Source organism: Heterodontus francisci, chromosome 3 (genome assembly GCF_036365525.1).
Source record: "Heterodontus francisci isolate sHetFra1 chromosome 3, sHetFra1.hap1, whole genome shotgun sequence".
NCBI classification, from domain to species: Eukaryota; Metazoa; Chordata; class Chondrichthyes; order Heterodontiformes; family Heterodontidae; genus Heterodontus; species Heterodontus francisci.
Window position 1 is genome coordinate 95972943 of NC_090373.1, and position 144179 is coordinate 96117121.

Below are 144179 nucleotides of genomic sequence, written 5' to 3' on the forward strand. Positions count from 1 at the left end.
AGAATTTCTCTGTTCTCTATTCATCCCAAACTAATAAATGCACCTTGCTTGTTCATCTGCTGTGCTGTACTTTAAGGATGTCCAAGGTGCAGGCTGCAGACTAAAGTCTTTTCATGTCCTCCTTCTAAATTTCCCTCAAAACTCCTTTAATCTTTGTGCATTTATTTTAAAAGTTGGAGACACAAATGGACAAATTTCATGGCAACATTGTAGCGGGGTTGAGGGTGGGGGGTTGGGGGTTGTGGGGGGGGGGGGGGGGGGGTGGTAGTTTCATTCCATTGTTCTCAACACCAGATGCTGGAGGTGATAGGGCAGTACTAAAACCCAACCTTAGTTGTATTTTCTGAAACTGATTCCTGTATGGTAACTAAAAAGTTGGCTGTTGTTTCAAAACAGAACTTGGATAAATCTTGATAGTTTATGCTGGATGATGACCTGTGTTTTTTTATGTGGGACAAAACCTTGATTCTACACTGACATTCCTCTTCTTCTTAGACAGTCCCTTGGGAACAAGGATAACTTTCTTCCACTCCAGGGTTGTGGGTCCTTAGGTGACTGACTAGTCCAATTCTGGAACCACACACTCTGCCACAGGTGGTGTTAGGTGAGGTGAGTGGATAGGATGCTCAAATTTCTGAACGCTCCTTCCATTGTTTGTACTTGGTCGCTGCTTGGGCATGTCAATGTTGTTCGAACTGGCTGGCACCGTCGCGGATGTTTCTTCTCCATTTTGCACAGTCTCAGGCAAGAGATTCCCATGAATCGGTGGAGTTGTCACATTTTTTTCAAGGAGGCTTTAAGGACATCCTTGTAGTGTTTCCTCTGTCCTCCTGGTAGCCTCTTGCCGTGACAGAGCTTGGAGTAGAAAGCTTGTTTTGGGAGTCCTGTGTCAGGCATGCGGACGATGTAAATGTGACCCCCAGTAAATACAGAGAGCAGCTTTTCAGTATGCAGGATGGATCAAAAGCTTTGAGCTGTAGGTAGCAAGTAGATAAACAATACCTTTCACAGGAAATATCATGATTACCCCAAAGTTTACTCTATGAAGCTTTATTTATTAACTATTATGCAAGATTTAATGACTTGAAGGTTTGGAGGAATACGGTTCCTAACAACAAGTAGAAAACTAGTAAAAGTAAAAGAGCAATTGCTTAAAATAACTATGACATATGTATTCATTTTGTTACAAATAAAGTATTAAGGAGTGTTGATATTCAATCAGGAAGAGTACACTGGGCTTTATTCCAGGATAGGCCTGAAGAGTGATGATGATCTACTCTGACAGTGAGCTAGAACAACTTGTTAAAGGAACCTTTAAGTTCCAAGAACCATTGGGGTTCCAATCAACACAGTGTTAATGTAAATAATTTAGAACTGTTTCATCTCTTGAAATAAGTCAAGGTTCAGCTATCCTTTTTTGCGTGCAAACACCTTGTTTAGTGCTTATCAGTCTTTCAGCATTAAAAAATAAGACATTTCAGTTCAATTGAAAATACAGAGAATAAAAAAATTCTTTACTTCAGTACAGAAATGCTTGTAATGCTTGTTCATGTAACAAGGAGCATTTCAAAAGTAGTTCACTGCATGTAAAATACTGAGACATTTTTAACTGCATTTTTTCAATAGTTGAAATTGCATAGAAGCACAGAATCATGTGCAAATGTAATGAACTTTCGGATCTTCCATTGTATTGCTCATATTTAGTCTAAACTCACATTGTTGCAAGGCATACACATTAGAGAAGGAATGTACATGCCCAATAAGAAAGATTTGGAAAGATTTTCTAGCCATTAAGAAGATTTGGGGTGTACAGCACAGTGGGCTGAATTTTAATGTAATGGCACAGGTCTCAGTGGAGGCACTGGAAGCGGGTGCCATTGCTGCACAAGTGAAAAGCAGCTGGCTGACAGCGATCACACGGTAGCTGGCCAATTAGTGTAGGAGAGATGTGGGGCCTGTGCAATTTCAGGACCAGAGTTGGGAAACAAGGTGCCAATGGCACCAGCAGGTGCTGGTGCCATATTTAAAGGGCTGCCAGCCCTGCATACACTGTGGCCTGGTTTAAAGGAGTACCTTCCTGAGTGTCCTCTGGTACCCAGGACCCCTCCTTCTGCCTCTGCTCCCCAAGAAGCCTCCTTCTGCCTCTGCTCCCCAAGAAGCCTCCTGCTGCCTCTGCTCCCCAAGAAGCCCACTGCTGCTTCTGCTCCATGATAGGCAGGGGGCTGATTGCAAGTCTACAGCAACCATGGCTGAAGGAAGACTCTGGGTGCTCCCACCGTTCAGCAATGCCTCCCTGCAGGTTCTCATCCAGGCTGCAAGGGAAGGGCGGGAGATCTTCTTCCCCAGGGATGGGAGGAGACCTGCCCTCCTGATCAAGGAAGCCTGGACTGAGATTGCAGAGGCTAACAGCCATGGGGCACCCCCAGGACATGGATCCCGTGCAAGAAGTGAGTCAATGACCTCCAAACACTTTTGACGCTTTAGGCATTGCATAGGGCAGAGAAAGAGGGAGCGTTCAGTGGAAAGGAAGTGACCAACCAGTCATGTGCATTGGGGAAGGGCAGCTTTCTGAGGCCTGCCTTCATCTCAGTGAGAGGCGCACATCAGTCATTGTATAACCCCACAAAGTCTCTCCAAAGTGTGTGCCCCATCATGAACCACTGAACTATTATCACCGCTGTAATATTACTTTTTCCTTTGGTATGTGAACTATTGTAAGATTCACAGGTCTCCAAATAATATCCAAAGAATGCATGGGTTTTTATTATAACTTAACTAGAATATACATACACGGTTAGTACAGAAGCCACATCTACACACATCTTACTTTGTCGGGCTACACCCACAACTCCTAGTCATGTGTGATGTGACATCATGTCCTCTGGTGATCTTTATTTACAGCCTCTGAAGGCAGTTCTCTCAAGGTGTTCCCACAACAAACCCCTTTTTTCCAAAGATAAAAACATATGTACAATATACAAAGCTGTTGCGGTTTGGACTAACTATACATGATTAAAACAAAACATTATTTATAAGTGAGCAAGTTTCACACTTTCTAAAACATAGAGTAGGTTTGCTTATTCATCCCGATCTTGATTTTGTAAACCTCTTCCCAGAGGTCTGCTCGTCTTGACTCCTCTGGGACTCTAGTGACTCAGAAGTCTGGTTAGCAAGTTCTTCCTCTGTTCTCGTAGCCTCTGAACGTTCATCTTCAGACTTCGTCTTTGAACATGTCCACGATGCCACAGGGTTGTCACATGTAGTGTTGTTGTACAGTTCTCTGAGTTGACTTCAGTTCCATCTGAGCTTCGTACCATTAGGTGTCTGGACCTCGTATGATCTGGCTGGTCACATATACAAGCAACCTCTGTAGGATACCAAGTTCCTGATGCATGATTGAGAACTCTAACTTTTTGTCGTACTCGCAGTTGAGCTAATTCTGGTCCTGCTTGACTGTCATATGATGCCTTCATTTTAACATGTTTGGAAAGCTTAACAAAATGATGACTGACAATATCACCAATCCCTCTGGCTTCTGGGTACCTCTTGCAATGAACTGAAGCCCAAGGAGAGACTCCCGGTCATTTCGCTTCTTCATGTTCAAACTCCCAACCTTTGTGTTGTCCTTTACATGGGCTGACCCGATACGCTTGACCTGGATATTTTCTACTATTTTCAGTGCGTTACTGACTTCATGTATGATGACAATTTGTAAACCTCGGCATATTGGAACTCCTGCACCGGTGCCTACAATATAAAACATTTCAGGTATCCATTTGGAGCTCCCATTGCTGCACTGCAAGGTTATTGTTCCAATGCACTTGTAATATTCCTTGTTCCTTTGGTATGTGAACTATTGTAAGATTCACAAGGCTCCAAGTAATATCCAAAAAATATATGGGTTTTTGTAATAACAACTAGAACATATATACACAGCTAATACAGGAGCCACATCTACACACTCTTACTCTGTCAGGCTACAACTACCACTCCCTGGTCATGTGTGATGTGACATCACTTCCTCCAGTGACCTTCACTTACAGCCTTTTAAGGTGGTCTTCTCTTAAGGTGGTCCCACAACACCCGCTGGGAGCCTAACTTTGTTCATCATTGCACCTGCAGGAGAAGACCATGCACAACCAGAAACTGCATGCCAAGACCTGCAGTGGAGTGCCTTATCTCCATGTCTTAAGCCTGATGGTGGAGAAGGTCATGGACTGGCAGGGCAGCAAGGCTGCTGTTCCATAACTGATGGCGAGACAGGTGCGCCTAACCAAGAGTGTGAGTGAGCATCTTCTGGGACACAAGGAACAAGCCATGCTGCTCTTCTGTTCACCACTGCATTCAATGGAACTGCACAGTAGTGTGGTTGGAATGTCACAATGGGCTTAGCTTAACCTTTCAATTTCTTTTTTCTCATGCAGGTCAAGTGAAGAGCTGGAGAGACTGCAGAACAGCCGGCCACCTCTGAGGAGCCTCAGAGGGTCCACCATCACATCATTCCCCTGCACCCTCCTCCAGCGCAGATACTCACATCGGTGGGTATCCATTCACAGTTAGGTCAGGCACACAGCCTGGTGAGCACAGCACAGACATGCCCAGGCAACTGGCAGAGGCTGTGACAGCTGAAGCCACTGGCAGTCAGAGGACTGTGGGAGGCCAGGCCCATGCTGAGTCACAGGTTGATGACGTGCCTCTGGTGTCGAAAGCAACATGGGAAATGTTGCGGCTGCAGTGAGGGCTGAGGCAACATCTGGCAGAGATGCCAGAGGCTTTGCATAGCTAAGCGCAGATTATGGAGGAATCCATCTAGGCCTTGGGTGCCACACTGTCTCTGACTGGTACACGTCTGGCTTCCTCCTTTGAAAGATTGGAGACTCTCATTGAGAGTCAGATCCAGCAGACTAATCAGTAGCTGCTGGAGATGTGCACTGACCTGCACACCATCGCATTGTCCATGTGCTCTGTGAGGCGGTGCCAAGGCGAGAGGGGGATGAAGCACCTGGAGTCTCCATCAGCTCCATATCCCTCTCAGGTCAGCAGGGAGGTACAAGAGTGTCGTATAAGGGGCGGGGGGAGGAGCAGCTGCCTTCCACTCCTGGGGGTTCCTTGTGGGGTGCTCCTGGTGTGGACAGTGGCTCCAAAGCCCCTCTGCCAGTGATGCCAGCACCTCCATCATCCCCAACGACAGAGGCGGTCTCTCGGTCCTCAGTGTTTTTGGGGCCCTCCGGGTCTCAGGCAGCCAGAGGACAACCGCCAAGGTCATCCCAAGCTAGGGCGCAGCAAGGTCAGCAGTCTGTCTCCACCTCAGCTGACAGTGCAAGGGGAGCACCATGTAGGAGCACCTAGAAAAGATTTAAAAAGAGTACATAGATGTACTTAAGGGTTCACGGGTGAATGTACATTCAGATGGACCTTGGCTCCTTAAACAGCACCTTCCAAACCCACGACCTCTACCAACTAGAAGACAAGGGCAGCAAATGCATGGGAACACCACCATCTGCAAGTTCCCCTCCAAGTCACACACCATCCTGATTTGGAACTATATTGCCGTTCCTTTACTGTCGTTGGGTCAAAATCCTGGAACTCCCTTCCTAACAGCATTGTAGGTGTACCTACCCCACATGGACTGCAGTGGTTCAAGAAGGCAGCTCATCACCATCTTCTCAAGGACAATTAGGGATGGGCAATAAATGCTGGTCCAGCCAACAACGCCCACATCCCATGAATGAATAATAAAAAATAAAAAAATTGGGTTGTGTTTGGTGTCACGTGGAATAAAGAAATGATGTCATCTCACTACATCTCCTTTCTATTGTTGATGCCATTTGGGACTTCACTTAAACCCTTTCCCCGAAGAGGCTGGAAGTGAGGGACCAAGCCACAAGCGCTCAAAGCCTCGGCCTTGTCACCGTGCGAAGTGCACCTAGGCGTTGCTGTCCAGGAGGAAGGAGATGACCACAGGGCTGTTTAATGGTAAGGCTTTATTGCTGCAGTTCCAGAAGGTGGTAAGGCTCAAAGGAAACATGAATGTATAAGGGTGTATTGTGCCTCCCTTGCGCATATCATGCCGCATTTCTTCTGTGCCTGGGGCCCTTCATCTGGCGCAGCCTCGGCAGCTTCCTCCTTCGCATCCTTATCATCAGAGGAGGTAAAGGCCGGCTCGGGTCTGCAAATGAAACCTGACCCGAGCCCGCCAGAACCACATCTGACCCGGAGCCCGACCTGACCCAAGTCCTTTTATTTTTTCCCGCACACGACCCGACCCAACCCGACCACCAGTTAACCTACCTTCCGTTTTTCACCTAGTTGCTTATCTGCACAAGCTTAAAATAACAGTAACAAAACCATCTTTCAAGTCCAAAAAGTATATTAACATTGGAGCCACTTACCAGAGGTGGTGATAGAGCCTGTCCGACCCTGCCCGACCCGAGCCGAGCCGGAATATCGGACCCGGAAGTGTGACGTGTGACCCGACACAACCCGAACCCGACACATGTCATTGGGTCCCGTCGGGTTCAGGTCGTGTAGCCGGCCTTTAAGAGGAGGCATCTCGCTGTACGATATCCTCACTGGTCAACGCCTCACCCCTCTGTAGTGCCAGGTTGTGCAGCACACAGCAGACCACCACAATATATGAAACCTTCGCTGGGGCATATTGAAGGCCTCCACCGAATCGATCTAGGCAACTGAATCTTATCTTCAGGAGACCAATGGCCTGCCTGATGGTCACTTGGGTTGACCTGTGGCAGGTTTTGTTTCTCTCCTCTACATCTGTGTGGGCTCCTCACAAGTGTCAGTAGCCATGTCCTCAGTGGGTAGCCCTTGTCTCCAAGGATCCATTTCTGAAGGCGCACGGAGGTACGGAAAAATCCTGGCACCTGGGACTGCCAAAGTATGTGGGCATCACGGCTGCTTTCCGGGAATTATGCACACACCTGTAGGATCCAATTGCGGTGGCCACAGACCCCTCCTGCTCCTCCTTAGGCAGTCCCTTGGGATCCACTCCTGGTCGAGGGGTTCTGAGATGGCTGATAAGTCTAATGTGTGATTTGCAAACTCTGCCACATGAGGGGTAGGTGGTGCTTGAAGGGTCAGGTAAATGAGTAGTTTGAAGGATTGTACCCTCCCTCCGACGTCTTGACTTCGCCTCTGCATGTTCCCGGCGAAATCCCTCAAGGTGCACAATACCTTCACAAATGAGTTTTATCCATCTGGGATGATTACAAGCCAGGGACTCTCACGAGTTATCGGGGATGTTTGATCTCTTCAGGGATGCTTTGAGGACATCTCTAAAGCGTTTCCAATGTCCTCCTGGGAGTTTCCTGCAGCAACCAAGCATCTTAGTCTCAGGTTTGAGATCCTGATCCTCAAATACTCTCATCCTCAGTCGGCTGAAGGCTGAGCTGGCACATTGGAGGTGATGATGACCCTCATTGTCTATGTCTGCCTTCGCCGAGAGGAGACTCCTAAGATATGGGAAATGATCCACATTTTCTAGGATCTCACCATTGATCTTGATCGACTTGAAGAGGTGTTGTGTTGTGGGAACTGGTTGGAAGAGGACCTTTATTTTCCAAGTGTTTAGTGAAGGACTCATTTTCTCATATGCTGTGGAGAAGGATTTGACAATATTCAGTTTCAGAGTGAACGTACATGCAAGCGTCATCTGCATACTTAAGCTTGATGACTGAGGTTGAAGTGATTTATGGTTTTGGATTAAAGGTGGTGTAGGTTGAACAGTTCCCATCTGTTTTGTAGATTATCTCCATGCCTGCAGGTAATTTGCTGGAGATTGAGGTGTAGCATTGCAGCGAGGAAAATGGGGAAGAGAGTTGCACAGAGAGCAGTTGCACATTGAGCAAATGGAAGCTCTTCCTGTTGGTGAAGGCTGCTGGCTGGACTGCAGAAGCCTTGATGGCCACATGCATGCAATGAATGATCCCCTGCTCCAAGGGGAATCCAGCAATGACCCCAAATCCCATATTCCTCTCAACTTGACTGTTAAGATTTGTGCGGAAGCGCACATGGTCACTGGCCCTCCGGAGCAAGGCATTGGTGACCTCCTTGATTTACCGATGTGTTGCAGACTGAGAGATTCCATACATTTCTCCAGTGGATCCCTGTAATGATCCGGCAGCGTAGAGGTTCAGCGCCACAGTGACCTTCAGTGACACTGGTATCAGGTGTCCACCAAGTCCCATGGGGCTTGGCTCATCCTGCATCATGGCGCGCAGATCAGTGACAGACTCCCTGGAAAGACAGAGTCCTCAGAGATACTTCCACTTGGACATCTGCAGGTAGTTGAGCCTTGGCCAGTGAACCTTTTCTGGAGGGTAGTTTCTGCGCATAGGAGGCTGTTGGCATGCCCCTCTGTGTTCTTCTCCAGCTTGCCGTTCCCGTGGCTGGCCCTTCTGTGGACCTCCAAACTGCTGTGGTGCCCCTGCCAGTGCCTGTACCTCCCTCCTGCTATTCTGCTCCTGCTCCTCAATGGGGGCCTTGAAGCCAGTGTGACTGAGGCCCATGACAGGTTGCCTTTCCCCTAGTGCAAGGCCTTCACAGCAAACGGCACCCCCCTCTCCCTTTCCCTCACTTGTCACCTCTAATGGGCCACTGGGCTCTTAAATACCATAATTGCCTTCCCACCATGTGGATGTGCGAAGTCCACCCTTCATGTTGGCTATCATCAGTACAATTCGGAAGGGTGTCAGGACATTGGACTGGTCTGATGTCTTCCGTCCCTATTTTAAGTGCACTTCCCTGTCACGAAGACCCCACCTGCCACGAATGAGGGATATTAATTTTGTCATATGAACATTAATTTTAAACTGTTGCTGGAATAAAGAGATGACTTGTTTAAAGAGATCAGCAGTGGCTGGAAAACATTTGCATACAAAGAGACAGTGCTTGGGGACAATAGAACTACTCCCTGATCCAATTAACCCAAATGGATTTTGATCACCAGACATTGAATGTGTAAGAAAGCCAGCATTCCAGGATGTCTGTCAATATGGAGAATCCACAAAAACGCTTGAGTTTGTTTAAAAAAAACAACTAGACACATGACTAACCTGCTGGCCCAGGTTTGGTTTTGAACTGCTCACAGAACAGTTTGAGTCAGATTGCAACTGAACTTGGAAGAAGAAAGCCTCTCTCCTGGCTAGCTCTCTCTCTCTCTCTCTCTCTCATGAATCTCTGGATCCACTGAAATCAGTTAAACCTCAAGAGAGAAAAGACTCCGATATCAGAACAAGTTTTAAAGTGTGCACTGAGCTCCAATGAAACAGCAAGACTTAACAGCAACCAAAGACTCTACATCAAACTCAAAGGACTGTAAATAAATCCCAGATATTGCCTCAAACTTTTCTCCTTTATTATTTCTACTTTTCTGTCCCTATCTGCGTGTGTGTTTATCGCGTATGCATGCTAAGGTGGTCACATTGCACATTCGTAGTCGTGAGCTGAATTAGCGTTTTAAGGTTAATAAACTACCACCATTCTTGTTTAAATCTAAGAAAACCTACCTGGTTGATTTCTTTGCCTTACAATTGGAGCAGTGAGCAAGGATTCACTGTGAGGGAGCTAAAAACACGGTGTTTTAAAAATTAAACCCTATAACGGTTAAATCAGGCAAAGGCTGAGAGGGAACCCCTAGACCCCTTTCTCACCTGGTCGTAACATCCCCTACACTCGCCTCCGATCTCCTAAAATTCCAGCAAGTACAATTGGGTGACTTAGGAACTGAGCACACTATGGGGGAAGGGAAGAAGGAATGAGGAGTACATCACAGAAGGGCAGGACAGGGGGTCATGCACAGTGGAGGAATGCCAGTGATGAATAGTGCTGGAGGCCAAAGCATGAGAAATGGTATTGGATAGGAGTGTACAGCTGATGTCGAGAAGGAGCTGAGCATAGCTTGGGGGTTGGAGGGGAGAGGAGCAGAGCACAGTGGGAATATGTGCCATGGAGTACAGGCCACATCCAGTAAAGGAGAAACACAGCACAGTGGATGTGGTGGGTGGGGGTGGGAGGAGGCTTATCAAGAAGTGGACCACAGTGGAATCTGTCTAGTGAGTAGAGTACAGTCAGTGGCTAGAATCAGGAGTGGAGCATCCCAGGGGTGGGAACGGAGAATAGAGTAGAGTAAGGAGGGTAGGAAATAGGGCATCATTTGGTGTGCGTAGAGTTAGTGGGGGGAGAAGAAGAGAATGCAGCAATGGGTGGGTGACAGGAAAGTAGAGGCTGTGGTGGAAAGGATGGGAAGTAAAGCAAAGGGGAAAATGACAGGGAATAGAGTGGAGGAAGTGAGCAGAAACACAGGAAAAGAACTGGTTACAGAATTTTAAAATTAAAATCACTCATTCTTTGGGACCCTCTTCCCTGCTGCTGAACCCCAACAATACAACTTCCTCCCACGCCCCCCAGCCCCTGCTATGAAACTACAGTACTCTTCAAAATTCAGTAAATCAGTAGCCCCAATGTCCCATGCACAGCATAACGCACCGAGTGTTATAAAACAACACATTGTCCAACTCACCATAATCAGTGCCCCAGGAGACCCTCTAATGATATTCGGAAAAGAATAAGGCAGATTTATGTTTGCAGTCGCTCTGATTTTGCAGCCAGGGGAGGAAAACTGGGTGGAACCTGGTTCCCTTGCACCTGGTTCCACTTGCAGGATTACCCACCTGATGTGATGGGTGGGGCATGGGGGTGTGTGTGGAGGGGGTTTCATTGGGCCCTGTAGTGCCATGTCTTACACCAAGAACTCCCTGTACATGGTTAGAAAACCTTGCTGCTTGCTTTTTCCCATGTCCAGCCATTCCTCAAAGTAGTACAGCATAGATTGTTCAAAAAGGATGCCCACCCCTTCTTGCGGCCACAATTCACCTCCCCTTTAAGCAGTGCAGGGTGCCTTTAAGTACACTAGTCACTGGCAATATTGTACCCCTTGCTGATGCATGCAACCAATGACTAGGTACAGGGAACATTGGCTGCAGCAATCAAGTAAAGCAGCAGGCAGCACCAATTTTAACTTTTTTTTATTCATTCATGGGATGTGGGTATCGCTGGCTAGGCCAGCATTTATTGCCTATCCCTAATTGCCCTTGAGAAGGTGGGGGTGAGCTGCTTTCTTGAACCGCTGCAGTCCATGTGAGGTAGGGACACACACGGTGCTGTTAGGAAGGGAGTTCCAGGACTTTGATCCAGCGACAGTGAAGGAACGGCGATATAGTTCCAAGTCAGGATGGTGTGTGGCTTGCAGGGGAAGTTGCAGGTGGTGGTGTTCCCATGCATTTGCTGCCCTTGTCCTTCCAGTTGGTAGAGGTCGCGGGTTTGGCACGTGCTGTCTGAGGAGCCTTGGTGTGTTGCTGCAGTGCATCTTGTAGATGGTACACACTGCTGCCACAGTGCTTTGGTGGTGGAGAGAGTGAATGTTTGTGGATTCGGTGCCAATCAAGTGGGCTGCTTTGTTCTGGATGGTATCGAGCTTCTTGAGTGTTGTTGGAACTGCACCCATCCAGGCAAGTGGAGAGTATTCCATCACACTCCTGACTTGTGCCTTGTAGATGATGAACAGGCTTTGGGGAGTCAGGAGGTGAGTTACTCGCCACAGGATTCCTAGCCTCTGACCAGCTGTTGTAAGCTCGGTATTTATGTGGCTACTCCAGTTCAGTTTCTGGTCAATAGCAGCCCCTAGGATGTTGATAGTGGGGGTTTCAGCGATGGTAATGCCATTGAATGTCAAGGGGAGAATGTTAGATTCTCTCTTGTTGGAGATGGTCATTGCCTGGCACTTGTGTGGCGCGAATGTTATTTGTCACTTATCAGCCCAAGCCTGGATATTGTCCGGGCCTTGCTGCATTTCTACACAGACTGCTTGACTATCTGAGGAATCGCGAATGGTGCTGAACATTGTGCAATCATCAGCGAACATCCCCACTTCTGACCTTATGATTGAAGGAAGGTCATTGATGAAGCAGCTGAAGATGGTTGGGCCTCAGACACCAACCTGAGGAACTTCTGCAGTGATGTCCTGGAGCGGAAATGATTGACCTCCAACAACCACAACCATCTTCCATTGCGCTAGGTATGACTCCAACCAGAGGAGAGTTTTCCCCCTGATTCCCATTGACTTCAGTTTTTCTAGGGCTCCTTGATGCCATACTTGATCAAATGCTGCCTTGATGTCAAGGGCAGTCACTCTCACCTCACCTCTTGAGTTCAGCTCTTTTTTCCATGTTTGAACCAATGCTGTAATGAGTCAGGAGCTGAGTGGCCCTGGCGGAACCCAAACTGAGCATCACTGAGCAGGTTATTGCTACGCAAGTGCTGCTTGATGGCACTGTTGATGACACCTTCCATCACTTAATGATGATCGAGAGTGGTCTGATAGGGCGGTAATTGGCCGAGTTGGACTTGTCCTGCTTTTTGTGTACAGGACATTCCTTGGCAATTTTCCACATTGCTAGGTAGATGCCAGCGTTGTAGCTATACGGGAACAGATTGGCTAGGGGTGCGGCATGTTCTGGAGCACAGGTCTTCAGCACTATTGCTGGACTATTGTCAGGGCCCATAGCTTTTGCAGTATCCAGTGCCTTCAGTCATTTGGAATGCGTTGCCAGCGGAGGTGGTAGACGCGGGCATGTTAGCATCTTTTAAGATGTATCTAGACAGATACATGAATGGGCAGGAAGCAAGGAGATACAGACCCTCAGAAAATAGGCGACATGTTTAGATAGAGGATCTGGATCGGCGCAGGCTTGGAGGGCCGAAGGGCCTGTTCCTGTGCTGTAATTTTCTTTGTTCTTGTTCTTTGTATTTCTTGATATCACGAGGAGTGAATCAAATTGGCTGAAGTCTGGCACCTGTGATGCTGGGGACTTCGGGAGGAGGCCGAGATGGATCATCCATTCAGCACTTCTGGCTGAAGACTGTTGCAAATGCTTCAGCCTTATCTTTCGCACTGATGTGCTGGGCTCCCCCATCATTGAGGATGGGGTTATTTGTGGAGCCACCTCCTCTAGTTAGTTATTTAGAGTCATAGAGTCATAGAGTTGTACAGCATAGAAACAGGCTCTTCGGCCTACCGCGTCCATGCCGAACATAATGCCTATCTATACTAATCCCACCTGCCTGTATTAATTCCATATCCCTCTATGCCTTGCTCATTCAAGTACCTGTCCAGATGCCTCTTAAATGTCGCTACTGTTCCTGCCTCCACCAACTCCTCAGGCAGCTCATTCCAGATACCCACCATTATTTGTGTGAAAAATTTACCCCTTTGATCCCCTTTAAACCTCCTCCCTCTCACCTTAAATCTATGCGCTCCCGTTTTAGTCACCCCTACCATGGGAAACAGACTCTGGCTCTCTACCCTATCTATGCCTCTCATAATTTTATATACCTCTATCATGTCACCTCTCAGCCTCCTTCGCTCCAGGGAAAACAGACCGAGCCTATCCAGTCTCTCTTTATAAAACAAGCCCTCCAAACCAGTCAACATCCTTGTGAATTTTTTCTGCACCCTCTCTAGCTTAATCACATCTTTCCTGTAGTGCGGCGACCAGAACTGCACACAATACTCCAAATGCGGCCGAACCAACGTTATGTACAACTGTAACATGACGTCCCAACTCTTGTACTCAGTGCCTTGGCTGATGAAGGCAAGCATGCCATATGCCTTCTTCACCACCCTGTCTACCTGTGTTGCCACTTTCAGGGAACTATGTACTTGCACCCCAAGGTCTCTCTGCTCAAGAACACTCCCCAGGGCCCTGCCATTCGTTGTATATACCACCAATTTTGGTGTCATCTGCAAAGTTACTAATCATGCCCCTTACATTCACTTCCGTCATTAATATATATGACAAACAACAGAGGGCCCAGCACCGATCCCTGCAGCACACCACTGGTCACCGGCCTCCAATCTGAAAAACAACCCTCCACTAACCCCCTCTGCCTCCTATCACCAAGCCAATTTTGTATCCAATTTGCTAGCTGACCCTGGATCCCGTGTGTTCAAACCTTCTGGAGAGCCTACCATGAGGGACCTTGTCAAAGGCCTTGCTAAAGTCCATGTAGACAACGTCCATCGCCCTGCCCTCGTCAATCCTCTTGGTCACCTCCTCAAAAAACTCAATCAAATTCGTGAGAAATGATTTCCCACGCACAAAGCCATGCTGACTATCCCGAATCAGACCATGCCTTTCCAGATGCATATAAATCCTGTCTCACAGAATTCCTTCCAATAACTTTCCCACTACTGATGTAAGGCTCACCGGCCTGTAGTTCCCTGGCTTATCCCTGCTGCCCTTCTTAAATAAAGGCACAACATTAGCTATCCTCCAGTCTTCGGGTACCTCACCTGTGGCTAACGATGATACAAAATCTCTGCCAGGGCCCAGCAATCTCCTCCCTTGCTTCCCATCGCATCCTAGGATACACCTGGTCAGGCCCTGAGGATTTATCTACCTTAATGCACTTCAAAACCTCCAACACCTCCTCCTTTGTAATGTTGATATGCTCCAGGATATCGGTGTTCCCTCCCTTGAACTCATTAGCTTCCATGACCTTCTCCACGGTAAATACAGACGAGAAGTATTCATTTAAGACCTCGACCATTTCCTGTGGCTCCACGCATAGATTGCCACACTGATCCTTAAGGGGACCTACTCTCTCCCTCGCTACCCTTTTACTCTTAATATACTTATAGAATCTTTTAGGATTGTCCTTTATCTTATCTGCCAGGGAAATCTCATGGCCCCTTTACGCTCTCCTAATTTCCTTCTTAAGTGTACTCCTACATCCCTTATACTCCTCGAGGGACTCGCTCGATCCCAGCTGCCTATACCTGACATATGCCTCCTTCTTTGTCCTGACCAGACCCTCAATATCCCTCGTCAACCAAGGTTCCCTAAACTTGCCAGCCTTGCCCTTCCATCTAACAGGAACATGCCGGCCCTGAACTCTTCTTATCTCACTTTTAAAAGCCTCCCACTTGCCAGACGTCCCTTTACCTATAAACAGCCTCTCCCATTCAACATTTGACAGTTCCTGTCTGATGCCATTGAAATTAGCCTTCCCCCAATTTAGGACTTCAACCTGAGGACCAGTCCTATCCTTTTCATAACTATCTTGAAGCAAATAGAGTTGTGGTCACTAGTCCCAAAGTTCTTCCCCACTGATACATTAACCACCTGCCCATCCTCATTTCCTAAGAGGAGGTCAAGTGTAGCCCCTTCTCTAGTAGGGCCATCCACATACTGCTTCAGAAAACTATCCTGGACACACTTATCAAATTCTTCCCCATCTGATCCCTTAGCTCTAAGGCGGTCCCAGTCAATATTAGGGAAGTTAAAATCACCTACTATTACAACCCTATAATTCCTACACCTATCTGTGATTTCCCTACATATATGCTCCTCCACTTCCTCTGACTATTGGGGGGCTTGTAGTATAATACCATCAAAGTGATCACCCCTTTCTTATTTCTAAGTTCTACCCAAATGGCCTCGCTGGACATTCCCCCCGGGATATTCTCTCTAAGTACTGCCGTGATGTCCTCCCTAATCAATGGTGCAACTCCCCCTCCTCTCTTACCTCCACCTCTGTCATGCTGGAAGGATCGGTACCCCGGAACATTGAGCTGCCAGTCCTGCCCATCCCTCAACCACGTTTCCGTATTGGCTATAATATCACAATCCCATGTACCGTTCCATGCTCTGAGTTCATCTGCCTTACCTGTAAGGCTTCTTGCATTAAGGTAAATGCAGTTTAACCTACCAGACCTTCCACGCTCCCTGTCCTGCCCCTGCCCTGCCTGCCTACTGGACTTGCTCTGCTTTCACCCCGACATTTGCCTCAACTATCTCATCGGAGAGACTACTACTTTGGGTACCACCCCCCTGCAAGACTAGTTTAAACCCTCCCGAGTAGTACTAGCAAACCTCCCTGCAAGCATATTGGTCCCCCTCCAGTTTAGATGCAACCCGTCCTTCTTGTACAGGTCACCTCTGCACCAGAAGAGATCCCAATGATCCTTGTAGCTGAAGCCCTCCCGCCTACACTAGCTCTTCAGCCACGCATTCATTTGCCTTATCCTCCTATTCCTACCCTCACGAGCACGTGGCACAGGGAGTAATCCTGAGATTACAACCCTAGAGGTCCTGCTTTTTAACCTTCTGCGTAACTCCCAATATTCACTTTGTAGGACCTCATCTCTCTTCCTGCCTATGTCGTTCGTACCAATATGGACCATGACCTCTGGCTGCTCACCCTCCCCTTTCAGAATGTCCTGCAGCTGCTCCAAGACATCCTTGACCCTCGCACCAGGGAGGCAACATAGCATCCTGGAGTCTTATTTGTGGCCACAGAAACACCTATCTGCACTCCTTACGATAGAATCCCCTATCACTATAGCTCTTCCAACCCTTTTCCTCTTAGATTATTTAGTGACTCCCATAATTAAAAAATACTAATTATACTCGGGGTCTTGTTCTACCCATTTCAATGTAAAGTCCTTAAAAAAAAACACTTCAGTAGTACTCACCTTATCACCAGAGGTTTTTTTTCCAACAAAAAAAACAACTTTCCCCTTTTTTTTAAAGATATTCTAACAGCTGCTACTCACCAACCAATCACCTCGTAGCTCTCCTCTGGCGTCACTGTTTGCCTTTTTTTTTCAAAACTCCTGCGCGCTGGAAGTCTCCTCTCTGCTCGGCTTCCGGAAAGTAAGAGACTGGGCCTCGATCCTCGGGGTCGATTTATAGGCTCCGCTCTCTGCATTCTCCCCGCAGGTCCGCTCCGGTCCTCTCCGCTTCACTCCCAGAAGGTAAGATTTAATTATCCACCACCATTCACGGCTGGATGTGGTTGGGACTGCAGAGCTTAGATCAGATCCGTTGGTTATGGGATCACGTAGCTCTGTCTATCACATGCTTCTTATGCTGTTTGGCATGCAGATGGTCCTGTGTTATAGCTTCACCAGGTTGACACCTCATTTTGACGTATGCCTGGTGCTGCTCCTGGCATGCCCTCCTGCACTCTTCATTGAACCTGGGTTAGTCTCCTGGCTTGACGGTAATGGTAGAGTGGGGGATATGCCAGGCCATGAGGTTACAGATTGTGGTTGAGTACAATTCTGCTGCTGCTGATGGCCCACAACGCCTCATGGATGCCCAGTTTTGCATTGCTAGATCTGTTCGAAATCTATCCCATTTAGCACAGTGATAGTGCCACACAACACGATGGAGGGTATCCTCAATGTGAAGGCGGGATTTCGTCTCCATAATTGCTGACGCAATACAATGAACAGGTACAGGTTAATTGCATTCTACGATTCCCCTGCCGGTTTTTGAGGGCCATGGGTGGATGTATTATAATGTGATGCATGTAAGAGGATCTGTGTCATATGATGCATCTCCCACCATTTTTGCCTTTTTTTTGCAAAAGCTGGATGGCAAATACACCGTGCGTTCCTGGCATACAGCATTGTTATGATGTGGGAAGGGATTTAAATTGTAAACTCCCATGGCAGTGTAATTGTCTGCTTGCCCCGATTTCACAAGTATTTATTTTAAAACATTTGACTACCCCAGAGGCTGCCAGTAATGCTATGCTGTTATACACTGCTGACACCTGCAGCAGCAGATTTCCACACTGCCCTGCAAATTCAAATGACCCTTAACTCTAAGAAATTGGCTGGGGATAAGATTTCTGTCTGACAAACCTGTGATATCAATGAGGCAGGAAGGTAAATGGCCTGACTACGTATAAGAGCATAAGAAATCGAAGCAGAAGTAGGCCTTTCGGCCCCTTGAGCCTGCTCCGCCATTCAATAAGATCATGGCTGATCTGATCTTGGTCTTAACTCCACTTTCCTGCCTGTTCCTCAAAACCTTTAACTCTCCTATAGTTCAAGAATCTGTCTATCTCCGCCTTGAATATATTCAATGACTCAGCCTCCACAGGTCTCTGGGGTTGAGCATTCCAAAGATTCACAACCCTCTGAAAGCGGAAGGGCTGGATTTTTAAAGGGCTTGGGACCCGGTGAGGGCGTGATTTCAAAATTGCCATCCTGGAGGTTGTCTCGGGATCCCGACGCCTCCGGGACAGTTTTGAATTTTCAGAGGCCGGCAGGGGCAGAGAGAATGGAAAACCTGCTCGCCTCTAACTCTTAAGAGAAAATCATGTTTAACTAACTTGCTGGAGTTTTTTGAGGAGGTAACAAAAAGGGTTGATGAGGGCAATGCTACTGATGTGGTGTACATGGACTTTCAAAAGCCATTTGATACTGTGCCGCACAACAGACTTATGAGCAAACTTGTAGCTCATGGAATAAAAGGGACAGTAGCAACATGGATATGGAATTGGCTGAGTGACAGGAAACAAAGAGTAGCGGTTAATGAATGTTTGTCGGGCTGGAGGAAGGTTTGTAATAGAGTTCCCTAGGGGACAGTGTTGGGACACTTGCTTTTCTTGATATACATTAATGACCTTGACCTTGTTGTACAGGGCACAATTTCAAAGCTAACAGATGATACAAAACTTGGAAGCATTGTGAACTGTGAGGAGGACAGTATAGAACTTCAAAAGGACATTGACAAGTTGGTGGAATGGGCAGACAGGTGGCAGATGAAGTTCAATGCAGAGAAATGTGAAGTGCTTAATTTTGGTAGGAAGACAATATGAAATAAAGGGTACAATTCTAAAGGGGGTGCAGGAGCAGAGTGACCTGAGTGGATATGTGCATAAGTCATTGAAGGCGGCAGGACAGGTTGAGAGAGCAGCTAATAAAGCATACAGTATCCTGGGCTTTATTAATAGGGGCATAGAGTACAAGAGCAAGGATGTTATGTTGAAGTTGTATGAGACACTAGTTCGGCCTCAGCTGGAGTATTGCGTCCAGTTCACTTTTGGAAAAGTGTGAGGGCATTAGAGAGAGTACAGAAAAAATTGACGAGAATGGTTCCAGGCATGAGGAATTTCAGTTATGAAGGTAGATTGGAGAAGTTAGGACTGTTTTCCTTGGAGAAGAGAAGGCTGAGAGGTGATTCAACAGAGGTATTCAAAATCATGAGGGGTCTGGACAGAGTAGATAGAGAGAAACTGTTCCCACTCATGAAAGGATCGAGAACGAGAGGGCACAGATTTAAAGTATTTCGTAAGAGAAGCAAAAGTGACATGAGGAAAATCTTTTTCATGCAGCGAGTGGTTAAGGTCTGGAATGCACTGCCTGAGTGTGTGGTGGAGGCAGGTTCAATTGAAGCATTCAAAAGGGAATTAGACTGTTATATGAAAAGGAAGAATGTGCAGGGTTATGGGGAGAAGGTGGGGGAATGGAACTGAGTGAATTGCTCTTTCAGAGAGCCAGTGCAGACACAATGGGCCGAATGGCCTCCTTCTGAACTGTAACAATTCTGTGATTCTGCCACGAATTAATGAGCTTGTTAAGGGGCCTGTGCAGTCGTGATTAGAATTTTCAATCTTTAATTTGGTGAACCCAGACCGTCTGGTGTATGTTAGTGATCAGTGGTTGGGTTTGCTCTGGGTATATCAGAAACTTTCTCTCCATTTAATTTAAGCTGACCTTTCCTGACTTGCACCTGTTCGAGCGCTCTACTATCATCTAGCCTGCATGGCCACTTCTGTAGTATAATGTGCATAAGCTGTTGCTGGGTAGATTATGTATATAGACCTTAAGCATCATCACAGGATGTGATGTCACGAGTCTGAACCTCCTGTTGCTCAGTGTTAACGTAGATGCCTTAGAGACAACACCCATGGAAATAAACTCCTGTTACTTTGACCACAGTCTCCTATCCTCATTTCATTAACAGCACATTGCCCTGTAGAGTACAACCTCCATCCCTGGGGAAGCTGTTGGCCCTGTAAGGAGCTACCTGCTCTCTGTGGCAAGATGGCTGCCATCTGCCTTTGCTGCTGGAGCGAGATGCTCGACACCTCTAATTGTCTTGCTAATTCCTTGCTGTAACTTTCTTACCTTGCTTGCATGCTAATCTTTTGGGCTGAATTTTTCCATGATCAGAAACCACCTGCGGTGGAAAATTGATTAAAGTTAAGATTTTCATGTGAGGAAGCCCTTAATTGATATGGAGACAGGTTTCCTGCCCACTTTGAGCTAGTGGGGGTGGGAATGGAGGCATGTCAGATGAAGTGTGGGACGCTGAGGCTGCTGGCTGTCCTGAGGGAGAGACCTGCCGTTTGTGCAAAAGCCTCCACTGCACCAGAGGGAAGCAAGATGTCAGAGGAGCCTAAAGCCTGGCATGTGGGGTAGGGCAGACCCTCGCTTCATCGATGCTGACCTGGATCTAATGCTGGAGGTCGTGAGGGAGAGGAACTAAGTGTGATTGTGCTCTGATTAAGTCAAGTAATTAATCAATTATGTAATCAATGGCAATTAATAGTAATATTATTAACTGTGAACTTGTTTTTCCCAAGAACTTCTTGCTTTTGCTTTCGTGCTGGTCAAAACAGGCCATGTTCGCAGCTGTTTTGTCTAAACTCCTGTTTTTCGCTTCCTGAAAATAACGGTTGTTTCCCATTGTTTAAACAGAAGTCAATTCTTACAGTATTTGATGACCCTTGACCCACAGGCCAGGGCAATGGGGGGATAACCTTACACATGGGGTGGTCCACTATGGTGTGGAGTCAGAAGATGGAGTTTAATCGATGGACAGCAAACCTAATTGATTGCAGTTGAGAGACACCATCAAAGAATGTGTAAACAGTCAGGGCACCTTCTTAGTACCTTTGAGAAGAATTCGATAAGGACTCATGGTTGTCAGACTTTTGTTTTGAGAAAGTCTGATGGAGACCTCAGAAAGCTGGAATGGAGCCAGAAAGGGACACTGCATCCAACATTCGGGGCTGCAGCTGGAGTGGACTAGTCAACCACTGAAGACTACGGAGGAAGGGGCTGATGGAGTAACTGACCAGAGAGTCCACTCCCATGCAAGATTCTCCGGAGACTTGGTGACGTATGTACCATGGGGGAATGGTACCATTTTAGGGAGCTGTCTTGAACAGACTAATTTGGGGTTATAGCAGTTGTGCTTTAAGTCTTTTTGTCTTTCTATACACTTTTCATTCCTTTTTAATAAAGATATCTTTCTTTCCTATTTTTATCATTAATAATTGTTTAATAATTATTAAATAATTACATAATAAGATTATTGTTTTTACACATTATTTGGTGTTGAGTCACTCATTCCTGTTAGGTTTAGAGCTGTACTCTGGACGTAAGTGAGACTCCACAGGGGACCCTCATGCCCTACATCTGCACTATCCCCATACCCCTTGATATCTTTAATATCTCGAAATCTATCGATCTCAGTCTTGAAAAAACTCAATGACTGAGCCGCCACAGCCCACCGGGGTAGAGAATTCCAAAGATTCACCACCCTCTTTGTGAAGAAATTACTCCTCATCTCAGTCCTACAAGGCCCACCATTCTTATTCTGAAATTGTGTCCCCTGGTTCTAGAAACCCTAGCCAGGGAAGACATCCTTCATGTATCCACCCTCTCAAGCCTGCAAGAATTTTGTATGCTTCAATGCGAACACCTCATTCTTCCAAACCCAAGAGAATATTGGCCCAGTCTCCTCAATCCCTCCTCATAAGACAATCTTGCCATCCTAGGGATCAGTCTGGTGGACCTTCGTTGCACTCTCCCTATGGAACGTACATCCTTCTGCAGGTAAGGAGACCAAAACTGTACACAATACTCCGGGTGCGGTCTCACCAATGCGCTATACAATTGCAGCAAGACTTCTTCACTGTACCCTAATCCTCTTGTAATAAAGGCCAACATACCATTTGCCTTCCTAATTGCTTGCTGCACCTATGAACAAGGACACCCAGGTCCCTTTGGACATCAACACTTCCCAATCTCTCACCATTTAAGAAAGACTCTGAATTTCTGTTTTTCCTACCAAAGTGAATAGCTTCACATTTTTCCATCTGTCATGTTCTTGTCCACTCACTTAGCCTGCCTAAATCCCCTTGAAACCTCTTTGCATTCTCCTCACAATTCACATTCCCATCTAGTTTGTATCATCAGCAAACTTGGAAATATTACATATGGTCCCCACATCCAAATCATTGATATAGATTATGAATAGCTGGGGCCCAAGCACTGATCCTTGTGGTACCCCACTAGTCACAGCCTGCCAACCTGAGAATGACCCATTTATTTCTACTCTCTGTTTTCTGTCCATTAACCAATTGTCAATCCATGCCAGTATATTACCCCAATCCCGTGTGCTCTAATTTTGCTTACTAACCTTCTGTGTGGGACCTCATCAAAAGCCTTCTGAAAATCCAAATACACCACATCCCAGATGCTGCCAGAGCTGTTGAGTATTCCCAGCATTTTCTGCTTTTATTTAAACGGACTTGCTTGGGCATCATCTAGCACACAATTATCCTCCTGACAGATTTGGTCAGATGGGGAAGCCATCACTTCATTCAGACCTTGGACTAAAGTAACAGGAAGGATGTCTCCCTGGCTAGGGTTTCTAGAACCAGGGGACACAGTCTCAGAATAAGAGGTGGGCCATTTAGGACTGAGATGAGGAGGAATTTCTTCACACAGAGGGTGGTGAATCTTTGGAATTCTCTACCCCAGAGGGCTGTGGAGGCTCGATCATTGAGTATGTTCAAGACTGAGATCGATAGATTTCTAGATATTGAAGATATCAAGGGGTATGGGGATTGTGCAGGTGTAGGGTGTGAGAGTCTTCTGCGGTGTCTCACTTCCATCTGGACCGAGGACTAAAGTAGTAGATCAGGTTCCATATGTCATTTCTGGGTTTGTTGTAGACTACTGAGAGAAATTGATTTCCATGATTTGTCAATAACTCCAGTATCATGTGACTACCAGAATGGCAGAAGGCAAACCACATGGAGATGTCCAGTTTTGTTGCTTTTTCATTCATGGGATGTGGGCGTCGCTAACAAGGCCAGCATTTATTGCCCATCCCTACTTGCCCTTGAGAAAGTGGTGGTGAGCCACCTTCTTGAACCGCTGCAGTCCATTTGAGGTAGATATACCCACAGTGCTGTTAGGAAGGGAATTCCAGGATTTTGACCCAGTGACAGTGAAGGAATGGCAATATAGTTCCAAGTCAGGATGGTGTGTGACTTGGAGGGGAACTTTCAGGTGATAGTGTTCCTCTACGTCTCTTGTCCTTGTCCTTCTAGGTTGTAGAGGTTGTGGGTGTGCAAGGTGCTGTTTAAGATGTAGAGGTCATAGAGTCATAGAGTTTTACAGCACAAAAACAGGTCCTTTGGCCCAATGCGCCTGCGCCGACCATCAAGCACCCATTCTAACTAATCCCATTTCCCCACACTTGGCCCATAGCCTTGTATGTTATGGCATTTCAAATGCTCATCTAAATACTTCTTAAATGTCGTGAGTGTTCCTGCCTCTACCACCCCTTCAGGCAGTGTGTTCCAGATTCCAACCACCCTTTGGGTGAAGAAATTCCTCCTCAACTCCCCTCTAAACCTCCTGTCCCTTACCTTAAATCTATGCCCCCTAGTTATTGACCTCTCCACTAAGGGAAAAAGTTTCTTCCTATCTATCCTATCAATGCCCCTCATAATTTTGTATACCTCAATCAGGTCCCCCCTCAGCCTTCTCCACTCCAAGGAAAACAACCCCAGCCTATCCAGTCTCTCTTCATAACTGAAATGCTCCAGCCCAGGCAATATCCTGGTGAATCTCCTCTGCACAGGGAAGGTGTAGATGGTACACACTGCAGCAACTGTGCGTCAGTGGTAGAGGGATTCATTGTTTAAGGTGGTGCATGTGGTGCTGATCAGCAGGCTGCCTTGTCCTGGATGGAGTTGAGCTTCCTGAGTGTTATTGGAGCTGTGCTCATCCAGGCAAATGGAGAGCATTCTATCACACTCCTGACTTGTGCCTTGTAGATGGTGGACAGGCATTAGGGAGTCAGGTAGTGAGTCACTCATCAAAGAATTGTCAGCTGTTTCTTGATATCACATACAGTGAATCAAGTTGACTGAAGATTGGCTCCTGTGACAGTGGAAATCTCAGGATGGATCTCAGATGGATCATTCACTGGGCACTTCTGGCTGAAGATAGTTGCAAATGCTTCAGCCTTGCCTTTTGCACTCATGTGCTCGGCTCCACCATTGTTGAGGATGGGGACGTTCATGGAGTCTCCTCTTCTCATTACTTGTTTAATTGTCCACCACCAATTATTAATGGCATTTGTTGCAATAGTTACAATGATGGCTTATTCTCCTTTTGTTTGGAAATTCATCAAATTGTTAAAAACAATTGATAGACAACTTGTGAAAAATAGTCAAATGAAACTATTTATGTTTATTTTATAATCATATGACTTCAGATAAATGTAAAAAACAATTATTGTTACCCAAGACATTAAGAGGACAATGGCAGCATTGATACAAAATTGGCTAAGGGGCAGAAAGCAGAGAGTAGTGGTGAATGGTTGTTTCTCAGATTGGAGGGAAGGGTGCAGTGGTGTTCCCCAGCAGCCAGTATTAGGACCACACTCTTTTTGGTACTAATGTCCTTTCGGGAAGGAAATCTGCAGTCCTTACCTGGTCTGGCCTACATGTGACTCCAGACCCACAGCAATGTGGTTAACTCTTACATGCCCTCTGAAATGGCCTAGCAAGCCACTAAGTTGTACCTAACCGCGTCAAAGTCAATAAAAAGGAATGAAACCGAACGGACCACCCGGCATCGACCTAGGCACCGGAAACGACAACGGCAAACCCAGCCCTGTCTACCCTGCAAAGTCCTCCTTACTAACATCTGGGGGCTTGTGCCAAAGTTGAGAGAGCTGTCCCACAGACTAGTCAAGCAACAGCCTGACATAGTCATACTCACTGAATCACACCTTACAGACAATGTCCCAGACACTGCAATCACTATCCCTGGGTATGTCTTGTCCCACCGGCAGGACAGACCCAGCAGAGGTGGTGGCACAGTGGTATACAGTAGGGAGGGAGTTGCCCTGGGAGTCCTCAACATCGACTCCGGACCCCATGAAGTCTCATGGCATCAGGTCAAACATGGGCAAGGTAACCTCCTACTGATTACCACCTACCGCCCTCCCTCAGCTGATGACTCAGTACGCCACCATGTTGAACACCACTTGGAGGAAGCACTGAGGGTGGCAAGGGCACAAAATGTACTCTGGGTGGGGGACTTCAATGTCCATCACCAAGAGTGGCTCAGTAGCACCACTACTGACCGAGCTGGCTGAGCCCTAAAGGACATAGCTGCTAGACTGGGTCTGCGGCAGGTGGTGGGGGAACCAACACGAGGGAAAAACATACTTGACCTCATCCCCACCAATCTGCCTGCTGCAGATGCTTCTGTCCATGACTGTATTGATAGGAGTGACCACCGCACAGTCCTTGTGGAGACAAAGACCCGCCTTCACATTGAGGATACCCTCCATCGTGTTGTGTGGCACTATCACCGTGCTAAATGGGATAGATTTCGAACAGATCTAGCAATGCAAAACTGGGCATCCATGAGGCGCTGTGGGCCATCAGCAGCAGCAGAATTGTACTCAACCACAATCTGTAACCTCATGGCCCAGCATATCCCCCACTCTACCATTACCATCAAGCCAGGAGACCAACCCTGGTTCAATGAAGAGTGCAGGAGGGCATGCCAGGAGCAGCACCAGGCATACCTCAAAATGAGGTGTCAACCTGGTGAAGCTACAACACACGACTATCTGCAAACCAAACTGCGTAAGCAGCATGCGATAGACAGAGCTAAGTGATCCCAAAACCAACGGATCTGATCTAAGCTCTGCAGTCCTGCCACATCCAGCTGTGAATGGTGGTGGACAATTAAACAACTAACTGGAGGAGGTGGTTCCACAAATATCCCCATCCTCAATGATGGGGGAGCCCAGCACATGAGTGCAGAAGATAAGGCTGAAGCATTTGCAACAATCTTCAGCCAGAAGTGCCGAGTTGATGATCCATCTCGGCCTTCTCCTGAAGTCCCCAGCATCACAGATGCCAGACTTCAGCCAATTCAATTCACTTCGCGTGATATTAAGAAACGACTGAAGGCACTGGATACTGCAAAAGCTATGGGCCCTGACAATATTCCGGCAATAGTACTAAAGACCGGTTCTCCAGAGCTTGCCGTGCCCCTAGCCATGCTGTTCCAGTACAGCTACAACACTGGCATCTACTCTGCAATGTGGAAAATTGCCCAGGTATGTCCTGTACACAAAAAAAAGCAGGACAAATCCAACCCGGCCAATTACTGCCCCATCAGTCTACTCTCTATCATCAGTAAAGTGATGGAAGGTGTCATCAACAGTGCCATCAAGTGGCACTTGCTTAGCAATACCCTGCTCAGTGTCGCTCAGTTTGGGTTCCGCCAGGGCCACTCAGCTCCTGACCTCATTACAGCCTTGGTTCAAACATGGACAGAGGACGGCACAGTGGCGCAGTAGTTAGCACCGCAGCCTCACAGCTCCAGTGACCTGGATTCAATTGTGGGTACTGCCTGTGTGGAGCTTGCAAGTTCTCCCTGTGTCTGCGTGGGTTTCCTCCGGGTGCTCCGGTTTCCTCCCACAGCCAAAAGACTTGCAGGTTGATAGGTAAATTGGCCATTATAAATTGCCCCTAGTATAGATAGGTGGTAGGGGAATATAGGGACAGGTGAGGATGTGGTAAGAATATGGGATTAGTGTAGGATTAGTATAAATGGGTGGTTAATGGTCGGCACAGACTTGGTGGGCCGAAGGGCCTGTTTCAGTGCTGTATCTCTAAATCTATAAATCTAAATCTAAAAAAAAGGGCTGAACTCAAGAGATGAGGTGAGAGTGACTGCCTTTGACATCAAGGCAACATTTGACCGAGTATGGCATCAAGGAGCCCTAGCAAAACTGAGGTCAATGGGAATCAGGGGGAAAACACTCCGCTGGCTGGAGTCATACCTAGCGCAAAGGAAGATGGTTGTGGTTGTTGGAGGTCAATCATCTGAGCTCCAGGACATCACTGCAGGAGTTCCTCAGGGTAGTGTCCTAGGCCCAACCATCTTCAGCTGCTTCATCAATGACCTTCCTTCAATCATAAGGTCAGAAGTGGGGATGTTCGCGGATGATTGCACAATGTTCAGCACCATTCGTGACTCCTCAGATACTGAAGCAGTCCGTGTAGAAATGCAGCAAGTCCTGGGCCATCCAGGACAAAGCAGCCCGCTTGATTGGCACCCCATCTACAAGCATTCATTCCCTCCGCCACCGATGCACAGTGGCAGAAGTGTGTACATCTACAAAATGCACTGCAGCAATGCACCAAGGCTCCTTAGACAGCACCTTCCAAACCCGCGACCTCCACCACCTAGAAGGACAAGGGCAGCAAATACATGGGAACACCACCACCTGCAAGTTCCCCTCCAAGTCACACACCATCCTGACTTGGAACTATATCGCCATTCCTTCACTGTCACTGGGTCAAAATCCTGGAACTCCCTTCCTAACAGCACTGTGGGTGTACCTACCCCAAATGAACTGCAGCGGTTCAAGAAGGCAGCTCACCACCACCGTCTCAAGGGCAATTAGGGATGGGCAATCAATGCTGGCCTGGCCATCGTCGCCCACATCCCATGAATGAATTAAAAAAAATTAATGACCTGAACTTGGGTAAACAGTGCAAAATTTCCAAGTTTTCAGATAACTTAAAACTTAGAAACGTAGTAAACAGTGAGGAGGATAGTATCAGATTTCAGATTTCAGGAGGACACAGACAGACTGTTGGAATGGGCAGACACATGGAAGATAAAATTTAACACAGGGAAGTGTGAAGTGATACATTTTGGTAAAGAATGAGGAGGGTCAATAGAAACTAAATGGTACAATTTTAAAGTGGTTGGAGGCATGGAGAGACCTGAAGGTGTCGGTGAAATCGGTGAAGAAGGCGGGACAAGCTGAGAAAGCTGTTAAAAAATACATGAGATTCGTGGCTTTATTAAAAGAGGAAAATAGTAGAAAAGCAACAAAGTAATGCTAAACTTTTATAAGACACTGGTTAGGCTTCAGCTGGAATATTGTGTTCAATTCTGGGAACCACACTTTAGGAAGGATGCTGCAGAAGAGATTTACTAGAATGGTAGCAGGAATGAGGGATTTCAGTTATATATAGAGGGGAAGCTGGGGTTGTTCTCCTTACAGCAGAGAAGGATAAGAGGAGATTTGATAGAGGTGTTCAAAATCATGAAGGGTTTTGATAGAGTAAATAAGGAGAAACTGTTTCTCGTGGTAGAAGAGTTGGTAACCAGAGGACACAGATTTAAGGTAATTGTCAAATGAACCAGAGGCAACATGAGGAAATATTTTTTGTACAGGGAGTTTTTGTGATCTGGAATGCACTTTCTGAAGGATGGTGGAAGCAGATTCAACAGTAACATTTTAAAGAGAATTGGATATCTATGTGAAGTGAAAAACATTGCACGACAGTGGGGAAAGAGCAAGGGAGTGGAAGTAATTGGATAGCTCTACTAAATAGTCACACAAGCATGATGGGCCGAATGGCCTTCTTCTGTGCTGCATCATTCTATAAATCTGTTAAAGCAACTGTCAATTTTATGGGCTGAATGTTCCCAGCCCATTGGAGGAGGGCTGGGAGGCAGGAGGGCTGGCAATATAGTGGGGGAAGGCATTGGGAGAGAGCCTGATGTCTTCCTGCTGCTATGGCATACTGCCAGTGGTGAGAAATGTGGCAGCACAGCCGCCCACCTGGTGGCCAATTGAGCCACTTAAGTGGCTAATTAAGGGCCACTTCACGCTTCCGGGGAATTTTGCCCACATTGGGAGGGCCTGCCATTGCATGGGGAGACTGCCAAGTAAACCCTGCCAGCCTCCCGGTAGGTTCCAGGGTGGGGGGCCCTCCTTTATAGGCACTCCATGGGACAATGGCCACCCCCCACCATGGCACCGACACCGCCAGTGCACCACAACCGCCCCCACCCACCCTGATCATGGGGGACCTGCCTGCTTGACCCTGGCGTCCCACACCCAATTCACCTGTCACTGAGGTCGCCCCGCCTCTCCCTGAGCTGCAGCCTCAGCACCAGGGTCCTGACACCATTCGAAGCAGGGTCACCTCCCACTTTCAGCCCCGGCATCTGGACATCCAGGTAAGTGGAAAAATTCAGCCCATATATCTTTTTCTTGCTTTGTGTAGACACTCAATTTATTGATGTGTTTTGACATTATAATAAAATGTTGCCTGTGAACAGTGTACCATAAAATTGATTTTTCAAATTTATTGACTGGATTTAATCTTGTTACCAAGAACAAACATTATCAATTTAATAGGGTCACTGAGACCAAAGCACTGCCTGATTTAATAAAACAAAAATCCATAATCAAATACATAACCAAACAAACACAAGAAGAAATAGAATCAGCCGCTTGCAGTCAGGGTCACACACAAAGTTTAAAAAGTTTACACTTGATTATCCCTCCCTCCATACTGTAGCCACATTCTCACTTCTACATTGTTCGTCATCAGAATGAAAGATAGGTGAATCTGAGCTGTGTGTTTCTTCAGCATCACTGTCAGTGCCAACTCCATTCTGCTTTTGAGGTCATACAGCATCTTGTGCCATCCTGATAATGAACCAAGTGCAGATAGATAAATCTGATTGTCAGTGGCAGCTGGCATGTTGCCATGGCAGTTCAGCATTTTCCTGCTAAACTTCTGAACTATCTCAGCAACAAGTTACATTTACACAGCATCTTTGCTGTAGAAAGGTTCAGAGAAGTAATCAGAAATAACAACGCCTAGACAAATAGTGAGATATCAGGAAGGATGATTGAAAGCTTTGTCAGAGGTAGGTTTAAGGAGGGTCTTAAAGGAAGAGTAGGAGGTGGCGAGATGGAGGGGTTTAGACAGATGGGCTGGATTTTATTCCCAGCCCGATGTCGGGTTCCGTGGTGGGGGTGGGGGGGGTGGGTGCCAGAAAATTGGAGCAGCAGTGGCCATCCGTCGCTCTGTGATGGGACCCGATTTGGCATATTTAAATTGCACATTTGCATGGATTAAAATCTAAACCGCAGCGATCTTACCGTCAGTTCCCAATACTCCGTGTGACATGCGGCACTCATGCGCTTGCACATTCCTGTCCAGGGAAAGCTGTCGCCACTGAGGTGGGGAGTGGTGAACTCCGCACTCTGATGGGTATTGGGGGGAGGGGTGAACTCTGCACTCTGATGGGTATTGGGGGGAGGGGTGAACTCTGCACTCTGATGGGTATTGGGGGGAGGAGTGAACTCCGCACTCTGATGGGTATTGGGGGGAGGGGTGAACTCTGCACTCTGATGGGTATTGGGGGGAGGGGTGAACTCTGCACTCTGATGGGTGTTGTGGGGAAGGGTGAACTCTGCACTCTGATGGGTGTTGGGGGAAGGGGTGAACTCTGCACTCTGATGGGTATTGGGGGGAGGGGTGAACTCTGCATTCTGATGGGTGTTGGGGGGAGGGGTGAACTCTGCACTCTGATGGGTATTGGGGGGAGGGGTGAACTCTGCACTCTGATGGGTATTGGGGGGAGGGGTGAACTCTGCATTCTGATGGGTATTGGGGGGAGGGGTGAACTCTGCATTCTGATGGGTATTGCGGGGAGGGGTGAACTCTGCATTCTGATGGGTATTGGGAGGAGGGGTGACCTCTGCACTCTGATGGGTAGGGCGGGGGAAGAGGTGAACTCTGCACTTTGTGTATAGGGAAGGGGGGAAGGGGTGAACTCTGCACTTTGTTAATCTGTCTGCAGGGCTGGCAGCCTTTTAAAAATGGCACCAGTACCTGCTTCCGCATCAGTGACGCTGTGTATGGCGTCGCCAATGCCGTCCCCACCACATGATTGGGGGACGGCAGCCGTTTTCCATGCCCGCCGCCGAGAAAGACGGCAGGGCTACAAATTCCAGCATATAATTCCAGAGTGTTGTGCTTAGGAGGCTAAAGGCATGCTGCTAATGGTCCTGTAAAAGGAGGTCTGATATACAAAAGGCTAGAATTGGAAGAACATAGGGCTCAGGAAGGGTTATTGCAATCCTCCTGTAATTCTGGCCTCTTGAGCATCCCCAATTTATATCAGCCCACCATTGGTGGCCATGTCTTCAGCTGCCACGGCCCTAAGCTTTGGAATTCCCTCCCTAAACCTCTCTGCAAGCTTTTGGTCATCTCCCCTAATATATCCTAATGTGGCTCAGTGTCAAATTTTGCTTTATAGTGTTCCTCTGAAGTACTTGGAGCATTTTATTATGTTAAATGTGCTATATAAACACAAGTTGTTGTTGTTCATACAGGGATAATATTGGTAATTTTTACTCCTTAATTTCTCATATTATTTTCCTTCACTCAAAATCTTAACAACAAATTTACATTTATATTCCGTCTTTAATGGAGAAAACCATCTCCGGGCACTTCACAGAAAAAGCAAATTTTAAAATAGGATATGTTCCTGAAGGCTTGGCTAAATGGGTTTCAGAAATGTAAATGTGTTGCTATACTTGACAAAAAGCTGGATAATGGAGAAATTGGAGAGGTTGGAACGACTGAGGATAATTTTTTGAAGAGAAGTGTCAGCGGTTTTGAAGACAAGAGGGATGGTTCCTGGGTGATGGAGGCAACAGGGCAAAGAAAGGTAATGAAGTGGCTGAGCAGAGAATATCAATTCAAGTCCCAAAGACAACTCTTGTGTCTACCTGAAATGTGGTAATATTCTTCCTTAGCAACAGCCTATATTGACATGTAATATTACAAATAAACTCAGAATGTCTGTTTTGTAGATAGGTATACTCTAATTCCAGAATCCGACCTGAAACTGTCTGGGTGGGGTAAAATGGTCAATGCTCACAACCCAGTACAACTCAGTATTCTTTTAACTGTTTACTGTACTATGGATAACATATAAACATATAGCTTCAGCAGTATTCACACACACTGTTCCCTTTAACTTTATATATTTCAAATACCACTCAACCCAGTGATCACTCAGAGTGGGAGGTTTCCATCAGTATGGGTGATCAAATCCATTCGCAATTCACTTGCATGTTTCTGAAGTTTGTCCTGAAATGCACCCTTTTATATTGCAAATATCACACCCATGACAACTGATTGATGTAACCCCCCCACCCCGCACTTGTGATTGTACCATCTCAATCTTGTCTGTTTCTGCAAATCTATGGAGTGCTTGATATGATCGCTTCCTAATCCTGGGTCAGTAAATAGTCCATTATGACGCAACAAAATGTTCTCATTCTGTTCAATGTTCAACAATTATCACGCAAAGGTGTTTTGATGGGGAGAATTTCCAAGCTTATCAACATTCTGAAAGGTTAGTTAGTGGGTTTGACTCCAGCAACAATTTTGATATTAACATTTCCAAAGGATGAGGGAACCAATCCAGACTCCAGAAGCATGGTCATTACTTGTCGTGTTGATTTATAAACCTTGTTAACAGCCTGACCACAGGAGTTCAATGGACAAGACAGTGAGTTAAATTTTGACAAGCACATGTCATTGTGTGGTCTGAGTACTCCAGCTGCTGCCTTGGTTAGCATATTCATAAAGTCAATCAATCGTGTCTGTGTTTCTACATGAATAATTTCCTCCTGCATTCCATTCAGCTCGCAGTTTGTTTTAAAAGTTCATTTAAAAGTCCTGTTGGTTCCTCAAGGCATGCTGGGATATGAAGCTTGGTCAATTTTCTTATGATTGGTCAATTTACAAAACTGCCTTTACAGTACAGCTGCTTCACCTTTTGATGTTGGTTTGTGTTTAATGTGTTTTTGCTGCAGGACTGGCTGCAGTCCCTAAAGGAAAATTCAGAATAGTTAGATTTGCACAAGTGTTGTTTGTGACAGATGACAATAGCAATTTTAGGATAAAAAAATACGTGAAGTTTACTCCAGCATAGATATGACGCACTGTGTGACGTTCATAGATATATACAGGGCGTCGTCTCAGTGGATCGGAACTCTAGTTACCTAATTTTTTATTTGCATACATACAAACAAATTAGGAGCAAGAGTAGGCCACTCGGTCCCTCGAGCCTGCTCCGCCATTCAATAAGATCATGGCTGATCTGATTGTAACTTCAACTCCACATCCCCGCCTACCCCCAATAACCTTTCACCCCCTTGCTTATTAAGAATCTATCTACCTCAGCCCTTAAAAATATTCAAAGACTCTGCTTCCACTGCCTTTTGAGGAAGAGAGGTCCAAAGACCAATGAGCCCCTGAGAGAAAAATGTCTCCTCATCTCTGTCTTAATGTGCGACCCCTTATTTTTAAACAGTGACCTCTAGTTCTAGATTTTCCCATGGGGGGAACAACCTTTCCACATCCATCCTGTCAAGACCCCTCAGAATCTTAAATGTTTAAGCTAACATGTTGCTGTCAAATCCTTCTGTTTTGCTCATTCAGGCATACACTTTTAAACTTTTCTGTCATGTTAATGGTTTTCAGAGAATTGTAGGGTAGGTTCAGTTGGATTTTTATTCCATTTATGAAATGCATTGCATAAAATGCTGCCAAGGTTCAGATTCAGCTCCAATATAGTAAGGGTTGGATTTTACTGCCATTGGCATTGCTGGCTGCATTTATGAAATGATGCTGCTGGGAGTAGCCATAAATGTACTAAAACAGACGCTCTTCTGCCAAGTGCAGGTGGTAGTGAATTATTTATGTCCATTTGTTTCCTTATTTTTGTGGTAGTGCTGACTGTCTGGCCTTCTAGAATGATAAAGTACAGAAGGAAGCCATTTGGCCCAATGTCTCTGTGCTGGCTCTTTGGATGAGCTATCCAATTTAATCCCACTCCCCTGCCCTTTCCCCTTAGCCCTACAAATGTTTCTACTTTGATTATTTATTCAATTCCCTTTTGAAAGTTATTACTGAATCTGCTTCACTCACCTTTTGCGGAAATGCATTCCAGACTATCGCAATTCGCTGCGTAAAATACAAATTCCCCTCATCCCACCTCTGGATCTTTTGCCAATGACCTTACATCTGTCTCTTCTGGCTATTGACATTTCTGCTACTGAAAACATTTTCTCCTTACATAGTCAAACATTTTGAACACCTCTATTAAATCTCCCCTTAACCTTCTTTGCACTTAGGAGAATAACCCCAGCTTCTCTAGCCTCTCCATGTAACAGAAGTCTCTCATCCCTGGTAACAATCTGGTAAATCTCTTCAGCACCCTCTCCAAGGCTATCCTTCCTAAAGTGTGGTGCCCAGAACTGACCACAATACTCCAACTGGTGCCTAACTAGCAATTTATAAAAGTGTAGCATAACTTCTTGCTTTTGTTCGCCATGCCCCTGTTTATAAAGCAAAGGATCCCATATGCCTTTATAATAGCCCTCTCAACTTACCCTGCTAGCTTCAAACATTTGTGTACAGATACTCCGAGGTGTCTCTGGTCCTGCACTCCCAATTAGAATTGTACCATTTACTTCATATTATTTATCGTCACTCTTTACCAAAATACATTACTTCACACTGATCTGTATTAAATTTCATTGCCATGTGTGAATTGTTTACGCTGGGTTACTGGGTTTAATTTGTAATATCTGATTTAACTCAGCATTGCAGATATCACACTGTGTTAAATAACCAACTGGTTTATTGACAACAACATTAACTATAAAGGTCTCACAAAATTCAGCACGTCTTGACAGCAGCCTGTGTTCTGTGAGGCAGATCCAAGCTGTGTGTCTTCCGGAAGCTTCTACAGTCTCCGGTTACTTCTGCTTTCTAGCTCCACATGGAGGCTTAAGCAATCAAACCTGATCAGTCAAACACTACATTTTACCCCCTTTTGAATAAAGACCTTATTTTCAAAATTAAAGTATTCTAAACATCAAACATCTATACATCAAGTTATTTCTTAGTGTTCACTTGTCTGTTTTCTCTAAGTAGAGAAATAGTCTTTGAGATAGGATGGTCTCTTAGATCTTCAATTAGATTTACGAATTTGAGGTTGTGGATCTGTTTGATCAGCTTGATGAGGTGGATGATCAATATCACTCATAGGAAAAGGAAATGTATCCTCATAACCACTATCCTCAAAATATCCTGGTCTGCTCCCTATTAAATGTCTCGCATTCTACTTGGTGTTGTCAGCCAACAGATAAGCATTTGTATCGAGCAAATGTTTAATCTGCTTTGGACCCGATACTGATGAAGCGAGTTTGTGGTCACGATTTAACTTTTTGATTTGAACCCAATCTCCAACTTTAAGCTGTGGTTTCCTTGCTCCTATGCATCTGTCAAAGTATGCTTTTGTTTTATCTTGTCACTTTCCGATTTCATCTGCTTTCGTTCTGACATCCTCGTTAACAGGTAGTGGTGGCTTAAGGATGGTCAATGGCATGCAAAAGTTACGACCTATTATAAGTTCAGCTGGTGTCTTGCTGGTTAGAGTGTGGGGTGGATTGGTATATGCGGAGTATGTTGTGAACGGACTGTTCGAATGTTCTCCCTTCCGCCATACTAGCTTTCAGACTGTCCTTTATCACCCTGTTGAATCGTTCAATGCCACCATTTGATTCTGGGCTGTAGTGTGACGTCAGCTGATGATGGATTACGTAACTGGCTAGGAATTCCGTGAATTGACTTGAAACAAACTGTGGCCCATTGTCTGTAATGATGGTTTCCAGCAAACCCCCTTTTATAAATAACTTGCCCAGAATGTCAATGACTGAAGTGGTTGTAATGGAACTTCTTGTAGCAGTTTCTAGCCATTTGCTTGGAGATCATGAACAACAAGCAGAAAATGTTGATTCCCAGGAGCTGCTTGCACTTCTCCAAAACTATCAACTTGAAGTTGTTGCCATGGTTCGTTAGCCATGGGGTCAGTTTTAGAGGCGCAGGACAAGGTTTAACAGATTTTTCACTAAGTACACAAGTCCCTAATGAACACCTCTATACAGCGATCTATTCCTGGCCACCAGACTGCTTCAGAGGATCGTTGTTTCATCTTAACAACACCCAGATGTCCTTCATGGGCAAGATGCAATACACGTTGCTGTAGCGGCTTTGAGATAACTGCCCGAGTTCCATGTGCAACACTTGGTTTTCCAAGTGCATTGTTAAGACTTCTTTAATAATAGATTCCAGCATCTTCCCAACAATTGATGTTAGGCTAACTGGCTTGTAGTTCCGTTTTTTCTCTCTACCTCCTTTCTTAAAAAGCGGCGTAAACATTTGACAACTTCCTGAATCTAAGGAACTCTGGAAAATCATAGCCAGTGCATCCACCATCTCTGCAGCTAACTCTTTTCGAACTCTAGGATGGAAGCCATCTGGTCCCGGGACGTGTCAGATTTTAGTCTGTCAAGTTTCTCCAATACTTTTTCTCGACTGATATCAATATCCTCACTCTTTTTAGCCCCTAGGTTACTGCCTATTTCTGGTATGGAACTTGTGTCTTCGATTGTGAAGACAGTCACAAAATATTTATTCAATGCCTCTGCCATTTCCTCATTCCCCATGATGATTTCTCCTGTCTCTGCCTCTAAGGGACCAATGTCTACTTTAGCTACTCTCTTCCTTTTTATGTACTTATCAAAACTCTTACAATCTGTTTTTATATTGCTGGCTTGTTTACTCTCATATTCTATTTTTTTCCCTTTTTTATCAACTTTTTGGTGGTCCTTTGCTGGTTTCTAAAACATTCCCAATCGTCAGACTTGCTACTATTTTTTGCAACATTGTAAGCCTCTTCTTTTAGTCTAATACTCTCCTTAACTTCCTGAGTGAGGCACGGATGGGTCTTTCTAGACGAGTTTTTGTTTTTGAACGGAATGTACTTTCATTGAACCTTTGGGTCTTTCTAGACGTGTTTTTGTTTTGGAACAGAATGAACCTTTTGAATTGTTTCTTTAAATGTTTCCCACTGTTCATTTACCATCATACCTTCCAGTCTATTTACCCAATTTTCCTTAGCCAGTTCTCCTCTCATACATTCGTAATTGGCTTTGTTTACATTTAAGATTCTTGTTTGTGATTGAAATGTGTCACTTTCAAACTTAACATGAAATTCAATGGTATTATGATCACTATTTCCCAGTGGATCTTTTATTATGACATTGCTTATTAACCCTGCTTCATTACACAATACAAGATCTAAGATAGCTTTATCCCTAGTCAGTTCTACAATGTATTGCTCCAAGAAACTGTCACAAAAGCATTCTATAACTGTACAGGGCATTAGTGAGACCACACCTAGAGTACTGTGTACAGTTGTGGGCACCTTATTTAAGAAGGGATATGCTTGCATTGGAAACAGTTCAGAGAAGGTTCATAGGCTGATTCCTGGGATGAAGAGGCTGTCTTATGAGGAAAGGTTGAGCAGATTGGGCCTATACTCATTGGTGTTTAGAAGAATGAGAGGTGATCTTATTGAAACATATAAGATTCTGAGGGGGATTGACAGGGTAGATGCTGAGAGGAAGGTGCCCCTCTGGGGAATCTAGAACTTATGGGGCACAGTTTTAAAATAATATGGAGATGAGGAGGAATTTCTTTTCTGAGTGTCACGCTCATGGGAAGTGCAGCATTGGAAATAAAAAAAAACCAGAAAGTTATAAAAAAAAGACTGGCACACTTGCTTTCAACAGGTTGGAGGACAAAGTCACATGAAAGCCACCTTCTCCTGCAGTGAAATACACATTCATGTCTGCTAGAACTAAAAGTCGTTAACCCCGTCTGCATGGAAATTGTAAACAGCTCATCACACATGGATGTGAGCTAGCCATAAAAACAAGCAAAATCAACGGCACTTGCAGATGCCCCATCTCCAGCTATCATCACTACAATAAAGTGTGAAAATACCTCATCTTATCAAAATAGACTGCCATCAGAAACTCAGGAACTGAAACCTAAAATCATATAGGCGAGACTAACACTTAATGGGTTTACCTTTTAAGGTAACCTTTTTTGGAGAACAATGGAGAACATCAGAACATTAGCCATAAATCTTCAGCCACAGAGAGAACATCAAAAGCCATCTTTAATTCCAGCACAAGGTTGAGAGAGAGATAAAATTCAGCTAAGACAGTTGATCCCTGCTGAGATGAGTTGGCAGCAGAGAAATAAGAAAGTGACTTTTAAACAATTCCTCCACCTGTGAACAAGAAATACCTGCACCGTCTTTAAACTGCAGTGTTCATTTCCAGAAAACTTCAGCATCCCAGCAAATGCAAGACAGCCAGCAAACAGGCCTGCAACTTTTCAAACTTATCTTCCAAGAGGATCCCACAGGTATTTCCTGAAAATAGTGGACTTTGAACTCTTAACGCCCTTTACCCTTTATCTTCTGTCTATTTTTCTTGAGTCTGCATGTGAAAGTGAAAGTGTGTGTGGGCGGTGTTGCAATCATTTCAGGCGATTATTGTTCAATAAATATTTAATCTTCTGTTTCAAACTTATGAGAAAACCTGTCACTCTTTGTTTATTTGGCGAACAAAGCACAGAGGCTGCAACACTTGTTTAACAAAAAAACACCATCTGCAGTCAGTTGGGAGTGACAAGTGGAAACCAGCTACTCCATTTCCCATCTGCCTGTAACGCAGAGGATTGTTAATCTTTGGAATTCTCTTCCCCAGAGAGTGGTGGAGGCTGGGTCATTGAATATGTTCAAGGCTGAGTTGAACAGATTTTTGATCTACAAGGCAGTCAAGGGTTATGGGGGGCAGGCAGGAAAATGGAGGTAAGATCAGCCATGATCTTATTGAATGGTGGAGCAGGCTCAAGGGGCCTAATAGACTCCTCCTGCTCCTATTTCCTATGTCCTTATGTTAACTTTAGACCTGACTATTCCAACACACTCCTGGCTGGTCTCCCACCTTCTACCCTTCAAAACTTTGCAGCCTGTGTTTTAACTCGCATCAAATCCCGTTCCCTCTCATCCCTGTTCTTGCTGTCCTGCATTGGCTCCCTGTTAAGCAACACTTCAATTTTAAAATTCTCATCCTTGTTTTCAAATCCTCTATGGCCTTGCCCCTCCCTATCTCTGTAATCTCCTCCAGCCCACAACCCTCCGTGATATCTGCGCTTATCTAATTCTGGCCTCTTGACCATCCCCGTTTTTAATCGCTCCACCCTTGGTGGCTGCGCTTTCAGTTGCCTAGGCCTCAAGCTTGGGAATTTGTTCCCTACGCCTCTCTGCCTTTCTACCTTGCTTTCCTCCTTTAAGACGCTTCTTAAAACCTATCTCTTTGACCAAGCTTTTGGCCATCTGACTTAATATCTGCTGATGTGGCTCGGTGTCATATTTTGTTTTAAAATACGCCTGTGAAGTGCATTTGGACCTTTTATTATGTCAAAGGCTGCATATAAATATAAGTTGTTTTTGTTGTAATATTCACTCCCAGTGTGCAATACTCTGTACTAGAAGCACTAAAGTTAAAAGTTTGCTCCTTAGAAAGTTCAGAAACACTTATACTACAGAGATTACCAATAACATGATCATTGTTTACTGTGGAAGGTATGCGTAGAAAAGTCACTTTGTGATGTTATTTTATCTGGGCAATGGGGGTCTTGACCGCTGGTTAAAGCGCCGGAGGACCCCGTGTCTCCTCCTCTGGGGCAGACCTGCCAAATCAAGTGCTAATTAGGCACTTATATGGATAGCAGCGGGCCTTCCCCAGGATCAAGGACCCTGGCGGCAGAAGTCCCGCCCTCTGTGAGCTATTGGCCAATCACAGGCTGGCAGCTCTTTAACTGAGCAGTGCCACCATGGAGGTGGTAGCTGCAGCCAGTTCTAGATTCACTGAGGTGCTAGACCCAGGCCACAGGTAAGTCAGGGTGGGAGGGGTTTTGCGGGGTGGGGGTTGCGGGGTGGGGGGCTGTCGGGGGGTTTGCAGCAAGGGCAGGGGGTGACTCTCCCCCTTCCAGATACCGGGTCCCTCGTTCTGGCGCTAAGTGCCTTTTAACGAGGGACCTCCTCACACCCTGCGGAGCTGGCAAGCAATCTGAACGGTTTTAATTCCAGCAGCAGTGGAATGAGGCCCTTAATTAGGCATTAATTGCCCACTAATAGGCTTCAATTGGCATTGGGGCAGAAGGCCGTTTACAGGCCTTTCCATCTCATACATAACTTGGGTGGAGGCGGGAAGATGGTGGGACCCCCCCCCCCCCCACCCCCCACCATGCCCCCAGCTACCAGCCTGCCCGATTAAATGCTCTCCCGACCTCCAAAGTCGCTGCAGGTGAGGGTATCACCTTCTGCCTGTGAGTGAATTATTTATAGGGTCTCTCTGTAGCTTTTCAGCAAAATTGACCAGTACTTTTCTTCTATATCTAATGAAGGGCTTAAAACTAAAACTTTTTTTTAGCTATATCATAAATGGCATTAATAATCATGTATTTTAATATGAACAGTGTGATAACACAACAGACACAGCATTCCCAAAGATGCAGTGTATTATATATAGTACAGTAGATCAAAGCATTTGCAGTGTACAGCGGGCTTCTCAAACAGGCACACTGTTAATTTCTGAACTGCCTGATAACCAAACCAAATGTTTCTTCTTCAAGCCAGTTTTTGCTTAATAAAATGTGGCTAAAGGGACAGTGAGTTAGCTTTGTTTTGACAAGGATTTTCAGGTTTTATTGCTGGAAACAATTTAATTACCTCCCTCCCACCATGGAAGTATCAACAAATTAAAATCTGCGACCTGGTCATCACCAGAGTGCTTTGTGTGACTTGATCACTTGGGGATTAAATGGGAGTTTTCTAAGCGATTGCGGAACAAATGCAAACTTGTGTCAGTCATATCCTGCTTGTGGCAGCATTCCATTGCCATCTGGTTATAGAAAGGCAGCCAGGGATAGGCACATTAAATATATCATGATGCGCCACCATTCATCTGCACTGCCACAATACAAAGTAAGTCATGTGATCGGGAAATAGTACCATAATCCAACCCTTTTAAGGCCAGCTTGTAACTTCTCCCAAGTGAATGAAGTACTGATAACTATTGGAGTCAAGGGGGAAATTAGACGTGTTGCCTTTAACATGACTTTACATGCAGTACCTGCAGTGAGACATTGGCTTTGTTGGGGAGTAACACAGCTCCTATTATTAGCAGGGAGGAAATGTAGTCCAGTCATTCTAAGATAGCATTTATTTATTTTAACAGACCTTTCCCTTTGTGGATTTGTTTTCCCTTGGTATGCATTTCATTTTATTGAGTAAACAAGGTGAAGAGTTGAAGGGAGCAGCACAGACAACCATCAAGTCGAAGTCAGGAAGTAAAAATTTTAACACCAGCGTAAAAGCAAACTACTGCATAGGCTGGAAATCTGAAATAAAAATAGAAAATACTGGAAAAACTCAGCAGGTCAGTCAGCATCTGAGAAGGAGAGAAACAGAGTTAACTGGCTGAATCTTAACCCCCAAAGACATGTGGGTTGGAGTTGTGTTAGAGATGAAAAAGCTCAAAACTGAAACAGGAATCCAACCCACGTCAATCCTGTTTACTCCAATTTTAATGCAGGCGAGACAAGGGACAGGTGATCTATCCACTCACGGGAAGCGGGTTGGTCATTTAAGTTTTGAAATTAGGCAGCCTGCCTTCATTTTAATAGTCATTCTATTTTTAACTTATTTCTTCTTGGTTTCCCAAGGCTCAGGAAACTCAACAGGTGGGTCAGGAGTAGGACCGTTTGCTTCAGGCCCAGCAAGTTACCCACTGAACATACCCACTGCCACCATGCCCGTGATCTGTCTGTTTTCGCTGGCATCCATCGAACCCACACATCCACATTGGACCCCCCAACAACCACCTGCTCCTGACCCGCCCACCATTTACTGCCCCCAACCACCATCAGATTCCCTCCTGTACAATTGGAACCCCCATGCTCCCTCCTCCCCCCCCCACCCCCCACACCTCCGTAATCAGGACCCCCAACCTGTAATCCTGTGATCGGCATCCGCTGTCCCCATGATCTCTCCCACTCCTCCTGTACACTTACCTGCTCTTGTAGGCTTCGGCCTTCTTCCAAATTTCCTGCTTTACAACAGCTTCCCCCGCATGCTACCCGCCTCCGGTTAAAGTCCAGGCCATTTTCATTCAAATTTTCCCTCCTCTCCTCTTCTGAAAATGGTGGGATACAGTTCCACTGATACCTACAGCCCTCATTACTAGGTTCAAAGATCAATCCAATATGTGTGAGCCTCATCAGTGAGGATCAGCAGGCCACTCCAACAGGCTGCCTTGCCTTTATCAGATGGACACACATCCAGCACACACACTTTCTAGCTGATGAAGAGCAGGAACTGTGGATAATCTTTCTCTTCGCTAGGACATGCATTGCTGACTCTTGCCTGCAGTATCTCTACCACTGCCAGAAGAGTACTAGTACCAGAAGAAACTAATGGTTCCTAGCCCCTTAGTTCCTTGCAGCTATTAAATCCTGTTCACAGAATAATCTAGAAATGAGGAGTAGAACTAGTGAATCATTTAATTAAAGTACGGATCATGCCGGTACAGCAGTATCAACTTCAGATGCTTAAATATTGTATTTTTCCATTTTTTTTCTCAGCAAAGTCCTTAGCACAAGGACTTTTCATTACCAGCATACTTACTGTAACAGATTGATGAGATTCTAATATCCTAAAATATTCCGACTATAAATGTTTGGGAAAGTTCTATTCTGTAAATATTCAGCTGCTCAGTAGTATTCTAGTACATCAAATGTCCCACTCAGATTTAATCGCTGATATGCTGTCTGGATTTGTAGGCTCCAAGCTTCAAAATGAATTCCACTCATAAATCTTCTCTTTGACATGTTGATGCTTATTTGCTCATTTATTTCTATCATCTGAAGACAATGTGCATGACTGTCACCTCGTGACAATTACAGATAAAGCTCGAAGTATGGAATTGTTAATAGCACTAGAGTATATTGCAGATTTTACACAGGGTTTGCAGATAGAATGGGAATCAGACATGGCAGGTTTGGCGACTGCTGGAAATACACACAGCTTAAACCCCATTCTGCAGTATATGTGCTATGTACGCAGTTCTCCATCTACAATCCTCAGTACAAGCGGGTAACTCTTCATCATCAACACTCCTGGTGCAGAGTAATAACTGTTCATGGATAGAAAATCATTGAGCACATGCTGAAAGTCCTATACACACTGCTGGCATGTGAAGCCCTGTGCTGGAAGAACTGAGGATTGAAATTTATCCACATTCTTTTTTGTTAAACTGACTATAAAATGTGCAATTCTGACATAAACAACACAATCCTGCAGAACAGCCATGGCAATGCTCATTTTGTGCTTTTAAACATGTGTGCATTATAATCTGAGTGGCCAGAGCAAGCACGGGTTAATGCAGATGCAAACCATTGATGTTTCACAAGTGTTAATATTTGTAAAATTGCTATGCTATGCATTTTAGTTGATATAACTTTTATGACCTTATCATCTGGAAGTTGTGTAGGTGGTGTTGAATAGTTACTGCTGATATAAGCACTATAACTTGATCTGTGAACGACAAAAACCTGATTTTCCTTCTGAAAAAAATGTCATTACGAGCAAAAAAACATATTCCCTTTCTCAGTAATCTACTTAATTTCAGACTGAGGTTATTTATCCAGAAGTTCATCATTTTTGCATTCCTTGCTAAATGCCTTGTGAGTAAATTGGGATCTTCATAATTTTTGTATTAATACCCATGTATTATGATTGATTATATTTTTTGCTAGCTTTAACAAATAAATGAAGGAGATATTGGGACAAATTAATGCTGGCAGAACAACGTTTCATGCAACAGGAGTGCATAATGGGATAGAGATCAGCACGCTCCATATAATCTTGAATGAAAAATCTTGTGGGGCTCACTAACCCTCTGGTCTTAATTTCTGACACATGCTTCTATTCCAAGAAGCTGTGATAATTGATAAAAATCCATTGTAACAAGTTAGATAATTATCCACCCTCAATTTTATTTATGTGTTTTTAAAAATCTGCAATGGAAAGCTATGTTTATAAAGAGGAAAATGTAACTCCTTACAGAGGAAGCAAGTACATAAGTACATTGAGTACATGAATCATGAATTCTCTACATGAGTAATAGACATAGAAAGGCCTTGAAATAGAAGGGGATCTCAAAGACTGATGACAGACTGATGCTAATAATTATTAATGAATGAAGGATTTTACAAGTATAGAAAACTTGGGTAAAGATTAGTCTTGGCCCATTTTTGACATTGCACAGGCAGCATGTGCCCGAACCAGCAGGTCCCAGGATCTCCAGGAACTGGTTTTCAAAGCTTTATCTTCATATTTGACTAGCACAGGCCGTGGCTCCAGGGGCAACTCACCCCACAAGAAAAGTCAATTTTGGGCTGTCTGCCGCATTGAAAGTGGGATTGGAACAGGCAACTGGAGGGGGAGGGAGGAATATTGCTAGAGCTGTAGAATTGAGGAGGAAACTCTTACTCTTCCTCTCATTTTTGAATTAAAAACACTTATCATTAGTTGGAGGTCCACTTTCAAATCCTGAACTGAGGCCTGTCCTGCTCATTGGTAACTAATTTTGTAGGTGGGACCTTCAACAAGCAGTAGACCCTGTTGTGGGATGATCTTAAGAGCAGACCACCTTAAGGAGCTGTAAGTGAAGATCACCAGAGGAAGTGATGTCATGTAACACATGACCAATCAGTTGAGGGTGGACCCTGACAGAGTGAGATGTGTTTATGTGTGCTCATGCAATAACTGTTTGTATACATATGTTCCAGTTTAAGTATAATAAAAGCTATGCTTTCTTTGGATATTACTTGTAGTCCCATGAGTCTTACAATAGATCACACACCAAAGGATCAAGTAATATTATATGGTGGCAGTGATTGGGATATATTTTTTCTGAAGACCACCAAAAATTGCATCATTTTTTCTGAAGAACACACCAACAAAGAGCAAACAAAGGACAGCCTACCTAGAGTGGCTGAAGAGACTGGACAAGAGTCAGCAGGTGACCCCACAACACTGCAGCAAGCAAGACTACAGACAGAACGCTGGGAAGTGTTGAAACTCTGTTTTGCCTGGAGACTGGAGCTTTCACCTATCTGGCAGTGGGTCGAAAAATTTGAGAAAGAGTAGTTGAAGCCATTACTGTTTTAGCTTTCATTTTTTTTTTGCTTCATGAGCGGGGCTTAAGCTGAAAAAAGCAGGAAGAACTCAACATCACCACTGGAGGTCCAGCACAAAGCAAAAGGCTGACTGTTGCAGCTGCCAGTACTGAAAGATAGTGCTTTGCAGAGAAAAAAAACTTCTCAGTTTGACAAAAAAGTTCACAATGAAAAAAAAACTGACAAGCTGTGTAAAAAGTTGTCTCATGTTAAAAAAAATGAGCTGTGTAAACAAAAAGCAGCTGTGGTGTCATTCTCTTGAAAGGGGTAGGCTTGCAAAAAAACTAATCTGTCTTAAAAAGAAAACAAAAGGAAGTATGCCTGTGAAAACAAAAACCTGTAAAAAGTCCAATATTAAAAAAAGCAGGGTCATTAAGATAATGGCTATCAGATACCCAGTAAAAGATTGGAAGGTATCGGAAATAGTATTTGAATTTAAACTAATTTGGCAGTGAATGAAGCTGTTTGAAGAAGTTTCCTTGAACAAGAAATGAACGAACCAGAGAAACAAGCTACCAAAATTAAGATAGCACTGAGCAACGAGTGCCTGAAATGGATCAATACATCAGGATTGTCAGCTGAGGATCAGAAGGACCCTAGTAAGTTATGGGCATTCCTGGAGCAGCAACTCAAAATGAAGGTAAATTTCCGAGTACACAGGCTTGAGCTTATGGCCTAGAGGCAAAGGCAAGATGAGTCCATTGAATAATTTGTTGCAAGGTGCCAAGACAATAGCTCAGAATTGTGACTTCACAGATATCAAATTGTCAGAATGGGTTATCAAGCTAGTAATCACATCCACACCAATAGACGCCTTTCAAAAAGACCTGCTAGAAAAAGAAGAAAGGGCACACCATAGATGCATTACCCACTGATGGAAGGAAATGGAAGCCATCATGGTTGGGCACCAACAGTTACAAACGTTGGGGGTGGCTACGACAATTGGTATCATAACCAAAGCTCAGAAGTCTGCTAAGCCTTTGGTAAGTGTGGCCTGTCTCAGCCAATCCGCAGTTTTCCAGCATACCAGGACCAGTGCAAGGCTTGTGGCATGCTAGAACATTGGACAAAGCTGTGCAGAAGGCTGAGCTCAGATACTGCACACAGGAATGGTGACAGATCACATGCAGAGAGAACATCCACAAGACAGGATGGCAAACACAACAAAAGTTATGCCAACACACAACCCAAGCCCAAGCAGGTACATCAGGTCAGCAGAGAGACATATTGTCAGGAGGACACGGATGAAGAATGCACTTGTGCAAACAGCTAGCAAGCATTTCACATAGTTAATTTGGATCAACATGCCAATGCTATTACACAATCTGAGGCATTTACCATGATTGGGATCATATGTCCACAGAAGTGTGGCAAGTATAAGCTCAGAATAAAAAGTGACAAAAATTGGCAAGCGCAAATATTCTGCGCATCTGTATATTGAAGGACATGTATTTAAAGAAATGGGACGATATGGTTCAACCCACCACAGTTAGGCCAACTGCCTACAATGGTTCTCCAATCAAGTGCATTGGAATGATAACCTTGCAGTGTAGCTATGGGAGCTCTGAATGACTACCACAAGTGTTTTACATTGTAAACACAACTGGACCAGCTTTTGCAGGACTTCCAGTATGCCAAAATCTACAAATTGTCACAATACAAGGATTCAGTAATGCACTGAAGATGGTACAAAATACCCAGGTCAAGTGTTATCAGGTTGTCCGTGTAAAGGCTGACACAAAGGTTGGGAGTCTCTCCTCGGGCTTCAATTCATTGCAGCAAGTTTCCAGAGGCCCAAGGGTTTGCTGGTGATTGGTGATGTTACCAGTCATCATTTTCTAAGCTTTCTAAACAAAGTAAGAGGTTTACAATAAACAGATCGGAATGAATAAGCAAATCTCCTCTACTTTTTAGAAAGTGTTAAATTTGCTCACCTGTAAATAACGTTTTATTTTAATCGAGTATAGTTAGTTCGAACTGCAACATCATTGTTTATTGGGCATATATTTTTATTTTTGGGATAAAAGGGGGATGTTGTGGGACAACCTTAAGAGCTGACCACCTTAAGGAGGTGTAAGTGAAGATCATCAGAGGAAGTGATGTCATGTCACATATGACCAGTCAGTTGTGGGTGGACACTGACAGAATGAGATGTGTTAAGATATGTTCGTGCAATAACTGCTTGTATATATATATTCCAGTTAAAGTGTAATAAAACCCATGTTTTCTTTGAACATTACTTGTAGTCCAATGAGTCTTACAATAGATTACACACTAAAGGATCACGTAATATTACAGATCCATCATTAAATATAGTCAAGGAGCTTAACACCTGTTTTAGGTGACGGCCCAGGATTGGGTGCAAGTTATCCAACTGCTACATTGGCATGCTTTGCATAGTATTACACCGGCAGAACAGGCGCAATGCATACCTATTTCTACCTCATTGAATCTGAACAGTGAAAGAGGAGCAGAGGGAAGATATCAGGCAATCATGAGGTCGAAGAAATTCCAGAAAATTTTCCTTCACTGTTATACGAATGCCAAAAGATATTGGACACCGCCAGAAATATATTTTCAGCAGCAGCGGGAGAGGCGGCAGCGAGGACCAGGGGGCTGACAGGAAGGTAAGTTTCCCACTTAAAGGACTTACCTCGAGTGTCAGCGGCCTTCATTTTTCAGCAGCAGCGGGAGAGGCGGCAGCGGGGACCAGGGGGCAGATGGGAATATATTTGGGCAGCGGCTGAACCCAAGACACTACACGTGTAGTGTCTCCCACCCGCCCTCCTCCTCGAACCAAAAAAAAAGGACTCTGGTGTGTTGATAAGGTAAGCTTTTTTATTTCTTCTGTATCGTGTGGTTAAAAATTTACTTTCTTTTTTACTTTCTTTTTTTGATTTATCTATTAATTGGTTATTTGAAAAAGACCATAGCAGAGAAGTATCAAAGTATTTAACTCATAAATTTATATAAAGTAATAAAGTAATTAACTAAGTAGAGATGGCTGGGCAGGTGATGTGCTGTAGCTGTATGATGTGGGAGCTGACTGACCCCATTGTGAACAGCAGGGACCACATCTGCAGCAAGTGTTGGTTGCTGGAAGAACTCCGGCTCAGAGTTGATGATCTGGAATCTGAGCTTCAAACACTGCGGCACATCCAGGAGGGGGAGAGTTACCTGGACATTTTGTTTCAGGAGGCAGTCATACCTGGTAGATTAAGTAATTCAAATTCAGTTAGTGATCAGGGACAACAGGGTGTGATTGCAAGTGAGGCAGGTAGGGGGATCCTGAGTTCAGGAGTGGAGGAGCCTCAGCCTTTGACCTTATCCAACAGGTACGAGATACTTGCTCCCTGTGTGGATGAGGAAAAGGGCTGCGGGAAGGATGAGCCAATTGACCACGGCACCATGGTGCAGAAGGCCATTCAAGAGGGGGGATCAAAAAGACAAGTGGTAGTTATAGGGGATTCTATAATTAGGGGGATAGATAGTATCCTTTGCAAGCTGGATCGGGAGTCCCGCATGGTGTGTTGCCTGCCCGGTGCCACGGTGCAGGACATCTCTGACCGGCTTGAAAGGATATTGGAGCGGGAGGGGGAGGATCCAGTTGTTGTGGTCCACGTTGGGACTAACAACATAGGCAAGGCTAGGATGGAGGACCTGTTTGGGGATTATAAAGCACTAGGAACGAAATTAAGGAACAGGTCCTCGAGGGTCATAATCTCCAGACTACTGCCCGAGCCACGTGCAAATTGGCTTAGGGATAAGAATATTAGGGAAGTAAACACGTGGCTAAGGGAGTGGTGTGGGAAAGAGGGGTTCCATTTCATGGGGCATTGGCATCAGTTTTGGAACCGGGGGGATCTGTACCGATGGGACGGTCTCCACCTGAACTGATCTGGAACCAGTGTTCTAGCAAAAAGGATAAATAGGGTGGTCTCGAGGACTTTAAACTAGTGAGTCGGGGGGAAGGGAAAGGGAAAACGACAGGGAGTATGATGGTAAATAAAAAGGTAAGCAGCAGGTTAACATGTGTGCAGGAGGGTTTAAGTTCAAGGCAGACTATGAAAGAAGCAGGAGTTATTATTAGAGATGTTGGAAATCATGAGGGTAAGAAAGCTAGCATAAAGGCACTTTACCTGAATGCTCATAGCATTCGTAACAAGGTTGATGAGTTAACGGTACAAATCATCGCGAATGAATATGATTTGGTAGCCATTACGGAGACATGGTTACAGGTTGGTCACGACTGGGAGTTAAATATCCAGGGGTACCAGACTATTCGGAAGGACAGACAGGAAGGTAAGGGAGGTGGTGTAGCTCTGATATTCAAGGACGACATCAGGGCGGTTCTATGGAGAATGAGGTTGAATCCATTTGGGTGGAAATTAGAAACTCTAAGAAGAAAAAGTCATTGATAGGCGTAGTCTATTGGCCACCAAATAATAACATCACATTGGGGCGGGCAATAAACAAAGAAATAACTAATGCCTGTAAAAATGGTACGGCAATTATCATGGGGGATTTTAATCTACATGTAGATTGGCCGAACCAGCTCAGTCAGGGTAGCCTTGAGGAGGAGTTCGTTGAGTGTATCCGTGATAGTTTTCTTGAACAGTATGTAATGGAACCAACGAGGGAGCAAGCTATCCTAGATCTAGTCCTGTGTAATGAGACAGGAATAATTAATGATCTCATAGTTAGGGATCCTCTTGGAAGGAGTGATCACAGTATGGTTGAATTTAGAATACAGATGGAGAGTGTGAAGATAAAATCCAATACCAGGGTCCTGCGCTTGAACAAGGGGGACTACAATAGAATGAGGGAGGACTTGGCTAAAGTAGACTGGAAACAAAGATTTTATGGTGGGACAGTTGACGAGCAGTGGAGGACTTTCAAAGCAATTTTTCAAAGTGCTCAGCAAAAGTATATTCCAGTGAAAAGGAAGGACTGGAAGAAAAGGGGTAATCTGCCATGGGTGTCTAAGGAAATAAGGGAGGCTATCAAATTGAAAGAGAAGGCATACAAAGTGGCCAAAAACAGCATGAAACTAGAAGATTGGGAAAACTTTAAAGGTCAACAGAAAGCCACAAAAAGAGCTATAAAGAAAAGTAAGATAGAACATGAGAAAAAACTAGCACAGAATATAAAGACAGATAGCAAAAGTTTCTATAAATATATAAAATGAAAAAGAGTGGCTAAAGTAAACGTTGGTCCTTTCGAGGATGAGAAGGGGAATTTAGTTATGGGATATGATGAAATGGCCAAGGCATTGAACAGGTATTTTGTATCGGTCTTCACAGTGGAGGACACTAATAACATGCCAGTAATTGACAAAGAGACGAACGAAGGTGAGGACCTGGAAACAATCATTATTACGGAAGAGGTAGTGTTGGGCAAGCTAATGGAGCTAAGGATTGATAAGTCTCCTGGCCCTGATGGAATGCATCCCAGGGTACTAAAAGAGATGACGGGAGAAATAGCAGGTGCACTGGCGGTAATTTTCCAAAATTCGCTGGACTCTGGGGTAGTCCCAGCAGAGTGGAAAACAGCAGATGTGACGCCACTGTTTAAAAGGGGAGGTAGACAAAAGATGGGGAATTATAGACCGGTTAGCTTAACCTCTGTAGTGGGGAAGATGCTTGAGTCTATTATCAAGGAAGAAATAGCAGGGCATCTCGATAGAAATTGTCCCGTTGGGCAGACGCAGCATGGGTTCATGAAGGGCAGGTCATACTTGACAAATCTTTTGGAATTCTATGATGACATTACGAGCAAGGTGGACAATGGGGACCCAGTGGATGTGGTGTACCTAGATTTCCAAAAGGCCTTCGACAAGGTTGCGCACAAGAGGCTGCTGCATAAGATAAGGATGCATGGCGTTAAGGGTAAAGTATTAGCATGGATAGAGGATTGGTTGACTAACAGGAAGCAGAGAGTGGAGATAAATGAGTGCTATTCTGGCTGGCAATCAGTCACTAGTGGTGTGCCTCAGGGATCGGTGTTGGGACCGCAATTATTTACAATTTATATAGATGATTTGGAGTTGGGGACCACGTGTAAGGTGTCAAAGTTTGCAGATGACACTAAGATGAGTGGCAGAGCAAAGTGTGCAGATGACTGTGAAACTTTGCAGAGGAACATAGATACATTGAGTGAGTGGGCGAAGGTCTAGCAGATGGAATACAATGTTAATAAATGTGAAGTCATTCATTTCGGTAGGAGTAACAGTAAAAAGGATTATTACTTGAATGGTAAAAAGTTGCAGCATGCTGCTATGCAGAGGGACCTGGGTGTCCTTGTGCATGAATCGCAGAAGGTTGGTCTGCAGGTACAGCAAGTAATTAGGAAGGCAAATGGAATTTTGTCCTTCATTGCTAAAGGGATTGAGTTTAAAAGCAGAGAGGTTATGTTGCAGCTGTATAAGGTACTGGTGAGGCCGCACCTGGAGTACTGTGTGCAGTTTTGGTCTCCTTACTTGAGAAAGGATGTACTGGCACTGGAGGGGGTGCAGAGGAGGTTCACTAGGTTGATTCCGGAGTTGAGGGGGTTGGCTTATGAGGAGAGATTGAGTAGATTGGGATTATGTTCATTGGAGTTCAGAAGAATGAGGGGGGATCTTATAGAAACATATAAAATTATGAAGGGAATAGATAAGATACAAGTAGAGAGGATGTTTCCACTGGCAGTTGAAGCTTGGACAAGAGGGGCCCGAAGAAGGGTCACTGACCCGAAACGTTAACTCTGCTTCTCTTTTCACAGATGCTGCCAGACCTGCTGAGTGGTTCCAGCATTTCTTGTTTTTATTCTAGGACAAGAGGGCATAGCCTCAAGATTAGAGAGAGCAGATTTAGGACTGAATTGAGAAGGAACTTCTTCACCCAGAGGGTTGTTAATCTATGGAATTCCTTGCCCAGTGAAGTAGTTGACGCTACTTCAGTAAACATTTTTAAAGCTAAGGTAGATATCTTTTTGAACAATAAAGGAATTAAGGGATACGGTGAGAGCGCGGGTAAGTGGATCTGAGTCCACGAAAAGATCAACCATGATCTTATTGAATGGTAGAGCAGGCTCGAGGGGCCGGACGGCCTACTCCTGCTCCTAGTTTTTATGATCTTATTCACTGTCTGGGTGACCAAAGAGTATGACCACATCATGTCCATTGTTACGAGTGGTTCCTTTTTTTGTTAAATTTGGAGAATTTGTGTTTTAAAACTGAAAAGGAGTCCATTAGTGTTTTTTTTTCTTGCAAGGCTCACTGAGAGGTCTGGATTGTAAACAGTTACTGGAAGAATCAAGGAGTGCTAAAAACAAAGCCTTACTGGAAGGCACCTGTCTTCAAATAATTACCAGGCAGAGGTTGTTTTTGACTTAGGGAAAGATGTTTACAAAGAAGTGACAGATTAAGATTTATAGGGGTCAGGAGGCTTGACTCTTGAAACAATGTTTTTGGTATCACTATGGACAGTGAGTTGTGGTATGGACAGTGGTTTGAAAAAGATAGTTGGGGAAAACTTGCTCAAGAAGCAAACCCCACCTCAGTCTGTTCCAGCTCTTTGAAAAGCCTGCCAGTTTTCCATCTCTTGAGAAGCTTGAGAAGCTGAGAAACTGCCTGAAACCCCTGTTACTGCATTGTCCCTGGAAAGCCTGCCCAAACCGATCTTCAACGTCGCCTGACAAGAACTGTTCTAGGAAGATCCCAGTAACAGCAATCTATATGTATTTGGGACACCAAACCGAAAAGGTCATCTGACATCTTTTCATATCTTTTCTTTTCTTCAAGAGTTCGCAAGTATTTTGGCCAACGTATTCTTTTGGGTTTTTTTGTATTAGAGCTCTAACGAGTAAATCGCTTTCTTTTTTGGTTAACCTGTGTGTGTGCGTGTGTGTGTGTGTGTGTGTGTGTGTGAGAGAGGGGTTAAAGTGAAAAGGGGACTTTTATGTTTTGAGATGTGTGTTTATGCTTTGCTTCATTACTGGTTAAGACTTTTTTTATAATAAACTGATAATTTTGTTGTTTATTAAGGAAACCTGGTTGGTGTGTTTTATTCTGGGATAAAAATAGAGTCTATGTTTCACTGTTGGAAAATTTAAATATATGTTGTGACCTGTGGAGAAGTGAAACTAGAATAAACAATGCACTCCTGCCGCCTCAGTCGTAACACCATGGATTCATTAGAAACTTTCCATGACACTGTAGGACAGTGTTTGCTTCCTGGACCCAAATTATACGATAGCTATTTTACTGACATAACTTTTATGTTCACCTTCCTGTCAGGGGACAGGGAGTATCACTGATAAATAACAGATAGTTTAACGTTGCCAGGGTGGCACTGGAGTTAACATTATTCTGTTTTATACAGGCTGATAGGTTATCTTCACTTAGTGCTCTCGATCCGCCTGTATAAAGTTGGATGATCCATGTGTAGAACCTTGCGGGGAGATGATTGAGGAGTGGGCAGAAGATGGAATGGTGATTCACTGGTGATTCTGGTTAAGGACAAAGAGGGTGCTATTTGGATTGGTAGGAATTAAAGCATTTTAGAGAGGAATTAGAGAGAAATGAGGCAGTAAATGGTCAAGTAGAAACACTGTGGGTGGAATCTTAACAGCTTTGACATTTTCCTGCTGTTGGGACCAAAAGCGGGTCCTAACCCCACTGATGTAGGCTAGGATGAACTCTTGCATTGCAGCAGAGGAGAGGTACAACACTTGCCACGAGTCTACCTGAGCGACCATTGAGCAGGCCATTGGGCTGCTGAAGATGAGATTCTGGTGCCTTGGTTGATCCGGTGGAGCCCTGTAGTATGCCCCAGCGAGGGTCTCGCATATCGTGGTGGGCTGCCATGCTCTGCACAATCAAGCACTGCAGAGGAAGGAGGGGTTACATGAAGAGGACATGATTGAATGTCAATCCTCATCCAATGAGGAGGATGTGGAGGAGGCTACTGAACAGGCAGCACTGGATATTGATTCCCTTGTACTGAAAGCCAGGGCCATTGAGAGATGCACGAGGGAGGCACGACACAATCTCATACATGCCCAGTTCCTGCCACCATGGTGGCCTCTCAAAGGAACTCAATAAAGACTCACCTCACTGTATTCAGCCTGTTGCCTCATTCCTGTCTCATTCCAGTGCCTAGCGCCCAGCTTCACCACATGCTCTGATACATCTGAGACACTTAGCAATTGCAACCTGTGCCAACACAGACAGCCCGTTGATGGAGCAAGGGTGAAGGTTGCATCTGACAAGGCAGCAATGAAATCATGAGCCATTTACAACAATGATTTTGACCTCCATTTATTCACACAATTGGAGCAATCAATGTCAAGGTCAGAAATAATACCCGTGAAATCCCCAAGGGTGTCTAGGTGCTCTTCTTTCTACATTTTTGTGTATTTCTATCTGATGTGACCCCTGCGCTGGGCTGGAAGCAGGCTGCTGATCGGGCTGTCCCTTGGCCCAAGATGACTTTGGCGGGTGCCCTCTGGGTATCTGAGGCCTCGAGGGCCCTGACTGCTTGAGGAGTTCCTGCACAATCGTCACAGCTACTGGAACTGGGGTCACTGGTGGAGGGGCTAAGGAACCACTGTCCAAACTCGGAGCACCCTGAGAGGAGGCCCCAGATGTGCAGGTCAGCCTCTCCTCCTCCATGTAAAAGGCCCATTTGAACCTACCTGCTAACCTGAGAAGAACCAGGAGCTGGAGGATACTCCAGACATTTTGTCCTTCTCTCACATTGCCACTGCTTCACAGAGCTCATAGTCAAGGCGATGGTGTCCAGTTCTGCATGCATTTGTAGGAGCTGAATCTCCATGAAGGTAGCCAACCACTTAATGGAGCAAGCCATGTGCTCACAGTCCTGAGACATAGCAGCACTCATCGCATGGATGGACACCTCCATCATCTGCTTGTGGCCATGCATAGCTTCTGGCAGCTCCGCCAGATGTTGCCTTACCTCTCTCTGCAACTCCAGCATGCCCTGCGCTGCTGACACCAGAGGCTCATCATCAGTCTTGGGCTCAGCATGGGCCTGGCCACCCCCAGTCTTCTGACTGTCACAGGCCTCAGCTGTCCCAGCCTCCGTCAGCTGCAAGGGCACTTGTGTGGTGCTCTCACCAGCTTGTGACCCTGATTCCAAGCCCAAGCACAAACCCACCGATGTGAGAGTATCAGCGCAGGTGGCAGGTGCAGGGGAATGATGTGATGGTGCATCCTCTGACTGCTCCTCTTCCTCCTCAGAGATTGATGGCAGGCCCCCGTCCCAATGGCTGCACTTGCCTCCCATGTGCCTGCATGGAAGAACATAAACATTTGTGGGTTAGGTTGTTCAGATCTCATCATGCCAACTATGCGTGCTGTGGATCTCCCGAAATGTGGTGGAAGACACATGAACACAATGTCTCCTCACTGTCTTGTGCAAACACTCCATTCTCACTCTCTGTGATTGCATAGCTGCCCTTGGCTCCTGCTAGCTCCAGAGCCTCCTCCTCTGCCAGCATCAGAGGACGCACATCAGGGATCCCACCGCCAGTCCTTGATGTCTCCCTGGTGTTATGGGCCTATTTCTCCTGTGAGAAAAAAGGCTACAGTTAGACCTTGCATGAAGAACTGCAGGGCATGATGCTAGTGGCAGCCTCTCATCCCTGATGAGGTCTCCCAAATGGCTCTTCCCCATGTCCGCTCTCAGGGGACATAGTGGGGATGAACTTGAAAAAAGGCAGCCTGTAGCTGAGATGCAGCGATACATCTGACAGGATGGGCTGATGCCTCACCCTCTCTCCGCCACCATTCTGGTCATTCCCTCCCCATGGAGCACTCCCTCCTGCATAGCCACATGCAAGCCCCAAAGAGCAGAAGGGTTTGGAGGACTCACCTTGGTGAAGCAAAGGAGGCCATTGACCCTCTTGCATAAACAGACCCAGTTCCAGGAGGGGTGACCCCACCACAGCTGACCTCCTCTGCAATCTCTATCCAGGCTTGCTTGGTCAGGTAGGGGAGTCTCCTCCCACCGTCCCTTGGGAATAAGACCACCCGCCTTTCCCTTGTAACTTGAAGGAGAGTCTGCAGGGAGGCATCATTAAATCATGGGGCCACCTGGTGTCTTGTCTCAGACATGGGTTCCAGTTGGCTCCCACTCTGTCCATTGAGTTCTCATTCTTGGTGTAGGGATGCAGGAGTGTCCAGCAGTGCTGGTAGAGGCGGAGGGGTTGGGGTTCCAGCAGTAACAGCAGCAGGTGGTTGGGGAGAGATGGTGGGGGTCCATCAGTACTCCAAAGTATAAAAACAAAAAATGCTGGAACTACTCAAGTCTGGCAGCATTTGTGTAGAGAGAAGCAGAGTTAACATTTCAGGTCAGTGACCCTTCATCAGAACTGGCAAATATTAGAAATGTATCCGGTTTTAAGCAAATAAAGGGCAAGAGATAACCAAAGAGAACATGTTGATAGGACAGGGTCACAGAGACAGGGTCTGGGGTGGCACAGTGGCGCAGTGGTTAGCACCGCAGCCTCACAGCTTCAGGGACCCGGGTTCGATTCTGGGTACTGCCTGTGCGGAGTTTGCAAGTTTTCCCTGTGACCGTGTGGGTTTTCGCTGGGTGCTCCGGTTTCCTCCCACAGCCAAAGACTTGCAGGTTGATAGGTAAATTGGCCATTATAAATTGCTCCTAGTGTAAGTAGGTGGTAGGGAATATGGAATTATTGTAGGGTTAGTACAAATGGGTGGTTGTTGGTCAGCACAGACTTGGTGGGCCAAAGGGCCTGTTTCAGTGCTGTATCTCTAAATTAAAATAAAATAACTGACCAGAAGCTCATGGAGCAAAGGCAAATGGTATATTAACGGTGTGCTGAAAGACAAAGCATTGGTACAGAGAGGGTGTTAATAGATAGAAAACTAAGCAGCCTGGCGCCAAGCACAAACATGAATAAAACAGTGGCCAGCCACAGTAGAAACAAACTAAAATAAAATAAACACGTAAAAAAAATAAAAAGGCAGGCCCGTCATGCTCTGAAATTATTGAACTCAATGTTCAGTCCGGCAGGCTGTAGCGTGCCTAATTGATAAATGAGGTGCTGTTCCTCAACCTTGCATTGATGTTCGCTGGAACACTGCAGCAATCCCAGGACAGAGATGTGAGCATGGGTGTGGGGAATGTTGAAATGGCAAGCAACCGGAAGCTCGGGGTCATGCTTTCGGACTGAGCGGAGGTGTTCCCCAAAGCACTCACCCAATCTGCATTTGGTCTGCCCAATGTAGGGGAGACCACATTGTGAGCAGCGAATACAATATACTAAATTGAAAGAAGTACAAGTAAATCGCTGCTTCACCTGAAAGGAGTGCTTGGGGCCTTGGATAGAGAGGAGGTAAATGAGCAGGTATTACACCTCCTGCGATGTTATGGGAAGGGGACGAGGTGGTGGCAGTAATGGAGGAGTGGACCAGGGTGTCGTGGAGGGAATGATTCCTTTGGAATGCTGACGGGGAGGGGAGGGAAGATGCGTTTGGTAGTGGCATCACGCTGGACATGGTGGAGGATGATCCTTTGGATGTGGAGGCTGGTGGGGTGGAAAGTGAGAACAAGGGCGGTGCAGTGGTTAGCACCGCAGCCTCACAGCTCCAGCGACCCGGGTTCAATTCATTATAAATTGCCGCTAGTATAGGTGGGGAGTGTAGGGACAGGTGGGGATGTGGTAGGAATATGGGATTAGTGTAGGATTAGTATAAATGGGTGGTTGATGGCCGGCACAGGCTCGGTGGGCTGAAGGGCCTGTTTCAATGCAGTATCTCTAAATAAATAAGTAAAATAAAGGGGAACTCTGTCACGGTTCTGGGAGGGGAAATGGGCTGGACACAGTTGAGGGCCCTGTCATCCACAGTGGGGGGGGAATCCTCAGCTGAGGAAAAAGGAAGACATATCAGAAGCACTGTCATGGAAGGTTGCATCATCAGAGCAGATGCGTCCGAGATGGAGAAATTGGGAGAATGGAACGGAGTCCTTACAGGAGGCAGGGTGTGAAGAAGTGTAGTCGAGGTAGCTGTGGGAGTTGTTAGGCTTATAATAAATATTAGTAGACAGCCTATCCCCAGAGATGGAGACAGAGAAGTCGAGGAAGGGAAGGGAAGTGTCGGAGATGGACCATGTAAAGGTGAGAGAAGGGTGGAAATTAGAAGCAAAGTTGATAAAGTTTTCCAGTTCCGGGCGGGAGCAGGAAATGGCACCCATACAGTCATCAATGTACCGGAAAAAAAGTTGGGGGAGGGGGCCTGAGTAGGACTGGAACAAGGAATAAAAGCAAAATACTGCAGATGCTGGAAATCTGAAATAAAAACAAGAAATGCTGGAAATACTCAGCAGGTCTGGCAGCATCTGTGGAGAGAGAAGCAGAGTTAATGATTCAGGTCAGTGACCCTTCATCAGAACCAGTTCTGATGAAGGATCACTGACCTGAAACGTTAACTCTACTTCTCTTGCACCAGATGCTTCCAGACCTGTTGAGTATTTCTGGAACAAGGAATGTTCGACATATCCCACAAAATAAAACTGACATAACTAGGATCCATGCGATTACCCATAGAAACACCTTATATTTGAAGGAAATAAGTGGAGTTGAAGGAGAAGTTGTTCAATGTGAGAACAAGTTCAGCCAGGCGGAGGAGGGTGGTGGTGGATGGGCCTCTGTTCAAGGAAGAAGCAGAGAATCCTCAAACCGTCCTGGTGGGGGATGGAGGTGTAGAGAGACTCCAGAGTCACTGCATCAGTGAAAGGCAGCAGTACAAGTAGGGTTGGCAGCACTTTAAAGATGGTGCCAATATCTACGTTTTCATCAATCTGACGCCACCATCAGTGCCTTGTGGCCTGCCGCTCTCCTGCAATAAGAAGGGCCCCATGCCCTGGCTAAGTTAATTGGCCGGCTGCCACATGATCGCGGTCGGCTGGCTGCACACGTGACATGTGGCGATGGTATCCGCCTCCAATGTCGCCTCCAGGACCTGCGCTGGACTGACAAAATTTAGCCCAGTGTGTGGGTTGTTCTAGCGCAGGGCACATTTAAGGTACTGCAGGATTTCCTGTGGCAGCTTTGAAGCTCTTATTCAGGTATGCCTGAAGTAATATAAAGTGCTATAAATCTGATCAGCTTCAATTAGTTCCACATAACTGGCAGTGTTCGCTCATATAATGGCTTTGGGAAAGGTACATTTCAAGATTCTGAGAAATGGTATGTTTCAAAATGATAACATTTCAAAGTGGGTGGAATGAATGAATTGCTTTCCCAAAGAGGCAGTTAATCAAATCTTCAAGATAAAGCAGGAATGTTTTGCAGCAATAAGAAGTAACTCGAGACTGGATCTTCTGATCTGTCGCGAATCCCACCACTACCATCTGTGGTAGTGCAGTCATTGCTCCTACTCAGTGTTGTGATCCAGTGTATATTCTGGGCTTCAGCCTTTTTGTGCTATTTCCTGTCCTGCCAGGTTGCCTGCCTTGGACGATAAGAGAGAGGGCAATTTCTGTGGTACCTAACAAGGCAGAAAGCCCTGAAGTCAGTGTCCAGTCCTTCAGATGTACCTGCCTTTGATTCCTAGTACAAAGCCCTGTCAGGGACTGAGCCTATACTTGGGGTCCAACCAAGGCATGTTAATGGCCTGGATCACCAAATTCAATTATGCCTCTCTATATTCAAAACAAGCTCCATTTCAACCAGCAAATGTCCTTCAGAATGGCCTAGCAGGAAAGAAAGCCATACTCAAAGGCTTCCATGCCAACAAATAACTTAATGGACCGGATTTTTGTGTTGAAAATAATGGTGAGGCTATCAGGGCTCACTGTTATTAAAGTGCAAATCATTCAGCAACTTCTAGCATCCACACTTGAACATTTTATTTTTATTCATTCATGGATGTGAACAGCACTGGCATGGTCAGCATTTATTGCCCATCTCTAATTGCCCTTGCAAAGGTGGTGGTGAACCGCCTTCTTGAACTACTGCAGCTCATGTGATGAAGGTACACCCGCAGTGCTGTTAGGGAGGGAGTTCCAGGATCCTGACCGCAAGACAATGAAGGAATGGCAATATATTTTCAAGTTAGGATCATGCGTGATTTGGAGGTAAACTTGCAGGTGGTGGTGTTCCCAAGTGCCAACTGCCTTTGTCCTTTTAGATGGTAGAGGTTTGGGAGATAAGAATGGGCGAGATGCAGTGGGGGATGTCTCTGACTCGATCTCGATCCACCTTCTCCTCCCGAGTCACTCGACAAATTGGTGGAAGGAGCTTGGGAAATTTTTGCCTTTTTCATCCATTCAATTATGTTGTTTGAAACATAAACTCCCACATAATGATTTCAATCACTTTTATTTTATTCATGCTTTGAATCATTTCATTAAATTATTTTTAAACTCATCACACACCTGGTCCACAGAATGACTGATCCACATTATTCCACGAGAGAGAAAATATGCACCACGTAAGGGTCGATTTGCAAAAAAAACATTAGCAAAGGGAGCCTCACCCAGTAGGAGCGTATATTCAAAAAACAAAGACGTGCTCCATATAGATTTCCACTCATTAAAATTTATTGTGTGTGATTTTGTACTGTTGGCCCTCATGTGTGGCATTGAATGATACAAACCAAAAAGATTCCTAGGTTCAACCTGCTTCATGCTGCGGTGAGGCTGATACAAATGGCCTCAGTGTTCTGGGATTAGAGACCAGGAAATAAATTAATCAGAGTTCCTACTCCTGGCCGCAATCCAAAATTGGACCACCTCTTTTGAAAGTTTGTGCAAAACCGTCAGATACACAAGCACATATAAATGAGAAAGAAAGAGGAGGATATCCAGAAAATATCTGCCTCATAGAAATATCTTTCATTTTACATATAATTTCAAATGAAATATAAATATAATCAACTAGCTCAAAGGTATATTGTATCGTCCACTTTTAAAAATACTGGCCTTATTTTATGCCAATTAAAATTAAGGATTAATATTTAACACAGCACCCTCACTGATATTTTATATATATATATATAAAACCACAAATTATTGAGTAAAAAAGTATTTCAGAGTCTGCTGTCTCTTCAGATTGTTGGATGAATAAAAATTGATGTCCTGCTTTCATGTAGCAATGACAAATATAAGCACCTGAGGTGACAGTTTTATCTCTCTATAAGACATCTATATAACCTTATGTATGAAAAATAAACACGGCAGCTGCAAGACTTCTGGGCTATGAGGCCTAATTCAGGAATGATTAATTTTCATGCACCACTCTACGCCTGGATTCAATTTATACAGTAATTTACCTAAAACATTGCTATTTTAGAGAAATTACATTAAGGAAGGAGGTTAAATGGCACACATCATACCAAACTAGTGGTAGATGGCAGAAATGTTTGTCGTTGTTATTAGCAAAGTCCAATTTCATTGCTGGGAATAGTCCAGGAAAGAGATTGTGGGAGACTAAGGGTTAAAATTTGTTTTGGCCAGTTTTCATTCCTCAAATAGATGACAGGCTGGGAGTGCGGCCCGAAGCACAAGGCCCAAGGGTATCCTGAAATTGGACCTCAGTCCTCAGGAGCATCTTGCCGGTGATCTGCAGATGCCAATCAGAGAAACAGACCATCTTGGATAAGCTGCGACCCTGACAATAGCCTTCAGATAGATCCTGGGATGGGACAAGAGGCTATCAAGAGGAAGGAACGGGGTGGTCAAAAAGGGGTAATCCTGCTCCTTCTGGCTCTACATTCAGGTAAGTATTTTTACAAAATCATACCATTTTGGTGGCAAATTTGGGGGGTGTTGGTCAGGCCACATATAGACATGGTTCTGCTGAAAGAAGCAGGCCTGGCACCAGCTGTATTAAAGCAGGACAACATCCAGAAGGGTTCTCAAATAAGTGTTGGGCCACCAATTATATGCAAAGGGCCTAATGGCTTTACTGTAGCCTTTATGGCAGTTGGTGCACTTCTGGCACCATATTGGGCACTTTGGCACCTGTTTCACACCTATACAATGGGCACAGCATCAATGAATTTCTAGGCTTTACTGTTCAGCCTAGAAAGGAAATATGAACATTGCAAATCTGGATCACAAACTGTTGCTCAATAGGAAGGCATTCTTAATGTCTCCTTTCAACACAGCAGTCCTTCTAGATAACAACATGATCCAACAATCTCTAGGAATAAGTTAAATATGGTTGTTTTTTAAAAAAAAACTTTTCTGTAGAAGTTTCTCTTTTTGAACACAAACTCTGTACTTGTTAGTGAATATTCGCTCCATTTTTTATGCATTGTATTGTCCCCAGTGAATTTTGTCACTGGAAATAAATTTAGTTTATCGATTTCTAAGCATTGTAAATAAGTAATGTTACTTTTCCACTAGTTTTTATTTATTGTTTAAATTACAAAGCTCTTGTGTCCAATCACCTGATACAATTTGTAAGCAAAATTTATACAGCAGAGCAGTTTACAATGAAAGAATACATCCTCGTTATCAGCAAGTGCTTATTATAAGGAGAGGAACTGAACACTGCAGCATAACTGCAAGCTGATTAAATTCGATGCACGCATGTCTGCAAATGCTGATAGCTTTGAAAGGCTTGAAAGTGCACCTATAGGATTGTGCCAAGTGTTCAGTGCAATGCTGGTCTTGTAGGTTGTTTTTGTATGGTGCTTTGTGATGCAGAGTCTACATTCCTAAGGGATATAGTTTAGAGGGGTGTTGAAATATTTAAAAAGTGTTCCTTATTTGTGCTGATTCTCCTTTATAGTGAAAAGAGCCAAAATGAAAAGGAAAAGGAATACCCTTTTGGTTTTCCTGTACACATTTATGAGGGCACATATTATTACCTGTCTGGTGATTCTAGTTGATAACAAAAGAATTTTTAAAAATAACAAAAGAAATTATGATATAAAACGCAACCCAATGCCTCCCAGTTAGGGTTGGATTTCACCACAGACTTCAGGACCCTGACGTCAGGACAAAATACGGCTGCTGAGCCCACACTTGCTGGCAGTGGGAACGGCTCAATGATGTTATCGCAGGAGGGCTCCTAATTGGCCACCATCGGGCCCACTGTCCAATTCAGGACACTGGACGGGCTCCTGATGCTGCCGGCCCAATCAGAAGGCTGGCAGCTCTGAAGTCTCAGCAGCCCCACTACGAGACTTGGCTCTGCTAAGGCAGGTTAGGGACCGTGAGGGAACCTCAAAATGGAGGCGACCTCATAGAGGTAAATACAAAATTAAAATTCAGGATGGCCCAGGGCAGAAGGCCCCTCAGATTGCAGGTCACACCCCTCCAGGGGGATCGTTGGGGCCACAGGGGCTGCCCTTCTTGCCCGCCCCCTCTATGGGGCAGGGAACCTCATGCAGGCTCCAATGGCCCCCATGGACTGCCTCAGGGTGGCAGTCTCCATGAAGCTGACAGCCTCCTCACATGGCAGGCGGGCATTCCACTGTTGGCAAAATGCCAGTGAACCCATAAAATGACCCTTAATAGGCCTTTAATTATGCAAATCTGATGCCCATCTCCTTGGAGTGGGTAGCCGATCTGCCTCCCAGCCTGCTACTAGGAAACTTGTCCGTCAGCGGAACTGCATCAGGGAGCCATCCTGAAGCAGATTCACACTCTTTTACCGGTCCCCCCCCCCACCCCACCCCTCTCTATTCGCGCCACCCAGGTGCCAGTAAAATTCAGCCCATACACACAACATACCTACCCACACACACACACAAAACATACCTAGCCTGACATGCACACCCAGAGTTCAGAGTTCAGATTTGCTTAAAACCCCAAGCCTGTATGCCTTTTTCCCAAACACAAACAAGAAATGCTGGTAAAACTCAGCAGGTCTGGCAGCATCTGTGGAGAGAGAAGCAGAGTTAATGTTTCAGGTCAGTGACCCTTCATCAGAACTGGCAGATATTAGAAATGTAAAAGGTTTTAAGCAAGTAAAGTGGGGGTAGGGCAGGAGATAACAAAAGAGAAGGTATTGATAGAACAAGTTCACAGAGAATAACTGACCAGAAGGACATGGAGCAAAAGCAATCGATATGTTAATGGTGTGCTGAAAGACAGAGCGTTAGTGCAGAGAGGGTGTTAAAGATAGAAAATTAAGCAGCCTGGCCCCAAGCACAAACATGAAAAAAACAGTGGGTAGGCACAGTAGAAACAAACTAAAATAAATAAACACATAAAAAGAAAAATGAAAAAAAAACTAAAAATAAAAATAAAAAGGGGGGCCCGTCATGCTCTGAAATTATTGAACTCAGTGTTCAGTCCGGCAGGCTAATCGGTAAATGAGATGCTGTTCCTCAAGCTTGGTTGATGTTCACTGGAACACTGCAGCAATCCCAGGACAGAGATGTGAGCATGAGAGCAGGGGGGAGTGTTGAAATGGCCAGCAACCAGAAGCTTGGGGTCATACCTTCGGACTGAGCAAAGCGGTCACCCAGTCTGCGTTTGGTTTCCCCAATGTAGAGGAGACCACATTGTGAGCAGTGAATACAATATACTACATTGAAAGAAATACAAGTAAATCGCTGCTTCACCTGAAAGGAGTGTTTGGGGCCTTGGATAGTGAGGAGAGAGGAGGTAAATGGGCAGGTATTACACCTCCTGCGATTGCAGGGGAAGGTGCCGTGGGAAGGGGATGAGGTGGTGGGGGTAATGGAGGAGTGGACCAGAATGTCGTGGAGGGAATGATCCCTTCGGAATGCTGACAGGGGAAGGGAGGGAAAGATGTGTTTGGTAGTGGCATCATGCTGGAGGTGGCGGAAATGGCGGAGGATGATCCTTTGGATGTGAAGGCTGGTGGGTGGAAAGTGAGGACAAGGGGAACCCTGTTGCAATTCTGGGAGGGAGAGGAAGGGGTGAGGGTAGAGGTGCATGAAATGGCCGGACATGGTTGAGGGCCCTGTCAACCACAGTGAGGGGGAAATCCTCAGCTGAGGAAAAAGGAAGACATACCAGAAGCGCTGTCATGGAAGGTTGGCATCATCAGAGCAGATGCATCGGAGAGGGAGAAACTGGGAGAATGGAATGAAGTCCTTACAGGAGGCAGGATGTGAAGAAGTGCAGTCGAGGTAGCTGTGGGAGTCGGCGGGGCTTATAATGAAAAGTAGTAGACAGCCTATCCCCAGAGATGGAGACAGAAGTCAAGGAAGGGAAGGGAAGTGTCAGAGATGGACCATGTAAATGAGAGAGAAGGGTAGAAATTAGAAGCAAAGTTGATAAAGTTTTCCAGTTCGGGGCAGAAGCAAGAAACGGCACGGATACAGTCATCAATGTACCGGAAAGAGAATTGGGCAAGGGGGCCTGAGTAGGACTGAAACATAGAATGTTCAACATATCCCATAAAAAGAGTGGCATAACTAGGACCCATGCGGGTACCCATAGCAACACCTTTTACTTGAAGGAAGTGAGTGGAGTTGAAGGAGAAGTTGTTCAATATGAGAACAGGTTGAGCCAGGTGGAGGAGGGTGGTGGTGGATGGGGACTGGTTGGGCCTCTGTTCAAGAAAGAAGCGGAGAGCCCTAAAACTGTCCTGGATGGAGGTGTAGAGAGATTGGACATCCATAGTGAAGAGGAGGCGGTTGCAGCCAGGAAACCGGAAATTGTCAAAATGACCTAGGACGTCAGAAGAGTCACAGATGTAGGTGGGAAGAGACTAGACCAGGGGAGAAAAGATAGAGTCAAGATAAGACAAAATAAGTTCAGTGGGGCATGAACAGGCAGAAACAATGGGTCTGCTGGGACAGTCCTTTTTGTGGATTTTGGGCAGGAGGTAGAAGTGGGCTGTCCGGGGTTGCGGGCCTATGAGTTTGGAAGCTGTAGAGGGAAGATCTCCAGAGGAGATGAGGTCAGTGACAGTCCTGTGGACAGTCGCTTGATGTTCGGTGGTGGGGTCATGGCTTAACTAACAGCAGTCAGGCCCTCTCGCCATAAGTAGATTCAGAGCCTAGTAGAAGAATAGCATCACCAGACTAGCTCAGTTCTTCAACAGGAACAAGATTCTATTCTTTCATCAGCCAATGGATGAATTCCACCTCACCATCAGGATGTGTTCTGATACCTTCAAATCAAGCACTTGATTTGGCAATGCTTCACAAACTGCAATCAGAGCTGAGCGCTTTGGAATTACAACACCCTAACCACAAAAAATGCCCATCTCATGTGGAGGATAAACACCATGAACAGTCTGTTTGCTGTTGTCATTTCTATGTAATTGGGAATTTACTATTCCAATGCTCTCCCGGCTGGTCTCCCCACTTGAACCCTATGGGCTGAATTTTATAAGCCCACCACCAGAATTGGGCGAAAACAATGGCGGCCCGCCCGCACGGGCCACATGCCAAACAGCCTCCACGCTTCCAAGCGTGGCGGCTCATTTAAATAGCCGGTGGGGGGGGGGGGGGGCCGCCACCCCCACAATCACATGGTGGGGCTGGGCTGTCCGTCCCTAGCAATGGCGTCAGCTTCCCGAGCGCAGGTAATGCTATTTTTAAAGGGCTGTTAGCCCTATTGGGAAACTTAAATATGTAAAGAAACATCAAATTAAAGAAAATAAATACATTTCTTTTGCCCCTCTCCCACCCCCCCATATCAAATTAATTATTTGTTTTTTCCCCCCAAAAACACTTGCCTTCACAATCTGACCTTCCCCACCCAAACTGCACATACTTTCAACTATAACCCTTCCCACCATCCCCTATACACCCGTGGCGCTCATTTGACCCCGTTCCCCCTCCACCCCCCAACACTGATAAACCACCTCCCCACCAGTGTTGCACCTCGTTTCGCCAAACAGGGATCCGAAGGTGCGGCAGTGCCAGCCACTGGGATGGAGGTCAAGGCAGCACTTCAGGAGGTGGTGGGAAAGTCATTAATGCAGGTAAGCAAACTTATTTGAATATTTAAATTATGGTCCTGTCGCCGAACGGAGGGGGGGCCTCCACGAGGCCTTGCCACCGCCAGTAATATCAGAACAGGCCCTGCCGGGGCTGAGGTCTGTGGCAGGCCTCATTCGAGGCAACATTCATGCCCTTCCCTGCCACAGATCCCGACGTCGAGGCCTTTATAAAATCCAGCCCTGTGTAAACTTGAGTTCTTCCAAAATGCTGCTCCCTGTATTCTAACTCATGCTAAATCCCATTCACCCATAACTCCTGTCCCCGCTGACCCATGTTGGCTCCCAGTCCAGCATCACCTCAATTTTAAAACTTTCATCCATATTTTCAAATCCCTTCACAGCCTTACCCCTCTCTATCTCTTTAATCTCCTCTAGACTCAAGCCCTCCGAAATCTCACCACTACTCCAATTCTGGCCTGTTGTACATCCGATTTTAATTGCTCTGCCATTGGCTGCCCTGCCTTCAGATGCTTGGGTCCTAAGCTCTGGCATTCCCTTCCCAAGCCTCTGCCTCTCTGCAATTGTTGCACAAATCTATTTTGTTGAATGATAATTTTCTTTAGTCCACTGACTGGAGATCTAACTTTATATTTTTTTTAAAACATATTTTTAAATGGCAGGCTGCCAGCAAAGTCATCCTTTCATCTTAAGATGATCACCTAGTTTGCTACACTGTATCCTACATTGCAAAGGACTGTGAGGTGAGAGACGAAATGTCTGCTCAGTACCCAGCAAGAACCAAGACCCAGGAAGTATAAAGGAACTACCTGTTCTCTCAGCAGGCAGATAAATATTGCTATAATAAAAGCAAAATACTGCGGATGCTGGAAATCTGAAACAAAAACAAGAAATGCTGGATTCACTCAGCAGGTCTGGCAGCATCTGTGGAAAGAGAAGCAGAGTTAACGTTTCGGGTCAGTGACCCTTCTTCCGAAGAAGGGTCACTGACCCGAAATGTTAACTCTGCTTCTCTTTCCACAGATGCTGCCAGACCTGCTGAGATAAATATTGCTAACTGCTATGTTTTAATGACTGAGTAACAAGCCCCTCCCTATCTGTGGTTTTTAAGCTGGTGTTTTCTCTGCAGCAGAAGAGAGGGTTTTGGAATCTGACGTGATCAGAACCTAAGTTGGGGTCCCTCTCTCTCTCTCTCTCTCTCTCTCTCCATTCCAGCTTGAAAGCTTTCAAATCTTGCTTGTTGACTGACCATCTTTGCATACTCCAGCTACAATCAGAAACCTGTTGGAGGAAATCATTCGCATCGCTGTCTCCAAGAGACTCATCTACCTCTTCAAACTAAAAGTCTCAGGACCACCAAATTCAGCTAGAAGCCAGCCAAATCACCAAACACTACAGAATGTATACCCCTTTTTCTATGGACTCCAACTCAACCAATCTACCTTTCCCCACTAAGAAAGAATTAAATCTGTTGCAGCCAAACAAGGAGAGGGAAAAGAGGGAAGCCCTTCAACCCCTCTTCACTTGGCCATAACAACAACCCTCTCCTTTCTTAAGATGCTCCTTAAAACCTACGTCTTGGCCAAACTGCCCTAATATATCCTTATGTGGTTCAGTGTCAAATTTTGTCTGATTACATTCCTTTGAAGAATCCTGGGATCTTTTACTGTGCTAAAGGTGCTACATAAATATAAATTATTGCTGTTGTAATCTTCACCCTGTTCACTGAACTTGCCTCTACCTGAGCAGACTTCAAAGAACTGGTGAAACGTATTGCCTCACTGATTCTTTAAAGCATAGTAGAGAAGTTCGGCTGTGCGACAAAACAAGAAAACTTACAACATCGCTGTTTGCTGACACAACAGAGATTTCCACCATCTGCTTCTCTCTCTCTTGCTCTCTGCAAGAGATAAATAATTTGTGCTGAAAACATTTACAGTTCCAGATCCTCAGTGGTTGGTGCAGCCTGCCACTGGATGCCCTGCTTCGAAGAATCTATATCTAACCTAGCTAATAGTTATTTTAAAATAGCAATTCATCTAGCTATATGACCGGAGCTTGGATTTGGTAATAGTCCACAAAAGGGCAAAAGTAGAACGGAGGGAAGTTTGGGGACAAACAATCACAATCACTGTATGCAGTAAAACACAAAAGGGCAATTCAAATGTTTATACTGAAAATACTACGCCCTACCCAAGGTGAAGGCCCATGATTACCTTCTCTGGAAAACTAAGGATGAGTAATAAATACAGTCTCGTCAGTGTCACTCACCTCCTGGGAACAAATAAAAACAAAGGTCATGAATGCTGAAGAGGCTACACTCAGATGACACAGTCCTACATATCTTCTAATCCTGCTCCCAAAGCCTATTGGTTGGGCAGTAGTCTAGGACACCACAAAGACAGTAACTGGTATTGTGATTTCCTTAGAACTACTCTCCTATTTGGTTGGCCTGGGAATAACAAGGCTCCTACACAATGAGCAGACAAGCATAACTCTCACTGTTAGCAGTGAGCACAACCTCTGCTTTAGCCAAGCTTCTTCCCCACCCAGAAGACAGACAAGGCTAATTTTAAACTAACAGGCCCTTGGGGAAAGTGACTAAATTGGTGCAATACTAGTTTTAAACCGCACAAATTTAATCCCCATTGAGGCCAATGGAGGGTCATATTGGACGGGATGCAAATCTGGCAATCCACCCGATCCCATCAGTTTCCTGGCAGTCAGGTTAGGTTAAAATGACTCCTGTAGAGGACTGTAGGAGTTCTGCCAGTTAAAATGAGCAATGTGAACCCTAAGATTGGAAAAGTGCCAACATAACAAAATCATCTCTTATAACCTCTCACAACAACATCTCCTCCCATAATCTCTCCAACAAAACTCCTTCTTATAAAATCTACAGTTAACAGAGCATGGAGAAACAGAAAGCAGGCCGGGATGAGTGTACCGGTAAGCTTTAATTTAATCTATATCAAACAAATATAAACTGAGACTTGATCAATTCATTAGTATAAAAACTAAAAACTAAGGCAAATTTTATAATTTATCATATAGAAAGAGAGAGACCAGCAAGGAGTTTAAAAGAGCTGCGGCAGCAGAGAGACAGAGAGCGAGAGACACCAGCGGTAGGGTATTGGTTCAAATTAGGAGCTGGGAAATTAAAAATATTCAATTGCGCGGTAGTGTAACAGTATGTGTTGTAATAAGTGTATAAGCACAGAGCAGGACTAGAGGTAGTAATTAAAATTGATAGTTTAAACAGGGTACTAAATAGATTATTTAAAACAGAAATAGAGGTATTTTGTAGATTGTGAATGGGCTGCTATGACTTGTGCTTGCAATTCCTGCGCCATGTGGGAACTTCAGGACACTTCATGTGTCTTGGGTGACCATGTGTGTAGGAAGTATCTCCAGCTGCTTCAGCTCAAGCTCAAGATTTATGAGTTTGAGGGGCAGCTGAAATCATTGTGGGGAGTCAGGGAGCAGGAGAGTTTCCTGGATCATATGTTCCAGGAGATAGTCACCCCACAGGCAGTAGGAGTTCAGGAAGGTAGGTGGCTGGCCATCTGGAAGACTGGGAAGAGGCAGAATTTGCAAGAGTCTTTGGGGTGTGCCACTCTCAAACCGGTACTCAGCTTTGGAGACTGCTGGGAGTGATGACACCTTGAAGGAGTGCAGTCCAGACCATGGAGTGGGAGTGAGCCAGAAGTTGTGGTACACTTTGGTACCAAAGACATAGCAAGGGCAGGTATTGACGCTCTATAGTCGGACTTTCAGGAGCTAGGGAGGAAGTTAAAGAGTAGGACCTTTAAGGTAGTAATCTCTGGATTAATCCCAGTGCCATGTGCTAGCAAGACTAGAAATAGTAAAATAGGGAGGATCAATGCATGGCTTGAAGGATGGTGCAGGAGGGAGAGCTTCAGATTCTTTAGGCATTGGGACTAGTTATGGGGCAGGAGGCACCTATTCAAAAGGGACCAGTTACACCACAACAGAACTGGGACCAATGTCCTCAGGGGGCAATTCACTAGTGTGGTTGGGGAGGGTTTAAACTAAATAGGCAGGAGTATGGGCACCAGCATATAGAAGAAGAAAAGAGGAATAAGGTGCATAATATGAGAGTTTTAGATGGTACTAGAGAAGGAAGTAGTTCTGTATTAGTTGGGAATGGACTGAGAAGGACTACAAGGAATACAAAGACAGGATTACAACGCATGTGTGTAAATGCACAAAGTGTGGTGAGCGACAAGCACAAATCGCAATATGGGAATATGATGTATTGGCAATAATGGAAATGTGGTTTAAAAATGGTGAGTACATGGTGCTTAATAAACAAGGATGTAAAGTATTCAGAAAAGATAGAGCAGGAAAAAATGGAGGTGGAATGGCAGCACTGATTTGGAAAGTCATTGCAGTGTTGGAAAGATATGATGTCCTTGAAGGGGCAAAGATGGAATCCATTTGGTTAGAATTGAGGAGCACAAAGGGATATTCTATAGGCCTCCAACTAGTGAGAGAGAGAGGAGCAAACCTGTAGGGAAATCACAGAGATGTGCAAGAACTATAGAGTGGTGACATGGGGGGACTTTAATTACCCAAGTATCAATTGGGATAATTTTAGAGTGTGAAGACAAAGCCCCAATCAAAATATATAATTCTGGTTGCAGTGGGAGCAACGCACTGTCAAATCAGTCCCGCCATTCCACAGATCGCCGAACAGATCACTAATCTTTTCAAATTAAAGAAACCCACAGACAAATTGACCATCTATTAACCCCTGAATGAGGCTAACCAAACCAGGTGTCTTTAGATCAACAAATTAACTGTTTAATTAGACAAACTAAATTCTTACACAGTACTAAGGTATAAACAACATTTAAAATAGAAAACAAATGAGTGTCCTTGCAGGTTTACGCTCCTGCTGAAGTGGAATCTTCCAATGTAGAACAGTCCAAGGTTGCTTGAAGCCCTCACAGCCGTCCGATGAGGAAAAAAAGGTTCTTCAACAGTAGGACAGTCAGTAGTCTAATTCCAGTTGAAGTGATGCTCTTCTTCTTCCAGTGAAGAATTCAGCAATTACAATTCAGTAGTTAAAGTAATTGGTTATTTTCTTTTCAGAAATTAATCTGGCTTGACTTATCAGAATTCTGAGATTATAATAAATAGGGTTTAAATAAACCGAGGGAGAGCTCTTTCTTTCAGTATATGCTGGCAGAACAGCTGCCTGTCTGTGTGTCAAAAGCCTGTTTTAATTTCAAACAGTTAATTGCAACATTGTATACCTCGGTCCTCAGTCTCTGAATAGTTGTTGCTGGGTAGCCAGGATGCATTCTTTGAAGCTGGTTGGTTCCCTCTCCATATCGAACAGCAACCAGAATGCACTTTCTCTGACTCTTGAGGCTTGCTAATTCTTAAAGCAGTACTGATCCTTTTACAGCCTTAAAGGCACACTGCATACTTCCTGGAAAATAAAAAAACTACCTTTTATTTTTGTTATGATCCTGTAAAGAGGGGGAGGAATTTCTGAAATGTGTTCAGAAGAACTTCCTTGATCAGTATGTTCTCAGCCCCCAATTAGAAAAGAGGCATTGCTAAAACTGGTGCTGGGAAATGAGGTGGGTCAAATGGACTAAGTGTCTGTCAGAGAGCACTTAGGTAAGAGTGATCAACTTTTATAAGTTTTAGACCAGTAATGCAGGAAATCAAGGAACGTAATAAGGTAGAACGTCTAGATTGGAAGAGGGCTAATTTCAATAAGATGAGAAGGGATCTAGCCAGGGGAGAATGGAACCAAAGACTGTGAGGAAGATCTGCATCAGAACAATGGGTTATCTTTAAAGAAGAGATGCTTCTGGTACAGGCTAGGCACATTCCAACAAGGGTGAATTGTAAGGGAACCAAAAACAGGCTCCTTGGATGATGAGGGAGATAGAGATCATGATGAAACAAAAAAGAGCATGTATAGAGTCATAGAGTCGTACAGCATAGAAACAGGCCCTTTGGCCCACCGCGTCCATGCCGACCATAATGCCTATCTATACTAATCCCACCTGCCTGCATTAATTCTATATCCCTCCATGCCTTCCTCATTCAAGTACCTGTCCAGATTCCTCTTAAATGTCGCTACTGTTCCTGCCTCCACCAACTCCTCAGGCAGCTCATTCCAGATACCCACTATTCTTTGTGTGAAAAATTTCCCCCTTTGACCCCCTTTAAACCTTCTCCCTCTCACCTTAAATCTATGCCCTCTAGTTTTGGTCACCCCTACCATGGGAAACAGACTCTGGCTATCTACCCTATCTATGCCTCTCATAATTTTATATACCTCTATCATGTCCCCTCTCAGAAGGTTGCTAATCTTTGGAATTCTCTAGCCTAGAGAGCAGTGAAGGCTGGGTCATTGAATATATTCAAGGTTGATCTAGACAGATTTTTGATCTACAAGGAAGTAAAGGGTTATAGGGAACCAGCAGGAAAGTAGAGTTAAGGTCAAAATTAGATCAGTCATGATCTTATTGAATGGAGGAGCTGGCTTGAGGGGCCAAATGGCCTAATCCTGATTCTATTTCTTATGTTCTTATGTCTGCAGTATTACATACATGAAGTAAAGGGAACTCATGAGGTGAGGAAATTGGGAATAAAAATGTTAACATTTCTTCATAATATGATAAATGCCCTGACAAAAGTTTCACATTGTGCTCTATAAAACTAATGATCAGATCAGGAGAACTATTTGCAAGTCAAACTTCTAACAAACCTCCTTTCTTAGCTTTGACAAAATCTTAACAATTAAAAAAAATAGGAGGGTATGAATTTTCTTGAGTGAGGAAATAGTGATCTGGCTGGAGACTGATTATATATTTTCATCATTATATCTGGGAAAGTCTGGCATTACAGAATGCAAAATTTGTTCTTATAGTCAATCCCACAAAAAGTATGAAGTGATTCTGCAGCTGAGTTCCCTGCCAATTATGACTGGTCCTGGAAAGGCTAGAGATTGGCTCCAAAACTTCACATAAAATGACATACTTTAAAAACAAACTTTCATTATCGTACTGCCCAGTACATAAAAACAAACGTTTTGAATTTTGAAACGGACAGTTTGACCACCAGGACTGAAAAGAAGAATTTTTACTGATTGTTGTTGGTAGTGCATAGAAAAGCAATTCTGATATTGATACTATTGTTTTATATTATTGATAATATAGTGAAAAGTGAAAGTAAATTGTTCCAATCTTCTCCAAAATAATGTCAGGTGAATTCGTCAAGTGAGAACAAGGCCATATACAATAAGTTGAGAGGGAAGGGGAAGAGGAAAATAAAATTGACAAAGAGAGAATATGAGAATAGAATGGCAGTCAATATAAAAGGGAACCCAAAAGTCTTCTACCGGCATGTATATAGTAAGTGGGGAGTAAGAGGTGGATTGGGGCCTATTAGAGACATAGAGTGTAATATATGCTTAGAGGTGCAGGGCAAGGCTAATATACTTAATGAGTATTTTGTATCAGTGTTCACTAAGGAAGTGGAATCTGACAAAATATTAGTAGAAGCGGGGAGAGTAGAGACAATGGAAAGGTTAAAAATTTAGAGGGGGGGAGGTACTAAAAAGGTCAGCTATGCTTAGAGTAGATAAGTCACCTGGACTGGATGGCTTGAATTCCAGGTTGCTAAAGGAAGGGGGAATGAAGATAGCAGAATGGCTTGCCATAATCTTCCAATCTTCCCTGGATAGTGGGGGAGATGCCAGAGGATTGGAGAGTGGCAAATGTAGCACCCTTATTCAAGAAACAGTGTAAGGACAGTACTAGCGACTACAGACCAATAGTAAACATTAGTGGGTAAGGTTTTACAAACAAACATCAGGCAAAAAATCAACAGACACTTGGAGAGTTTTAAGTTAATTAAGGATAGACAGCATGGATTTCTAAAAGGCTTGCTTGACTAATCTAATTGCATTTTTGATGAAGTAACAGAGAATGTTTATAAAGGGAATGTGGTGGATGCTGTTTATATGGATTTTAAGAAAGTGTTTGATAAGGTACCACATAAAAGGTTGGTTAACAAAATTGAGGCTCATGGAATAGGACAGTCAGTGTCCAATTGGATAAACATTTGGCTTAAGGACAGAAAACAGCGAGTCATAGTAAATTGTTGTTTTTCACACTGGGCGATGGTAGACAGTAGTGTTCTCCAAGAGTCAGTGCTGGGATTACTTCTTTTTTTGCTATATATAAATGACTTATATCTTGGAATAGAGAGTAGAATTTCAAAATTTGCCGATGACACCAAACTTGGAGGTGTGACAAACAGTGAGGATGATAAGAACAGCCTGCAACAGGACATAGACAGGTTAGCAGAATGGGCAGAGAGGTGGCAGATAGAATTTAATACTGACAAGTGTGAGGTGATGCATTTTGGCAGAAGGACTAGGGAGAGACAATATATACTTAATAGCACAGCTCTAAAGAGTGTACAGGAACAGAGGGACCTGGGGTACATGTGCATCGATCTTTGAAGGTGGCAAGACATATTGAGAGAGTAGTTTGTAAAGCATATGGGGTCTTGGACATCATAAATAGAGTGCAAAAGCAGGGGAGTTATACTGAACCTTTATAAAGCTACGGTTAGGCTCCAAATGGAGTACCACACTTTAGGAAGGATGTGAGGGTCCTTGAGAGGGTGCAGCAGAGATTTACCACAATGATTCCAGGGATGGGGGATTTTAGTTACAAGGTTAGGTTGGAAAAGGTGGGATTGTTCCCCTTGGAACAAAGGAGATTGAGGGGAGATTTAATAGATGTGTATAAGATTATGGCAGGCTTAGATAAGTTAGATAAGGAAAAACAGTTCCCATTTATGGTACAAGGACTAGGGGACACAGATTGAAGGTTTTGGGCAAGAGATGCAGGGGAAATATGAGGAAGAACTTTTTTTACGCAGCAGGTGGCAATGACCTGGAACTTGCTGCCCACAAAAGTGGTGGATGTGGAGACAATCAATGACTTCAAAAGGAAATTAGATGGCCACTTGAAAGAAATAAACTTGCAGAGCTATGGGGATTGAGTGGGGGAGTGGGACTGACTGGATAGCTCTATGGAAAGCCAGTATAGAGTCAATAGGCCAAATAGCCTCTTTCTGTGCTGTAAATGACTATGACTCTATGACATCCCAACAGTAAGACTAACTGATAAGAGCAGAAAGATTATAGAAAACTACTTCCTGCTGAGGTTTTGTAAAATAGTAACAACTCAATAATATGTTTGAAGATTGCAATCAAATTTGCCCTCTCCCCATCCTTGCCCAGCAGCCCCTCCCCTACCTGTGGCTCCTGTCAACAACAAACCACCCTTAACATGCATGAGGCTCACAATATGCTCTTATAAGTATGGGTGTGAGTGAGATATATTATAATAAACCATGAAATGCTGGAACCACTCAGCAGGTCTGGCAGCATCTGTGGAAAGAGAAGCAGAGTTAACGTTTCGGGACCCGAATCGTTAACTCTGCTTCTCTTTCCACAGATGCTGCCAGACCTGCTGAGTGGTTCCAGCATTTCTTGTTTTTATTTCAGATTTCCAGCATCGGCAGTATTTTGCTTTTATTATAATAAACCGTGTAAGCCAACTCAAAAAATTTGAATGGGTAATTAAAAATGAATTTAAAAGCTATTAATATCTAATTTCATTCCATAAGTTATTAAGACTGGCAATCTTCTCCGAGCTGTTTCTACTCCTTTGCTGTAACTTCACCAGGAGTGCAGCCCAGGCCCATTTACACAGTAACGGTGAAACTGCTGTGGCAAAGGTGGAGCAGCTCTGAGGAAATTCCCAGCCTAAAATCTTTTCTAATCCATTGTTACAGATTATCTCACCACATTAATTATGATGAATGTTTTGGACTCTCAGCTTTTCTCAGCTACATGTTCAACAAACTCATTCTTACAGGGATGCATTAGAATCATATTTGTATTATGGTTTAAGTTAAGTGGAATTTTTATCTGATTTATTTTATTTATTTTTATTTTATTTAGAGATACAGCACTGTATGTTCCATAATTTTATGTTAAGAATGAATTCCAACCACCTTTATGATACTAACATACGAACACATGAATTAGGAGCAGAAGTAGGCCATTCGGCCCCTCCAGCCTGCTCTGCTATTCAATAAGATCATGGCTGATCTGTTTGTGTCTCAAATTCCACACTCCCATCTACCTCTGATAATCTTTGATTCCCTCGCCTAACAAGAATCTATCTACTGCCGCCTTAATGATATTCAATGACCCTGCTTCCACCACCTTCTGAGGTAGAGAGTTCCAAAGACGCACAACCCTATGAGGGAAAAAATTTCTCCTCATCTCTGTCCTAAAAGGGCGTTGCCTAATTTTAAAACAGTGCCCCCTTGTTCTGGACTCACCCACAAGGGAAAACATCCTTTCCACATCCACCTTGTCAAGACCATTCAGGATCTTATATACTTCAATCACATCTCCCCTTACTCTTCTAAACTCCAGTGAAAACAAGCCCAGTCTGTCCAACCTTTCCTCATAAGACAACCTGGTATCAATCTAGTAAACCTCCTCTGAACCGCCTCCAAAACATTTACATCCTTTCTTAAATAAGGAGACAAAAACTGCACACAGTATTCGAGATGTGGTCTCACCAATGCTTTGTATAATTGAAGCATTACATCCTTACTTTTATTTTCAATTCCTCTTGTAATAAAAGATAGCATTCCATTAGCCTTCTTTATTACTTGCTGTATCTGCAGACCAACTTTTTGTGACTCATGCACTAGAACACCTAGATCCCTCTGCACCTCGGAATTCTGCAGTCGTTCTCCATTTAAGTAATAATCTTCTTTTTTATTCTTCCTGCCAAAGTGAACAACTTCACATTTTCCCACATTATATTCATCTGCCAGATTTCTGCCTACTCACTCAACCTATCTATATCAGTCTACAACCTCCTTATGTCCTCTTCACAACATATTTTCCTGCCTATCTTTTTGTCACCTGCAAATTTAGTTACCATGCCATTGCTCCCCTCATCTAAGTCATTGATATAAATTGTAAAAAGTTGAGGCCCCAGCACAGATCCCTGCAGGATTCCACTCGTCACATCCTGCCAATTGGAAAAGGACCCATTTATGCATACTCTCTGTTTTCTGCCAGCCAGCCAATCTTCTATCCATGCTAATGTGTTATTCCCTACACCACTTTGTGCAATAACCTTTTATGTGATACCTTGTCAAATACCTTCTGGAAATCCAATTACAGTCCGCCACGGGCTCCCCTATATCCATGCCACATGTTACTCCTTCAAAGAATTCCAATAAATTGGTTAAACATGATTTCCTTTTCACAATACCATGCTGATTATTCCTGATTACCTTGAATTTTTCTAATTGCCCAGCTACAGCCTCCTTAATGATTGATTCGAACACCTTCCCCATGACAGACATCAAGCTAACTGGCCTGCAGTTACCTGTTTTCTGCCTCCGCCCTTCTTGAAAAAAGGGTTATCTTTGCTACTTTCTAGTCTGATGGAACCTTTCCAGAATCTAGCGAATTTTGAAAAATTAACACCAACGCATCTACTACCTCATTGGCCACCTCTTTTAAGACCCTAGGATGAAGCCCATCAGGACCCAGGGACCTGTCAGCCCGCAGCTCCATCAGTTTGCTCAGTACCACATCGCTGGTGATTATAATTTCACCAAGTTCCTCTCTTCCTTCCACCTCCTGATTTACAGCTATTGCTGGAATATTTTTTGTATTCTCTATAGTGAAGACAGAAGCAAAATATTTGTTCATTTCATCTGCCATTTCCTTATTATCTACTATTAACTCCCCATTCTCACTCTATAGAGGACCAACACTCCCTTTACTTATTCTTCCTTTTTAAATACCTGTAGAAACTCTTGCTATCTGTTTTTACATCTCTTGCTAGTTTTCTCTTATACTGTAGTATTCCAGTAGAAGCTCCTGCGTGCAAAGCCAGAACAACAAAAAATATTGCCTCTATAAACAATCCCACGGTTGAATTGATAGGAAGAGGGCCTACCTTTCAGATTTAAGAACATTTTAATGCAAGATTAATTCATGCAACATTTAAGGTGCTGTTTCAGTTAAACTGCACATCATTATTATAAGCACATCCATCATGAATATCAGAGCACTTAGGCTCATGGACAAGTCAATCTTTCCTGACTGACAATGAGTTAATCACTTCAGTTCCTTTGTAGCCCTTTCCCAAACAAGAAATTGAGTTAATTTTCTTTACCTGAATTAACAAGTAAATGAAAATTACTTGTTCCAATGAACTACTTAGTTCCAAGTTCTCATCTTGGCTTACAAGGTTTTAAAATTAGACTCAGGTTAAAATGAGGTCAATTGGCAACCTGTCATCAGGTGATAAAAGATGATCAGTTTGTCAATCAATTCATCTGGGGTCTTTGCTTTACATAGAAACATAGAAAATAGGAGCAGGAGCAGGCCATTCGGCCCTTCGAACATGCTCCGCCATTCATTATGATCATGGTTGATCATCCAACTCAGTAGCCTGTTCCCGCTTTTGCTCCATACCTTTTGATCCCTTTAGACCCAAGAGCTATATTTAACTCCTTCTTGAAAACATACAATGTTTTGGCCTCAACTGCTTTCTGTGGTAGCGAATTCCACAGGCTCACCACTCTCTGGGTGAAGAAATTTCTCCTCATCGCAGTCCTGAAAGGTTTACCCCATATCCTTAGACTATGACCCCTGGATCTGGACTTCCCCACCATCAGGAACATCCTTCCTGCATCTACCCTGTCAAGTCCTGTTAGAATTTTATAGGTTTCTATGAGATTTCCCCCTCACTCTTCTGAACTCCAGCGAATATAATCCTAACCGACTCAATCTCTCCTCATACATCAGTCCCACCATCCCAGGAATCAGTCTGGTAAACCTTCGCTGCACTCCCTCTATAGCAAGAACATCCTTCCTCAGATAAGGAGACCAAAACTGCACACAATATTCCAGGTGTGGCCTCACCAAGGCCCTGTATAATTGCAGCAAGACATCCCTGCTCCTGTACTCGAATCCTCTCACTATGAAGGCCAACATACCATTTGCCTTTTTTACTTGCTGTTGTACCTGCATGCGTACCTTCAGCGACTGGTGTACGAGAACACCCACGTCTCGCTGCATATTCCCTCTCTCGATTTATAGCCATTCAGATAATAATCTGCCTTCCTGTTTTTGCTACCAAAGTGGATAACCTCACATTTATCCACATTATACTGCATCTGCCATACATTAGCCCACTCACTCAACTTGTCCAAATCACCCTGAAGCCTCTCTACATCCTCCTCACAACTCACCCTCCCACCCAGTTTTGTGTCATCTGCAAATTTGGAGATATTACATTTAGTTCCCTCATCTAAATCATTAATGTATATTGTGAATAGCTGGGGTCCTAGCACCGATCCCTGTGGTACACCCACTAGTCACTGCCTGCCATTTGGAAAAAGACCCATTTATGCCTGCTCTTTGTTTCCCATCTGCCAACCAATTTTCTATCCATCGCAATACACTACCCCCAATCCCATGTGCTTTAATTTTACATGCTAATCTGTTCTGTGGGACTTTGTCAAAAGCCTTCTGAAAGTCCAAATAAACCGCACAGTGGCGCAGTGGTTAGCACCGCAGCCTCAGCTCCAGCGATCCGCATTCGATTCTGGGTACTGCCTGTGTGGAGTTTGCAAGTTCTCCCTGTGTCTGCGTGGGTTTTCTCCGGGTGCTCCGGTTTCCTCCCACAAGCCAAAAGACTTGCAGGTTGGTAGGTAAATTGGCCATTATAAATTGTCCCTAGTATAGGTAGGTGGTAGGGGTATATCAGGACATGTGGGGATGTGGTAGGAATGTGGGATTAGTGTAGGATTAGTATAAATGGGTGGTTGATGGTTGGCACAGACTCGGTGGGCCGAAGGGCCTGTTTCAGTGCTGTATCTCTAAAACTAAAAAACTAAAAAACACATCCACTGGCTCCCCCTCATCAACTGTACTCGTTACATCCTCAAAGAATTCTAGTAGATTTGTCAAGCATGATTTCCCATTCGTAAATCCATGCTGACTCTGCCCGATTCTACCACTGTTCTCCAAGTGCTCTGCTATTAAATCTTTGATAATGGACTCTTGAATTATCCCCACTACCGATGTCATGCTGACTGGTCTATAATTCCCTGCTTTCTCTCTACCTCCCTTTTTAAATAGTGGGGCTACATTAGCTAACCTCCAATCTGTAGGAACTGTTCCAGAGTCTCTAGAATCTTGGAAGATGACTATCAATGCATCCACTATTTCTAGGGCCACTTCCTTAAGTACTCTGGGATGCATACCATCAGACCCTGGGGTTTTATCGGCCTTCAATCCCATCAATTTCTACACTATTTCTCTACTAATACTGATTTCTTTCAGTTCCTCTCTCTCGCTAAGCCCCGTGTTCCCCAACATTTCTGGTACGATATTTGTGTCCTCCTTTGTGAAAACAGAACCAAAGTATGCATTTAGTCGGTCAGCCATTTCTTTATTTGCCATAATAAATTCCCCTGTTTCTGACTGTAAGGGACCTACATTTGTCTTCACCAATCTTTTTCTCTTCACATACCTATAGAAACTTTTACAGTCAGTTTTTATGTTCCCCGCAAGCTTGCTCTCATACTCTATTTTCCCCCTATTAATCAATCCCTTGGTCCTCCTTTGCTTTTATTTAGTAAAATTACATTCAAAAATGTAGGAAAGGTTATTACATTTTTAACAAAGCAGATGCATTCAGAAGACACAAATACAGCTCTGCTGCTGTAACTTTATCTTCTGTGGCAGTGGAGTGGGTGCAAAATGGAGAATATTCCCAGCTTTCCTTTCTTTTTACTTGCTGCTGGGCAGTTATGTGACTGGTGCATATCAACAACAACTTATATTTCTATATCACCTTTAACATAGCAAAATGTCCCAAGGCGCCTCATAGGAGCGTTACAAAGCAAAATCAGACACCGAACTACATAAGGCGATATTAGGGCAGATGGGAGGGACACGGCCATAGACGGATTTGAAGATACTGCTTGACCAGGAGCCAATGTAGGTCAGCAAGCACAGGGTTGATGGGTGAATGGGACTTGGTGCAAGTAAGGACACGGGGAGCAGAGTTTTCCATCACCTTGTTTATGGAGGGTCGAATGTGGGAGACCAATAACATCTATTATAAAGTAACATAAGGTGCAGTAAATGCCAGAACAGTGCATGGTCCATTATGCTGGTTTATTATTCTTGATTTTGCTGGGTGGAAAACTATAGGGGGCTGAATTTTACTGGCCCCTCAACGCCACGGGTTGCAGCGCGGGGGCCAGTGAAATGCTGCGGGGAGAGGCCCGCCTCCACCCGCAACGTTGAGAAGGGCCCACTGCATATTACCGGCGGCGGTGGGACCTCGGTGCAGCCCCCCTGCCACACATTGGTGGCACCACAATCAACATATGGTAATGATTACTTGCCTTTGCTGATTATGCAGCTCGGTGCGTCTCCACCGCCACTGCCAGATTTTCATTGAATGGGCGGCCGTCCCGTTCATGATCTGAAAAGCCAATGGGTCCTCACTCTGCAGTATGGAAGGGAGGACAGAAGGGGGGATACACAGGGGTCTAACTCTGCATTCTTAAAGAGAGGATGTCTGGGATTACTGTAGGGAAAGCTGTGCTGGAATGAAGGGAGGTACCGTGTACCATCCCTCTGTTAACAGTGTACGCTCTGTTTATGAGGGGGCAATTGCACACTAGGCACCCTGTTTGTGGGGAGGGTGCAAGAAAGGGCAGGAGCATTAGGGTTTTATGGATGGTGGGGGCAATCAATTCAGCTGGTAGGATCTTAATGTGGTCATGCTGTGCCACTCTGAGTGTTGGCCAAAAGGGACAATGCCATGGCACGCCATATAGTTGATGTAGGAAAGCAGCTGATGTACCTGTCAACAACAATCCATGCCCTGTTAGGAACTTTTCGAATACACGCATGGTTCAACTTTATTTATCACTTGTAAATAGGTATGGCTCATCCTACATTGTGTGATCCACTGCACGTGAGGATCCGTATGCGCCAGAGGCAATACCAACAGGCAGGTGCAATCCACGTAGAAGCCCCCGGTCGTGAGCAGCAGCCCCCAAGGGAAGCTTGCCATTACAGTTGCCGTGCATCTACAGGCCCCACATGACATGCCATCGGATGTCAGAGCACCAGTGTCAGGAGATTGCGCATATAGAGAGGGTGGTGACACGTCTCTGTGCCCTGCTCAAGGATGACCTGCAGCCCACGGGCTCTGGTGGACATCCCATGCCTTTGTTCCTCATAGTGGCAATGGTTCTCAAGCCTGATGCCTCTGCAGCCTTTTAGTGGCCTAAGAGACCTTTGTGGGGTCACACAGTCAGCAGTGCACTGCTGCATCAGGGAGATCACCAATGCCCTGCACCGAAGGGCCAGTGAGTATGTCCGCTTCAGGACAGACTCTCACAGCCAGGCCCAGAGGGCCATTGATTCTGGCACCATTGCCGGAGAACCATAGGTTGTAATGCTCATAGACGACACATGTGGCCATCAGGCCAACTGGCAGGCTACCACCTGCAGGAGTCACCATTAAAGGAGCCCTTTCAATCTAGGTGAAGCTGGTATGTGAACACGGCAGATGCTTGCAGCGAATATGTGACCGCTTCTCAGGCTGCTGACATGACACCTGGGTTTTGCGCCAGTCCTGGCTGCCGCCGCTGTTCACTGAACTGGCTCAGATGGAGGGGTGGCTTCTTGGAGATAAGGGCTATCCTTTACAGACATGGCTCCCGACACCGGTGAGAGACTCCACCACTGCTGCAGAGGAGAGATACAATGCCAGCCACTGAGCTACAAGAGCCACCATTGAGCAGGAGATCGGCATGCTGAAAGAACGCCTCCAATGCCCTTACGGATAGGGTGATGCCCTGTACTACGGGCCGAAAAGGCCAGCTCTTTTCTTTGCTTCTCTGCACAACTACGCACCAATAGGGGCTAGGCCCAGCTAGGCCCATCCTGGCCTGATGAGGAGAGATGTCAACAGGATTCCTCCTCGGACTATGAGGATGCTGAGGATCTGAACATGAAAGACGCATGGGAGGGCAGATGGCACCCAGGCTCTGCACGCAGGGCTAGCAGTGAGCTAGGGATGTAGGGATGTGGCTTATCAGACAAAGGCTGTCTGCTCCATAGGAACGACATGAGCTCCGCAAACCACACATCACCCTCACTCACCTGCTGTGCACCAGTCCACATCTGCAGCATCGTCCACGTCACTGAGTCTGTGGAGACGCTCATGAGTAATAGTGGCATGGCAATGCTGTTATTGCATATGTTGGCTCTCCTGAAGGGCTAACGGTGCAAAGGGATGTGACAGTGATGCTACATGCTGGCACACATCATTTCTAGAGAGAAAAAAGGACGCACATGTTGGTGAGGAACATTTAATGAAAGACATATTTTCATTGGTGTGACACCCATGCATTCCCATTTGTCTCAGTGTATTCGCTGTAAACCTCTGTAATACCTTTTATGGTCTATTTAAGTCTCACGTTCTGGAATGTGCAAAATTAAGATTATTCACCCAGGTGTGGCAGGCTTACAAGAAGGAATGTTACACTTGATTGGGAGAAGAGGATCACAACTTAACAGGACACTGGGACACAGCAGGGTAAGTATGTGGCAGCAAAGTGGAAAGTGCTGGGGTCACTCAGCAGGTCAGGCAGCATCTGTGGAGGGAGTGAAGCAGAGTTAACTTTCAGGTCTGTGAACTTGGACAAGTTAACTCTGCTTCTCTCACCACAGATGCTGCCTGACCTGTTGGATTTTGGCAGCACTTGCTGCTTTGCTGCCAGATTGACATCAGCCCCACTCTTCAGCAGTTCGGTAAGTATTCTTTGACAGCTGTCAGGAAGCAGGTGCTGGGGTGCTTAAAATAGGGCCCCAGCACCTGCTGCACAGCTGACAGAACCTCTCTCACTGCGCTGGATGTCCCGCCTCTCCCCAAGTAATATGGGGAGGGCGGCTCGGCACCATGATTCTAGTGAGCCCCCGCAGCAGACGGCGGCGCCCCCATAAAATTCAGCCCAGGGAGCGCACCCAGGATTTGCTACATGCACACAGATAACCTGGCATGTGAGACTATGCTAGGAGCACACATTCATAAACTTTACCCAGTTAACTACAAAGATGATAGGAAAATGATGAAAAGGGTTCATTTGAAAAGGGCCTTTACAACATTAAATTAGTTGCAGGGGTGTACATATTTCAGCAACATTTGTATAAGAATGATAAAACCTCACACAGAATTTTTCTGGAAAAGCAGCAGTACAACCAATTATGGAAACTTGAATCATTGATCATGGATTAACTTATATTGGACCAGAAATATTGGCACATGGAATTAGCATTCTCAAAAGCAAGAGCATACCAAGAGTTTAAATTACTCCACAAAAATTACTCCACTGGTTCCAATTAACTATTTAGCTCCAAGTTCCACTATAAGTTGTACAGCTGTGTTTCCACAAAACCTGTAATTCTTGTCCACAAGAATGTGTAAAATCTAGAATAAAAAGGTGGTCCTTGAATCATACCTCTTGTTAGCTGATCATAGAAAAAAGTAAGTTGAGGAGCATTGCAGAGGTCATCTTACCCTTCTCTCGAAAGATAATAAGGTAGGAAATAATCTATAAAGTTGAAAAGATTATAAAAATGTAATGAGATTTAACTGTTCCACCTAACTTGTTACCATAATTTTCAGCATGCTGAAAACATAACCTGGAAAATAATTATTTCATTACCAAGCAGTTTCTGCTTGCTAGAGTAGAAATAACTGTCAGAAAGGAGGGAGAGACAGCTTGTGTAATTGATCTGTCTTTAAGTATGTAATGGTGGGACTTTATTTGGCTTGATATTTTTCACTGAAAAATGGGTGTCTGTAAACAGTGATGCAATATCAATAGAAAGTGCCAAAAGATTATCCATCTGTGTTTAGCACTGTTATGTAGATTGCTCATTAGAGTCACAGAGCCTGGTGCAGTGCCTAGCTGAGAAATGCTAAAGTTTGTGGCCTGTATTTGCAGATAGGCTTGGTTGACATGCAGCCATGAACATATGGGGCTGGATTTTATGGTGGGCAGACGGGAGCGGGTGGGGAAGGCCTCCCACAGCCTCCCGCTCCATCTTACGCCACAACCACCCCCCCCCCCCCCCCCCCCCCACCACCCCCGCCTCTCCCCACCACCATCCGGCTCGTCAGCGTGGCGTAAAATTCTGGCCATGAAGTTCTGAAAGAAGAGAAAAAGCCTCCATTCATCAAGTGCCTTATCACATTGTTGCAATGTCTCAAAGTGCTTCACACAATTAAGTAGTATTGAAACATAGTGACAATTATTATGTAAAAAGAACATGGCAGTCATTAAGCACCAGCAATATCTCACAAACAACAATGAGATGAATGCACAGTTCACTGTTTCTTTTGGTGTTGGTATTAGCTGAGGAAGGATTGTTGCCCAGTACAATCGGAGAACCCCCTGCTCTTCATGGAAGCTTTAGCAGATCTTTAATGTGGATCTGAATAGCCAGGCCATTGGTTTAAACAAATAAATTGCATTTATATAGCACCTTTCATGAATTCAGGATGTCTCAAAGTGGTTCATATTCAATAAGCTACTTTTGAAGTTTAGCCACTGTTGTAAGGCAGAGAAACATGGCAGCCAACTTGCATACAGAAAGATCATTCAAATACAATGAGATTAATAACTAGATAATCTGTTTTAGTGGTGCTAGCTGAGGGATAAATGTTGGTCAGAAAACTGGGAGAACTCCTTTGCTCTTTGAGAGGGAAGACAAGGCCTTGGTTTAACACAAAACCAAGACAGTGCCTTTGACAGTGTATCACTCCATCAGTACTGCTTTAACATAATCACCTAGATTATATGCTCAGTTTTCTGGAGCAAGGTTTGAAGTCATAAACTTTGATTCAGAGCTGAGAATATTACCACTACTCTAAAAATGAGACCTTGGTGAACACTTCCAACAATACAGTTTACTCCTAATGCTGCACTGGATTGTCTGCCCTAGATTGTGCGCTGAAGTCTTAGAATGGGACTCAAATTGACAAACTTCTGATCCAGAGGACAGACTGTCAGCAACTGAGCCAAGCTGACAGTAGGCATAGTTTAGTTTATTGTGAGCAAATTTACCAGACTTCTATCCAAACTCAGAATAGTTTTCTTTAAAAAAATACATCTCTATTTATTTCAGCTATTAACTTAGTACACCAACGCAAACTACTCGATGTCTGACATGTGTATAAAACCTGTATAACATGAAAATAATGTGATTTAATGCAGTACAATAGCCAACTTGCATGCAATATGATGAATGTTGTATGTGTACAAAGAAAGTGTTTCAATGAAATACTTCCAAGCATTGTTGTGCATAATATTTAGCTGATAACTCCAAACAGAAAACTCCAAACCATGAAGAGAACTCAAAACCTAATTATCTGATAGATTTCTAATGCAGAAGCAGTGCAGAATTTAACACATTCAGCTTCACTGCAGTACATTATAAACATAGGAACGTAGGAGCAGGAGTAGGCCATTCAGCCCATTGAGCCTGTCCCACCATTCAATATGATCATGGCCGATCATCCACTTCAATGCTTTTTTCCCACACTATCCTTATATTCCCCCATGTCATTTGTATTTAGAAATCTGTCAATCTCTGCTTTAATCATACTCAATTACTGTGCTTCCACAACCTTTTGAGGTACAGAATTCCAAAGATTCACAACGCTCTGAGTGAAGAAATTTCTCCTCATCTCTGTCCTAAGTGGCTTCCCCCTTATTTTGAAATTGTGTCCCCTGGTTCTAGACTCCACAACTAGGGGAAACATCTTAGCTGCATCTACTCTGTCTATCCCTTTAAGTATTTTATTGGTTTCAATTAGATCACCTCTCATTCTTCGAAACTCTAGAGAATACAGATCTAGTTTCCTCAATCTCTCTTCAAAGGACAGTCCCACCATCCCGGGAAGCGGTCTGGTGAACCTTCGTTGCACTCCCTCTATAACAATAATATCCTTCCTAAGCTAAGGGGACCAAAACTGCACACAGTACTCCAAGTGCAGTCTAACCAAGGTTCTACACAACTGAAGCAAGACTTCACTACGCCTGTACTCAAATCCTCTTGCGATAAAGGATAACATACCATTAGCCTTACTAATTGCTTGCTGCACCTACAGGTTAGCTTTCAGTAACTTATTGACAAGGACACCCAGGTCCCTTTGCACATCTACACTTTCTAATCTCTTACCATTTAAGAAATACTCTGCACATCTATTCCTCCTACCAAAGTGGATAACCTCACACTTTTCCATATTATATTCCATCTGCCATGTTCTTGCCCACTCACTAAGTCTGTCCGAATCCTCTTGAAGCCACTTTGCATCTTTCTCACAACACACATTCCCACTGAGTTTTGTGTCATCCACGAACTTGGAAATACTACATTTGGTCCCCACATTCAAATCATTGAAAGATATTGTGAACAGTTGGGGCCCAAGCACTGATCCCTGCAGTACCCCACTAGTCACAGCCTGCCAACACGAGAATGACCCATTTATTCCTACCCTCTGCTTTCTGCCTGTTAACCAATCCTTAATCCATGCCAGTATATTACCTCCTATCCCATGTGCTTTAATTTTGCTAACCAACCTCCTGTGGGGGACTTTATCAAAAGACTTTTGAAAATCTAAGTATACCACATCCACCGACTCCCCTTTATCAATTCTGTTAGTAACATCCTCGAAAAACTCCAACAGGTTTATCAAACATGATTTCCCATTCATAAATCCATGTTGACTATGCACAATCAGATCTTTATTTTCCAAGTCCTCATTTATCACATCCTTTAGAATAGATTCTAGCATTTTCCCAATGACTGGTTTAAGGCTAACAGGTCTGTAATTCCCTGTTTTCTCTCTCCCTCTCTTCTTAAATAGTGAGGTGACATTTGCCACCTTTCAATCTGCAGGAACTGCTCCAGAACCTATAGAATTTTGGAAGATGATCACCAATGCAACCACTGTCGCCATAGCTGTGACCGCATGGGTTTCTGCCGGGTGCGCCGGTTTCCTCCCACAGCCAAAGACTTGCAGGTTGATAGGTAAATTGGCCATTGTAAATTGCCCCTAGTGTAAGCAGGTGGTAGGAGAATGGTGAGGATGTGGTAGGGAATATGGGATTAATGTAGGATTAGTGTGAATGGGTGGTTGTTGGCCGGCACAGACTCGGTGGGCCGAAGTGCCTGTTCCATGACTCCATGACTCTTTCAGCACTCTGGGATGTAGAATATCAGGTCCTGGGGACTTATCAACCTTCAGCCCATTAATTTCTCCAATACAATCTTCTTACTAATACTAATTTCTTTCAATTCCTCATTCCTCCTAATCCCTTGTATCTCTACTTCTGGGAGATTTCTTGTATCTTCCTCAATGAAGACAGACACAAAGTAATCATTTAGCTTCTCTGCCCTTTCTCTATTCCCCAATATAAATTCTCCTGACTCTGCCTGTAATGGACCCACATTTGTCTTAGCCAAACGTTTCCTTTTTCCGTACCTGTAGAAGCTTTTACAGTCCATTTTGTGCTAGCTTACATTCATATTCTATTCTCCCTTTCTTCATCAGTTTCTTCATCCTCCTTTGCTGTATTATAAAATTTTCCCAATCCTCAGGTTAACTATTTCTGGCAACTTTATAGGCCGTTTCTATTAATCTTATAAAATCCTTAACTTCCTTTGTTATCCACGGTTGACTGCATTTATTTTGGGGTTTTTTGTGCCTTGAAGGAATGTGTAGTTGCTGTAAACTATGTGATACTTCTTTAAAGAATATCCATTGCCTATGTACTGTCATACCTTTTCATGTATTTTCCCAGTCCACCTCAGCCAATTTGCTCCTCATACCTTCATAATTTCCTTTGTTCAAATTGGCTTCAAATTGAACTACCTCACTTTCAAACATAATGTAAAATTCTATGATATTATGGTCACTCATCCCTAAAAGTTCTTTTGCAACAAGATTATTAATTATCCCTTCCCCATTACATAAAACTAGATCTAAAATAGCCTGTTCTCCAGTTGGTTCCTCAACTTCTCTAGAAAACCACCCCTAACACAGTCCAGAAATTTGTCCTCCACAGCATTAGTGCTCATTAGGTTTACCCAGTCTATATGCAGATTGAAGTCACACATGATTACTGTATTACCCTTGCCACATGCTGCTCTAATCACCTGATTAATACCATGCCCCACACTACCACTACTGTTTGGTGGCCTATAAACAACTCCTCCCAATGTTTGCTGCCCCCTGCTGTTTCTTAGCTCCACCCAAACAGATTCAACATTTTGTTCTCTTGATCCGAGATCCTCCCTTACCAATACTGATCCCATCCCTTATTAGCTGTGCAACACCACCTCCTTTTCCTTTTTGCCTGACCTTCCTAAATGTTGAATAACCTTGAATATTAGTTTCTAGTCTTGATCACCCTGTAGCTACGTTTCCGTTATGGCAATTAGATCACACCCATTTACCTCTATTTGGGCCTTTAAATCATCTACCTTGTTGCAAATGCCGCGTGCATTCAGGTTGAGTGCCCTTAACATTGACTTCTTGACATTCTGCATTCTAAGCCTAGTTGATGCTCGCCTTTATTTTGCCTGCCTTCTAATGTCACTTGCTACTTTTCTATCTCCTGTTACCAGCATTACTTCATTTGAATTTGAGCTGCCCCTCAGGTTCCCATCCCCCTGACAAGTTAGTTTAAACCCTCCCCAACAGCACAAGCAAATCTCCCTGCAAGGATATTAGTTCTGGTCCTGTTAAGGTGTAGCCCGTCCATCATATACAGGTCCCACCTGCCCCAGAACTGGTCCCAATGCCTCAGAAGTCTGATACCCTCCCTCCTATACCAGTTCACCAGCCAGGTGTTCAATCGATCAATCCTCCTATTCCTATGCTCACTAGCATGTGGCACTGGGAGTAATCCTGAGATTACTGCTTTGGAGGCCCTGCTTTTTAATTTCCTTCCTAACTCCCTAAAATATACATTCAGGACCTCATCCCTGTCCCTCCCTATGCCATTGGTACCAATGTGGACCATGACCTCTGTCTGTTCACCCTCCCCCAGAAGAATGTCCTGCAGCCACTCCATGACATCCTTGACCCTGGCACCAGGGAGGCAACACACCATCTTGGAGTCACATTTACTGCCACAGAAATGCCTGTCTGATCCCCTGACTATCAAATCCCTTATCACTATTGCTCTTCCACTCTTCTTCCTCCCCTCCTGTACAGCTGAGCCACCCGTGGTGCCACAGACTTTGTTCTGGCTTCACTCCCCCAGGGAACTATCGCTCTCACCAGTATACAAAATGGAAAACCGATCAGCAAGCAAGATAGACTCAGGGGACTCCTGAACTGCCTGCCTAGTTCTCTTAGTCTGCCTGGTGGTCACCCATTCCCTCTCTCCCTGCATGCTCCTAAGCTGCAGTGTGACCACCTCCCTAAATGTGCTATCCACACAGTCCTCTGCCTTGCAGATCCACAACACTGACCCCAGCCACTGCTCGAGTTCTGAGATACGGAGATCAAGATTCTGCAGCCAGTGACACTTCCTGCAGATATGTTCGTCTAGGGCACATGGTGTGTCCATGGCTTCCCACATACCACAGGATGTACATTCCACTTGGCCAAGCTGACCTGCCATAACATAACTTTAAAAACTTTTTATTAAAATAAGAAGTAAAATAACTTTCCAGTTACTCACCAATTAGCTTCTTCCCCTGTACCAAAGAAAGAGGCAGCTACTGGAGGCTGAAAAAAGATAGAAGAAAGAGAGAAAGAAACGACCCCCTTCATCACGCACCAAACTCCCACTTTACACTCTGTGCACTCAAATTTATCTTCTTCTTAATTTATGTTCCCCTCCTTACCAAACTCCCTCAATTACCAAACTCCCTTCTTAACACTCTGTGCCCTCCAGCAGCGCTGAGAGTCCCCTGAATTTATACTCTGAAAACAGTGCTGTGCCAGCTCTGCTAGAGCTCTGCTTCAGCACAGAAACCAGTTTAAGTTAGTTACCTTATTAACTATCTACAGGTACTCTCAGAGTGTTAGTATACCCCTGTTTAAAACTGCAAGAAACCTAACTTACCTCTTAACTGAAACAGGAATTTCAATTAATTGCTAGTTGTAAACAAAACAAAAACTAGTCTTGAGATTAATCCTTAAAATTCATTTATTTATCAAACTCCCGTCTTCACACTCAGTGCAGACCTATGATGAATCTATGATGAAATTAAACTGAATGCCTCAGTGCCTTGTAGTTAAAAAGAAAATAGATATATTAGTAAAGGTGGCATCTTTTCACTCGAAGTCCAGTGATATTAAAAATTGTCTAAATAATCATGCCATTAAGTGCTTATTTCCAAATGAATAAATAGCACATGTAAAAGACTTTGATCTGTATTAATTGATCTTATTTTGAAATGGTGTTCCATCTCACAAGTAATGAAGATCAATGCCAGGTCCTTTTTAAAATAGCTTAGAACTATCATATGTGTGAATAAAAAGAAAACTGGGAGGTGGATTTCCATGACATTTCTCCTGCTTCTTCACCATAACCATGGCAGAAGATCTGCAGAAATCCTGGAAAAATTGCATAAATTTCTATGGGGGTTCTCTTGTCCATTCACCAAAACTTTGGAAAAAGAGCAAGAGAACTGAAACCCCTGAATTTTTTTAATACAAGTTGTCAAATTGTAATATCTGATTTTAATCAAAATTTGTATATTTCTAGAATATGATGTGTAAAATAACACAAGTTATGACATCAACTGATATTTTATGGATGCTTCAAAAATTACTCGGTGTCCATAAAGCCTTGCTTGTTTAATACAATTTACAAGAAATACTATGACAGCAATAAAATGAGTCAAAATGTTGACACATTGCCAATGTATGCTCGTGCACAGTACTGGAATATTAAGCTTATGGAACACAAATCAATCACTTCAGACATTAAAATTGCATTGTACTTCAAATTACGATGGAGCTTTTTCTGCACGGTAACATTTCTGTCACTAAGGACAAGATCTCAAAGACTGGAAAATCTAATAACGTTTGATAAAGCCGGATCATTGATACTTCACTGCTGAGCACAATTCTAGACCACTGAAAGTCGAGTGATTCCTTCATCCACTCAGGCAGAGATTGAACTGAGTCTTCCATTGCTCCTTCTGGAGTGGACCTCAGAGAAACTTCATGATTGATGGAGTTCTTAAAGGATCAGAGGGTTTTTATTTTAGCCTTTTTTATTTTCCAGTTTTGCAAAGTATTCTATTACAGGATTCTGCTATTCATTATGTTTGAATGAAAATGTTGTTTTCCTGAAACAATTTCTCATTAAAAAGTGGGCATAGAGTTATTTTTCTTTCTTTTAACAGTAAATAATGATTCAGTGGAACCTAAATTAGTTGAATACTGTTTGCTAAAGAATCAAAAAGCTGACTGTAATTGAAATATTTCTGAGATGTCAATACAACAGAAGGAACTATACAAAAAAAAGAGGATGTGAAAAAGTAGCTCTTACAATATAAGTATTTATAGAAGCAAAAAAAAAAATGCTGGTGGTGGGCAAGATAAAGAAGGAAGAACTTGTGCTTTCCATATCCTCGGGACATCACAAAGTGGTTCAGTCAATGAGTTACTTTGGAAGTTGAACTAAGGTTAGAGATGGGGGTGGTTGAGGGGGGGGAGGATCAGAGTTTTGAAGTGCTCCAGTTGCAGTGTTTCATGGTTGAAATTAAACAAATTGAAAAAAGATTACCAGAAAATCAATAGGTAGCTGAGCCAGACTGCCCACACTCCTCATTATGACACCAACAATATCTACAGGTTCTGACACATCTACCTGCAGTGACCGTAAGGAACTGGCTCCATGTGCTCCAGGCCAGCATGAAGCCAATTGCAGGTTTGCATCAACTGATCGAGATACCTGCAGCCAATGTGTACTATTGGGGTGGCACTGCCAGTGGCAATGAAGAACACCACCAACATATTAGAAAATCCAGTCCAACTGGGATCGGTCTGAGAATGAACTTACATGTGCTCCCAGCAGTCCTGTTTGTAACAGACAGCTTCAATTCATTTCTTAATTTGTATTTTGCTTCAGGTGTTCCAGATGTTCTCAGTTTGGAACTGCCCCCGTGGATGAGACCCACTTTCCACTTTTGGTAACCTGGTGAACCTAGTCCCACTGGACATACTGCTGCCGATCCTACACTGGGACATGTAACACCTGGCATTAGGGCCTCACCCTTTTTGATACTGTTGGTCTTGTAAGGAACAGATTGAGGCTTTGCCCTCAGAGGAATTCAATATAAGCTGGGACAGGCCTTTTCATTTCACATATGCAGGTGAGAGTGTACTGGATTGACTATGGGTTTTCAGCCCCCAGATATTTAACAGTACTCAAAAGGAGGAGGAGCGAGTGCTTAGCTGCACAGGGGCAATCCTGGGGAGATTAGCATTGGGGGACTGTCTTGGGCCTCAGTAACACGAGGGAATTATCTTGGGTTTCCGTAATACTGGGAGATTATCCCGGGATTCAGTAAAATTGGGGGATTATCCTGGGTTTCAGTAACACTGCGGGATTATCCTGGGTTCCAATAACATTGGGGAATTATTCTGGGTTTCAGTAACACTGGGAGATGATCCTGGGTTTAGAAGATGGTTTATAGTTTAGTAAAGAAGCCAGGGGTTACCTTTGTATTTCCAAGATAATCCCAGAATCATGAGCAGTTTCAGCAGATGAGAGCAGGACCCGATAGTGTTTTAAGTGGTCCAGCCAGATCTGGCAGTAGATGGCTAAAGCAGCTGTCCACCACATCCTTTCAAGTCTGCATCCCTTGGATTTAATGGATCAGAGATGAGGGCTGTACCAGGGAGAGCAGCCAGGGTGTGAGAGAGTAATGGTTTTATTGGGGACGAGAGCATCAAAGGTGAGGGTACAGTTGAGCAGATCAGTAGCTGCAGAAATGTTTTGGCGAACGGAGGGCCAAAGGCTAGACAGTTGGGATTTCGAAAGTACAGTTGTAAGTGAAATGCAGGATAGTTTTTTTCAGGGGTGGATACAGAAGGTAGTAAGATTGGGGCGTTGAAGGGAGATGTGGGTGGTGAGTGATACAAGGAAGTGATCAGAGATGGCCTTATCTGTAATTGATACGATGGGACTAGCAGGACCACGTGAGATGGCCAGATCGAGGGGATGGCCGTGAATGTGGGTTGGGGAATTTCACATGGAAGGAGAGATTTAGGGAGGATGAGACATCAGTGTACTCAGAGATGAGAGAGCATGAAACACCAAAAGGATTGTAAATGTTCATTTCTCTAGGATTTCTGCCCCTTGCCTACTAAGGTTATGGCAGGACATTCGAGAATATGGGCAGGTTGGCATTCCATCCCAATCTGGCCTCTAGAAAAATGGTTTGGGGGTGGGATGGTGCCGACAAACTGGCATGCCAGCTGGCGGGGCGAAATTACATGCCTACCTGCCTCCATTCCCTCTCTTATATAGGGGTGAAAATTTTGCCTTTCTTTCTCTCTATCTCTGTGTTTTTCATTGCCCCTCTTCTCGGTCTAACTACTGTCAGTAATTGGAATATTGATATTTTCTAACTATCAACAAAGAACTAATGATAATTAGTCTCTGGGAGTAATATTGACTTTGGATGAGTGTTAAATGGGCCAAGCTGCCAATTCATGTCTTTCCTCTCCACAGATGCTGCCTGACCTATTGAGTATTTCCACATTTTCTGTTTCTTGTGACAATTCACTATTATCTATTTCATATTCTCATCCAAAGTCAAAATTACCCCCTCTCCATTTGAAAACAACTGATGAGTTGTTGTAATCTTAAATTCCTTTGATTGTTCTAAAATGCCTCATACCTCACAGAACATCAATTACTGCAGATCTGCTCTATGCCTATCTTGCTGGTTTTGCTGAGAACATTCACTTGAATCAGCCTTTATGTTAATATCAACAGAAACAGTATTTCAAAAGGTGACCCTTACTTTATTGACTTGACAGCATGCCTGGACTTTACAACTTTCAAAAGTCAAGCTGGGAATTTCCGAAGGCATTCTTCCCGCTTCAAGAGGTTAAAAATATTTACAGGAATTGTAATTCAGTCATTTGCTTCATGCAGAGGCACCATATAGTGTGCTGCAGAGCTGAGATGTTGTGGCAGCCCATCACTCCATCACTATCACTCCAGCCACTGCACTGACTATTCTGTTCCCATGGTGTACAGAAGCTTACAGTTGCAGTCTCATATATCTTATCAGCCCGTCACATCTTTTGTCAAATTTATTAAAACACCATCTACAACACAGTTCTGTTTACAACTTCTGTTCTTAAATCACCTTGAACTGTATGCGAACAGAAGAAATAGGAGCAGGAGTAGGCCATTCAGTCCCTCTAGCCTGCCCCCCATTCAAAAAGATCATGGCTGATCTGTCCCAGGCCTCAACTCCTCTTTCGGGCCTGCTGCGCATAACCCTCAACTCACTGAGATTTCAAAAATTGATCTACCTCCTCCTTAAATACATTTAGTGACCTAGCCTCCACAACTCTCTGAGGTAGAGAATTCCAGAGATTCACCACCCTCTGAGAGAAGAAATTCCTTCGCATCTCAGACTTAAATGTGTGACCCCTTATTCTGTAACTATGTCCCTATCTTTGAGATTCCCCCACCAGTGGAAACATCTTCTCAACATCTACCCTATCAAGCCCCCTTAGAGTCTTGTATGTTTTAATAAGATCACCTCTCATTCTTCCAAACTCCAATGAATTTAACCCTTACCTGTTTGGCCGTTCTTGATAAGACAACCCCTTCATCCCAGGAATCAGCCTAGTGAACCTTTTCTGAACTGCTTCCAATGCTAGTATTGCTATATTCTTCCTTAAATACGGGGACCAAAACTGTATGCAGTACTCCAGGTGTGGCCTCACCAACACTCTGTACAGTTGTAAAAAGACTTCACTTTTTTAAAACTCTAACCCACTCTCAATAAAGGCCAAAATTCCATTTGCCTTCCTAATTACTTGCTGCACCTGCATGCTAATCTTTTTTGTTTCAGGTACAAGAACACCCAGATTCCTCTGTACTGCGGTATTTTGTAGTCTTTCTCCATTTAAATAATAATCTGCCTTTTTATTCTTCCTATCAAAGTGGATGACCTCACACTTTCCCACATTGAACTCCATCTGCCAAGTTTTTCTCCACTCACTTAATCTATCTATATCCCTTTGCAGATTCTTTGTGTCCTCATCACAACATGCCTTCCCACCTATTTTTGTATCGTCAGCAAATTTGGATACACTACACACTGTCCCTTCCTCCAAGTCATTAACATAGATCGTACATATTTGAGGCCCTAGGACCGATCCTTGTGGCTCCCCACTAGTTTCGGCTTTCCAACCTGAAAAAGATACATTAATCCCGACTCTCTGCCTTCTGTGCATTAGCCAATCCTCAATCCATGCTAACACAATACCCTGAACTCTTATTTTGTGCAATAATCTTTTATGTGGCACTTTATCAAATGCCTTCTGAAAATCCAAATACACTACATCTACCTGTTCCCCTTTATCCATTCTGCTTGTTATATCCTCAAAGAACTTTAACAAATTTGTCAAACATAATTTCCCTTTCAATAAACCATGTTGACTCTGTTTAATTTCATTATATTTTTCGAAAGGTCCTGCTATTTCTTCCTTAATAATGGACTCTAGCATTTTCCCAATGACAGATGTTAAGCTAACTGGTCTATAGTTTCCTGCTTTCTGTCTCCCTCCTTTCTTGAATAGGGGGGTCACGTTAGTGGTTTTCCAATCCGCTGGTATCCTACCAGAATCCAGTGAGTTTTGGTATATTATGACCAATGCCTCCACTATCTCTGCAGCCACTTCTTTTAAAACCCTTGGATGCAGGCCATCAGGTCCTGGTGACTTGTCTGCCTTTAGTCCCATCAGTTTGTCAAGCACCTTTTCCCTTGTGATAGAGATTGTTACAAGTTCCTTCTTCACACTTACACCTTGCTCATCTATTATTGTCAGGATGTTTATAGTGTCATCCACTGTGAGTATTGGTTTAAATTATCTGCCATCTCCTTGTTCCCTGTTATTAATTCCCTAGTCTCATCCTCTAATAGTCCCATACTTACTTTAGCTACTCGCTTCCTTTTTATATACCCGTAGAAGCTTTTACTGTTTGTTTTTATATTTCTTGCCAATTTACTCTCATAATCAATTTTCTCCCTCTTTATTAGTTTTTTAGTCATACGCTGGTTTCTAAAAAATTCCTAATCCTCTGGCCTACCACTAGCTTTCACCACGTTGTATGCCTTGTTTTTGATTTGATACTCTCCTTAACTTCCTTTGTTATCCACAGGTGGTTCATCATTCTCATCGAAGCCTTCCTTCTGACTGAAATAAATATTCGCTGAGTGTTATGAAATATCTGCTTAAAAGTCTGCCACTGCTCATCTTCTGACTTCCCCTGTAGTCTATTTTCCCAGCCCGCTTTAGACAACTCTTTGTTTATACCCCTGTAATTGCCCTTGTTTAAGTTGAAGACACTGGTTTGAGACCCGAGTTGCTCACCCTTAACCTTAATTTGAAATTCTACCATGTTATGATTGCTTCCCCCGAGAGGATCCTTAACTACAAGATCTCTTATTAATCCTACCTCATTACACAATACCAAATCTAAAATAGCCTTTTGCCGGGTCGGTTCTGCAACATATTATTCTAACAAACAATCCCTGTTGCACTCTACAAATTTGTCATCCATGCTACCCTTGCCAATTTGATTTGTCCAGTCTATATGCAGATTAAAATCACCCATGATAATTGCAGTGCCCTTCTTACATGCCTTCATTATTTCCTGATTAATATTTTGTCCTACAGAGAGACCACACCCACCTGTGATTTCTTTCCCTTGCTATTCCTTATTTCCACCCAAACTGATTCTACATCACAATCTATTACACCTATATCATTACTCACAACTGCACTGATTCCTTCCTTTAATAACAAAGCTACCCCACCTCCTTTTCCTTTCTGCCTATTCTTCCGGAATGTCGAATATCCTTGAACATTGAGTTTCCAGTCCTGGTCATCCAGCAACCACGTCTCTGTGCTAGCTATCAAATCATATTCATTTATTTCTATTTGTGCCGTCAGCTCATCTATCATGTTGCAAATACTTCATGCAATCAGATAAAGAGCCTTAAGCTTTGACTTTTTATCATTTTTGTCTACTCTGGTTCTAAGTTCTGCTGTACTCTTATGCTTGTATTCTCTGTCCTTTCCTGTCACCTCTGATTGATGTATGCCTCTTCACTACCTTGCACATCACATCTTTTGTCAGATTTATTAAAATACCATCTACAACACAGCTCTGCTTACAACTTCTGTTCTTAAATCACCTTGAACCATATGGCCGGGATTCTCCTCCTGACTGTCTGAAACCATCAGGATGCCCAATCTTAACTCTTGGATTAGGATACATTCATTATGCAGGGCAGTCTACTTGTCACCACCACCACCACAAAGAAGGAACCTGCCATTCTCTGGCCACAAAATCCTGGTGGTTCTGCTGTTGGACCATCACTGCAGCATCAGAGGAGGTGGTGCATAGCTAAAGGGCAGAAACGCTCCAAAGGTGGGACGATCGACATTCTGGTAGGCCTCAGCCGAGGCTAGGTAGGTAATTGGGAGCAGGATGGAGGGAGAAGAGGTACTTACAAGGCAGGAGCCAGGGTCATTGTCACTGCTTCCCACTGCCTGCTACCACTTTCCCCAGGGCAGCCCTGCGATGAGTGGATTGCGCAAGGAGGAGATCTCATAGGGGATATTTTTGCTGGCTGTGTCAGATGGAAACAGGGCTGTAGCCCTAAAAATCGTGAAGAAGAAACTTAACGCCCTGTTCCCACTTCCGATCTGGCCGCCACAATCCTAAAAGGGTTCTACCCTTGCGCAGCAGGGTGTCAGCCTCTTTCAAGTGATAGGTTTTTTTAGTGTGCAAATCAAGGCCGTATGATATACATAGGAGCCTGGTTATTTTGAGAGTTGACTGGGTGAAAGGTGCACTGTTCACACTCCGCCCAGTTTTAACCAGTAGTACCTCCAGGCGCGTATCCATTGTCTCTCGAGATAAGGAGGCCCAAAAGAAAGAATAACTGAAGTGGGTCAAAAATGAGAAGTTTGAAATTATTTCCGTAGGACCTGGAGGAACAGGCGTCCTCCTCTGTACTTCACAAGCATAACTTGGAGTGGTGCCACGCTGAGCAACTCCATCTTTCTCCACCTGGAATCATGTTGGCCCAGGACCAGTAAGCTGCAGCAGGTCACCTGTTTGGTCCTCGCTCCTCAACCGGTAGCATGAATAATGAGGCCTGGCTCTCAATGGACGGCCTTCCATCTGACAGTATTGAAGGGCTGCCTGGCGTGGTCTGCCAATTAGTCACCTGATAGTTTAAATCTATCTCATTGCATTCCCTTTAAATAATATGAAACTGTGAAAAATTCAAGGTCAGAGACCTTCTTGACATCATTAGATCGTAGATCATATTGGGCCATGATGAAGTTAATTAAATACGCAATAGTTTATGGCATAATCAGTAGGCTTCCATTTTCTACAAGTTCAGCTGTTTGAGGTATTGACTGCATGAAGACGAATTACTTGCATCCCTGCTTTGCAGAGGCAGCTGTTTGAAGATCAGAAATTCACCAGCTGTTCTGAGGTTCAATATCTAACTGGTTTTGGTTGATACAATTGCACCTTAAATACAGAATCACACACAAGTACCAAGCCTTGTTTACTTATCATGGAGCATCTTAACGAAGGATGAATTGTTTGGTTGTTATAATTATTGTTAAAATTCTAAACTATCCTATGATATTAGAAAAGAAATTTATTGTTTTGTTTTAAAGAAAACTGCTGTTTCCTGATATCGTGAGATATATATAAGGCAGGCTGCTTCCACCTCGGGTGCATCTCCACTGCAACGGCCCCATCCTCAGCACCTACCTACAAGCTGGTTGGGTCAGCAGCCTCCAGCTGGAATATTGCTGAGGCCTTACCCTCAAACTAGATCCGGCACCCCTGGAGGGATTGGTTGGTTAACCCATCCACTGCCCTGGGAGGATGCCTGATAGTTACAATCTCCCCTAAGATCTCTTACTTTGCTCAGAACTCCCTTGATTCTTCCAAAAAGCAGTCTGCAGGAGTTGTTCCACTCTGAAAGGAGAATTCAATAAGACATTTGGATAAGAACAAAACTTTAGAAATTGATTAAATGGCAAGTATAGAAAATGATAGAGCCGACTGTTATTAATTTGAAGTTGTTTTTCACATGAAAAAGTTGAATTATTCAGTAATTCAAATTAAATAAGTGAATTAAAACCACATTTACCCTTAGTGTTTGAAAAAAATTGTATTATCAGATAAGTTGAATTATGTAACTTTGAACTGAAAGAATTAGACTGTGTTAGCAGACAGAGGCACCAAATATAATCTTGAAATGCTGGTCTTTTTATTGTGAAAATGTATGCCACATAAAAATAACAATGTAGTTCAATTTGTCTAATGAAATACATCTTGATTCAATTTAGAACCTTTTATTTAAGTTTGCTTCCTGATATAAGGATATCCTGAATCTGTACAATGGCAATATCACTGACTGGTGGATTTATGAAGTAAAAAGTATTGATTTTTTATTAGGCAATCGATCATTGCTTTTTTAAAACAGAGTGGCACTTTATTATAAATGACCTATGTCTTCTTTACCTCTAAAGTCAGTCTCTATGAAGCTATTATTAGCATTTTAATCAGCCTTTTGACCTTTACATCCACTTTGAATCTCCATTTAATTTGACATGGTTGTTGATTGGAAAAAGTTTTGAATAATTGCCTCTCGAAGAAAGTTAAAAATTTGGGAATGTGTTTGTTGTGAATAGCTCATACTGGAAAGTAATAGAGCAAACATGGCAATTCAAGAAGTTAATTAATTTATTCCCCAAATTTTTCTAGAAATGCAAAACTCATTTCATTTGAGGTATAGCACTTGAATCATTAGGGATACAGCAGCATAATGGTTATGTTGCTGGACTAGTAATCCAGAGGCTTGAACAATCCTCTAGAGACACAAGTTCAAATACCACCATGGCAGCTGGGGAATTTAAACTCAGTTAATTAAATAAATCTGCAATTAAAAAAGCTAGTGTCAGTAATGGTGACCATGAAGTTACCAATAGTTGTAAAAACCCATCTGTTTCACTAATGTCTTTTAGGAAAGGAAATCTGCTTCTGGCCTATATATGACTGCAGTCCCACAGCAATTTAACTGCCCTCTGAAATGGTCCAGCAGTTGTACCAAACCACTACGACAAAGAAAACCAAATGGACCACCTGGCATCGACCCAGGCATTGGATTCTGCACAACAAAGGCACACTGAACCCAGTTGACCCCGCAAAGTCCTCCTCACTTACCTCTGGGGACTATTGCCAAAATTGGCAGAGGTGACCCATCAGCCTCACATCGTCATCCTTACGAGAATCTTTCAGCCAATGTCCTTATCCACTGCAAGACAAACCCATCAGAGCTGGCGGCAAGGCAGTATACAGTCGGTAGGGAATGGCCCTGGGAGTCCTCAACATCGACTCTGGACCCCATGAAGTCATAAGGTCTCAGGTCAAGCACAGGCAAGAAAACCTCCTGCTGATTATTACCTACTGCCCTCCCTCAGCTTTTTAATCAGTACTCCTCCATGTTGAACACCACTGAGGGTAGCAAGGGCACAGAATGTACTCTGGGTTGGGTATGTCAATGTTCATCACCAAGAATGGCTTGGTAGCACCACGACTGATCAAGGTGCCGAACCCTGAAGGACATATCTGCCAAAATGGGCCTGTACCAGGTGGTGAGCAAACCAACAAGAGGGTAAAACTGACTCGACCTCATCCTCAACATCCACCTGTCACAGATGCATCTATCCATGATGGTATTGGCAGGACCCCCAGTCCTTGTGGAGATGAATTCCCATCTTAATATTGAGAATTCCCTGCATCAAGTTGTGCGACACTGCCGCCTAAATGGGATAGATTCAGAGCATATCTAGTGGCTCATAACTGGGCATCCATGAGGTACTGTGAGAGATTATCAGTAGCAGAAATGCAATGTGTAACGTCTTAGCCCATCATATCCCTCACTCTACCATTGCCAAGCCAGGGGACCAACCCTGGTTTAATGAGAAGTGTAGGAGAGCATGCCAGGAGCAGCATTAGGCATACCTAAAAATGAGGTGCCAACCTGGTAAAACTACAACACAGGACTCCATATATGCTAAATAGAGGAGGCCGCATATTATAAACAGAACTAAGTGATCCCACAACTGTTATGACCCAGTGAGAAAGGGGTCTCGGGGTCCCTCTTAACCTTCACCTGGTCTTACCGTAACAGGGTTTAATTTTAAACACACCATTTTTTTAGCTCCCCCTTGGTGAATCCTTGTTCCCTGCTTTCCAATTATTAGGCAAAGAAACCAGCACAAACAGGTTTTCTTAGGTTTAAAGAAGAAAGGTTGAAATTTATTAAACTTAAACTTAAACTCTAATTTGGTCAATGCCTACGGATACACGACGTGACCACACTAGCATGCATACGTAATACACACATGACGATAGAGACAGAAAAGAGCAGGAGCACAATAAAGTGAAAAAGTTTGAGGCAATCTCTGCAGAGGGTTTTTTGTTATGGTTCTTCAAGCTCACTGTAGAGTCCTTGATTGTAGGTAGATCTTGCTTTTCGTTGAGGCCCAGTATTCTTCTTAAACCTTGTTAAGTGTAGGAGACTTTTCTCGCTTAGGGTTTATGTGTCTTCAGCGGATTTGGAGTTCCGTGAGAAAGAGATGGGAGCAGATAGGAGAGGCTGTGGCGAGCCAGCCAGGAGAGGTCTTTTCAGTCCAGGAGCAAACAGACACTCTCAGTTCAAAAACTCTGTGGCCAGTTCGAAAAACCCTGGACCAGCCAGTTAGTCATGTGACCAGCTGGTTTAACCAGTTTGTGGATTGTATCACCTTAGCTATCTCTGGAATGCTCCTCTTACACACAATACCTGGTGATCAAAGTCCATTTTAGGATAAGTGGATAAGGGAAGTAACTTCTCTTATCCCTATTGGTATGTAAATGTCTTCCATCCAAGTCTGGCAGCCCTTGTAAAAAGATTTCTCTTCTTCCCAGCAGCAATGTGAAATTTAATGTCCAAATGGTGAAGTTAATATGCCTCATTTAATGGCAGTGGACAATTAAACAACTAACATGACGAGATAGCTCTATGAACATTCCTATCCCCAATGATGGCAGAGCCCAGCACATCAGTGCAAAAGAAAAGACTGAAGTGTTTGCAAACATCTTCAGCCAGAAATGTCGAATGGATGATTCATCTTGGCCTCCTCCTGAGATCCCCAGCATCACAGATGCCAGTCTTCAACCAACTCGATTCACTCCATATGTTATCAAGAAACAGCTGAGTGCACTGGATTCTGTAATGGCTATGGGCCCTGACAACATTCTGGCAATAGTACTGAAGACTTGTGCTATGGAACTAGTTGCACCTCTAGCCTAGATGTTCCAGTAGAGCTACAACACTGGCATCTATTCAACAAAGTGGAAAATTGTCCAGGGATGCTCTCCACAAAAAGCAGGGCAAATTCAATTTGGCCTATCACTTCACTCCATCATCAGCAAAGTGACGGAAGATGTTGTCGACAGTGCAATTAAGTGGCACTTACTCACCAATAACCTGCTCACCGATGCTCAGTTTGGGTTCCGCCAGGACTACTTGACTCCAGAACTCATTACAGCCTTGGTCCAAACATGAAGAAAAGTGTTGAATTCCAGAGGAGAGGTGAGAGTGACTGCATCAAGACAGCATTTGACTGAAAGTGGCATAAAAGAGCCCTAGCAAATTTGAAATCAATGGAAACCAGGGGGAAAACTCTCCACTCGTTTGAGTCATATCTAGCACAAAGGAAGTTTGTTATGTTTGTTGGAGGCTAATCATCACCATCCCTGGACATCACTGCAGGAGTTCCTCAGGGTAGTGTCCTAGGCTCAACCATCTTCAGATGCTTTATCAATAACCTTTCCTCCAACATAAGGTTAGGGGTGCCCACTGATGATCGCACAGTGTTCAGTTCTATTTGCACCTCCTCTGATACTGAAGAAGTCCTGCCCACATGCAGCAAGACCTGGACAACATTCAGGCTTGGGCTGATAAGTGGCAAGTAACATTTATGCCACACAAGTGACAGGCAATGACCATCTCCAGCAAGACAATGTCTAACCCTCTCCCCTTGACAGTCAATGGCATTACCATCGTTGAATACCCCACCATCAATATCCTGGGGGTTACCATTAACCAGAAACTTAATTAGATCAGTCATATAAATACTATGGCTACAAGAGCAGGTCAGCGATTGAGTATTCTGCAATGAGTGACTCATCCTAATTCTCTGAAACCTGTCCACTATCTACAAGGCACAAGTCAGGAGCCTGATGGAATATTCTCCAGTTACCTAGATGAGTGTAACTCCAATGACACTTAAGAAACTTGACACTATCCGGACAAAGCAGCCCATTTGATTGGCACCCCATTCATCACCTTAAACATTTACTCCCTCCACCACCAGCGTACCAAGGCTGTGAGGTTTACCATCTACAAGATTAATTGCAGCAACTCACCACGCCTCCTTCAACAGGGGGAATCAGGGATAAATCTCTCCATATGTTGGAGTCATACTTAGCACAAAGGAAGATGGTTGTGGTTGTTGGACGTCAATCATCTCAGTCCCAGGACATCACAGCAGGGTAGTGTCTTAGGCCCAACCATCTTCAGCTGCTTCCTCAATGACCTTCTCTCCATCTTGGTGATGGAAGTGGGGATGTTCCCTGATGATTGCACAATGTTCAGGACCATTCATGACTCCTCAAATACTGAAGCAGCCCATGCCCAGATGCAGCAAGAGCTGGACAACATCTAGACTTGGGTTGATAAGTGGCAAGTAACATTCGCGCCACACAAGTGCCAGGCAATGACCATCTCCAACAAGAGAGAATCAAACCATCTCCCCTTGATGTTCAATGGCATTACCATTGCTGAATTCACCACTATCAACATCCTAGGGATTACCATTAACCAGAAACTGAACTGGGCCAGCTACATAAATACTGCAGCTGCAAGAGCAGATCAGAGGCTGGGAAATCTGCAGCGAGTAACTTACTTCCTATCTCCCCAGTGCCTGTCCACCATCTACAAGGCACAAGTTAGGAGTTTGATGGAATACTGTTCTCTTGCCTGGATGGGTGAAGCTCCAACAACATTCAAGAAGCTCAACACCATCCAGGACAAAGCAGCCTGCTTGTTTGGCACCCCATCCACCACCTTCAACATTCACTCCCTTCACCACCGACGCACAGTGGCAGCAGTGTGTATCACTGCAGCAACTCACCAAGGCTCCTTCGACAGTACCTTCCAAACTCGTGACCTCTACCACTGAGCAGGACAATGGCAGCAGATGCATTGGAACACCACCACCTTCAAGTTTCCCTCCAAACCACACACCATCCTGACTTGGAACTATATCATCGTTCCTTCACTGTCACTGGGTCAAAATCCTGGAACTCCTTTCCGAACGGCACTGTGGGTGTACCTACACCCCAAGGGCTGCAACGGTTCAAGAAGGCAGCTCACCACCACCTTCTCAAGGGCAATTAGGGATGGGCAAGAAATGCTGGCCTTGCCAGTGATACGCACATCCCGTGAATGAATAAAAAAGAATCACCTTCCAGACCTGCAACCTCTACCACCTACAAGAACAAAGACAGCAGATGCATGTGAACATCACCACTTCCAGGTTCGCCTTCACGTCACACACCATCCTGACTTGGAACTATAACACCGTTCCTTCATTGTCACTGGGTCAAAATCCTGGAACTCCCTCTCTAAAAGCCCTGTGGGTGTACCACCAGACGGACAGTAGCAGTTCAAAAAGGTGGCTCACCACCACCTTCTCAAGAGCAATTAGGGATGGGCAATATATGTGATGCCCACAGCCCATGAATGAGTTTTTTTCATAAAAATCATTTGTTATAGAAAGGGTCGCATTTTTAATTGTAATGAACTATTGAATTAAACCTGTTGTGAAGAGAAGTGAATGTTTTGGATTTGGAAAAGGATGTTATTGGTGAGTTCAGAGAACAATTAACACTTGGAGTAATTTATCTTTTATTATAGGGCAATAAAGAGGCAACAGTGAATCAGGCGTTTGTTTTACACCCCAGCTGCTTTTCTATTCTATTGAAGTCATTGGAAAAGAAAATCATGATAAGTGTAAAATGGCTGATTCATTTTTGCCAAATGTTTCTCTGTTGATAAAGGTTAAACTGACCCCCTGGTTATTTATTTATTTTGATTCTAGTAATCCTGTTAGTCTATGAGTGCGTCCCCAGTAAACCATTAGGATTCATGTTCATCTTAAAGGTAAACACAGTTGCCATTGAACACCCAGGTAGCACATTCATAGAACAAACCTCAAACACCAGGATCACACACTGGGATCAGATACATAGGGCTGGATTTTGTTTTCAGCGGTAGGCAAAAAAAATGGCAGCCGTCACACATGCTGTGAATGGCATTAACTGTATCTGTGCAGGCGCTGGCGCCCTTTTTAAAGGGCTGCCGCTTTGCTCAGAGAATGCAGAGTTGCCTCTGTCCCTCCCACAACTACATTGAAAATAAATGTTTGTCCCGTCCCTCTCCCCACCCCCCCAGAATGCTAACATTGCAGAGTTGACCCTTTCCCCCCACAGTAAAAATGCTGAGTTCACCCTGTTTTCCACCCGCCCCCCCCCCCCCCCCCACTACACTAAAAATGCTGGGTTCCCCCCTTACCTACCTCGGTGGTGCCAGCTTTTCCTGGATGGGAAAATGAAGGGACATGAGTGCCGCCCATCACACTGAAGATCCGGAACCGCAGGTAAGATTGCTACGGGTTATGTTTTATTGCATGCAAACACCCCATTTAAATTTTTAACGTCGGGTCCCCTCATCGAGTGGCATGGAGCCACACCGCTGCCGGGAAGATCACGCCTGGCAATCCCTGTGTCGGGCTCCGTGACGGGCCACTGCCGCTCTGATCCTCCACCCACCCTCCCCCCGCCCCTTGCCACAAAACCCAATGTTGGGAGCTGAACAAAGTTCAGCCCATCGTGGGTAATTTTATCTTTCATCACTGGTCAAAAAATCGGCACTAGTGAGTGAGCCATCTGTTTCACACCTATAATAAAAGCAAAATACTGCAGATGCTGGAAATCTGAAATAAAAACAAGAAATGCTGGAAATACTCAGCAGGTCTGGCAGCATCTGTGGAGAGAGAAGCAGAATTAATGTTTCCCTGAAGGGTCACTGACCTGAAACGTTAACTCTGCTTCTCTCTCCACAGATGCTGCCAGATCTGCTGAGTATTTCCAACATTTCTTGTTTTTATTTCTGTTTCACACCTGCCTGACTTTCTATCCCCACCCCTGACAAAAGTCAAGATCAGCCCTGTTATTTCTGTTGCTAATAAGAGTTTTCTGCAATTGCAGCACTGATTCCTCACATTGGGATGAATATTCCTTTCTCCTGCTGCTAAATAGTGCTCAATAATGGATACAATACAAAGAAAATATTCCTTTGTTTCCATGTTGCTTCCCAATAACACAAAATTTCTCTGTGGGTTTTCTGGTGTCTGGACACACTATTAGGTGAAGAGGGCACAGCAATGTAAACTTCATGCAGGGGCAGGGGTGGATAGCTGAAGCTGTCAGTGAAACCTCCACCACCAGAAGAACTGCCACACAGTGCAGGTAGAGTTTCAATGACCTCATATTAGTTATGAAGATAAGTCAAAGCATTATTGTCAATCCATATCCTGTAACATTAATAGAGTCTCATTCACCCTTTACTTTCATATTATTTCTTTGTCATAGGAACATAGGAATGAGAGTAGGCCATTTAGTCCCTTGAGCCTATGAAGTCAGTTAATCAGATCTTGGTTGATCTGTACTTCAACTTCATTTGCCCACCTTTAATCCCCATCCCTTGATATCCTTTGCCAAAAAAAATCTTTTGTTCTCAGTCTAGAAAATTTCAATTGACCCAGCATCTATAGTCTTTTGGGAAGAAAGTTTCAGATTTTCAATAACCTTTGTGAAAAGTACTTGGTAACAGAGAAACTCACTAAAGCAAAGGGAACCTCTGCAAACGCTCAAGTACCATCTCAGCTCACAGCCAATCTGTCAATTTACAAAGCATGTTGCAAGATGTTCTCCTAGTACTGTATTTAAGGACTGTTTATTTAAACGGAAAGCTGCACCAGCCTCTCTCATCGTGAAGGGATGCATACCTTCATAGGGAAGAACACTGTTATTGCCACTTACGTGCCTTTAACATTTTCTTTCTTACCTCCAAAGGAAAATGTAACTGGAGAAAGGTATCATCACTCAAAACTCAGGGGGTTAAATTGGATAATCCCTGAAAACAGGCATGGGGATCGCGTTATCTGTTTAGCCTGCACCTATTCATTGTTATGCAGGCAGCACTTTAAATTTGTGCTGCCTGTTATTTTAAATGTTTTCTGCATGCAGGCCACACACCCACACAGCTTATTGGCTGCAGGCATCAGTAGGGGGCCTGATAGCACAGATGGCTAGTGCTACCAAAAACCCTAACCCTAAACTCTTAAAGGAAAGTGCATCGTGACTACAAGAAGTAGTGGGAGTCCTTTGAAAATGGAATCTGTTCTGAGATACTTTGAAGAATGGCTGAACATGCAAGACAGTGAGCAGCAAGATTTTCAGACAATGCACTGGCAGTCTTGGTGCAAGACGTGGAGAGAAGGACAGGCACCTTATATCCACGGGGAATGGAAAGCCCTCCAGGCAAAAGGTCAGGTAGCAGTGGGAGGAAGTAGTGGCGGAGGTCAATGCCAGGAGTGTAGCTCCAAAAACATGGTACCGTGCAGGAAGAAGTTTAACAATCTGACACAAGTTATCAAGGTGAGTAAGATCATCACCAAATGGCATATCCTATCATCTGCAGCACTAACCTCATCCACTGCTTAATTCACTACTCCCACCTATCAACAATCTCCCACCTATCATCAATCTCTATCCATCAGTGACCGATCCTTCACTTCTGCTACTTTACCTCACCCTCAAACATATAGCACCGCAACAAGCCTCGCACCCACAACTCATGGCTCACACACTGGCAAATATTCAACCATGACAGCCATTTCACCAAAACATATTGCAGGACACTCACTGACACACTTCCTTCTTTCTTGCAGGATAAGGTGATACATAATAGCAGCAAGCACCAAATAACTGAAGGAGGACAAGCCCGTCTGCATGTTTTAACCCCCATGGATGAGTCAGCACTGTCCATCAGGGGAAAGAGCATCACTGAGGCTGTGGCCACAGGTGGGGTTGGAGGGATTGATGATGAAGAGGGTATCTGCATACCTAATTCTCCTTCTCTGTTCCCAATTCTCCCTCATCTCATATTGTCCTTTGACTTATAAGCTACTGATGGTATAAGCACGTACTTCTTACTTTCTCCTCTCCAGTACCAGTACCCAACCCTTGTCCTTGTTTCCTTTCAGATACCCAAGAACTGTAACCTTCCTAGGTAGTGGAGCAAGAGCAAGAAGATAGTGAAGATCAAGACACACTATTTTACGCTCACAGCCATCAGCTCAGAGGCTGATGTTGTGTGTATTTAGAACCTAGGATAGAGGAAGGATCTGGACATAGTGAAACACCAGGTATATGTGTACAAAAGCCAGGATTAAGGGGTAAAAGATAGGGGGTAAAGGATAGGGGGTAAAGGATAGGGCAGCTGCCAGGTCTCTGGAGGGCAATGTCACACACTGCTGCAGAGCTGTCAGATGATGACTTTGATGGGCCAGGCTACAGAAGAAGGCTTGATTAACGGGAAAGCCTGCCAGTATCTTGCACTCAATGTCAAGAAGCATGGAGGAGTCCAGCACAGAGCATTGTTCAGAACTTGGAGCATGTCCTTCCCACATGGCATGGGTAGTCACCTCTATCAGTACACCTGTGGAACAAGCCATGATGCAGCATCACGTGGCCGATATCATGGCTTCCCTTGCAGCACAGCTTCCATCGAAGGTCTGAGTGCTCCAGTGGAATCTCAAGCTACTGCCTTGCAACCTCAAACTGCAAGATCACGAATCAAAGTGACTTCTGGGCATGACGTTGAGCTCTTCTTCCGTTGCCTCCGCCTCCGGGGTCACTTCTTCGACCAGGAGTCCTCCCCCCGACCAGCATACCAGTCGCATCTTCCCCTCCCTTCCCCTGTCAGCATTCCGAAGGGATCGTTCCCTCTGCGCCACCCTGGTCCACTCCTCCATTACCCCCACCACCTCGTCCCCGTCCCAGGGCACCTTCACCTGCAATCGCAGGAGGTGTAATACCTGCCCATTTACTTCCTCTCTCCTCACTATCCCAGGCCCCAAACACTCCTTTCAGGTGAAGCAGCGATTTACTTGTACTTCTTTCAATGTAGTATACTGTATTCGCTGCTCACAGTGTGGTCTCCTCTACATTGGGGAGACCAAGCGCAGACTGGGTGACCGCTTTGCGGAACATCTCCGCTCAGTCCGCAAGCAGGACCCTGAGCTTCCGGTTGCTTGCCATTTCAACACTCCCCCCTGCTCTCATGCTCACATCTCTGTCCTGGGATTGCTGCAGTGTTCCAGTGAACATCAACGCAAGCTCGAGGAACAGCATCTCATCTACCGATTAGGCACACTACAGCCTGCCGGACTGAACATTGAGTTCAATAATTTCAGAGCATGACAGCCCCCCATTCTACTTTCATTTTTAGTTATTTTTTCTTCCTTGTTTTTACATTCTTTTTTACATTTTTTACAATTTTTTTTTTTGCATTTATTTCATTTCATCTTAGTTTGTTCAGTTTGCTTACCCACTGTTTTTTTTCAGGTTTGCACTTGCTGCTGTTCAATATTCAGTGCATTTATACCTAATCTGCACTAATGCTTTGTCTTTCAACACACCATTAACATATTGTTTGCCTTTGCTCCGTGACCTTTTGGTCAGCTATGTGGCCTGGTCCAATCTACACCTTCTCCTTTGTTATCTCTTGCCCCACCCCCACCTCACTTGCTTATAATCTGTGACTTTTCTAATATTTGTCAGTTCCGAAGAAGGGTCACTGACCCGAAACGTTAACTCTGCTTCTCTTTCCACAGATGCTGCCAGACCTGCTGAGTGATTCCAGCATTTCTTGTTTTTATTATAGCAGTTCATCTGTTATCCAACAGACCAGCAGGAATGCTGAGGAGACAGGCCAGTAGAGTGACAGTGATCCATGGAACAATAACCTGCTGTCTCTCTCTGGATGAAGTGTTCTTGCTACCACCACTGCCTTGCTATTACCTATCAGTAGCCAACACAAACTGCTGCAGCCCAGGCTGAGATGATGTAGTCTGAAGCTGGGTCCTCTAGGGCCAGATCTGCTTGTCCAAGGCCATCTGCAGTCTCGTCTATTGACAGTCAGTAGCTACTGGGAAAACACTTTGTAGGAGCACTAGGATACGCAAAGTTACACAGGAGACAGGCACTAAGGGAATTCAGATGGGTGTTTAATTTAATTTTGTATGCATTATGTAATGAGTTGTTGCAATCAGGTGAGGAGGGGTCGCAGGGCTCTCCTCTTGTCCCTCTCCTAGTTTGACCACAACAGGTTTATTTCTTTTTTAAAGTGTCTATGCTTGCCAATTCAGTGAGTGTTTCACTATTTACATATTTACATGCTATGATTGTAAAAGAACCAATCGGACAGGTTTTCGTGAGCTTTACAAAGAAAGAGGTTAGCTTTATTGTACTTAAATCAATCTAAGTAAAATAATAAACTACGCTTAAACTTTCACACACACACACACACACTCAAGGGTCTCACACACACATACACACACACACACACACATACAAATAGGTTACAGAGTGAGGAAGCATAGATTGGTCAGATTGGAGTCCAGAGCAATAAAAAGGGGTATACAGTCTGTGGGGTTTGGTGACTCGGTTGTCTTCCGGATGAACTCAGTTGTCCTGAGGCTTCTGGCTTGTAGATACGGCCAGTAGATTTGGTGATTCTCCTGGAAAACAGCCATGCTGATGAGCTCCTTCGCAGGGTCTCTGTCTGCTGCAGTGATAGGCTTGGGTTGTTATGGCCAACAGGCAGGGTTCTAAACTTGCCAGGTGGATTGGGGAGAGAAAGAGAGAGAGAGAGAGGGACCCCACTTGGGTCTCTTCTGATCATTGTCAGTTGCTTGTCTGCTGCAGAGAGAAAAAAGCCAGCTTTAAACACATAGATGATGGGCCTGTCACATGATGGCTCAATGTGTATTTCCTCTTGCAACTTGATTAGTTCAAGTCTAGGAATTCTCTTCTGTCAATCAGGGTCCCATTGTTCAAGTGATTACCTTTGAGTGGTCCGACTCCACCAGATTAATGTCCCAAGATTTCCTTTAATGTCTTGTCAATGTGTACTGGCCAGGTGAGGCACTCCAAACTTCCCTAGTCATTGTTCTGGAGGAGACTGGCCAGACAATTCAACTGCCTCTCGATGCATTGGAATGTAGGTTATTTTGATGCAAATATCAGTGGCCATTTTAGCTGCTAGCAGCCGCTTCTAAAAAAATTTAATTCAGGTTTCCAGCCAATGGATCAAAAAATCATCATTCGGTGCGGCACGTGGTCGTAACAAGTAAATTTATAAAATTGGATTAGAATATGCATTTGTTGGTGGTTTTTAAAAGGATGATGTGGTGGCCAGTGATAGAGGAAAGGTAAGGGGTGTGGACCTCTTGGTAACTGGGGCAGGGTGGTTGACATTATTGCTATCACTCATGAATAAGCTGATGAGCTAGAGCCCAGCATGCTCCTGCTTCTCAGCTTCTCATCTGATAGGTGGTGGCAAGGGCTGTATCCTCATAATGGCAGCTTGTGCAGCATGCACCATACTACCACATATCTTAATACTTATTCAGCTCAGTACTGCAGGGCTCCTGCAGAGTGGTCCAGGCAGCGGAAGTGTTGCTTGAGGACACCGATGGTGTGCTTCATAATATTCCTTGTGGCAGCATTTCTTGCATTGTATCCCTGCTGTGCACGTGTGTGTGTTTGTGTTCCTGACCAGAGTTATAAGCCATGACATGAATGGATAACCCTTGTCACCCAGTAGCCAGCTTGCTGCATAATGAAAGCATTGTTTTTGCTGTCAGGATACTGGGCAGTCACCTGCATGTTGTGCTACCAGTATTCGCACACCAACTGCACATTGAGGGAGTTAAATCCCTTTTGGTTCCTGAAAATGGTCAAGTTCAGTTGATGTACATGCAACGCAATATGTGAGCAGTCATTGGTATCTCATGCTCTTACCTTCCGGGAGCGGAGAGCAGTCGAACCTCTTGCAGCGCGCCGGAGTTTTGAAAAAAAAGGCAAACAGTGACGTCAGAGGAGAGCTGCATGCTGATTGGTTGGTGAGTGGCAGCTGTTAGAATATCTTAATAAAAGGGGAAAGTTGTTTTTTTTTGTGGGAAAAAAACCTCTGGTGATAAGGTGAGTACTACTAAAGTGTTTTTATTCCAAGGACATTAGATTGTCGTGGGTAGAACAAGGCCCCGAGTATAATTAGTATTTTTTAATTAAGGGAGTAACTAATTAACCTAAGGGTAAGTCATGGCAGGAGAGCTCAGCCCCGTGATCTGCTCCCCCTGCGCTATGTGGGAAATCAGGGACGCTTCCAGTGTCCCTGATGACCATGTGTGCAGGAAGTGTATCCATCTGCAGCTACTGGCTACCTGCATTACGGAGCTGGAGCTGCGGGTGGATTCACTGTGGAGCATCCGCGATGCTGAAGAAGTCATGAATAGCACGTCTAGTCAGGTGGTCACACCGCAGGTAATGGCTGCACAGGCAGAAAAGAGATGGGTGACCACCAGACGGAGTAGTAGGTGCAGGCAGGTAGTGCAGGAGTCCCCTGTGGCTATCCCCCTCTCAAACAGATATACCGCTTTGGATACTGTTGGGGGGATGACCTCCCAGGGGAAAGCAGCAACAGCCGAGTTAGTGGCACCACGGAGGGCTCTACTGCACAGCAGGGGAGGAAAAGGGTTGGAAGAGCTATAGTGATAGGGGATTCTATCGTAAAGGGTGCAGATAGGCGTTTCTGTGGCCACAAACGAGACTCCAGGATAGTATGTTGCCTCCCTGGTGCTAGGGTCAAGGATGTTGGAGCGGCTGCAGGACATTCTGAAAGGGGAGGGTGAGCAGCCAGAGGTTGTGGTCCATATTGGTACTAACGACATAGGCAGGAAGAGAGATGAGGTCCTGCAAAGTGAATATAGGGAGTTAGGCAGAAGGTAAAAAAGCATGACCTCGAGGGTTGTAATCTCAGGATTACTCCCTGTGCCATGTGCTAGTGAGGGTAGGATTAGGAGGTTAAGGCAAATGAATGCATGGCTGAAGAGCGAGTGTAGGCGGGAGGGCTTCAGCTACTTGGATCATTGGTATCTCTTCTGGTGCAGAGGTGACCTGTACCAGAAGGATGGGTTGCATCTAAACTGGAGGGGGACCAATATCCTTGCGGGGAGGTTTGCTAGTACTACTCGGGAGGGTTTAAACTAGTCTTGCAGCGGGGTGGGACCCAAAGTAGTAGTCTCTCCGATGAGATAGTTAAGGCAAATGTAGAGGTTAAAGCAAGCAAGTCCAGTAGACAGGCCGGGCAGAGGCTGGACAGGGAGTGTGGAAGGTCTGGTAGGTTAAATTGCATTTACTTTAATGCAAGAAGCCTTACAGGTAAGGCAGATGAACTCAGAGCATGGATCGGTACATGGGATTGTGATATTATAGCTATTACGGAAACGTGGTTGAGGGATGGGCAGGACTGGCAGCTCAAAGTTCCGGGGTACTGATTCTACCGGCGGGACAGAGGTGGAGGTAAGAGAGGAGGGGGAGTTGCACTATTGATTAGGGAGGACATCATGGCAGTACTGAGAGAGGATAGCCCGGGGGGAATGTCCAGCGAGGCCATTTGGGTAGAACTTAGAAATAAGAAAGGGGTGATCACTTTGATGGGATTATACTGTAGACCCCCCCCAATAGTCAGAGGGAAGTGGAGGAGCATATATGTAGGGAAATCACAGATAGGTGTAGGAATTATAGGGTTGTAATAGTAGGTGATTTTAACTTCCCTAATATTGACTGGGACTGCCTTAGTGCTAAGGGATCAGATGGGGAAGAATTTGTTAAGTGTGTCCAGGATAGTTTTCTGAAGCAGTATGTGGATGGCCCTACTGGAGAAGGGGCTACACTCGACCTCCTCTTAAGAAATGAGGATGGGCAGGTGGTTAATGTATCAGTGGGGAAGCACTTTGGGACTAGTGACCACAACTCTATTTGCTACAAGATAGTTATGAAAAGGATAGGACTGGTCCTCAGGTTGAAGTCCTAAATTGGGGGAAGGCTAATTTCGATGGCTTCAGATAGGAACTCTCAAAAGTTGAATGGGAGAGGCTGTTTACAGGTAAAGGGGCGTCTGGCAAATGGGAGGCTTTAAAAAGTGAGATAGGAAGAGTTCAGGGCCAGCATGTTCCTGTTAGATTGAAGGGCAAGTCTGGCAAGTTTAGGGAACCTTGGTTGACGAGGGATATTGAGGGTCTGGTCAGGACAAAGAAGGAGGCATATGTCAGGTATAGGCAGCTGGGATCGAGCGAGTCCCTTGAAGAGTATAGGGGATGTACGACTACAATTAAGAAGAAAATTAGGAGGGCGAAAAGGGGCCATGAGATTTCCCTGGCAGATAAGATAAAGGAGAATCCTAAAAGATTTTATAAGTATATTAAGAGTAAAAGGGTAGCTAGGAAGAGAGTAGGCCCCCTTAAGGATCAGTATGATAATCTATGTGTGGAGCCACGGGAAATGGGCGAGGTCTTAAATGAATATTTTTTGTCAGTATTTACCGTGGAGAAGGTCATGGAAGCTAGTGAGTTCAAGGGAGGGAGCAGCAATATCCTGGAGCATATCAACATTACAAAGGAGGAGGTGTTGAAGGTTTTGAAGCGCCTTAAGGTGGATAAATCCCCAGGGCCTGACCAGATGTATCCTAGGATGCTGTGGGAAGCAGGGGAGGAGATTGTTGGGGCCCTGGCAGAGATTTTTGTATCATCGTTAGCCACGGGTGAGGTACCGGAAGACTGGAGGATAGCTAATGTTGTGCCTTTATTTAAGAAGGGCGCAGGGATAAGCCACGGAACTACAGGCCGGTGAACCTTACGTCAGTAGTGGGAAAGTTATTGGAAGGGATTCTGAGAGACAGGATTTATATGCATCTGGAAAGGCATGGTCTGATTAGGGATAGTCAGCATGGCTTTGTGCGTGGGAAATCATGTCTCACGAATTTGATTGAGTTTTTCGAGGAGGTGACCAAGAGGATTGACGAGGGCAGGGCGATGGGCGTTGTCTATATGGACTTTAGCACGGCCTTTGACAAGGTCCCGCATGGTAGGCTGGTCCAGAAGGTTCAAACACATGGGATCGAGGGTGAGCTAGCAAATTGGGTACAAAATTGGCTTGGTGATAGGAGGCAGAGGGTGATAGTGGAGGGTTGTTTTTCAGATTGGAGACCGGTGACCTGTGGTGTGCCACAGGGATCGGTGCTGGGCCCTCTGTTGTTTGTCATATATATTAATGACTTGGATGTGAATGTAAGGGGCATGATTAGTAAGTTTGCACATGACACCAAAATTGGTGGTATAGTGGACAGTGAAGAAGGTTGTCTGAGGTTACAACAGGATATAGATCAACTGGGAAAGTGGGCAAGGGAGTGGCAAATGGAATTTAATGCAGACTGGTGTGAAGTGATGCATTTTGGGAATTTAAACCAGGGCAGGTCATATTCAGTGAATGGCAGGGCCCTTGAGAGTGTTGTTGAGCAGAGAGACTTTGGGGTGCAAGTGCATAGTTCCCTGAAAGTGGCAACACAGATAGACAGGGTGGTGAAGAAGGCAAATGGCATGCTTGCCTTCATCGGCCGAGGCATTGATTACAAGAGTTGGGACGTCATGTTACAGTTGTACATAACGTTGGGTAGGCTGCATTTGGAGTACTGTATGCAGTTCTGGTTGCCGCACTACAGGAAAGATGTGATTAAGCTAGAGAGGGTGCAGAAAAAATTCACAAGGATGTTGCCTGGTTTGGAGGGCTTGAGTTATCAAGAGAGATATGATAGGCTGGGTCTGTTTTCCCTGGAGCGCAGGAGGCCGAGAGGGGACATGATAGAGGTATATAAAATTATGAGAGGCATAGATAGGGTAGATAGCCAGAGTCGGTTTCCCATGGTAGGGGTGAGTAAAACTAGAGGGCATAGATTTCAGGTGAGAGGGAGGAGGTTTAAAGGGAATCAAAGGGGTAAATTTTTCACACAAAGAATAGTGGGTATCTGGAATGAGCTGCCTGAGGAGGTGGTGGAGGCAGGAACAGTAGCGACATTTAAGAGGTATCTGGACAGGTACTTGAATGAGCAAGGCATAGAGGGATATGGAATTAATGCAGGCAGGTGGGATTAGTATAGATAGGCATTATGGTCGGCATGGATGCGGTGGGCCGAAGGGCCTGTTTCTATGCTGTACGACTCTATGACTCTAATACACTCCACCTGCTTGTCTCAGTAAGAAAGAATGAATTAAAGTGTTTCCCTTAGTGCACTGCAAACTGCGAGATTTTGCTTATATCTCTAACAGCCGCCTGAAAGGAGCCAGGTGCGTAAAGGTTACAAGCCACTGTCACCTTGACAACAACTTATATTTATTTAGCACCTTTAACAGTCACATGCAATGCTGTCCTTGTCCTGCTTTGAGGCTGAAGTGGCTGCAGCTGTTGCCAGATTTTAGTCACCGGCTCTTTTGTGAAGGGAAGATTTCACTTGTATTGGGTCTTGCTGAAGTTGAAGTAAGAGAATTGCTCCCAGAAGAACTGCTCCCCCTTCTTCTAGCAGCCTGTCATGTTCTGCATGGCCTCTCTTCAACCTCCCAGTCATGCTCAATTTCGGAGATAGCCCTACCAAGGTACCCATGTCTGGAAGCAACTTGTTGCAGCACAAATTTTTCAATGAACAAAGAAGTATTTTAGCTCCAGCCAGACAACTCCTTATAGGCTCTTCAAACTTTAGCCAAGTATAGGAAAGCTCCAAAAGCACATACACATGCACCAGCATCCAGAAAAAATAATCCAGCAACTAACCTGCCAGTAATTCATGATCTCTTTAAATAGCATGGTGAGGTGGTGGGGTGGGGGATGATCATTCATTCTGCGTTCAGGTGTGCAACGTTAAGAAAGGACATTGTCTGGAGTGTAGAGTTTGAAAATAGCATCAAATCAGTGTTGTACAAAGATTTACACCATCACCTTGCTGCTCTGCATGTTGCCAGCAGTTGTTGGGTTGGCCTTTATCAGGATGATGGCAGGTGCTCTTCCTATCGGAAATGTGAAATCACATGTCGGGCCCTATTTTTGATCCTTATGGGGCTACTTAGTCCCTAATGTGTCCACAGGAAGGAAGAGGATGCCTTAGTATCACTGACAAACATAGAGTCGAGGCTGTGGGAGATGGAGAAGCTGGAGGCATGGTGGTAACAAGCTTGGTAAAGCCTGTGCACAGCTTATCATAGTGGGTCTTGGTTTCATGTAGTTTTTCAAAGAATGGCAATGCCTTTGCAGTCAGCAACGATTGCTTCAAGGGGAAACGTCGCTGTGCTCACATCTAAATAAGCTTCTCTATGTTTCATCTCATAGAGGGTGCCTTGGAAGGAAGGGTTGGTCACTCTCGACTTTGCCGCCATCTGTTACATCTCCACAGGCAATGCACCCTTCAGGAGGATGTACTGTTTTCAAAATTGGATTGAGCATTTTGTCCACTTGAGGCTACCATACACACACACATGCCAGCAGAGGGGCTCGAAAGTGAAAGTTAAAGAATAAAGAAGAATCCACTGTTTTCAACAGCATGCAGTCTCATATCTTTTACTAAACTCAGCTAAATCTTACTTCAGTCCTGAGAACAACACAATGACGATGAGGTAAATAGAAAATGGATGGTGAAAAATAGGAAGCATTGCTATCAGGTATGAAACTTTTGGAAGGTTTTTGTCTTCTTTCTGAAGACAGCATTTTAAGTTGGAGACTGTGTTAGACACACACAGGAAGCTCGTACAGTGTATATACACACACACTGATCTTTCCAAAACAACCATCCAAACAACAACAAAAAAAATCTCAGATCATTGCACAGAAGTAGAGCTACACTGCTAAAGCCAGGAGATAAAGTACTTGTGTAACATAATGGTCATGTTGGAAGACAAACAACCTCTTGTGACATCCAACACAAAAAGTTCAATAATCACTGTTAAGCGTGATTCACAAATAATTGCATGAAATGTGTCATTCTTCAAAGCACTGAAAACACCACTTGTAAGCATTGAATCTGATTCTGACATCGACATCTCAGATGAAGAACATGAGTCAAATGAGACTGCACCTGATGTCAAACAATATCCTACTCATGAGAGAAAACTTCCATCATACTTAAGTGACTATGTTACTAAGTGAATTATTTTAGTTTATTATTTACATTTTTGGAAACAAACCATTGAAACATGCTATGTCTATTATTAACTAAGAAGGGAGGGATGTATTGTTTTGAAAATTGCATTGTGCATTTTGTTCACTTGAGGCTACCAAATGCCAGCAGAGAGGCTGGAAAGTGAAAGTAAAAGAATAAAGAAGAATTCATTGTTTTCAACAGCATGCAGTCTCAGATATTTTACTAAACTCTGCTAAATCTTACTTCAATCCCGAGAACAATACAGAAGATTGAATCTTGGGCCACTTACCTAGATGGCAGACTTACCTCAGGTAAGTCCCGGAGATGGATGGAGGACAGTCGATGGCAGCTAGCAGTGGCTGACAGGATTGTTGTGGAGCTGGATTGAATACCTGCACACTAATGTTTTTTAACGTTTTTACTAAATGCAGGCCAATTTCCCTGAGGGGTGCAAATACATGCTAAGTCCCTCATTAGCATAGGCAAGGGACTGAACTATTTTAGGCGGTAGCTCCCGGATCCCTGAAAATCACTCATGGACAATGTGGTGTTGATCGTTTTTTAGGCATCCCTGAGACAACAGGATGGAGCCCTCCAAATACGATCATTTTTGTTCATGTTTTCGGCCTAGAAAATGAGCGCATGATGACCAATTTCTACCTCATATTTAATAATACAGTAATATTTTGTACTTTGATATTGTCTCTGACACCAAATCTTAAGGATATTTTCTTTCACCTTAATTCTATTGCAAGTTATTTTTTATTGCCTTTTTAAGTTATATTTTGAGAAGAATTTTTGCTAATTAAGATGATAAATGTTTGTGCTGGAAAATAGATAACACTCTTATTTCAAGCATTCCCATGTTGTGTTTCTCCTGCAGCAGAACTTCAAAATCTGCAGCATCAAAGGGAACAGTGTGACCCACCTGTCTCCATTGGGTCAGGTTGAACAGTTTGATTTTCCTAGGGTTTTGGACCATTGTAATGGCACATTTAACGCATGGGGCTCTTTGAATGCTATAAAAGATTGAACAAATTATGCAGTAAATGACTTATGTGATTAATTATGGCACTCCCTATTTTCCTGGAAGTTTGTGCCACTCTGCTGTAATTATCACTGCAAACAGTTAGAAGATAATTATTATAACTCTGCCACTATTAAAAGCAATGCTGACCTTCCTGCATTTAAGCCAGTTTACACACCTCGGGTGGAATTTAATGGGCTCCCAGAGGACGGACTGGGAGGTGTGGGGTGCCCATAGAATTGTGATGGAAGGCAGGGGTGGAGATCCTGTCACCTTCCTTTCACCCTGCAATTAAGTTGGGGACGGGAAAGGTTGAAGGCGGCCTTCCCGCCCAGAGGTCAATTGAAGCCCTTAAATGGTCAACTCCAGTCACTTAAGGGCCTCTTCCCGTTGCCGCTGGAATTACATCAGCGCTGGGGGCGGGTGGGGGGAGGAGATTTCTCCGCCATGTGGGAGGTCGCCCAGTAAAACAAGGCGACCTCCCTGCAGGGTTGGAGGACCCTCCTCCTTGGGCAAACTGTGGCTCATGGAGGGCCCCCTGGTGGCAAAGGCTACCCCTCGGCGAACACCACTCCCACCCTCAATGACCACCCTCCCCCCCACCTCCTCCCATCACTGTCCCCCACCCCCCCAATCGCTAGTTCCTGCCATTCTTGCCCTGGCAACCCCACTACATTTGCCTGGAGTCTGGGTTCCAGCAATGGGCTTGGTCACCACTCTAGGTGGCACTGACAATACTACTGAGCTGTCGGCCCTCTGATTGGACGTCAGCTCTTGGGCGAGGGATCCTTGTTCTTAAAGGGATGGAGACCACGGCGCCGGGCAGTTAAGTGCCCGAATGCCATTGAATTGTGCTGGGGGTGGGGTATGGGGTCCAAATGGCTGAGGCAGGGTTCCCCTTGCCTTTTCAGCCCAGCATCAGGACCCTCACCGGCTCCACTAAATTCAGTCCTTACAGTGCATTCTCTGAATGCATTTAAATGATATGCTAATATTTTTGCCGATTGGGACTTGTTGAAAAACAGGTTCTTAAACTAAGGTCACTTTGTCACCAAAAACACAAATTTTTAATATATCTTTTATTTTAGATATTTTTGGAACATTTTTTAAGCATTGCATGTTGTTATAAAAATTATAGTGACTTCGAGAAATAAACTCAGCAAAAACCTGTTATAGAGAATATTGATCCCTAAAGTTGAAGGACACTTAGATGATGCTGGCCTTCAGCTCTTCCCTCATATTTAACTGAAATATTCTATACCTGCAGTAAGTGCAAGATTTATGGACCTGTTAATATTATAAAATTTGCTTCAATTTTACTCAGCATTAGAAAAGACCTGGAATTAACTCAATTCTGCTTCAGTCCAAGGAATTTTTTCTTTAACATTAATTGGGACATTACTCTTTCTATTACTAACAGCTAAACTCTGTCCTCCCACCAGAAAGGTGAAATACTTTGCATTAAATGTATTGGTTGAATCACTGTGAAAAAATTGTCACAAAACTTCTGGTTCATCATGATGAAGTGAATTATGACTTTAACCTCTTACAGGAACTAAACCAAATCAGGAGTACATCCCTATGAATCAAGTTCAAACCAGACAAATTCTCATGGACACTTATTTGGGTCCAAAGGACTGTACTAGCTTTCCCTCAAAGAAAGAAAACCAACAGAGAATATTACTATCTTTTGGATAGCCGATTTTAATAATTATGGCTAAGTCATAAATATCCCAGATATTATAAGGGTCTGGGAACTCTCTTCAATACGTATCTCTCCATTTAAAGAGACACGGAGAGGCTGTTCTTTGTAGTTGTATACAGAATGTTACATGAGATGATTTATTACCTTTATAGATTTATTAAAGAATTTAACATGCAATACACTTCTAAGTGGATATGTATATCACAATATCAAATATTACTATAAGATGTAACACATAATATTATTTCTGACATAGAATCCAAAAGTTTAACTTTTCTAAGCTTACAGCAAAATATCTTAGAATATCCAGAATATCTATCAAAATTTAAAGTAAACTTTTTACCTTAAATTCCCTTTAGTTGAGAAGCATTGTTTGAGGATTCAATACTTCTAATCATTGCTTCAAAAATTCTCATGTTTATACTGTTTCTGACTTTTAGCATTTAGATGTGACCTTCCTGTGTGTGCTTTGCTTCCTTTTAAAATCCATATCTTTAATTACCCATTTCCACTTAATGTTTTACTGAACTACTGAACTTCCTTTGCTGTTGAAGTTGTAAGCATTTATCTGGTCAAAATGTTTATAATTGTGTCTACTTAACCTCTTGTTCCTGTTAGTCCATTACATTTATTATTTCATTAGCTATAATTGCCCTTTCCATGGCACCCCAAAGCAACCTCCGGAGCCGACCTGTCTGCACAAACCAATTAAGTTTATTAAATAAAAGCAAAATACTGCGGATGCTGGAAATCTGAAACAAAAACAAGAAATGCTGGATTCACTCAGCAGGTCTGGCAGCATCTGTGGAAAGAGAAGCAGAGTTAACGTTTCGGGTCAGTGACCCTTCTTCGGAATTAAGTTTATTGCTACCTCTTACTGACAGGATATTTCAATGTGTGTGTTTATCTTCCAAGCCCCTGACAACAGAGACACAAATGGATTTCCCCACTTGTTTCTGGTTCATAACTGGGACCTTGAAATTTTCTAACTCTACCTTCTGAAAGGGGAATCTCAGTGAGTCCCGAAAACTGACCATCCATTCAATCCCTAACTCTAAAAGGCATAATACACTAACTATTTCCAAATTCTACTTAATTAAGCCTATTATACCTATATTCCATCACAATGGTGCTCGTTGCGGTGCATGGTAAAAATATAGGACCATAAGGAGTAAGTTATCAATGGTGAGATTGGCATGTTAAATGACAAAATTTATCATGTACACTGTTGATTTGGTCTAAATGGTCCATTCAACATAAGAACATAAGAAATAGGAGGAGGAGTGGACCATTTGGCCCCTCGAGCCTCCTTCGCCATTCAATAAGATCATGGCTGATCTGATTGTGGCCTTAACTCCACTTTCCTGCCTGACCCCCATAACTCTTGACTCTCTTGTAGATCAAAAATCTGTCTAACTCAACCTTGAATATATTCAATGATCCAGTCTCTACTGCTCACTGGGGAAGAGAATTCCAAAGATTATTGACCCTCTGAGAGAAGAAATTCCTCTTCATCTCTGTATTAAAAAGGAGACCCCTTATTTTGAAACTGTGCCCCATAGTTCTAAATTCCCCCACGACGGGAAACACCTTCTCAGCATCTACCCTGTCAAGCCCCCTCAGAACCTTACAATGTTTCAATAAGATCGCATCTCATTCTTCTAAACTCCAATGAGTATAGGCCCAACTTGCTCAACCTTTCCTCATAAGACAACCTAGTGAACCTTCTCTGAACTGCTTCTAATGCAAGTATATCCTCTTTCTGTACACAGCACTCTAGATGCAGTCTCACCAATGCCCTGCACAGTTGTAGCAAGACTTCCCTACTTTTATACTTCACCCTCCTTGCAATAAATGCCAACATTCTATTTGCCTTCCTAATTATTTGCTGTACCTGCAACGTTTTGTGATTCTTATTCGAGGGCACCCAAATCCCTCTGTACCATAGCATTCTGCAGTCTCTCTCCATGTAAATAATATTCTACTTTTCTATTCTTCCTCTATCCTCTATCCATGCTAATACATTGCCTCCTGCATTATGAGCTCTTATCTTGTGTAGTAACCTTTTAGGTGGCATTTTTATTGAATGCCTTTTGGAAATCCAAATACACTACATCTGCTGGTTCCCCTTTAGCCAGTTTGCTTGTTACATCCTCAAAGAACTCTAATAAATTTTCCAATTTCCCTTTCATAAAATTATGTTGACTATGCCTGATTGCATGATGATTCTCTAAATGTCCTGTTATTACTTCATTAATAATGGATTCTAGCATTTTCCCAATGACTGATATTAAGCTAACTGGCCTATAGTTTCCTGCTTTCTGTGCACCCTGCCCCTTTTCTTGAATAGAGGTGTTACATTTGTAGTTTTTCAGTCTGCTGGGAGCTTTCCAGAATCTAGGGAATTTTGGAAGATTACAACCAATGCATCCACTATCTCTGCAGCCACTTCCTTTAAAACCCTAGGATGCAAGCCATCAGGTCGACGGAACTGGTTAGCCTTTAGGCCTATTAGTTTTCCTAATACTTTTTCTCTAGTGATAGTGATTCTTTTAAGCGTCTTGATTTTCTGATATTCTTGGAATGTTTTTTGTGTCTTTTACTGTGAAGACAGATACAAATTATTTGTTCAAAGTCTCTGCCATCTCCTTGTTTCTTATTAATTTCCAGTCTCATCCTCGAAGGGACCTACACTTATTCCTTTTTTATATCTTTGTAGAAACTTTTACTGTCTGTTTTTATATTTCTTGCTAGTTTATTCTCATACTCTAATTTATCCCTTTATTATTATTTAGCCATCCTTTTCCGGTTTCTAAAATGTTCCCAATCTTCTGGCCGACCATTAAGCTTTGCAACATTGTTTGCCTTTTCTTTCAATTTGATAACATCCTTAACCTCCTTAGTTAGCCATGGATGGTGCATCCTTCTCATAGAGTCTTTCTTGCTCTTTTCTTCCACCACCTCGCCATTTTTATTTATGACGAGCTGTAACCCTTTAAGAGCTATCCCATTGGAATATCCATTCCCAATATCAGTATGCTTCAGATCAAGCTCTCCAGGCAAGGTTTTCCACACCAGTAGACTATTTAAATTAAAGATCTCCAATTCAGTGTGGCCTGCCTCCTGAACTGTTAGCTCAGGCAGGCCAATTATGCCAAATAGAGCAAAGTTAGATATGACATTGAACTTTTTTTACTGAAGCTGTGTAATTTGTTTTGCCGATATCATCTATTAAACAGTCTTTCTAAGTGACATTGTGAGTGAAGTTACAAAGACTGCAACATCCTAACTGATGAAGGGTGTTAACTGAATGTTAATCTGTGTGCCTTTTTCAGGTGTATTTCTGTGTATTTCCATCATTTTCTGTTTGTTTGTTTTTTTACCTTACAACTTGTATTAAATAATAAACAGCTTTTTTCTGATGTTTGATGTGTACTTGGAATCAGGTTGAGACTGTCCAAACTTGTGGCCTGTAGATCCCTGCAGCTGGAAGAGAAAAGACTTTTAACTCATCAGACTGAACTGAATTCGAAACCAATCTCTAGAGGTCAAATAACAGTGTTGACTCACTACATCATGCAATAGACAAGCATTCAATCAGCTCTCAAACATTCCAAAAGATTTGGAATAAACTATCAATTCATTTTGTTTATTTTTCCACTCCTTCCATAAAGTCAGCAAACAGCAGAAGGCACTGAAAACAAATAGGAAGAAACCAAAGAGATTGCATCGGAAATTTTGTATGGCTCCATGCCATCATTGGAGCCTCATACATAACCATTGCAGATCTTTATTCTTATTTCAAGATGTTTCCTCATGGACAGGTGCTATATATATGCAATGTAGTTTGGATAGTACAAAATGTCAATGATATGAAAGTTATAAAGAATAGTATGTCTCTGGTGCATAAAATTGAATTGTGAAACTTTACCTGTGCAATAGTGTTTCAACAGGTGTAAAACAATTAGGAGTTATTTTGGTTGTAGTATAAGGGTCTGAAAGGGTTAATCTTGAGCGAGTGTAAAGAATATCTCCTACCATGATGATGTAAGAGATCACTTGTGATACACACTCCAGAATAGTTGCAACGTGGCTTTTGGAGAAGTCACACAGGCTAGTGTGGAGTGTAACTAGTTATGATGTAATAAAGATTAACGTTTAACTACTACAGACTAAGAATCATTCTGGCTAGATTAAATATGGTGGCAGTGTACCAAACCAACACATAATATGGTGATCAGCGGCGGGATTGACAACAACAGAATTTCTGCACCCAGAAGAAAAATTTGAAGTGACCAGCTGAAAATGCCTCACCTGGAGAAAAGTGCAAAAAAGCTGCAGATCTTGAGAAGAAGCTGAGAGAAGGTTCACAAAATGGAAGCGTGGTTGCCTGCAAATCAATTCCATCGATCAAGTGAGTTACAGTGCCAATGGTCGAGGAATCGCGTTAAAAGCCTTTGAAGGGCTTAAGGTAATGCTTTGAAAGTATAATATGAGACAAACAAAAACAGGGAAAACTCAATCCTTCACTTGGGTTGAAATGAGGGTGAAGAGCGGAAACCCCTGATAAGTGTGCGAACTGCTGAAAAGCAGGGAAACCCCAAACAGCAGGGACACTCGTTAAGGCAGCCAAGTCTGAAGAGAAACACATAAACTGAAGTTCTCAAAGAAAGGGGAGACCCCTAGAACAGTCTATTAAAACAGCAGGGAACTCTCAAACAGCTGTATTAATTCCATTAAGGAAAGCTGAATAAATAAACAAAGTGAAGTGCTCAAGCAAAGGGGAAAACCCCAAAACAGCCTTTTAAAAACAGCAGGGAACACTGAGAGCACCTGCAACACTCCAGTAAAGCAAGCTATCCTGGAAAAAAACAGAGTTTCTTAAAGGGGAACACTCTAAAAAAGTCAATGAAATAAAGCAATATGGATCAAAACTTGGGAATGTCGGAGAGTTTCCAAAGTCAAGAGGGACCCAATCAGATTCAAAACTGGGTAATATTGAGAAATACGTTTCTCAGATACATAATTGCATAGACAGCCAATCTGAAGCAGAGCAAGTGAACACACTATTGTATTCAATTGGCGCTATAGCAGATGATGTGATTGCCAGGCAAGGTCTTAATGAGGCATCTGCCAAATTTGACAAAGTTTTAAAAGCTTTTGATTCTTATTTCAACTTGTTGAGTAATAAGATTTCAGAGAGAGCAAAATCCAACAAAAGGGTCCAGAAACTGCGCAAAACAGCCGATGCTACTATGAGTGACCCTTACAGACGATCTGAAGGATGTAAGTATGGAGACCTTAAAGCAGAATTGATAAGAGATCATATTATTGTGGGTGTTGTTGATGAACCCATATCAGATCTTTTGCAGTCTAAAGAAGACCTCACTCTGGTTAGGGCTATTCAGCTGGTGAGGCAAGCTGAAGTCTGAAAGAACAACAAAGCATTCCTGCAAGGTGCAGAAAGATCTTGGACCAGGAAACCTCCTGCAACTGTTCAGTTCCTTCACCAGAGGGCTGAAACAGAAGCACCAGGAAAAAAGGTACATTGGGGAGGGGAAAGCGAAAGACACCACTAAACCCTGCCAGTGATGTGGCACCAAAAGTACCCATGGGTGAACAATCTCCTGCAAATAGATCATAATACTTTTATTGTAGAAAAATAGGGCATTTCAATTAAATGTGCCAAAATAAAATCTCGACTACCTCAAATTCTAAAGAAAAAGCATTTAAGAATAGAGTGGTTAATGAAGTTAAATAACCTATGTAGCAAAGCAATCAAAATTTTTTTTGGCAAGATCAATGATCCGAGTCAGGTATTGCACATATAAATGTCAACAGACATATCACTAATTTCAAACTCGACAGCGGAGCTAGTGTAACGGTCTTATCAGACAAAGAGCCATAGCTATCCACACACTTACTGCAACCAATGGAAATTCAGTTATGTGGCCCAGTAGGGGTTGAACTTGAAGTAGAGGGTAAATTACAGACAACACATCAGTAAAATGTGTGCAGGTTGCAAGCTGAGTGTGGAGATTCGAGTTTGGTAAGTAGCGAGCTCAGTGAAGGTGGGAGGAGGTACTCCATTTTCTACTCTTTTTTCCTACTTTTTTTACCCTCCAGTATTTGGTTCCTGCTTCGGTGCAGTGGAAGGAGCTATTTGGTGAGTACCTGGTATGCTATTCTATTTATAATAAATAGTCTGTAAAGTTAAGGTATGGCAGGGCAGCTCTGCCGAGTAGAATGTACAGCCTGTGGCACGTGGGAAGTCATGGATGCACCATGTGTCCTAGACAGACACATCTGCAGGAAGTGTCACCCGCTACAGAAGCTTGAGCTCCGGGTTTCGGAACTTGAGCGGTGGCTGGAATCACTGTTGTGCATCTGCGAGGTGGAGGAGTACGTGGATAGCACGGTTAGGGAGGTAGTCACACCATAGGTTAGGAGCATGCAGGCAGATAGGGAATGGGTGACCACCAGGCAGTCTAAGAGAACCAGGCAGGTAGTGCAGGAGTCCCCTGATACGATCTCACTCACTAATCGGTTTTCAACTTTGGATACTGGTGAGGGTGATGATTCCTCAGAGCAGTGCAGTCAGAGTCACGTTTGTGGCACCAGGGTTGGCTCAGCTGCACAGGAGGGGAGGAAGAAAAGTGGAAGAGCAGTGGTGATAGGGGATTCGTTAGTTAGGGGAACAGATAGGATTTCTGCAGCAGTAAACGTGACTCCAGGATGGTGTGTTGCCTCCCTGGTGGCAGGGTCAATGATGTCACAGAGTGGCTGCAGGACATTCTTCTGGGGGAGGGTGAACAGCCAGAGGTTGTGGTCCACATTGGAACCAATGACATAGGTAAGAAGGGGGATGAGGTCCTGAAAGCAGATTTTAGGGAGCTAGGAAGGAGATTAAAAAGCAGAACCTCAAAAGCAGTAATCTCAGGATTACTCCCAGTCCCACATGCAAGTGAGCATAGGAATAGGAGAACTAAGCAATTGAACACGTGGATGGAGAACTGGTGTAGGAGGAGGGCTTCCGATTTCCGAGACATTGGGACCGGTTCTGGGGCAGGTGGGACCTGCACAAGATGGATGGGTTGCATCTTAGCAGGACTGGGACACATATCATCGCAGGGAGATTGGCTAGTGCTATTGGGGAGGGTTTAAACTAAATTGTCAGGGGGATGTGAACCTGAGAGGGAGCTCAGATTGGAGGGAAGCAAAACTGGTAACTTGTCAGGGGTGTGGAAATCAGGAGCAAGTATCAGAGAGGAATACCAAGGTGCACAGAATACTGGGGGAGATAGATAGCACGAGAGTAGGGAATAGTAAGTTAGGGTCATAGTAAGGGAGAAAGTAATAAAGCCTGAATCAGGGTTCATGTGCATGTATGTGAATGCACAGAGTGTGGTTAATAAGACTGGTGAAGTACAGGTGCAGATTGCCATGTGAAAATATGATGATGTGGCTATGACAGAGACCTGGCTCAAAGAAAGCAGGACTGGGTGTTACATATTCCTGGATGCAAGGTGTTCAGGAAAGATAGGAAAGGGAAAAAAGGGGGAGGGATGGCGATATTGATTAAGGAGAGCTTTGCACTGCTGGAGAAAAAAGGATGTCTCAGAGGTGTTGAGGACAGAATCAATTTGGCCAGAGTGAAAGAACAAAAAAGGTGTGGTTACATTGCTCAATGTTGTCTATAGGCCACCAGCTAGTGGGAAGGATGTGGAGGAACAAATTTGCAAGGAAATTACAGAGAGGTGCAAAAATTATAAGGTAGTTATAATGGGGGACTTTAATTATCCAAACATTGTGTCTTTTTTTTTCTCTACGGGAAATATGTGTTGTGTCTTTAAGACAGCAAAGGATCAGTACTGCTTTAAGAACAAGCAGGCCTCAGGAGTTATCGAGAAGGTGCATTCTTGTTGCCTTCGATACAGCCATTCGGAGACTGCGATTAAAAGGGTGCATTCTCGTTGCCTTGGATACAGCCACTTGGACTGAATATCAAGAGCTACATTAGTTACAATTTAATTTTGAACTGGCTTATAGTGCAAACAGCCTGTTGTAACAGGAGAAACAGAGAGACAGCTGTGTGTTAACACATGAAAGGAGAAAACGACCATTTAACGTGAAGGAAAAGAATTTAGTCTGTTTATTTATTATTATCTCGCAAAATTCTAAAAAAGTCAAACCAAAATAGAGATCTCTAACAATTTAAACTGAAGGAAGGGAAGTTAGACTGTGACAATCTTTTTTCTCTCAAAAAACTCTAAAGTCAGATTGATTCTATTGAAAGTGTTTGCAAGTTGTTACTTGTTGATCTATGCGTCATCACTGGAGAAGGAAAGCATGACTTACTGCTGCAATTAGACTATGGACTGCTCTACTGTTGAAGATCCTTTTTTCCCCATCGGATGGCTAAGAGGACTTCAAGCAACATTGGACTGTAAATTTGCAAGCACTCTAATTTTTTTCTATTTTAAATGTTGTTTATATCTTAGTAGTATTTAAGAATTTAGTTTTTCTAATTAAACAGTTAATTTGTTCATTTTAAAGACACCTGGTTTGGTTAGCCTCATTCAGGGGGTTAATAGATGGTACAATTTGGCTGGGTCTTTCTTTAATTTGGGAAGTTTTAAATGATATGTTAGGCGATCTGTGGAGGGACGGGATTGAATTAACAGTGCGTTTCTCCCACCACAGTCAGAATCCAATATTTCAATTGGGGATTTGACTGGAGTGGTCGGTCATAACTGTAGTTATAATGGGGGACTTTAATTATCCAAAATATACTGGAATAATAATAGTGTAAAGGGCAGTGAGGGGCAAGAGTTCCTAGAGTGTGTTCAGGAAAATTTTCTACAACAGTGTGTTGCTATTCCAACGAGAAAGGAGGCACTGCTAGACCTGGTTCTTGGGAATGAGGTGGGCCATGTGATCTTTCAGTAGGAGAGCATTTAGGGGATAGTGATCATTGTATCATAAAGTTTAGGCTGACTACGGAAAAGTACAAAGAGCTCTGCAGGATAAGAATAATTAACTGAGGGAAGGCCAACTTCAGTGGGGTAAGAATGGAGTTGGGGTGAATAAATTGGAGTCAAAATCTGGCAGGAAAACTGATAGATGAACAATGGGTACCTTCACAGAAGAGATAGTCTGGGCACAGTCGAGGTAAGTTACCTCGAAGGGGCAAAGTAGGGCAACCAAATGCAGAGCTCTCTGGATGATAACAGAGATAGAGATTAAGATAAAGAAGAAAAAGTGTGCTTATGACAGATGCCAGGTAGAAAATTCTATTGAGAAACAGGCCGAATATAGAAGGTCCAGAGGGGAAGTGAAAAAGCAAATAAGAGGAGCAAAGAGAGAGCATGAAAAGAGACTGGCAGCTAGAATTAAAGGAAATCCCAAAGTTTTCTATAGGCATATAAATAGTAAAAGGGTGGTAAAAGGAGTAATGGGGCGGATTATGGACCAGAAGGGGATTTACACATGGAGGCAGAGGGCATAGTGAGGTATTAAATGAATATGTTGCATTTGGCTTTACCAAGGAAGAAGATGCAGACCAAGCAATAGTGAAAGAGGAGGTAAGTCAGACACTAGAGCGATTTAGAATTGATAAAGAGGCAGTATTAGATAGGCTATCTGTACTTAAAGTGGATAAAGCGCCAGGACCAGATGAGATGCATCCAAGGATACTGAGGGAAGTGAGGGTGGAAATCACAGAGGCACTGACCATAATTTTTCAGTCTTTCTTAGACACGGGGTGGTGCCAGAGGACTGGAGCATTACAGACGTTACACCCTTGTTCAAAAAAGAATGTAAAGTTAAGCCCAGCCATTACAGGCCAGTCAGTTAAACTTCGGTGGTGGGAAAACATCTAGAAAAAATAATTCGGGACAAAATCAATAGTCACATGGACAAATGCGAGTTAATTAAGGAAAGTCAGCATGGATTTTGTAAGGGAAAATCATGCTTAACTAACATGCTGGAGTTTTCTGAGGAGGTAACAGAAAAGGTTGATCAGGCCAATGCTGTTGATGTGGTGTACATGGACGTTCAAAAGGCATTTGATACAGTGCCACACAACAGATTTGTGAGCAAACTTGTAGCTCATAAAATAAAAGGGACGGTAGTAACATGGATACAAAATTGGCTGAGTGGCAGGAAACAAAGAGGAGTGGTTAATGGATATTTTTCGGGCTGGAGGAAAGTTTGTAGTGGAATTCCCCGGGGATCAGTGTTGGGACCCTTGTTTTCTTGATATATATTAATGACCTAGACCTTGGTGTACAGGGCACAATTTCAAAGTTTGCAGATGATATGAAACTTGGAAGCATTGTGAACAATGAAGAGGATAGTGTAGAACTTCAAAAGGACATAGACAAGTTGGCGGAATAGGCAAACAGGTGGCAGATGAAGTTCAATGCAAAGAAATGTAAAGTGATTCATTTTGGTTGGAAGAACATAGGAAGAGACTATATAAAATAAAGGGTACAATTCCTTCGGGGGTGCAGGAGCCAGGGACCTAGGTATATATGTGCATAGGTCATTGAAGGTGGCAGGATAGGCTGAGAGAGCGGTTAATAAAGCATACAGTGTTCTGGGCTTTATTAATAGGGGCATACAGTACAAGAGCAAGGAAATTATGTTGAACTTGTATAAGACACTAGTTCGGCCTCACCTGGAGTATTGCGTCCCGTTCTGGGAGCCACATTTTAGGCAAGATGTGAGGGCATTAGAGAGAGTACAGAAAAGATTTACGAGAATGGTTCCAGGGATGAAGAATTTCAGGTATGAAGATAGATTGGAGAAGTTAGGACTGTTTTCCTTGGAGAAGAGAAGGCGAAGAGATGATTTGATAGAGGCATTCAAAATCATGAGGGGTCTGGACAGAGTTTTTTTTAAATTCATTCATGGGATGTGGGCATCGCTGGCTAGGCCAGCATTTATTGCCCATCCCTAATTGCCCTTGAGAAGGTGGTGGTGAGCTGCCTTCTTGAACCGCTGCCGTCCATGTGAGGTAGGTACACCCACAGTGCTGTTAGGAAGGGAGTTCCAGGATTTTGACCCAGCGACAGTGAAGGAATGGCAATATAGTTCCAAGTAAGGATGGTGTGTGACTTGCAGGGAAACTTGCAGGTGATGGTGTTCCCATGCATTTGCTGCCCTTGTCCTTCTAGTTGGTAGAGGTCACGGGTTTGGAAGGTGCTGTCTAAGGAGCGTTGGTGCTTTGCTGCAATGCATCTTGTAGATGGTACACTCTGCTGCCACTGTGTGTTGGTGGTGGAGGGAGTGAATGTTTGTAGATGGGGTGCCAATCAAGTGGGCTGCTTTGTCCTGGATGGTGTCAAGCTTCTTGAGTGTTGTTGGAGCTGCACCCATTCAGGCAAGTGGAGAGTATTCCATCACACTCCTGACTTATGCCTTGTAGATGGTGGACAGGCTTTGGGGACTCAGGAGATGAGTTACTTGCCACAGGATTCCTAGCCTCTTCAATGCTCTTGTAGCCATGGTGTTTATATGTCTACTCCAGTTTAGTTTCTGATCAATGGTAGCCCCTAGGATGTTGATAATGGGGGAATTCAGCGATCGTATTGCCGTTGAATGTTAAAGGTAGATGGTTAGATTCACTCTTGTTGGAGATGGTCATTGTCTGGCACTTGTGTTGCTCGACTGTTTCTTGCCACTTATCAGCCCAAGCCTGGATATTGTTCAGCTCTTGCTGCATTTCTACACAGACTGCTTGAGTATCTGAGGGGTCGCAAATTGTGCTGAACATTGTGCAATCATCAGCGAACATCCCCACTTCTGATTTTATGACTGAAGGAAGGTCATTGATGAAGCAGCTGAAGATGGTCGGGCCTAGGACACTACCCTGAGAAACTCCTGCAGTGATGTCCTGGAGCTGAGATGATCGACCTCCAACAACCACAGCCATCTTTCTTTGCGCTAGGTATGACTCTAACCAGCGGAGAGTTTTTCACCTGATTCCCATTGACTCCAGTTTTGCTAGGGCTCCTTGATGGCATACTCATTCAAATGCTGCCTTGATGTCAAGGGCAGTCACTCTCACCTCACCTCATCTCTTGAGTTCAGCTCTTTTGTCCATGTTTGAACCAAGGCTGTAATGAGGTCAGGAGCTGAGTGGCCCTGGCGGAACCCAAAACTGAGCATCACTGAGCAGGTTATTGCTAAGCCAGTGCTGCTTGATGGCACTGTTGATGACACCTTCCAACACTTTACTGATGATTGAGAGTAGACTGATGGGGTGGTAATTGGCTGGGTTGGACTTGTCCTGCTTTTTGTCTACAGGACAAATTTCCACATTGCTGGGTAGATGCCAGTGTTGTAGCTGTACTGGAACAGCTTGGCTAGGGGCACGGCATGCTCTGGAGCACAGGTCTTCAGTACTATTGCCGGAATATTGTCAGGGCCCATAGCCTTTGCAGTATCCAATGCCTTCAGTCATTTCTTGATATCACGCAGAGTGAATCGAATTGGCTGAAGTCTGGCATCTGTGATGCTGGGGACTTTGGGAGCAGGCCGAGATGGATCATCGACTCGGCACTTCTGGCTGAAGATTGTTGCAAATGCTTCAGCCTTATCTTTCACACGAATGTGCTGGACTCCCCCATCATTGAGGATGGGGATATTTGTGGAGCCACCTCCTCCAGGTAGTTATTTAATTGTTCACCAGCATTCATGGCTGGATGTGGCAGGACTGCAAAGCTTAGATCAGATCTATGGGACTGCTTAGCTCTGTCTATCGCATGCTGCTTACGCAGTTTGCCACATAAGTAGTCCTGTGTTGTAGCTTCACCAGGTTGACACCTCATTTTGAGGTATGCCTGGTGCTGCTCCTGGCATGTCCTCCAGCACTCTTTATTGAACCAGGGTTGGTCTCTTGGCTTGATGGTAATGGTAGAGTGGGGAATATGCCGGGCCATTAGGTTACAGATTGTGATTGAGTGCAATTCTGCTGCTGCTGATGGCCCACAGCGCCTCATGGATGTCCAGTTTTGCATTGCTAGATAGATTTGGAATCTATCCCATTTATTACGGTGATAGTGCCACACAACACGTTGGAGGTATCCTCAATGTGAAGACGGGACTTCGTCTCCACAAGGATTGTGCGGTGGTCACTCCTACTGATACTGTCATGGACAGATGCACCTGTGGCAGGCAGAATGGTGAGGACGAGGTCAAGTATGTTTTTCCCTCTTGTTGGTTCCCTCACCACCTGCCGCATACCCAGTCTAGCAGTCCTTTAGGACTCGGCCAGCTCAGTCAGTAGTGGTGCTACCGAGCCACTCTTGGTGATGGACATTGAAATCCCCCACCAAGAGTACATTCTGCACCCTTGCCACCCTCAGTGCTTCCTCCAAGTGGTGATCAACATGGAGGAGTACTGACTCATCAGCTGAGGGAGGGCGGTAGGTGGTAATCAGCAAGAGGCTTCCTTGACCATGTTTGACCTGATGCTATGAGACTTCATGGGGTCTGTAAATGGAGAGAAACTGTTCCCACTCGTGAAAGGATCGAGAACGAGAGGGCACAGATTTACAGTATTTGGTAACAGAAGTAAAAGTGACATGAGGAAAAACATTTTCATGCAGCGAGTAGTTAAGGTCTGGAATGCACTGCCTGAGAACGTGGTGGAGGCAGGCTCAATTGAAGCATTCAAAATGGAATTAGACAGTTATAGGAAAAGGAAGAATGTGCAGAGTTACGGGGAGAAGGCAGGGGAATGGAACTGAGTAAATTGTTCTTTCGGAGAGCCAGTGTGGACATGATGGGTCAAATGGCCTCCTTCTGCACTTTAGCAATTCTGTGATTCTGAAAAGGAAAAGCAGATAATAGAAACACTGTATGTCCTAAGAAATCAGGAACTCTCACTCTTAAGTAGAGTTTGTCTTGATTTTCATTTATAGAGAAAGTAGAAGAAGTTAAGCAACAAGAATCCAGGAGTCACTTTCAATAGGAATTCTTGAAATTGTTCACAGGTCTAGGGAAACTGAACTGGGACAGATGGAGAGCCTCCTCCACCCAGACCTGAGCAGTGCAGAGAGTCCGGACTCTGCCAGATAGCCCCCCCCAACGGAGAGAACCCGCACAACACAGCACAGCCTGCCATGCTGCTCAAAGAATACCAGAAAGAGAAATGTAGCAAGTTCCTACAGGAGTTCTACATGGACACAGAACTCGGGAAGAAGCAAAAAATTTGTCAGGCGCAGAGGCATGATGTGTATTTTCTATATTTTGCACCTAAATATTGCTCGGCCACCCTGACAGTGTTGCTCTGGTGCAGAAGGAATGATATGAGTTTTAAAGTCTCCAATGCTGATTCTGGGTGAATGGTATACAATCCTCAGCCTCACAAATCCTTAGTTTTCAGCAAATAATCGAGGATCCTCTTCAGATGCCCTGGAAGCAGGCACCCTTGTAATATCGAGCTCCACCAACCCCACCCACACTGCCCAAGGTGTGCTTCCTGGTGGATGTGGAAACCTATTAGTAACCAAGGTCATGGCTTAGCCATTGGATGGGTGGCAGTCCTGTTGGGTCAAACTTACACTTGATCTTCCAACCAGGAGGAAAATCTGACCACAGTTTCAAGAAAATTCTGTGTGCCTCTCCTACAACTTGTTGCCAAATTTAAAGTATTCAGCAGCAGGTGAAAACAGGGTACCTGTGACCTTGGTTACGCAGCAGTGCATTGCCCACAGGCTGATCCTTGCTAAATTCTCTGCTGTTGCCAAGGAGGAGACTGTAGATCAAAAAAAACATTGAGTTCTATGGTCACCTTTATTGCTAGTGTCAGTACAGTTCTGAATTGGTTCTGCAACTGCAGGTCTGCTGTCCACCACGAACACCCCCTTTCACAACTCCACATCCTGCCTCCCCCATTCCCTACCCACACCCAGGTAATCTCCTGCGAGAGGAAACAAAACTGAAGACAAAATCCAGGGAAAAAAAGGAAAGAATAATCAGGAAAATTCGGTTCCAACCCATTCAGGCAATCAAAAGCAGTCCAGGAGATTACATATTTATTACTACCTCACTTTGGATGCTTATTCACATAGGCATACTTAAGCATTCATGTTCCGCACATCAGAACATCAGGCAATGACATACAGAAAACACCAATGTCTAAATAAAGTTCGTGCCTGATTCTTGCTGCCTATTTTTTCCACATCCTCAAAAATATGTTCACTGCACAAAGTGGGCACAGATCTGACATAGATCACTACCCACTTTTTCAATTAGGATCACCCAATTTAAAGGCAGAAATTGGAAGGATCTTATTTTAAAAATCTGGCCTACTGTCTCGAGTAGAGGGGAGACCTGGTAGTCTCCTCCTACTGCCTTAATCCTCCCTTGTCCTCCTATGCTGCTGATGCTGCTCCTCAGCCTAGCCTACTTTGTTCACTGCAGAGAGACCTGCTAATAGATCCATGCCATTGTATACACTGAAAGTATTGAGTTGGTCTTCTGTTCAATATCAAGCTAAAACTATTTACTCTGCCACCTTAACAACATGTTTGTCGTGTATATCATTGGCACAATGCTGGTTGGAAGACTAACAAGAGAGAAGTTGTTGTTCACATTGAATTGATGCTTAGCAAGCCTTAACAAGCTTAACAATGTTAAGAGGTAATTTTCCTTGATGCCTGAGAACACATACCATACATTTTGACGCATAAACACTGGGGTAGACCAGTTGGGCCGAATCACCTATTTCTGTGCTGTAAATTCTATGTAATTCCAGCTAATACTATGCAGTACTATATATATTCAACACCATTAATCCCTTCTGGGAATTTTTGGAGTATGGACAAAATCTAATAATGCTAAGCTATCAAAGTACAATGCATGAGCACACACTTCATGAGTGCATTCACTCCAGCATAACGAACTTAATTTCCAAAATCTGCTCTTCAGTGGGGGAAGGGCTGGGGATATGTAAATAGCAAACATGATAACACATAGGAAACAGAGTCCATTACTTACGTATATCACATAAGATACAGAACTGGTAATTGAATATCATGTAGAATGTTGTTCTTTCTATCCTGCATCAGCCTGCAGCCCAAGAAGAATATAGACCACAAAACATTGTCATCGAGGGAACCAAGCTGTATGCCATCAAGCAGTTTACCTATTTGGGGAGCATCATCTCGTTTGATGCCACCAGAGACAAGGAAGTGGACAATAGGCTCTCAAAAGCAAACAGTACATTCGGCAGACTCTCCAAACATGTGTGGAACAACCATAGCCTCAGAGCACAGACCAAACTCAAAGTGTACAAAGCCATAGTCCTCACCACCCTTCTGTATGGCACCGAGTCATGGGTCCTATACCGCTGTCATGTATGCCTTCTCGAGCGCTTCCATCAGCACTACCTCCGCAGCATCCTCAAGATCCACTGGTAGGACTGTATCTCAAATATTGAAGTCCTGGAAACACCCAACATCACCAACATTGAGGTCATCCTCCTGCAAAGCCAACTGCATTGGGTGGGTCACATTGCCCGGATGGACGACAACCGCCTGCCCAAGATCATGTTGTATGGAGAGCTGACCACGGGTAAAAGGAACAGAGGGGTGCCATGCCTTCAAGGGCTCCCTGAATAAGTCCCTCTCTGTGTGCCACATTGACCATCGCCAGTGGGAAGCGCAGGCCATAGATCGTGATGCCTGGAGATGCTACATCAGGAGGGCTTCAGACACCTTTGAGACTGAGCGAAGACCTAGCATGAAAGAAAAAAGGAGGAGAAGGATAGATCCAATTGCCCCCAGCAGCGACTACACTTTCACTTGTACCCGCTGTGGGAGAATCTGCTGATCTTGGATAGGCCTGACTGGCCACCAGCGGGCCTGCAACCGATGACTACAACCTTCCCAAAATCTTTATCTGCAAAGAAATGCCAAGAAGAATGTTGTTCTTTCTGATCTTTAAATTGGGTGACAAAAGCATCTTCCTTTTCAAGGCTGGACCACAAAGGTCTCTGTCATGGATAGCACACAAGGAAGCCATTTGATCCATCATGTCTGTGCTGGCTCTTTAAAAGGGCTATCCAGTTAGTCCCAATTAGTTCCATTTCCCTGATCCTTCCCCATAGCCCTGCAATTTTTTCCTTTTCAATTAAATTTCCAATTCCCTTTTGAAAGTTACCATTGAATCTCCTTCCACCACCCTTTCAAGCAGTGAATTCCAAATCAAAATAACACGCTGTATAAAAATGGTTCTGCTCATCTCCCTTCTGGTTCTTTTGTCAATTACCTTAAACCTGTGTTCTTTGATTTCTGGCCCTCCTGCCACTGGAAACTGCTTATCGTTAATCATTCTATCAAACCCCTCATAATTTTGAACAACTCTATTTCAACCTTCTCTGTTCTAATGAGAACAATCACAGCTTCTTTAGTCTCGCCCCATAACTGAAGTCCCTTATCCCCAGTACTATTCTAGTAAATCTTCTCTACACTCTCTCCAAGGCCTTGCCATCCTTCCTAAAGTGTGGTGCCCAGAATTCAGCATAATACTCCAGCTGAGGCCTAACCAGTGTTGTATAAAGGCTTTGTATTCTATTGAGCCAAAATTGGGCTCAGTAGCACCTGTTTTGGGGGCACTATGAGGCCCCTGAAGCTTCTAAAATCGCATCCACAGCAAGCGTGCATGCTTCTGATGTGAAATATGCCAAATGCCATTGTGGTAAAAAGGTTAGCGCATGCACTTAATGACTGCTGGAAGTATGCGGAGCAGGCAGATCATGAGGTCATTCAGCGCACAATGCTGATTTGATGTCAATGCTGCCATTTTGGACCTTCATTCTCCATCCTACACCCAATTTTAGCCTCATACAGCCAAAATGAGTTCAATGGCATGAAGGACCACCATCAGTGCTATTTAAAGGAATCAACAACTACTTACAGGTTAGTTTCTAGAATATTTCTTCTGACTGTTGCTGTAATTCCACATGTTTTGGGTGCCTTTACATACTTGTTAGACGTTTCAACAATCTACAGGGTCTGGCTGGTGTTGAAGTACTTTTTTGGTGACTAAACCAGTTGTTTCCAAACATGGGTGGCCTAGTAGGACTTCCTCTTGGTATTGAGCATGACTGGGAGAATGAGCAAAGGCCATGCAGCGCAGGGAAAGTTGCTAGAAGACCGAGGAGGAGGGGGATAAGGAGGCCACATCTGCTGAGGAACATTAGGGACCAGATCTGCAGGAAAACAGATTGCAGGCATGCTGTGACACCTTGGAAACCCACTGGCATCTGCAGCCATGATGACAGCAGTCTGAGTTTCCACTGCAGCACTCATGTTGAACGACTGTTGCTTGTGCTGCAGTGGAAGCTGATACATCGTCCATCAGATGCTGTATCATGGTTGGCTCCACAGGTATGTTGATGAAGGTGGCCAGTTGTTCCATGTTGGAAAGGATGGCTCCAAGCCCTGCACGAAGTCCCTATGCCAGACTCTTCCATGCTTCATGACACTGAGCACAGGTTTCCTGTCAGATTTTCCAAATATTTGGGTGTATTGACCCATCAGCCTTCTTCTGTAACCTGGTCCATCAAGGTAATTATCTGACTCCTCTTCAGCACAGCTAGTGTCTGACCTCGCCCTCCAGTGAGCTGGCACCTGTGCTATCCTTTCCCTGCCCTGGCTGGAGCGCACTTGTGCCCAGTGTCTCACCCCGTGAAAATCCCTCTTGTATTCTATCCTCTAAATTAAGGACAGTATCAGTATCTTAACTGATAGCTGTGATTCTGAAATCGAGTGATGGTGTGTCTTCATCTTTACTGTCTTATTATACTTCCTCCCCTACCTAGGAAGTTTTGCAGTTCTTTGGTATCTGAAAGGAAACAGGGACAAGGTTAGGGCTGTTGTGAGGGCAGAGAGGAAAGTAAGAACAAAGAACAGAGAACAAAGAACAGTACAGCACAGGAACAGGCCATTTGGCCCTCCAAGCCTGCGCCGATCTTGATGCCTGCCTAAACTAAAACCTTCTGCACTTCCGGGGACCATATCCCTCTATTCCCATCCTATTCATGTATTTGTCAAGATGCCTCTTAAACATCTCTATCGTACCTGCTTCCACCACCTCCCCCGGCAGCAAGTTCCAGGCACTCACCACCCTCTGTATAAAGAACTTGCCTCGGACATCCCCTCTAAACTTTGCCCCTTTCACCTTAAACCTATGTCCCCTAGTAACTGACTCTTCCACCCTGGGAAAAAGCTTCTGACTATCCACTCTGTCCATGCCGCTCATAACTTTGTAAACCTCTATCATTTCGCTCCTCCACCTCCGTCGTTCCAGTGAAAATAATCCAAGTTTATCCAACCTCTCCTCATAGCTAATGCCCTCCAGACCAGGCAACATCCTAGCAAAACTCTTCTGTACCCTCTCCAGAGCCTCCACGTCCTTCTGACAGTGTGGTGACCAGAATTGCACGCAATATTCTAAGTGTGGCCGAACTAAAGTTCTGTACAGCTGCAGCAATGCCAATTTTTATACTCTATGCCCCGACCGATAAAGGCAAGCATGCCGTGTGCCTTCTTGACTACCTTATCCACCTGCATTGCCACTTTCAGTGATCTGTGGACCTGTACGCCCAGATCTCTCTGCCTGTCAATACTCCTAAGGGTTCTGCCATTTACTGTATACTTCCCACCTGCATTAGACCTTCCAAAATGCATTACCTCACATTTGTCCAGATTAAACTCCATCTGCCATTTCTCTGCCCAAGTCTCCAACCGATCGATATCCTGCTGTATCCTCTGACAATCCTCATCATTATCTGCAACTCCACCAACCTTTGTGTCGTCCACAAACTTACTAATCAGACCAGCTACATTTTCCTCCAAATCATTTATATATACTACAAACAGCAAAGATCCCAGCACTGATCCCTGCGGAACACCACTAGTCACATCCCTCCATTCAGAAAAGCACCCTTCCACTGCTACCCTCTGTCTTCTATGACCAAGCCAGTTCTGTATCCATCTTGCCAGCTTACCCCTGATACCGTGTGACTTCACCTTTTGTACCAGTCTGCCATGAGGGACCGTGTCAAAGGCTTTACTGAAGTCCATATAGACAACATCCACTGCCCTACCTTCATCAATCATCTTCATCACTTCCTCAAAAAACTCAATCAAGTTAGTGAGACATAACGTCCCCTTCACAAAACCATGCTGCCTCACGCTAATAAGTTTGTTTGTTTCCAAATGGGAGTAAATCCTGTCCCGAAGAATCCTCTTCAATAATTTCCCTACCACTGACATAAGGCTCACCGGCCTATAATTTCCTGGATTATCCTTGCTCCCCTTCTTAAACAAAGGAATAACATTGGCTATTCTCCAGTCCTCTGGGACCTC